This window comes from Schistocerca gregaria, chromosome 6, assembly GCF_023897955.1.
Source record: "Schistocerca gregaria isolate iqSchGreg1 chromosome 6, iqSchGreg1.2, whole genome shotgun sequence".
Lineage (NCBI taxonomy): Eukaryota > Metazoa > Arthropoda > Insecta > Orthoptera > Acrididae > Schistocerca > Schistocerca gregaria.
In genome coordinates this window covers 524721543-524865721 of record NC_064925.1, presented here as the reverse complement: position 1 = coordinate 524865721, position 144179 = coordinate 524721543, and positions in this window count along the sequence as shown.

Here is a 144179-nt window from a genome sequence, read left to right as displayed (position 1 = left end):
AACTGTTCACATTTTCTAAAACTGTTACGTTAATCTAAGTAAGACCAGAGGAAAACTAAAACATGTCCACAGGAATAGATCACTTACAAAACAAAGGGATGAGCCAATCACCCTGATAATACATTAAAAACGTCGCCCTAAAATTTTAGGAAACAAGTCGGACAGTTCACAAGACCTTAAAACTCGAAGCGCACTCTTTTGACTGGTTCTCTCTCCCCTCCTATGAGTCACCAGCCGCACTTCTGGTAATTCGGCAGATATTTGCGATTTCGTTTTTGCAGTATGTAGCTGGAGTGAGGCAAAATAAATACGAGACATCACGTCTTCCCTGCGAGGCACAGTATCAACATCGCTTTGTTTCTCACTATCAAAATGATTTTTAAAGTGGAATTTTACGTGTCCCTTCGCTTGATCGGCCCCACGTTAGTCTCGAGCAATACAGGTTTTCATCGATGTCCATTAAGAGGGACAGTAAGAGATAAGGAGTAGCCAGCACTCTACCAGCCTAGCCCGCAGTGACTGCCACCACCGTGAACCAGCGCTACTCGTTCGTTGCCTCAGTACTGGCGATCCTTCGGGTTTTACTGTCACTGCTAAAGCATACCATTCAAGGAACGATGTTCCACGACGTTGCCATGCTCCATCAAGTGCAAGAGCAATGTCCCTGTTTCCACTAGTATGTACAATTTCTTCTACTGCACGTTTCACAGATTCTTTATACACAACCGTCAAGCCACCTAAAAGTATTTTTATGTAGTTGCTGAACCTACTGGGAGGACGAGGTTCAAAAATGGCTCTGAGCACTATGGGACTCAACTGCTGTGGTCATTAGTCCCCTAGAACTTAGAACTACTTAAACCTAACTAACCTAGGGACATCACACACATCCATGCCCAAGGCAGGATTCGAACCTGCGACCGTAGCAGTCGCACGGTTCCGGACTGCGCGCCTAGAACCGCGAGACCACCGCGGCCGGCGGAGGACGAGGAAGGTCCATCAAACTACAAAACGTTTGGGCAGCATTTTTTCCTTTTCCTATTGCAAGCATTGCACACACTGATTTCAAATTCACATAATATGAATTATGCACAATGTTCGAAGTCATTTTCGAGGTAGTTTATTGCAGGATCTACACAGAACAACTAATTTTGAAGCTAAACCCTTCCTGCTACTTTGTTGTTCTTTTATTTCCAGACAGCCTACACCATCACATTGTTTACATTTCGCCACTTCCTTTATCAAAGGAGATAAGATGCCCACATCAACAACAACAAATCCACTAAAAATAGCTTCGTTGTTAACACAAAAATTTGAATCACCAGGAGGCGTGCCATGTGGGAGTTTCTTCCCTGAAGAACTGATACATTGGTTACTTTCGAGAGTGTGCCATGCTTTGTTTGTGAACTGGTTACCACGGAATTTCCTTTTATTGAATTTCTTGTTGCGTTGCATAGTTGTATTTATTGTACACTGAATGATATGTACTTCCAGAGATATATGTAGCACTTGGGCAACAAACATTCAGTAACACGTGAACAAACTGTTTCAGTGAAACAAAATTAAATACTAGCAAATGAAATCATTTACAGTCACAAGAAACTTGCACTGTTACCAACATACACAATGTATAATACGTATAATCCCTGGAAACAGAAAGTTCACAGTTATTTTCGAAATAATTTTGGTTTCTATAACAAAAACAAATGGGGTGTGGCGGCATACATGACCATAACTAATTAAAATTTGGTATATATAGGTAGTTTTCATTTGAAACCCTATAATGTATATATCAATGTAATCAGGAAAGACTATAGAATTTAATAAAGTCATAAAAAATCGATTTTCCATAACTTATGTTGTTTATTGTGGTCTTCAGTCCTGAGAGTGGTTTGATGCAGCTCTCCATGCTACTCTATCCTGTGCAAGCTTCTTCATCTCCCAGTACCTACTGCAACCTACATCCTTATGAATCTGTTCAGTGTATTCATCCCTTGGTCTCCCTCTACGATTTTTACTTTCCACGCTGCCCTCCAATACTAAATTGGTGATCCCTGGATGCCTCAGAACATGACCTACCAACCGATCCGTTCTTCTAGTCAAGTTGTGCCACAAACTCCTCTTCTCCCCAATTCTGTTCAGTATCTCCTCATTAGTTATGTGATCTAGCCATCTAATCTTCAGCATTCGTCTGTAGCACCACATTTCGAAAGCTTCTATTCTCTTCTTGTCCAAACTAGTTATCCCTTTAAGTGTCCCATTTTCTAATCTAATTGCCTCAGCATCACCCGACTTAATTCGACTACATTCCTTTATCCTCGTTTTGGTTTTGTTGATGTTCATCCTATATCCTCCTTTCAAGACACTATCCATTCCATTCAACTGCTCTTCTAAGTCCTTTGCTGTCCTGTATCCTTAAAGGCTTCGTTGCCTAACATCGACTCACCAAGTTCAACACTCACAACTGCTGCAATATGTATTTAAAGCAAACCCGATTTGCATCCTCATAGTTGTGCTACTAGCACCCCTGTTATACGACTGGTGCAAGCTCTTAATAGACGTAACCTTTAGATGTAGAAACACGGCTACAAACATTCATTCACGTCACGCAACTTCTCGGTGCTGCAATTTTTTTCCCGTCGTTGTGTATTAGAACTTTATAATTAGTAGTTTAACATTTCAGGTAATAAAATACCGGCTATGGCGTACGTAACAGCTACAGAATGTGCACATAGGCACGGGCAGGAAACGAGACGGATATTTAGCACAGATTCCAGAATCTCATTTCGGGGATACCCCTCCTGATTGGAAAAAGCCTGAATAAAGAGTTTCGTTAACCTAAGAAAGTATAATTAGGTGGATTCTTCACGTTAAACACACAGTGCTTAGCCGTCGTGTGGAGAACTTTTCTCCTTGACCCCATACACGAGAAGCGGGCGGCGGGCCTGGGAAAGTGTGTCGCTGCGGAGGCGTCTGAAACCGCTCCGCATCTCGTCTCGGCGCGTCATTAGGGTATCACCGCGCGCTCCTGAGTGGCCGCACTTATGCAATGAAGAAGAGCAGGCCGCCGCCCCCGCAAGCCCCCCCCCCCCCCCCCCCCTCCAGCCACCGTAAATCTCCGGCCGCGCCGCTCCTGACGCGCGCTTGCGCCCTAGATCAAATTGCAGCAATCAAGATTCATACAACAACAACAACGCGAAATGGCGGATGCCCGGGGTCCCATTGTTATCCAATGGAGCGGACCCATCCTGCCGCATTAACGAACCAGAATTGCACAACGACCGCCGAACGAGCGGCAGCCGCGGCTGCGGCGGCGGCGACCACCTCGGCACGCCGCGCCACTGTCAACAAACACCTCTCTGCCTCCCTGCGCCTTCCTTGCCGCCTTTGTCCTGCTCTCAGAAAGGCTGCTTTTGTCTGCGCGACTGAAGCCGTGTCCACATACGCAACTCGGTGAGTCCGCAGCACACGCAGAATGGACTGCAGACAGGACCCCAGGTCCAGTTCCGAGGAAGGCGGTCACATTTTCTGGCCCGTTCCACACACACAAGAAAATATTACTTGCGGTCACACGCGGTTTTACATGTAACAAATGCCTACGATTTTAATAATAATGAAGTGGTGGTGGTGGTTAGTGTTTAAATTCCCGTCGACAACGAGGTCATTAGAGACGGAGCGAAAGCTCGGGTTAGGGAAGGACTGGGAAGGAAATCGGCCGTGCCCTTTCAAAGGAACCATCCCGGCATGTGCCTGAAGCGATTTAGGGAAATCACGGAAGACCTAAATCAGGATGGCCGGAGACGGGATTGAACCGTCGTCCTCCCGAATGCGAGTCCAGTGTGCTAACCACTGCGCCACCTCGCTAAGTGCAATAATTTAGTCAATTGGGGGAAAAGAACTAATGAAGAAGGGCTTCAAAAAATGACAGTTAGGAGAAAAAGGGGATAATCCTGTGAGCTAACATCCCAAAGATGTTCCGGCACACATGCGGTTCCTCTTCCTCGAAATGTCTTGGCTCAAACTCGACTAGAGTTTGAACCGCACGTGTCGCATTATAGGCCCTAAATTAGACCCTTTGGTTCAATTGTCTGTCTGATGGCAAGTTTTCGAAATACAAAGTTAATGTGGTGTCACCGCCAGACACCACACTTGCTAGGTGGTAGCCTTTAAATCGGTCGCGGCCCGGTAGTATACGTCGGACCCGAGTGTCGCCACTATCAGTGATTGCAGACCTAGCGCTGCCACACGGCAGGCCTAGTCTAGAGAGACTCCTTAGCACTCGCCCCAGTTGTACAGCCGACGTTGCTAGCGATGGTTAACTGCCTACATACGCTCTCAGGTGCAGAGGCGACAGTTTACCGTAGCCTTCAGCTACGTCATTTGCTACGACCTAGCAAGGCGCCATATTCTTCAATAAAGTATTCTGAACTGATAACATTGTGAATCATGTACCGTCAAGAGCGACGTTCATCATTAATGGATTAAAGTTAAGTATCAAACTAATTACGTCCGCTTTCTGAATTCTAATTCCTTGTCATGTTCCATACCTCACGTCAGTATAGTCCTTCCCTCCTCACGCCAGCCTGCGTGAGCTAAAACGCGTGCATTTCGGCCTCCTCTAGTAACACGGTGTTGGCTCTTCTGCCAACACAACAGTTAACATCATATATGACAACAGTAATAATAATATCGCGAAAGTGGTCGTATTTGGAGTCACTATTGAACTTGAGCACATATCCATTTGACACGGTTCGATCATTCACAACTGTAAGGTGGCAACGGTTTGGCACCTTACATGAGTCCATTTAGCGATTGACTGCGGCGAAATCGCTTAGCCGGCTGCAGTGGCCGAGCGGTTCAAGGCGCTACAGTCTGGAACCGCGCGACCGCTACAGTCGCAGGTTCGAATCCTGCCTCGGGCATGGATATGTGTGATGTTCTGAGGTTAGTTAGGTTTAAATAGTTCTAAGTTCTAGCGGACTGATGGATGACCTCAGCAGTTCAGTCCCATAGTGCTAAGATCCATTTTTGAAATCGCTTTGTAGATAAGTAGTTGTTGTTTGTTGGAATAATACTCTAATTACGGTGTAGGAAATTTATGTGGAAACGCGTCGTCACGCTGGCTACGAAATACAGGCGATTTTGCAATTATAAGATTTTGCGGAGAGGAAGCAGAGCAGAGCTAGCCGCCGAAGGTCACAGCCTGACGATATGAATGGTGAACTGGGGAAGTTTTGTAATCCTTTTAGAGAGGCCACATCTGCCGCCAGCCTCTGAGGGACGCGCGGCTGCAGGTGTTCAAGTGTTTACCAAAACAGAGCAGTGGACAGCTGGACGGGCTTACCTGTGTGTGCTCTCGCCCACTAATTTTACACCTTTGAGTAGCTCAAGTGGGGCAGGCCAGGAGATCAGTATAACAAAACTTACAATGCAGGAGTCTGTGTTCGTTACGATGGGGAATCTTGCCGAAAAAATCTCGAGTGGTCTCTTAGGAGAAAAATTCCAGTAAAGTGTTATTCCCCACAGCTGTGGGCGGAGTTTACTTGTGAAATTTTGAAGAAAGGGAAGAATTGTGGAAAAGAGTTCTATTCCCAGGCCGTACAATGGTCGGTACCGGCGAACTTTTTTTTTTTTTTTTATAGAGCTTCTAGTGATGTGACTTGCTCGGTAAAACTTGAGGTGGGAAAACCGAGGTGAAGAGCGATCTTGCTCGACTCTCTGTAGAGGTCTTCCGTTCTGGGCTCTCGTAGTGAGAGGACGTTAGCCAAGACGTCCCTCCTTTTGGTCTTTTGTTCTGAGAGGACGTTAGCCGCGCCAGCTCATTGCTGACGGAAACATTGTCGCAATTAGAGAAGTTTACGGACAGCAGACTGTTGCTCGAATACTGTAAGAGTGTACTTTCCGAGACGGCACACGCCGACCGCACGGCCGCGCGGTCGCCGTCGGAGACCGCCGCTGCAACAGGAATATTAAGGTGAGATTGCTCCCGCTTCGGCCTGTGTTAGGAGTAACGTTAAATAGTTTGACCAATTGCAATTGCTGTTTCCACAGAGGTTTCACGATACTTTGGCGTTTAGTGGTTCTTCGTATTTTACGTTTGTGTCGATGTCAGTCGGACAGCCAGTTTATAACAGATCCCGTCTTGTACCGATTTTCTCACAGTTCACTGCCAGGAGGGTAATTTGTAAATTGTTCATTGTGTTTTATTCAGCATTGATCCGAAGGTTATAATAAAATTATTGTGTTTCAGTAGAGACTTTACTTTCAATAGTTGATCCTGAATTTACCCTGATGCTTATTTTTTATATTTTTGTATGTTTTTGATGTCATTGAACACCCTAAGTGTTCGTGATCGTTCATGTTTGGAAGGAAAAATAGGTGTGAATTATCGCCAGCACTACCACCGCAGATTAATTAGGGGTGACAGGGCCACATTTAAATCTAGCGATATCCATGTTTGCGTACAGTACCACTCCCAATTTCTCTGTAAGTTGTTTGTCACAAGCAAAATCGTACAAGCAATGGATGGGGTGTTACACAATCTCATCGCGAATTATAAGTCCACCACGTTAACTACGCGCGCTGCTGCTCACCCACGATAACATACGACGCGAAATTTTCTGAGTCGTTTCACTTCCTAGCTGCCTAGAGACGGAATGCCCGCTTTCGCGTCTCAATCCGAACTGTCCCCTTTGGTGTCTCGACCAGAACTGCCCTCTGCCGTCTCCGACCGCCCGCGCGCCGAACATCGTCATTCAACTGACTACAGAAGTTCCCTTTCCTGAAGCCGTCCATCTGATTGGCTACAACTTATTCTACATTATTTTACATTCTAACATATTTAAGTAATTAAAGCTTGACCACTTCCACGTTCTAGATAAAGTAACAACAATATCCATTAAATAATAAACGTTACAAACTTTTACATAAAACCATTACATTTTTCCTTCTTAACTTTGAATGCCACGACCAGAAGTCTTGCACCAGTGTGCTTTCTGATAAATAAATAAAGAACAAGAGTAACTATTATGAATTAAACTTTACAACAAATACTCTATTACCTAATGATTGAATAAGTCCCATAGTGCTCAGAGCCATTTGAACCATTTGTTACTAGAGCTGTTGTGGCATGTACTATAATTGTTACACGGCACACCTCAAGAGACCGATATATGTACATTTATATGTGTGATCAAAGATCATGTGGTACAAACTGGGACGTCATTATGATGGACTTTGACGATCGTTTCACTTATGTTTTTGTCAGTGGCTGCTTAGACACAGTGCAATGGAGTTTAAACGTGTAATTTGGTGTTCTATTTTATTCCACAACCATGTCAAGTGAATGTCATGTTAATTGCCAATAAATTAGCCTATTACACAAGTGTTCTCGAATTTACTTTCGACTAAATTGGTTTATATAACCGAAGATACATATTTCGACGACGACTTGTGTTCTACTCAACTCTCATGAGTTTTAATAGTTGTGATGCTTGAAAACGACCCAAGGCCGATTTACATAAACAATCTGGTTGATGATATCAGTATATGATATTGAGAGCGACATTAGAATGTTTGCCAAAATGTAGTATCACATGAAAGTTGTGAACAAATCAACGAGGATTTGCAGAAAATAAATGCATGGTGCAAAGACTGTCTGTTATCTCTCAATATCAGTAAGGGTAACCTACTGCGTATAAAAAGGCGAAAATCCCCTTTAATTTACAAGTACAAAATAAATGCCCAGTCTTTGGAAGCGGTAACATACGTCAAGTATCTGGCTGTGACTAATCGAAATGATCTCAAATGGAATGATCAGATTACACAAGTAACGGGCGAGGCGAACTCTAGATTGCGGTTTATTGGTAGAATCCTAAACAGGTGCAGTCCTTCAACAAAGGAAATTGCTTACAATATGTTAGTTCGTCCAGTCTTGGAGTACTGTTCGTCTGTATGGGACCCTTACCAGTTGTGCCTGATTCAAGAGATTAAGAAGGTACAAAGAAGAGCGGCAAGATTCGTGACTGGTACATTTAGCAATCGCGAGAGAGTTACAAATCTCATAGAAAGTTTGAAGTGGGACATACTTGCAGATAGACGACGCGCTAAACGGAAGGCCTGCTCACTAAATTCCTTAATCCGATCTTCGCCGAGGATGAAGAGCATATATTATTGCCACCAACTTTCAAATCGTGCAGTGGTAACCACTCAAAGATAAGGAAATTTAGAGCTCGTACTGAGGCGTTCAGACAGTTGTGTTTCCCTCGCGGGATCCGAGGGTGGAACAAAGAGAGGGGAGGGGGGGGGGGGGGGGGGGGGGGAATATGACTTTAGCGCGAATTGTGCCCTCCGCCACACACAGCTTGGTGGCTAGCGGAGCATATATGTAGATGTAGATTGTGGAATTAAACCTGTTGTACAATCAGATGGTGCTTGTAGCTTTCGAAAAGTTTTATATAACTGTGGCTTCGCACCAAAATACACTGAAGCGCCAAAGAAACTGGTATAGGCATGCGTATTTAAATACAGGGATATGTACGCTATGTGATCAAAAGTGTTCGGACGCCTCGCAGAAATGACTTACAAGTTCGTGGCGCCCTCCATCGGTAATGCTGGAATTCAATACGGCGTTGGCCCATCCTTAGCCTTAATGACGGCTTCCACTCTCGCAGGCATACGTTAAATCAGGTGCTGGAAGGTTTCTTAGGTAATGACAGTCCATTCATTACGGAGTGCTGCACTGAGGAGAGGTATCCATGTCGGTCGGTGGGACCTGGCACGAAGACGGCGTTCCAAAACTTCCCAGAGGTGTTCTATACGATTCAGGTCACGACTCTGTGTAGGCCAGTCCACTACAGGGATGTTGTCGTGTAACGACTCCGCCACATGCCGTGCATTATGAACAGGTCCGCGATCGTGTTGAAAGATGCAATCGCCATCCCCGAATTGCTCTTCTACAGTGGGAAGCAAGAAGGTGCTTTGAACATCAATGTAGGTCTGTGCTGTGATAGTGCCACGCAAAACAAAAGGGTTGCAAGCCCCCTCCATGAAAAAAAAAAACGCCTTACACACGCTAGCAGCTGACGTTCAGCGGGCATTAGCCATACCCACACACTGCCATTGGATCGTAAAATTGCATACCACGGTTCGTCACTCCACACGACGTTTTTCCACTGTTCAATCGTCCAATGTTTACGCTCCATACACCAAGCGATGCATCGTTTGGCATTTACCGGCGCGATGTGTGGCTTATGAGCAGGCGCTCGACCTTGAAATCCAAGTTTTCTCACCTCCCGCCTGTCATAGTACTTGCAGTGGATATTGATGCAGTTCTGAATTCCTGTGTGATGGTTTGAGTAGATGTCTACCTATTACACATTACGACCCTTTTCAACAGTCGGCGGTCTCGTGTCAGTTAACAGACGAGGTCGGCCTGTACGCTTTTGTGCTGTACGTGTCCCTTCACGTTTCCACTTCACTATCACGTTGGAAACAGTCGACCTAGGGATGTTTGAGTGTGGAAATCGCGCGTACGGAGGTATGACCAAGTGAAGCCAATCATCTGACCACATTCGAAGTCCGTGAGTTCCGCGGAGCGCCTCATTCTGCTCTCTCACGATGTCTAATGACTTCTGAGGTCGCTGATATGGAGTAGGTGGCAGTAAGTGGCAGCAGAATGCACCTAATATGAAAATGTATGTTTTTTGGGGTGACCGGATACTTTTGATCACATAGCGTAATCAGGCAGAACACAGCGCTGCGGTCGGCAACGCCTGTATAACACAACAATTGTCTGGCGCAGTTGTTAGAACGGTTACTGCTGCTACAATCGCAGTTTATTAAGATTTAAGTGGGTTTCAACGTGGTGTTATAGCTGCCGCACGAGTCATGGCACACAGCATCTCCGCGTAGCGATGAAGTGGGGATTTTTTCGTACGACCACTTCACGAGTGGACCGTGAATATCAGGGATCCGGTAAAACATCAAATCCCCGACGTCGCTGCCGCCGGAAATAGATCCTTCAAGAACTGGACCAACGACGAATGTAGAGAAACGTTCATCGTGACAGAACTGCAACCATTCCGCAAATTTCTGCAGATTTCAATGCTGGGCCATCTAAAAGTGTCAGCGTGCAAACCATTCAACGAAACATCATTGATATGGGCTTTCGGGGCCGATGGCCCAGTCGTGTACCGTTGATGACTGCACGACACAAAGTTTACGCCTCGCCTGGGACCGCCCGCACCGACATTGGACTGATGATGACTGGAAACATGTTACTGATCGGACGTGTCTCTCTTCAAATTGTATCGAGCGGATGGACATGTTCTGATATGGAAACAACGTCATGAACCCATGGACCCTGCATGTCACCAGAGGACTGTTCAAGCTGTAAGCATCCTGTCTGATCATCTGCACCCATTCATATCTATTGGCATTCCAGTGGACTTGGGCAATTCCAGCAGGACAATGCGACACCCCACACGTCCAGAATTGCTACAGAATGGGTCCAGGAACACTCTTCCGAGTTTAAACACTTCCGCTGGCCACGAAACTCCCTAGACAAGAACATTATGGAGCATACCTGGGATGCGTTGGAACGTACTCTTACGAATTTATGGACAACCCTGCAATTCCCTCCAGCACTACTTTAGACGTTAGTCGAGTCCATGCCACGTCATGTTGCGGCACTTCTGCGTGCTCGTAGGGGCCCTGCACGATATTAGCAGGTGTACCAGTTTCTTTGGTTATTCAGTGTGAAATCATTATTGAAGGAGATGTTGTTCGTCACTTACAAGCCTATCCGACGACGAGTACAAAATATTGTCCTGTATGCCATGAAGTGCTGAAGAGCACACGGTCAGTGCTCATTGTCTTCGCTGAATGCGCACCGAGAAAGTGAACTGATCTTCAAACTTATTTTACAGCCGTACTGTACTTTTCCGGACATGGATTCCTTGTCAGAACCTTATCTACAAAATCCACTATACAAGCCATTGCAGCCTGCAATAGAAATTTGAATTTAGCGTTTAGATATGCAGAATTTCTAAGTGTAATGCGTCATGAATGATCCTGATTCGGGCTAATAGTTTTGAGCGATTATGCATGGTGCAAATCTGATTCCTTACATAAGGACTTCAATGAGTCTTGGTTTTTACTATTGTGTAGAAAAGAGGGATAGTTTTCTAGTAGGGACAAAATTACTCGCACGGAAGAAAAAAGTTAATGTTCATTGGAGCCTCTATATTCTGAGATTAAACGGTGAATGAAGTTATTGAGTGATCAGTTTACAAATTGCCTCTAAATGAACCACAGCAGTCCAGCGACGTGTAACCGGAGTTGTGTCGTAGGAAATCCTGCCCACTCCACCTGTCTCGTCAATAAGCGAACCCTCACTCGCTCAATAATCTTTGTGATTCTCCATTATTATGAGGGTCACTCCAAAAGAAATGCACACTATTTTTTAAATCCATCTTTTATTTTATATGTTTGAAAGTTTTAGAGTGTATAGATACATCCTAAATAACAGTATTTTCATTTCTCCACATAATTTCCATCCCTCTCAACTGGCTTATACAGCGCCTGTATACCCGCACGGTAAAATTCTGGACCAACGTGTTCGAGCCACTGTTTGGCAGCGTGAACAAGGGAGTCATCATCTTCAAACCTTGGTCCACGAAGAGCGTCTTTCAGTTTCCCAAATAGATGATACTCACATGGAGCCAGCTCAGGACTGTAAGGCGGGTGTTTCAGTGTTGTCCATACGAGTTTTGTGATCGCTTCCATGGTTTTTTGACTGACATGTGGCCGTGCACTGTCGTTCAACAGCAAAACGTCCTGCTTTTGCCGATGTGGTCGAACACGGCTCAGTCGAGCTTGAAGTTTCTTCAGTGTCGTCGCAAATGAATCAGAATTTATGGTGGTTCCACTTGGCATGATGTCCACAATCAAGAGTCCTTCGGAATCGAAAAACACCGTAGCCATAATTTTTCCAGTAGCAGGTGCGGTTATGAATTTTTTTTCTTTGGTGAATTTACATGATGCCACTCCATTGATTGCCTCTTCGTCTCTGGTCAATGAGGGAACTGTGTTTCATCACCTGTCACAATTCTTCCAAGAAATTCATCTCCACCATTCTCGTACTGTTCCAAAAGTTCGCTGCATACCGTTTATCTTGTTTATTTGTGAGCCACTGTCAACACCTGGGAATCCACCTGACACAAACCTTTTTTTAACGCCAAAACATTCAGTATTCTGCAAACACTTCCTTCTCCTATCCCAATGTAGCGTGACAATTCGTTCACTGTGATGCGTCTGTCAAAAGTCACCAGTTCGTTAACTCTCTGCACACTGTCTAGAGTGTGTGCAGTACGAGGCCTGCCGCTGCGAGGACAATCCTCAATATTGCCGTGCCCGGTTTCATCACGTAACCTGCTTGCCCACCGACTATCTGTACTGCGATCGATAGGAGCATCTCCATACACGTTTTTCGACCTCTTGTGGATGTTTCCCACTGTCTCGTTTTCACAGCACAGGACTTCTATTGTATGTAGGCTGTTTAGGTTTTTTTAATGGTAACGCCGCCGCCACGTAGCGCTCTGTATAAAAATCACTGGCTGTGCCGTGTGCAGTCTGTGGCTGGTTTGCATTGTTGTCTGCCATTGTAGTGTTGGGCAGCGGCAGCTGGATGCTAACAGCGCGTAGCGTTGCGCAGTTGGAGGTGAGCCGCCAGCAGTGGTGGACGTGGGGAGAGAGATGGCGGAGTTTTGTAATTTGCAAGACTGGATGTCATGAACTACCATATATATTTTGACTATTAAGGTAAATACACTGTTTGTTCTCTATTAAAATCTTTCATTTGCTAACTATGCCTGTCAGTAGTTAGTGCCTTCAGTAGTTTGAATATTTTATTTAGCTGGCAGTAGTGGTGCTCGCTGTATTGCAGTAGCTTGAGTAACGAAGATTTTTGTGAGGTAAGTGATTTGTGAAACGTATAGGTTAATGTTAGTCAGGGCCATTCTTTCGTAGGGATTTTTGAAAGTCAGATTGCGTTGCGCTAAAAATATTGTGTGTCAGTTTAAGCACAGTCATGTATAAATTTTTCAAAGGGGACGTTTCACTATGACAGCACTTTGCCTTCTGACGAACGTCAAGTGTAGCAGCCATCTTGAAGAGATGCTGTGACGGCGCCACTCACGGAAACAGGTTGAACTAAGTTTGAAAACAAGCGGGAAGGATGTTTCTTCACACTGTAAACTTTCACACATGCAGAATGAAAACTCAAAAAGTAACTTTTACTGTGACAATGCCTGATCGACCGCTTGCCAACATATGTATTGTAGACAGTGATTTATAGCTTTGTTTCCGTGTTTGAGTTCCCCCCTTCATCGTTGCGATACTAGGCAGAGCAGTGTGGCTGGCCCATCGCCCTGGCGGCCCTTCATCCCCGGACAGGATCCCCGGCATCCATTTGCTAGTAGGCTGCACGAACCTGCGTCCGTCTTGGAAGGAGTGGAGCGAGGAAAAATTCCCATGTCTGTCCGGGAGTTTAAATACGATAATTTATGATAGCATCATGTTACGTATTTGAGATAGTTACACGAGTAACCAACAGGTATCGCATATGCATAGTTTGTGAAGTCAAACTAGCATAACTTTTGTGTGAAGCTTTGGTAGTGCATGCTGGTTAAATACACTCTGAAGAAGAAAAAAAAAGAATGACGCGCCACTAATGAATTATCCGGATGGGACATAGACAAATGTAATGTATTGCGAATACATAGATAGAAGGATCCATTATTGTATGATTATACGATAGCGGAACAAACACTGGTAGCAGTTACTTCTGTAAAATATCTGGGAGTATCCGTGCGGAACGATTTGAAGTGGAATGATCATATAAAATTAATTGTTAGTAAGGCCGGTGCCAGGTTGAGTTTCTTTGGGAGAGTCCTTAGAAAATGTAGTCCATCAACAAAGGAGGTGGCTTACAAAACATTCATTCGACCTATACTTGAGTATTGCTCATCAGTGTGGGATCCGTACCAGATCGGGTTGACGGAGGAGATAGAGAAGATCCAAAGAAGAGCGGCACGTTTAGTCACAGGGTTATTTGGTAAGCGTGATAGCGTTAAGGAAATGTTTAGCAAACTCAAGTGGCAGACTCTGCAAGAGAGGTGCTCTGCATCGAAGTGTAGCTTGCTGTCCAAGTTTCGAGAGGGTGCGTTTCTGGATGAGGAATCGAATATATTGCTTCCCCCTATATAAACCTCCCGAGGAGATCACGAATGTAAAATTAGAGAGATTCGTGCGCGCACGGAAGCTTTCCGGCAGTCGTTCTTCCCACGAACCATACGCGACTGGAACAGGAAAGGGAGGTAATGACAGTGGCACGTAAAGTGCCCTCCGCACACACCGTTGGGTGGCTTGCGGATTATAAATGTAGATGTAGAAATCGGTAGATATGATGCACATGAACAGACAAACAGAAAAATATGATTACAACTTCAGAAAAATTGAATTATTCGTTCAGGAGCAAGAGCCTCACAAACTGAGCCCCACAGTCACGCGTTGGTCCACCTCAGCCCCTTACGCAAGCCGTTACTTGCCTTGCCATTGATTGAAAGAGTTGTCGGATATCTTCCTCAGGTATATCGCGTCAAAATTCTATCCAATGACGCGTTAGATCGTCGGTATCTCTAGCTGGCTGGTAGGCCCTGCACATAATACTCCAAACTTTGGGAGGGATCTTGGTTGTCAAGATAGGGTTTGGCAAGTACGAAGACAAACAATAAAAACTTTCTCTGTGTGTGGGAAGAGCATTATCTTGCTGAAATGTAACCCCTGGATGGCTCGTCACGAAGGGGCACAAAACGGAGGTTAGAAAATCGACGACGTACCGCTGTGAAGTAAGGGTGCTCCAGATGACAACGAAAGGGGTCCCGCCATGAGGAGAAACGCCGTCTCATACCGTCCATCACTCCTGGCTGAGGAGCCGTTGGCCGCCGACACTCTTTGATACATTTTGTAATGGTAGCAGGGATTGTCTGCACCAGGAAGCATTGCTAGCGGGAGAGACCGCTCTTAAGCGTTCGTAGGAAATCAGTAGTAAGCGAGATGTGAAGCGAGTCGGTAGCAGGTCTGAAGTGAGAGGTTGAGAGGAGCGGTGTGCCTGCCAGCCACCAGCTATGATTTACAAGAGATTATAAACGGATGTACAGAGATATGAGCTAACTATTATCATAAGGGCAACTAAAATTATTGAATTATTTTTTTCAGAAACTCAAGACTACTGAAGGTATGAGGTATCTTTGCGCAATGCTAGTTGTAAGATTATTGTAAAAAGTAAGTCCCATTTGAACGTATGTAAAATCATTTCATTATCAACAGCAAATATTTGAAGAATCTTTGTCAGAATATAATAAATGTTGCTAGCAATATTGCATTACTGCTTATAATCCATCCCAAAAACCATCAACGTAAAACTTTGTCAAGTTTTACTGTTGTCAAGAAAAAGTTAACTATGACGTTTGGCTCAGTCAAATTAATTAAAGAATAACGTCAGCTTTGCTATTAAGGAATAACGTCAGCTTTGGTAATAAATACAGACACTTATTATGACAGCCCACCAGCAGCTAATAGAGTATAGTAAAACAGAGTAAGTATATTCATGTCGCAGTTCGGTGTAGCAGTCAGATGGCGATCCAGTAACAGTAGAAAAGGTAAGGAACAGTTTTGGGTTATTGCAGGTAACGACTGAGGGCCACAATGACGACATATTCTATGTTTCGTCGAAATAATCAGAAAATCACTTTTAATAAGCAGCATTTAAATTTGTATGAGTAGATTTCACTTATTATTATTATTATTGAGAAAGAGAACAAATTTCAAAGGGAAGATTTCATTTGTTATCATTAACCAAGAGATAGAAATCCTAAGGGAAGGTTTCATAGGTTATTGTAGAACGGAAGGTTGCGTAACAAAAGAGATGTAGAGGATACGGGAATTTTTCAACTGCGTAAATAAGAAAAGAAATAGATTAAAAAAGAATTCCAATGAAGTTTTTGACAACAGTAAACGTTTTCTCTACTGAACACGAAAAATAAACTTTTATATCATTTTGCACTTAGACAACGAAACGCAGAGGATAATACAAAAACGTGTTATGTACTGCTTTCCAGATATTGATTTATTTGTTTATATGTATAAATTATCTCGAGAAAATAAATTGTTATTTTGAAATATTTTGATGATACATTTTATTATTCTTTCAGTTCCCAGCAGTGTGAAAAATTTACCATACGCCTTCTGTCAAAAAAAAAAAAAAATAAATAAATAAGTTACTGATTTTACTTTGGTCATTAATGAAATTTACTATCATTGCTAGTTCCTTAATGCTGATACCAAATTCAAACTCATTATCTCACTTTCATCGATCAGTACTGGGCTGAGCGATGTGGCGCCATGTTGATTTTCCGTCTAGTGTGAAGGCACAACCATTTGTTCCGTTCCGTAGCAGCGTATTAATCTCTAGTGTGAGTTCACATGTAGTTGGCACAGTGCGTTGAGATTATCGGTACCGTCGATGCTATGGATGGCAGCAAAATTCGTAAGGAATTGGATAAGGTTGAAGATTTCCTGTCAGAAAGGTCACATTTCGTAGTAATAGACGGAAAGTCATCGAGTAAACAGAAGTAATATACGGCGTTCCCCAAGGAAGTGTTATAGGCCCTCTATTGTTCCTGACCAATATTAACGACATAGGAGACAATCTGAGTAGCCGTCTTAGATTGTTTGCAGATGATGCTGTCATTTACCGTCTTGTAAGGACATTAGATGATCAAAACGACTTGCAAAATGATTTAGATAAGATACCTGTATGGTGCGAAAAGTGGCAATTGACCCTGAATAAGAAAAAGAAATCAGCTAAATTTCGATTGCTATAAGTCACACAAATTTGAAGGCTGTAAATTAAACTAAATACTTAGGGATTACAATTACAAATAACCTAAATTGGAACGATCACATAGATAATATTGTGGGTAGAGCAAACCAAAGACTCCGATTCATTGGCAAAACACTTAAAAGGTGCAACGGGACTACTAAAGAGACTTCTTACACCGCGCGTGTCAGCCCTATTCTGGAGTATTGCTGTGCGGTGTGGGATCCGCATCAGATGGGACTGACGGATTACATCGAAAAAGTACAAAGAAGGGCAGCTCGTTTTCTATTATCGCGGAATAGGGGAGATAGTGCCCAGAAATGATACGTGAATTGGAGTGGCAATCATTAAAATAAAGGCGTTTTTCGTTGCGACGGGAACTTCTCATGAAATTTCAATCACCAGTTTTCTCCTCCGATTGTGAAAACAATCTATTGGCACCCCCCTACATAGGGAGAAATGATCATCACGATAAAATAAGAGAAATCAGGGCGCGCACAGAAAAATTTAAGTGTTCGTTTTTCCCGCGTGCCGTTCGAGAGTGGAACGGTTGAGAGACAGCTTGAAGGTGGTTCATTGAACCCTCTGCCAGGCACCTTATTGTGAATAGCAGAGTAATCACGTAGATGTAGATAATAGTTTTAAAAATCTTATTCACGCCAGTTTATATGTGTCGAACTGTTTTACTACACCCCTTAACCACGCGAGATGTGAAATAAATTGTGAAGTGATCCCTGGCGAAACATTATTGCATTCGAACATTTTGGAAACTTGGAATGGATAGAAAACTTCCCAATCAGCAAAGACACATGCCTATTCAAATGCATGCAATTAGCGAAAGTTTTATTACAAGCAATCGATTCTGTAGGCAGCAACCTGAAAACTCAGTCGTGACTCAGATATGGTCGACCGTTAACAAGGAGTGAAAATCGGCTCTAGGAGAGCATTTACGGTAGTCGAACCCGCATTTCCAGTGGTATGTTGGAGTCTCTGCAGGATAAACCAGAAGCGGCTTACGGAAGACCATGTAAACGCAGTCTTGGAGACATGTCGCAAACCTTTAGAGTCAAAACCAAATGATTGTTTTTAATAGAATGTTGTTAAAATAGAAAAACACTAGCACACTATTCTCCTTTCATTTATTAATGTCATATTCTACATTTATCTGCATCAAAACTTGTAGAATACAAAAACTGAATACTGTAACCCGATTATCAGTGATGAAGCTACATGTTAGTATCGGATCAAATATCGGTGTCCGATCGTCAGTTGCTTTGCACGTATGGCCTCTGGAAACCAGTCGTTACAGCTTCTTAGTCAGGGCGAATGCTGTTTCTTTTCATCTAAATAAGAGTGGAAATGGTTCAAATTGCTCTGAGCACTATGGGACTTAACTTCTGAGGTCATCAGTCCCCTAGAACTTAGAACTACTTAAACCTAACTAAACTAAGCACATCACACACATCCACGCCCGAGGCAGGATTCGAACCTGCGACCGTAGCGGTCGCGCGGTTCCAGACTGAAGCTCCTAGAACTGCTCGCCCACTCCGGCCGGCGGAAAAGGAAAGCTTTGAGATTTTTTCACTAGCAAGATTTCCTTCTGCTGTCATCCCCCAGGAGACAGTCAGTGAATCTCATTAGGAGAGACGCAGGTCCCCTGGGAGACGGGCGGTTTCTGTGGAAGTATGGCTGTGGCCTGCTTCGTACTTTCGTGAGCATGGCCGCCACTCCAAGCCCCAGAGCATAAGTGAGCACGGCTTTCTGACTTTTCTGTTTGGACATCAAAGGACGAGGCAGCGAGAGGCCGCTCGGCCTGCAAGGGAAGGTCCATTGTTTTCGCTCCAACACTAGGTGTGCCCAGTGCCGAGAGGTGCCACTGCCACCGTACTCGGCGCGAAGTGGCCCACTAATTGAACGGACTGCGCCCCACCTCAGTACCAAGCTCCAACTTGTTGCATACCAACTGTGGGAAGTTATTCAGCGTTCCCCTGGTTTTCATGAAATAAGCGATGGGAGAGCCAGTCCTGACAAAACTCTACCATCTGGTGAGCAAGTTGTATGAGGCAGGCGAAATACCCTCAGACTTCAAGAAGAGTATAGTAATTCCTATCCAAAAGAAAGCAGGCGTGGACAGATGTGAAAATTACCGAACTGTCAGTTTAATAAGCCACGGCTGCAAAATATTAACACCAATTCTTTACAGACGAATGGAGATACTGGTAGAAGCCGACCTCGGGGAAGATCAGTTTGGATTCCGTAGAAATATTGGAACACGTGAGGAAATACTGACCCTACGACTTATCTTAGAAGCTAGATTAAGGAGAGGCAAACCTACGTTTCTATCATTTGTAGCCGTAGAGAAAGCTTTTGACAATGTTGACTGGAATACTCTCTTTCAAATTCTGAAGGTGGTAGGGGTTAAAATACAGGGAGCGAAAGGCTATTTACATTGTTCAAATAGATTTCGGGCTTGCAGCCGGTCGTCGTAAACTTCTTCGCACGATATTTCGGCTGGACAACTGCCAGCCATCTTCAGGTGAGCCGAACGAGGACTGACGAAGACGTTCTCCGTTCCGTATTCGTCAGTCCTTGTTCGGCTCACCTGAAGATGGCTGGCAGTTGTCCAGCCGAAATATCGTGCGAAGAAGTTTACGACGACCGGCTGCAATCCCGAAATCTATTTGAACAATTGATTCGCCGGGAAAATTTCAAATTTTACAGGCTATTTACAATTTGTACAGAAACCAGATGGCAGTTATAAGAGTCGAGGGGCATGAAAGGGAAGCAGTGGTTGGGAAGGGAGTGAGACAGGATTGTAGTATCTCCCCAATGTTATTCAATCTATATATTGAGCAAGCAGTAAAGGAAACAAAAGAAAAATTCGGAATAGGTATTAAAATCCATGGAGAAAAAATAAAACCTTTGAGGTTCGCCGATGACATTGTAATTCTGTCAGAGACAGCAAAGGACTTGGAAGAGCAGTTGAACGGAATGGACAGTGTCTTGAAAGGAAGGTATAAGATGAACATCAACAAAAGCAAAACGGGGATAATGGAATGTAGTGGAATTAAATTGGGTGATGCTGAGGGTACTAGATTAGGAAATGAGACACTTAAAGTAGTAAAGGAGTTTTGTTTTCCTTTTTGGGGAACAAAATAACTCATGTGGTGAAAGTAGAGAGGAATAAAATGTAGACTGGCAATGGCTAGGAAAACGTTTCTGAAGAAGACAAATTTGTTAATATCGAGTATAGATTTAAGAGTCAGGAAGTCGTTTCTGAAAATATTTGTAAGTAGTGTAGCCATGTATGGAAATGAAACGTGGACGATAAATACTTTGGACAAGAAGTGCTACAGAAGAATGCTGAAGATTAGATGGGTGGATCACATAACTAATGAGGAGGTATTGAACAGAATTGGGGAGAATAGGAGTTTGTGGCACAACTTGACTAGAAGAAGGTATCGGTTGGTAGGACATGTTCTGATGCATCAAGCGATCACCATTTTAGTATTGGAGGTCAGCGTGGAGGCTAAAAATCGTAGGGGGAGACAAAGAGATGAACACACTAAGCAGATTCAAAAGGATGTAGGTTGCAGTAGGTACTGGGAGATGTAGAATTTCGGTCAGGATAGAGTAGTATGGAGAACTGCATCAAACTAGACTCAGGACTGAAGACCACAACAACAAAAGCGATAGTCTCGTGCGTCACATTGGTAATCGCAGTGAGTTGTCCCCTCCATGTGATATTTTCAAAAGGTAGGCAGTCGTGTGGCGTCAGCCAACATTCTGGGTCATCCTGCACTGGGCTTCCATGCTGGGTTATTCTGCTTCTAGCCAGCATCTGGTGCTCCTCGGCACACGTTATCTTTTGTTGGGGAAGTGTGAGACTCGCAACTGCATTAGGGTGATGCACATTCTGAGCATATTTTTACTTGATTGCGCTGGCACGCAACTTGGGTTGTTTAATTTGGTTGTAATTTATGGCTGCTTGTTGTGTCACTAAATTTTATCTCGCGAGCTGTGGAGATGAGGTTATCTTTTTACATTTTCTCCACACAGCTCCCTGCTCTCTTTGATACCTCCCCACATTGTTGGCATCATTTTGTGATTTATTTTGAGTTTTAGAGAACTTTGTTCTATGTTAATTTTATTGTGATTTATGTCAGTCATTAGAGCAAATAAATAAACTGTTAATCTAGTCTTGGCTTTGATATTAAGATGCTTTAAACTGTCCTACAACTTGTCCATGGTTAAGCGCCTCACCAGTAATAACTATAACCTGTTGCAGACATAAGCTTATTGTTCTCACTTTGGCGGCGTTATGGTTGTGAACAGTTGCCAGTCTCAACGATCATTCTCTACTTATTCAGTCAAGGTAACGAGCATTGCATTCACTTTTCTTATTTGGTTATAAACCTGTTTATTGACTAGGAAAAGCTGTGTCGATTTCCCCAACGATTTTAAGTTTGGTGTGTGTTGTTTCATCACTATTTGGCAAACAAACCTGGAACACATTCCATACATCCTCGAGTAGCAGAAACAATATTTTAAAAATGACAACATTTTCAACTGTAAAATCGGAAGGTTTTTTTATTGAAAAATACAAACTTGTAGCATGCCTAAATTAAAATTTAGTCTCATTTTTCATCTTCAGTCGGGTAGAAGATATGCAAAAGACGTTAGCTCCGTCCACAGGCCATAATGATCCAATCGGGACAGGCCGAGCACCGTGTCATCTTCTGCGAATGGCATTATTGTGTAACCTCCCCCTCACTTATCGACCTTAATGACAGTGAAAAATTAAAGCGCATGTACCTAATGGAAATTTGGGAAAGGCAATCGTCACCTAAGTTAATATGTCGGTAAAGATGGAGGAAGGGTACATCTAAACGAAAGGAAAAATGCAAATGAAATTGATGGAAATTAATTTTGAAAAAAGGTAAAGTTAATGAAGAAAGTAAATGTGCGGTCGTTACGTTAACAATTAACTGGCGTTAATTAGATATTTGAGATTTGGGGAAAATTACGGTCGCCAGTCCTATGGACAGCTACTATAATAACTGAAAAATAAAGGTTAATGCACATAAAATTAGCACTAAAAGCGTGGCAACTGAAGTTTGACACGAGTTGTGTGGAAACTGAATGTTTGTCAGAAGTAATAAATTTCGCTACATTCTGACTTAATTTAGCCAAAGAATTAATAAAACCGGAAAATTGAAAGTTAAATTAGTGACTGAAATTAATAGTGAATTTTGCTTCTGAACTACTATGAAATAAAATAAAATAAGGTTAGTCTTGGGCTACCTCAACAATCACCTCAAAAGCTACTTGAATCTACGCAATTTAGAAATAAGAGATTTAACTTTGAACTTGAATTAAATGATTTTGAACAATTAAGAATAGTAAAATTTAGTACGTACCAAACTGAGTTGCAGTCACAGGTAACCTAAAATATAGTACCAAAACTCGCACTCTTAATTTGTGCTTGTGTACTCTAAACATTGTAGTCAGCTATGAATACTTTAACTGAACTTTGAAATTAAAGCAGTGAAATGGAATGATATTACTTTAATGCTGGCGTTTGAATTTCAACGACACTCGGGTTCATTTCGGAAAAGGAAGGGACCCTGCTTGGTAATGCAATTGGGACAATGAGCAACAAAGGTTCATGCTAAGTTGCTGTATTTTAGTGATGCAAATGGAGCAGTTTGAAAAGCTGAGGTCTGCCATACAGTTCTAACACTTTACGTGCTTTCAATCTTCCTTGTTGGTTGATTGAAGGTTTGAAGTCGTCGATCGAGGAGGTGGCGACAGTCACTTATTGTCGGCCATCGCTGTTGCAGAAGCTGGATGTTGGCACGCCTTCTTCTCGACACAGTCACAAGGCGAAACGGGCTCTTGATGTGTGCCAGCTAATGTTTCCTGTCCGCGACACCGTGCCAGAAACTACCATAGCGAGTCGAGCGCAATTACATGCTGCCAAACCCCGAAAGCGTGGTATCTCGCAGGAGCGTCACTCAACACACCTGCTCCACCGCCCTACTCCAGCCAGACTCTGCTCTGCCCACGCTCCACGCGGCAGAGTTAACATTACCAAGGATCCTAAAACACTTTGGTTCTCCACACGACCTATCGATGTAATCGAACGATAGCATAGTTTTCCCTAGGCAAGACCCAGCGTCAAAATACAAATAATATTTACAAAACAAACCAATTACACATCGACATAAACCCATAAATATACAGGGTGAAAAGTATTTAAACCGACAAACTCTTGGAGGTTGTAGGGGACATCAAAACAAATATTTTTCCCTAATGTCATTTTTTCCTATGAGGAGTATTTAAACCAGTAGAGGAAGATTTCTCTGGCGGCAAATTAATTAAACCAACAAACACTTTTCCATTTTTTATGACCAAGCGACACCACATTAACACAACCCAATTTCAATTACAGTAGATTTTCAAAAATGTCTCCATTGACTCGTAAACAAAGGTTACACTGTTGGATCATGTTCTGTCTGACACGGGCAAAAACATCAGGAGTGTCCTGAATTGTTCCCCACACAAAAAGTGGGGATCGAGCAGGCCATGGTACAGGACCACCTCTGTCAATCCACGTTTCTGGGAAACCGTCGGTCCAGGAATCGACGCACACGACGACTGAAATGTGCCAGCGCCCCGTGATGGTGGAAGCACATGCGTTGTCTTGTAGGGAGCGAGACGTCTTCCAGTAGTTCTGACAGTGCTCTAGCGAGAAAATTGTAATAGTGCCTGCCATTTAATGGCCTACGTAGCAGATACGGCCCAATTAAACAGTCCCCAACAACACCGACCCACACATTAACGAAGAACCGCACTTGATGAGCGCTAGTAACTGTGGCATGCGGGTTATCCTCACTCCAAACTTGCGAATTGTGCATGTTGAACGTTCCATCACGCCCGAACGTTGCTTTATCGGTAAATAACACTGAGGATGGAAATGTAGGATGCATTTCACACTGTTCCCGGTACCGCTGCGAAAACTGTGCTCTAGATGGATAATCAACTGGTTCCAGGTTGTGGGCACGCTGTAAATGAAATAGACGTAACAATTGCTCTCGAAGGACTGTTCTTACACTCGTCTGATTCTTCCCCATTTTACGTGCAGTTGCACAAGTGCTGACTGAAGGATCCCGCTCCACATGCTGTAAGACAGCTTCCTCAAATTGAAGCGTTCTTACCGTGCGAAGGTGTCCCTGTCCAGGTAATCTACTGAATGATGCGTTCTCACGCAGATATTGGTACACGGCACCAAAGTTCGTAAGATGCGGGATACGGCGATTAGAATATTGTCGTTGATAAACCCGCTGTGCAGCTCGTCCGTTGTGGTGCGCTACGTCGTATACACCAACCATATCAGTGTACTCACTCCATGTGTATCTCTCCATTAGTAAACAGAGACAATACACTACTACACTGGTGGACAACAGTTTCCTACAACTGAAGAGCGTAATACGCCCTTTAACAATTGAAGATCGTAATCCGTCCTCTAATAACTGAAGAGCGTAATACGGCCTCCACCGGTCTAAATAATCCTCATAGGAAAAAATGACATTAGGGAAAAATATTTGTTTTGATGTTCGCTAGAACTCTCAAAGTTTGTCGGTTTAAATACTTTTCACCATATAAAATTACAATACATAAAGACACAGAAATGTCATATCTTAAAGTAACAAAATAAGGAAAAAATTTATAGTGCAATAGATGGAAATAGGAGGAAATGCGTTACAATTGGATGTGACATGGAGGGGCAATGGGTCAGCACACGACTCTCGGAAAAATCATTTTTAAGCGCCCTGTATTGTAGCATAGTCTCACAAGTCATATCAGTGGACTGTATGTCTGGCTGCCGTGTTCGATCCCCGGTACTGTCTGGGAGTTTTCCTTGGTGGCGGATTGGTGATGCCAACTGAGGAGCGACTGGAGTGAGAAGTAGCAGTGCCGAGCACAAAAAAGCCGGCAGCGGTCGGAGAGCGGAGTGAGGACCTAACACCCTTCCATACCGTATCGAGTGAGACCATTGACAGAGGCAGAGGATGAGACTGCGATCGGTCAGCCCCTGTTGGCCCATCGGTACCAAGACGTGGAGCTTCGCGCACACTCAGCGTCAAAAAATGGTTCAAATGGCTCTGAGCACTATGGGACTTAACATCTGAGGTCATCAGTCCCCTAGGATTCGAACCTTCGACCGTAGCGACAGCGCGGTTCCAGACTGAAGCATCTAGAACCTCTCGGCCACCACGGCCGGCGCTCAGAGTCAAAGTGAGACAAGTGACCCTTATTGCTTTACGAGTGTAGCAGTGCTGCAAATTCATCCAGCCCGCCGACAGACGTCCCCTTGAACGTAAGTGGTGCAACTCGTCGCCTATAGCCCGTTTTACACGGGCCGTGCGATGGAATTTTAAAAAATTAATTTCTTACAATCGATATATACAGTTAAAATTACAGTACTGGATATTGTAATTGCTACACCACGAAGATGACGTGTTACAGACGCGAAATTTAACCGACAGGAAGAAGATGCTGTGATATGCAAATGATTAGCTTCTCAGAGCATTCGCACAAGTTTGGCGCCGGTGGCGACACCTACAACGTGCTGACATGAGGAAAGTTTACAACCGATTTCTCATACACAAACAGCAGTCGACCGGCGTAGCCTGGTGAAACGTTGTTGTGATGCCTCGTGTAAGCAGCAGAAATGTGTACCATCACGTTTCCGACTTTGTAAAGATCGGGTTGTAGCCTATCGCGATTGCGGTTTATCGCATCGCGACATTGCTGCTCGCATTGGTCGAGACCCAATGACTGCTAGCAGAATATGGGATCGGTAGGTTCAGGAGGGTAATAGGAACGTTGTGCTGGATGCTAACGGCCTCGTATCACTAGCAGTCGAGACGACAGACATCTTATACGAATGGCTCTAACGGATCGTGCAGCCACGTCTCGATCACTGAGTCAACAGATGGGGACGTTTGCAAAACAACCATCTGCACGAACAGTTCGACGACATTTGCAGCACCATGGACTATCAGCTTGAAGACCATGGCTGCGGTTACCCTTCACGCTGCATCACAGACAGGAGCGCCTGCGATGGTGTACTCAACGACGAACCTGGCTGCACGAAAGGCGAAACGTCATTTTTTCGGATGAATCCAGGTTGTGTTTACAGCATCATGATGTTTTGCGATATCGCGGTGAACGCAGATTGGAAGCGTGTATTCGTAATCGCCATACTGGCGTATCACCCGGCGTGATGTTATGGGGTTGCATTGGTTACACGTCTCGGTCACCTCGTGTTCGCATTGACGGCACTTTGAACAGTGGACGTTACATTTCAGATGTGTTACGACCCGTGGCTCTACTCTTCATTCGATCCCTGCGAAACCCAACATTTCATCAGGATAATGCACGACTACATGTTGCAGGTCCTGTACGGGCCCATCTGGATACAGAAAATGTTCGATTGCAGCCCTAGCCAGCACATTCTCCAGATCTCTCACCAACTGAAAACGTCCGCTCAATGGTGGTCGAGCAAGTGGCTCGTCACAATACGCCAGTCACTATTCTTGATGAACTGTGGAATCATGTTGAAGCTACACGCCATCCAAGCTCTGTTTCACTCAATGCCCAGGCGTATCAAGGCTGTTGTTACGGCCAGAGGTGGTTGTTCTGGGTACTGATTTCTCAGGATCTATGTACCCAAATTGCGTGAAAACGTAATCACATGTCAGTTCTAGTATAATATATTTGTCCAATTAATACCCGTTTACCATCATTTCTTCTTGGTGTAGCACTTTTAATGGCCATTCGTGTACTTTTATTTTAGAAATATTTGAAATTACGAAATATCTGGCAGAATTAAAATTGAAACTTCCTGGCAGATTAAAACTGTGTGCCCGACCGAGACTCGAACTCGGGACCTTTGCCTTTCGCGGGCAAGAGCTCTACCAACTGAGCTACCGAAGCACGACTCAGGCCCGGTACTCACAGCTTTACTTCTGCCAGTATCCGTCTCCTACCTTCCAAACTTTACAGAAGCTCTTCTGCGAAACTTGCAGAACTAGCACTCCTGAAAGAAAGGATATTGCGGAGACATGGCTTAGCCACAGCCTGGGGGATGTTTCCAGAATGAGATTTTCACTCTGCAGCGGAGTGTGCGCTGATATGAAACTTCCTGGCAGATTAAAACTGTGTGCCCGACCGAGACTCGAACTCGGGACCTTTGCCTGCCAGGAAGTTTCATATCAGCGCACACTCCGCTGCAGAGTGAAAATCTCATTCTGGAAACATCCCCCAGGCTGTGGCTAAGCCATGTCTCCGCAATATCCTTTCTTTCAGGAGTGCTAGTTCTGCAAGTTTCGCAGAAGAGCTTCTGTAAAGTTTGGAAGGTAGGAGACGGATACTGGCAGAAGTAAAGCTGTGAGTACCGGGCGTGAGTCGTGCTTCGGTAGCTCAGTTGGTAGAGCTCTTGCCCGCGAAAGGCAAAGGTCCCGAGTTCGAGTCTCGGTCGGGCACACAGTTTTAATCTGCCAGGAAGTTTCATATCAGCGCACACTCCGCTGCAGAGTGAAAATCTCATTCTGGAAACATCCCCCAGGCTGTGGCTAAGCCATGTCTCCGCAATATCCTTTCTTTCAGGAGTGCTAGTTCTGCAAGTTTCGCAGAAGAGCTTCTGTAAAGTTTGGAAGGTAGGAGACGGATACTGGCAGAAGTAAAGCTGTGAGTACCGGGCGTGAGTCGTGCTTCGGTAGCTCAGTTGGTAGAGCTCTTGCCCGCGAAAGGCAAAGGTCCCGAGTTCGAGTCTCGGTCGGGCACACAGTTTTAATCTGCCAGGAAGTTTCATATCAGCGCACACTCCGCTGCAGAGTGAAAATCTCATTCTGGAAACATCCCCCAGGCTGTGGCTAAGCCATGTCTCCGCAATATCCTTTCTTTCAGGAGTGCTAGTTCTGCAAGTTTCGCAGAAGAGCTTCTGTAAAGTTTGGAAGGTAGGAGACGGATACTGGCAGAAGTAAAGCTGTGAGTACCGGGCCTGAGTCGTGCTTCGGTAGCTCAGTTGGTAGAGCTCTTGCCCGCGAAAGGCAAAGGTCCCGAGTTCGAGTCTCGGTCGGGCACACAGTTTTAATCTGCCAGGAAGTTTCATATCAGCGCACACTCCGCTGCAGAGTGAAAATCTCATTCTGGAGAATTAAAATTCCTATCACTAATTGCACAATCTGACGATATTTTTTAAATTTATTTCTGGACTCACTTATAAAATGATGATATAACTTGGTGAGGATTCTTCTTTCGTCAAGAAAGTTTTTAACTCTTTGGAATATTGTGAGTACCGCAGAATGAGTTGTTAGTAGTGGGCATACCTCTGAAGGAATCGGAAGTATTTTTGTGATTGGCAATAACAATGTAATTTGTGGCGTTGTAGAAGTGGAAATTGTAAAGACGGTGTGATATTGAAAACAATGTGACAATAAAATAAAATTCAAGGGAAAGACAAGCAAATCTTCATTAGTTATTACGTCAACTGGAAACTACAAAGATAAAAAAAAATTCAGTCTCAAGAATCTACCCCATAGACGTACTGCAGCCAACAAGAAAAAAATAGTTTTTTTGTATATCTTATTCCTCTCGAAGCTTTCGAACCTTTTGAAGAGGCTGAAAATTTTAATGGTGATGCGTGGGAGGGTAAGATTATAGTGTCTACTGTTTTTGTTGTCAGGTTCCAGCAAGTGAACCGAAGTCTTAAATTCGCTTTTCGTGACTATGAAATATTTTATGTCCTTTTGTAATATTACTATATTTAACTGTATTTTAGGCGGACACTGTGACGCTATATTTAGTTCTTTTCGTGCAGTTTTTGTGAATTTAAGTCACTTACATGTGTAAACGACCTCAATATAAAAGCTAAAAATCATATAATAAGCTGTAGAAATGGTGCTTTTCTGTTGCCAGGGTTAATTTACTGGATTAACTCATGTTTATCCTTTAGTGAGAAGACATATTATGGCTCATGGGCGAGTGCATTTGCGAGTGAACAAGAACATATATTTTAAGAACAGTTCCAGATAGATCCCGATCACTAATTTACATTCACTTCCTCATACAAAAGCCTCACCATTTAAACTCCAGTGAATGCTTGTAGCAGATGTTCCACCCGTTAAATGTTTATGAGAAGAACGAACTACGACGTTTCGTTGCGTAGAAGACACAATTCACAAAGAACTTGGCGCTGTTTGTCAGTTGCGCTCCCCAAACGATCGTCTGCGCATGCATCTATTCCATCTAAGAGCGATCGTATGAGTGGAGTGGCCTCGTCTAGACGGCAGAGACCGGTGGAACCAGTACATCACGGGTAACCTTGGAAGCTCGCACGTCCCGTGTAGAACGGGCTCGTCACAAGCAGCACGTGTGGATCGCGGCCGCGGTCGCGCGTGAGACTCGGCGTGACGTCACGGCGGCTCGGCCGGCGGAGTGGGGAATCTCCGAGCCAGAGCAGCTGGCGGCCACGTAAGCGGCGGTCCTAACTCAATTGGGCGGCGCGTGTGTGCGGTGCGACCGACCGATTTGCCACTTGGTGCGGTCCGCCCGCTACAACGTGGCACGTGCGAATGCTCCCTAGAGAACACAGCCGGCCCCGACTGCCAGAAGCTCTACGAGTTAGTCGCGGTAGCGCTGGGAGGTAGAACACCCAGCTGCCATGCGTTATCACCAATAAAGCTGTCCTATTACTAACGTAATCTTCAGAAGTAATTGTAGTAGCAGTAGTAGTTGCTGGAAAAAAACAGCTGGTGCTACGAGTAAAAGGTAGTTTTTAGAGTTGTAATAGTTACTTCGTATGCTATTGTAGCGGTAGAACACAGGGTGGTCCATAGATAGTGACCGGGCCAAATATCTCACGAAATAAGCATCATACGAAAAAACACAAAGAACGAAACTCGTCTAGCTTGAAGGGGGAAACCAGTTGGCGCTATTGTTGGCCCGATAGATGGCACTGCCATAGATGAAACGGATATCAACAGCGTTTTTTGTTTTGTTTTAATACGAACCCCCATTTTTTATTACATATTCGTGTAGTACGTAAAGAAATATGAATGTTTTAGTTGGACCACTTCTTTCGCTTTGCGATAGATGGCGCTGTAGTAGTCACAAACATATGGCTCACAGTTTTAGACGAACAGTTGGTAACAGGCAGGTTTTTTAAATTAAAATACAGAACGTAGGTACGTCTGAACATTTTATTTCGGTTGTTCCAATGTGATACATATACCTTTGTGAACTTATCATTTCTGAGTTCGCATGCTCTTACAGCGTGATTACCGGTAAATACCACATTAATGCAATAAATGCTCAAAATGATGTCCGTCAACCTCAATGCATTTGGCAATACGTTTAACGACAATCCTCTCAACAGCGAGTAGTTCGCCTTCCGTAATGTTCGCACATGCATTGACAATGCGCTTCGACCGCCAATCTACCTGTCATGAAATATGCTATTCAGTACCGCTTCAACAACACGCGAGCTATGTGCCGGACATCCATCATGTTGGAAGTACATCGCCATTCTGTCATGCAGTGTGAAATATTGTAGTAACATCGGTACAACATTACGTAGGAAATCAGCATACATTGCACCATTTAGATTGCCATCGATAAAATGGAGGCCAATTATCCTTCCTCCCATAATGCCGCACCATAAATTATCCCGCCAAAATCGCTGATGTTCCACTTGTCGCAGCCATCGTGGATTTTCCGTTGCCCAATAGTGCATATTATGCCGGTTTACGTTACCGCTGTTGGTGAATGACGCTTCGTCGCTAAATAGAACGCGTTCAGAAAATCTGTCATCGTCCTGTAATTTCTCTTGTGCCCAGTGCCATAACTGTACAAGACGTTCAAAGTCGTCGCCATGCAATTCATGGTGCATATAAATATGGTATAATACGATATAATATAATATAAATATAATCGATGTTGATGTAGCATTCTCAACACCGACGTTTTTGAGATTCCCGAGTCTCGCGCAAATTGTCTGCTACTGACGTGCGGATTAGCCGCGACAGCAGCTAAAACACCTACTTAGGCATCATCATTTGTGCAGGTCGTGGTTGACGTTTCACATGTGGCTGAACACTTCCTGTTCCTATCCGCCGAACAGTCCGAACACTTGGATGATGTTTTCCATGATATCAAGGAGCATACAAAGCACACGCCCGTTGGGCATTTTGATCACAATAGCCATACATCAACACCATATCGACCTTTTCCGCAATTTGTAAACGGTACATTTTAACACGGGTAATGTATCCCGGAGCAAATACCGTCCGTACTGGCGGAATGTTACTTCATACCACGTACTTGTCTGTTTGTGACTATTGCACTGCCATCTATCACAAAGCGAAACAAGTGGTCGAACTAAAACATAAAACATTCATATTTCTTTACATACTACACGAATATGTAATAAAAAATGGGGGATCCTATTTTAAAAAACGCAGTTGATATCCGTTTGACCTATGGCAGCGCCATATAGCGGGCTCTAGCCTTCAAGCTAGACTAGTTCCGTTCTTTGTAGTTTTGTCGTTTGACGCTTATTTCGTGAGATATTTGGCCCGGTCACGATCAATGGACCACCCTGTATATAGTAGCAGTACGTTTAGAGATGACGCAGGGTAGAAAGAGTTGCTTACAAAATGTTCATATGTGTGTGAATTCCTAAGTGATCAAACTGCTGAGGTCTTTGGTCCCTGGACTTACACACTACTTAAACTAATCTATGATAATAATAACAACACACACACAACTGTGCCCGAGGGAGGACTCGAATCCCCGGCGGAAGTGGCTGCGCAATCCGTGGCATGGTGCCTCGAACCGCGCGGCCACTCCGTGCGGCGAGATATTTATAGAGAAACAACATGTAGAGTAGTGCATAGACATCTAAACGTTAGAGTGACAACAGTAGAAAGAAAACAAAGAGAAGGAAAAAATAGGGCCATAAACACACTGAGCTTAATTCAGTGTTCAGAGCAGAAAATAGATTATGAAACTTCCTAGCAGATTAAAACTGTGTGCCCGACCGAGACTCGAACTCGGGACCTTTGCCTTTCGCGGGCAAGTGCTCTACCGAAGCCCGTAGAAGTAAAGCAGTGAGTACCGGTCGTGAGTCGTGCTTCGGTGGCTCAGATGGTAGAGCACTTGCCCGCGAAAGGCAAAGGTCCAGAGTTCGAGTCTCGTTCGGTCACACGGTTTTAATCTGCCAGGAAGTTTCATATCAGCGCACACTCCGCTGCAGAGTGAAAATCTCATTCTGGAAAATAGATTATCATGAAAATTCATATACGTGTAATTCTGTGCGTAACGGTCCATTGTTGCCATCAAGAAAACGGACTATGCTAAATTACTTACAATGAGGTGACAAAAGTCATAGGATAGTTGTACAGACATATTATACAGATGGCGGTATTATTGCGAACACTAGGTATAAAGAAGAGCGTAAACAGAGTTGTCATTTGTACTCAGTTGATTAGTGCGAAAAAGTATCGGATATGATTATGGCCGCGCGACGGGAATTAACAGACTTTGAACACTGTATGCCAATTGGAGCTAGATGCATGGGACATTCCATTCGGAAATCGTTAGGGAATTCAGTATTCCGAGTTCCACAGTGTCAACAGTGTGTCAAGAATACCGAATTTCAGCCATTACTTGCAGTGGCCGATGGCCTTCACTTAACAACACAGAGCAGCAGCGTTTGAGTAGAGCTGTCGGTGCTAACAGATAAGCAACACTACGTGAAATAACTACAGAAATCAAAGTGGGATGTACGACGAATGAGTCCGTTAGAACAGTGCGGCGTAATTTGGAATTTGTGGGCTATGGCAGCAGACGACCGACGCGAGAACCTTTGCTAACAGCACGACGTAGCTTGCAGCGCCTCTTCTGGGCTTGTGACCATATCTGTTGGACCCTATAAAAATGGAAAACCGTGGTGTGGGCAGATGAGTCCCGATTTCAGTTGGTAAGAGCTGATGGTATGGTTAAGGTGTGGCGCAGACCGCACGAACCCCTCGTTCCAAGTTGTCAACAAGGCACTGTGCAAACTGCTGGTGCCTCCGTTATGGTGTGGGCTGTGTTTACATGGAATGGACTGGATCCTCTGGTCCAACTGAATCAATCATTGACTGGAAATGGTTATGTTCGGCTACTTGGGAACCGTCTGGAACCATTCATGGACGTCATGCTCCCAAACAACAATGAAATTCGTATGAATGAAAATGCTCCATGTAATTAGGCCACAGTTGTTCGCGGTTAGTTTGAAGAAGATTCTGAACATTTCGAGCGAATGGTTCGGTCATCCACACCTCCCGGCGTGACTTCCATAGAACATTAATGGGTCATAATGGAGAGGTCAGTTCGTGCATAAAATCGTTCACTCGTTAACACTTTCGCAATTATGGGCGGCTATAGAGGCAACATGGCTCAATATTTCTGCAGGGGACTTCAAAAGACTTGTTGAGTCCATGCCACATCTAGTGGATGTACTACGCCCGGGCAAAAGGAGGTCCGACAACATATTAGAAGGTGCCCCATGACCTTTGTCACTTCAGTGTCAATAAATGTTCGTTTGTTTAAAAGCCTAAACTTCCGAAAGTTCTCCACCCATTGCTTCTAAATTTTGAGAGATGGTTGCATTCGAATACACAATATATATATATATATATATATATATATATATATATATATATATATATATATATATAGTCTGTGTCTTATATTGAGCTCTAGTAGGTATACACACGGGTATACGAACGGAACTTTAACACAAAGTTCCAAAGCAAATCGGTGAAGAGCTGTCAGAGATTTAAGATTGTGAACAAACGAATACATACTTTTATGTATATAGATGTAAACGTTTGTTTAAAACCTTAACTCTCCGAAAGTTCTTCACTGACTGCTTCGAAATTTCATCTCCATCTACATCATAATCCGCAAGCCACCTAATGGTGTGTGGCGGAGGGTACTTTCGTAATCACTACCTGATCCCTCCAACCCTGATCCATTCCCGAATAGTGCGTGGGAAGAATGATTGTCGGTAAGCTTCTGTGTTGGGTCTAATTTCTCGAATTTTCTCCTCGCGGTTAATACGCGAAATACATATTGGGGGGGGGGGGGGGCGGGGGGGGGGGAGTAATATGTTGTCTGCTCCTCCTGAAAAGTGCTTTCCCGAAATTTCAATAGTAAATCTCTCCGTGATGCACAGCGTCTGTCTTGTAACGGCTGCCAGTGGAATTTGTTTAGCATCTCCGTAACGCTCTCTCACCAGCTACACAATCCTGTAACGAAACACTCCCCTCTTCGTTGGATCTTCTCTGTCTCCTCTAATAGTCCTACCTGATATGGATCCCTTATAGATGAATAATACTCGAGAATAGGGCGAACAAGTGCCTTATAAGCCACTTCTTTCATGGATGAGTTACATTTCCATAAGATTCTTCCGATCACTCTGAGTCTGATGTCTGCTTTTCCCACTATATGTTTTATGTGGTCATTCCTCTTAAGGTCGCTCTGGATAATTACGCCTAGATATTTACGGCAGACGCTCTCTTCAGCTGTTTGTCTTCAATAGTTTAGCCATACAGTAGTGGATTTCTTTTCCTATGTATGCTGTAATGGTACTTGAATTACGTAACCATTACGGCACCTCACCTCAACCTCTCGATACCAGCAAAATTCTACTGTGTTTCTGTAAAATAGTTAACATATTTCTGTGACAACATTCAGATTTGATTTCATTAATGTAGAGGTACTTTCTTTGTCACTATGATCTTTGACGTACTTGTAACTCTGATTTTTTTTGGGCGCGTAAGCAGTTATTAGAGAGTCAAGTCTTGGTCGTCATGTTGAACACACGCAAATTGTAGTCAGTTTATGAAATGTGAACTTTAACAGTGAGGAAAGATATTTTCAAGTATGTTTTATATTGTGAAAGGTGGTGGAACAATAAAAGTAATAAAAAAGATGTTTAACTTAAATTCGTGTGCTGATTACTTTTTTACATCACCATTGTCTTAACATGCAAAAGATTAATCTTCAAAAATGGTTTATGAAACACATCTATAAAACTTTTGAATATCGCAGAATAACATCTAGGCCTGTTTGCATCCGAGCTTGGAATAATCACTACCTAGATTTTCGACGATTGAGCCATGAGTTCACAACGAGACCAGCGTGGGAAACACGAAAAGATGAGTGCCTAGTTTATCCATTATTTCAAGAAATGACTTTATTAACTGTGCTCTAATGACACCTGCCACATAATATGCAATATTTAGCAGCGTGAGCAACACTACAATCATAATTTTTTTTGGTCTTTGTTGTGGTAGGGTTGTTAGAATGCGCAATATGTTATATTTATTTCCTCCTGAGACCTGATGTCCATTATAATGGACATCGAGCTTCCTGTTCTACTATCAAAGATTCTGCACTTTCCATAGTAATACCTGTGGCACATTTGAATGGACTGTATGCTGCAGCCATCTGGTGGATGAAACGGTCACTACGATCGTTTGCCACCAAGTAGCAGCTTTGTAAGGTGTCAGGCAAATCCAACACCTTCCATGAAAACCATGACATGATAAGCAAATCCAGTAGTATGTCACATAGCTCCGAATAAATCGTGACATTAAATTTAAAAAAAAATAAATACGAGTAACGAGTGAGCAAATGGAACAGACTTAACACAAGAATGCCTAAATGCATGTCATACCTTCCCACCGTGAGACAGACACAGTTCCGAGGGGAGAAACGAGAACGGAAGCCGAGAGCAGAACCGTGTTAAGCTGGAAGGCCCTACAATAAGGGTTGGACGGACACACACATCGCCAGCTAACCGCTAAGACCACACCACCCGCAAGTTTTAGCGTGAGACTTTTTCGCGTCTCTGTTACGTCAAGGACCGCCCCCCCAGCCCATGTTAAAAGCTAGAGCCCTCCAGAAAAACAGTATAGATCTTACGATAACACAAAAAAGGGCCACACCACCCGCAAGTTTTAGCGTGAGACTTTTTCGCGTCTCTGTTACGTTAGGACCACCCCACCCCATGTTAAAAGATAGAGTCCTCCAGAAGAACAGTATAGATCTTACGATAACGCTAAAAGGACCACACCAGCTGCAAGTTTTAGCGTGAGACTTTTTCGCGTCTCTGTTACGTTGCAAACTTTAAAAATATTGTCCCACCACGAAAAGTATACCGTTTCTCATTGGATAGACAGAATTTTTATAGGTGGAGCTTAAGGTTAACATGGAGACCCTGATTGGTCAGATGGAAACACAGCCAGGTAGTTTTTTTTTAAACCAACTTCGGTAAATGATAGTAAGGAGAAGTTAGGAGAAGAGTCACTTCCGAGTCGGCGAGGTGAGCGGAGCTGTGCTGCCCGCGGCCTCTTGACGAACACCGACAAGGTTAATGAACGCACGCGATGCCGCATAACAGCGCATAAAGCTTCACTGCAGAACTGCAGAAGTCTCATCTGTTACACCTCCTTTTTGCGTAATACTAGTGTCGATCGTCAATTAAAGCTCATGGTGTTCACATTTGCCACTTGAAGTAAAAATCTGAAACGCGATGATTTTTCTGTTATATAGTTATTGAGAAGCCGCATCAGACACTGTAATTTACGACAAGTTAGATAAGTTATTAAAGATAATTGAGGATCACTTTAGACTATTTTGATAGTTTTTCTCTTTTGTGAAACTTAATTTAAACCTAGATTATAGATGTGATATGGCATAGGTCATCCTTCGATCCATTGTAGAACTTGGAAACCCATTCAGTGAATATTCGTTCACATTTTTGTTGAACGCAGTTGGTTTTTTCCATCCTGTATTAAAACACTTCCTTTTATCAATAGTGCAGTTTATAAACAATGTTTTGTGAGTAGAATAAAATTTCCAATGGTAAACTTAACTGCTTTTTCGACGTTATTTTACGAGCTAACTAAAAAAGGAAAGCTTTGAAGCCCTTCCACTAAATTTAGTTAGTATTAAGGTTCTTTTACAGGGAGTGCAGTGGAACTGACGCTGAGATCATTTCGTATTTGGTAATATCATCGCTAGTCTCACAGAACTCTTCTGAATTCTACATGTCATGTGTGGTCTGGCGTCTCCTTACCAGCAACAGGTCCCAGGTTCGAACTAGTCAATTCCCTAAAAAACGCGCTCAGAGCGTCGTTGCGCGAAAGTGGTAGGGGGACACGATATAGAACAAACAGACACCACCGTGAATGCTTAGATGTTTACGATGTGTTACAATGGCAGGTGATTTCTCCATCATTATTGTGTGTTTTTCGAAACTTATTTTATGAGAAAAGGGCCTATTGTAGACAGTATCTATAAGTGGTGCTTATACGACCTTTCTGTGCAATAAGGTTTCGTAGTACTGTGTATTTCCGTAAATTATCGTCGCAAAACAGTAATTTCCACTGTATTGTATGCTGGGACTTGAAGCCACATTTCTGAGCACTATTTCGTAGCCATTAGTGGTGATTACCTATGATAATTTCCAATACATTTCGTGTTGTGACTGTTGCTCAATGACATTATCTGATACACCACTATATTATTTTCTGTAAGGAAAGTAGGCACTATGTTTTCTTAAAGGATAAAGATCAAAGCTCAGTTCAGATTTTAGAACTTCTTTTGAATGGAGACGTGTCAGATCTTGAGGTTAGTGAGAAGGAGGAGGGTGATTTTGATCTGGCAGATGATGCTGTGCAGCAACACAGTGTTCCTTCCACAAGTGAACAGAGTAGCAGCAGTACTGCTAATGCTGATGATGACGAGAATTCTGGTGATGACGAGAGTTCTTCACAGAATCACAGGTTGTTTTGGGAGAAATGCGAAAGGTAAGTCTGATACCTTCTTGTAAATAATTTTCTATTATGCCAGATAATTTTGATCTTTCCTTCATGCTTTGTTTCCAAATTTCAGGTTTGAGGGACTCCAGGCTACCTTCTCACCCACAGATGTTGCAGAACATTATGTGAAGCAGATCATGGACTAATTTCAACAATACTTTGACTTGGCGTTTTTTAATGATACATCTGAACTTAACAATATGAGATATTTACAGCACACTGGAAGGTCTTTAAAGCTGTCTGCTAAGGAATTGCAGGTATTTATTGGAGCAACAATACTGATGTCTTGTTTGAGATACCCTAGAGTTAGGATGTACTGGGGTAAAACAACAGGACTTATTAGAATTACTGAAATCATGACTCGAGGCTGATACTTCACCATTAGAAGTAATTTGAAGGTGCCAGACGATAATGCTGTAACAGAGGAAACTAGATGGAAAGATAAGATGTGGAAAATAAGGCCACTTTTAGAATGTGTAAAGAGAGCATGCCTCAGTTTACCTCATACTCCTGAAGTGGCAGTGGATGAACAAATGATCCCCTTTACTAGAGCATGTGCAATAAAAAAAATTGTCAGGGGAAAGACAAATCCTGAAGGGCTTAAAAATTTTGTGTTGGCTGCTCCTTCAGGACTAGTCCTTGACTTTGAGATTTCTCATGGTAAAGGAACATTTCCAGATGTTATTTGTCAACAATTAAAACAAGGAATAGGAGCCTCAGCAGTCCTCACGCTTTGCCAGAGTCTTCCAAAAGGAACACGTGTGTTCCTTGATAGGTATTTTACCTCTGTTCCTTTACTGGAATCATTTGCTGGAAAAAACTTGCCTGCCACTGGAACAGTCATGAAGTCAAGAATACCCAGAGCAGTCCATCTGACAGCAGACAAGATTCTTACAAATCAAGGATGTGGGTCTGTTGACCAGACAGTGAGAAAAGACAAACACTTTTCTATTGTAAAATGGTATGTCCAAAAGCCAGTCATAACTGCATCGATGAAGGTTGGGAAGAACCGTATGGATCAATGTAAAAGGTGGTCGAGAAAAGATCGGAGATACATTCAGGTTCCCCGTCCAGCAGTAATCAGCTGCTACAATAAAATACAGGTGGCATAGACCTTATTGAAAGAATAATGAGTTTTTACAGGATCTACACCAGAACCAAAAAGTGGACTGTAAAAACTATTTTTCGCTTCATAGATCTGGGAATTGCAAGTAGCTGGATTCAGTACAGAAGTGACCGAATTAAGGACGAGCCAAAGAAGAATATCCTGCAGTACCTTGATTTCAAAATTAGAATTGCTGAGCATTTGTTAAGGGGCCAAGAGGAACAGCATTCTGATGAAGATGATGAGGAGTCAACTCCTAAAAGGCGAAGATTATTGCCGCCACAATCACCTTCACCTTCTGTAACCCATTTTCCAGAAGTGGCTGGGTTGAAAAATAGCGTGAGGTGTAAGAACAGTGGCTGCACGAAGAAAACCAAAATAAGGTGCAAAGGTTGTTCAGTTTTCCTCTGTCTATCATCACAGAAATACTGTCTCTCTGAGTATCATCAGAAATAAAACTGTTAAAATTCGTCATTTATTTTACTTTTTAAATTTACATTAATTATTTTAAATTAATAATCAGTGAATGATTCAAGTAACATCTGCCTAATAAGACTGTATTTTGTTCAATAAACTACCAATAAAGTACTTTTTTTACGTTTTCAACTTCCTTTCTAATGTTTACTTATTTGTCTCCAAGACCCAGTGTCCATTGTAATGAACACTTCAGAAAATCATGAATTTAAAAGAAAAAAAAGCTTTTGTGAATATTATTACACTATCTTCTGTTTAACAGGTACAGAATATCTGTTTCCAAAAAAATCATGACAATTGTCGCCAGGTCTGAGGAGGATTGACATTCAGGGTCAACTGACAGAGTCTGCACCAATCATCAATTCTCTTGCAGGTTGTTCTGCAAATTCTTACGACCTTCTGGTGTTGCTTCTGGGAAGCATTAGAACAGATTTCTATAGTGTGACCTGCTGACGCCAGTATCCACAGGTAGACAGGTATCGCACCAGCAATGGTAAACATGTGCATGCGCCCCAGAGGGTGACTTGGCTCTTATGTACATAGACGTGTGACGTCAGTATAACACTCGCAGATCTCTAACTATATACCAGAAAATAGACGTGACTTTCAACTGCTGGCTGCCGTCGGCAGCGGTGCAAGAGCAGTGGCTCGGGCCCCATGCGTTCATCTGTCTGGCAGTGGCTCACGGCGGTGTTGAGGTGTGTACGTAGTTGTAACAGGCCCAGGGATACAGAAGGTGGGGGGTCTTAAACTGGTTCTCGCTTCGACAGTGCAGCCTGTCCACACCACCTACCTGATAATCCCGTGGTGGTCGTACTGTTCTGCTTTACACAGCTTACAGCTTGCCTGAAATTATCAATCTAAATATGCAAGTGGGTTTAAGGGAGCCACTCAGCGTTAAGCACAACACTGTTCTACGTCTGGTATGAACATCTATATTTTAAAACGATAAGAAAATCGCAGTGTGGGGCGGCGAAGAAGTTGGTCGAATGAGTTGTTTGAATGTTCATTTCACGTAACAGACTATTGCCGATGCAACATATGTGGGACGGCGAAGAAGTCGTTGTTTAATGTTGAATGAAAGTTGAACATTGCCACCTTAAATCACGCGAGCCTGGCAACTAATTTGGTGGCCAGTCAGAAAGCGAAGGGAAACTTACTGACCTTAGTTCCCAGTCTGCACGGCCACATTCCTGTACAGCCCAGCTAAACGAAAAATATCCATAGTTCTTCACGAGATTAGGGCTGCTTCAATAAAATTTAAAGTTCCAAACAAGATTTTATTATCTTAAAGGCTCACACAAATTACTCGAAACTTCTGAAAATGCTAAAGACATTAAATATTGTTAATTCAGCCAATCGTTTAATAGTTCAGAGGCGACTTCTACAGCAAGTTCCTCCCGAATAGTTCATTACTCTAACTAACGGTGCTCTATTAATAGTTCGCAATAATGTTAAAAAAAAAAGATTAATGCTCGCCTTAAAAGTGGAGTTAGTCACCACTTGCCACGCGGAATTATACTTCACACGGACGGCACAATAACAGTTTGTTACCGAAGTCTAAACGATCCAGGACGGTGTACAGTCCTCGCGATTTTCAATGTCCGTTTACATTGCTAAGTACGCGCATGTCACAGCCCGCTATGACGTCACCCGAGGCGAGGCGCGATCGGACGTTCAGCTCGCGTGGACTAGGCGTTGGTCTAATGCGGAGTGAGCTTGCTACTGCCTCTGCCGCTCTTTTTATATAGCTCCGGCGCGTACCGCCAAGAGAGCATCTGTTCTTTCCGTTCCTATGCAGATGCCTGCAGCCTTCAAATGATCGCTATCTCAGGCACATAATCTTAAATATCACATTTTATAATAGCTTTACAAACTTCTCAATTTTTGTATACATACATCTGAGCAGTACAGAAGCACGCTAAAATTAAAACTTTACTCTCTAGAATTTTTACAATGGAACTAACGGTAGATTGTTACCTCTGAACCATAGCTTTATCAAGACTTGTATCAGCTGTTAATTATGCTACAAGACTAAAACTTGGTGTAGCTTTGTTAATTGTCCTATCTGATCATTGGTCTTAAAGAATTTGTTTTATCATTAAAATTTAAAGTACTTAATCTATAATGCTTATGTACATTTTACTCACAAAAGTAGTTTTTACTAAATTACTAAAAAAACTAGAAGAGGTAACTGATTGTGGTATTTCCATTATTATTATTAGGGTGAACTGAAGCATCCTACCAATTTTCAATATTGTAGCTCTATTATTTCGCGCCTCTGATTTTTCCGAAAAACGCGGATTCTGGAGTCAATTTTAGTTTTATGGTTTTGGAAACCAGCACCACTCATTAATGACTTCTTACTGCACCTTCTCACCAAATTTTGGCTTCCTAGCGTCATTATTTAGCGCCTCCTATTTTTCTTTCAAAACGTGAATTTTACGTAAACTACTAATTTTATAACATTAAGATTTGTTACCTGAAACATTATTACATAGAACTATACTTTAACAAAGTTTTACACACAAATCTTAATTTTTACTTTTATGTTAAATGTGGTGCAATACTATATGCAGGCGCGTTACGATGACGTGACGCTACTAGCAGTGAACTAGGGTAAGTCCCGTGCACTCGCTCGCCTCTGTATCTTATACATGATACAGCGCTTGCTTTGCTTCATCACCCCCTTTTTAATTTTCGTGAGAATCTATTTTTGAACAAAATTAAATTTCTAAAAGAACAAACAAGCGATGGATTACTTTAGTATACCTCTTTCAACTTAAGTTGCTTCTTCTTAGGAAATTCCTTATTACTACATACACAAAATAACCATACTCATATACACATAGAAAACCTAGTACAGAAGACATTCACAAATTATTTACATACATTTACATGGAAATATAAATTTTTCAATGGTTACAAAATAGTTATTTTTTTTCTTTAAAATCAGTCTCTTCCTGAAAAAGAAAATACACACGACTTTTATCACTGCAACGCACTCACATTTTTCTTTTACTATAATACTCGGCACTGTGGTGGGTGTCCTATTGTAACACTCATTTAATTTCACTGATTGACAAAATTGTGGGAGGAAATTGTATTCACTGTGGTTTGCGTCTCTACTTCCAATCTCCCTACCGCTTGTTGTCAGTCATTCATGCAGCCTGCATGTCCCTGAGAAACAGACAATACAGTCTAAGTTTCTGTTTTCAACTTATATCTAAGGTAGGACAAAGTACATTTTATAGTTTATATTCTGGCACTATTTTACTAATTGTGAAGTTGTCAGAAAGACATTTAGCACTAAATCGTATCTGATACAATAGCTCCTACTTTCTTCTTTCATAAATAATCTTTTAGGTTCCTAAATAGTGAAAATTCTTTTAGCAAATTAATATATTAAGATCTTGCTTCAACTTAGAAAATTGAGTAACCTTTTAGTTTTAATGTACTCTGGCTTAATTATCGTATGGATTAGTTCATCAAAGAAGTCATTTGCTGACCAGCACTTTGCTTTATTGTATGAATTACTAAAGAAATTAGTTATTTTCAGTATACCGATTCCAAATTTCTGCATTTTCCAATATTTGTGTGTTTCTGTTGTCTGTTTAACTATTTATTTGCCTCAAGCAAGATTTAGCGTTTTTCACCATTTCACGAGACGTGAGGGAATTATTCTTTAATCCTACATCATTTACTTCAACTTACTTACTTCACTTCTTCACCTATTCATTTTCTCCCTTTTCTTCCAGATTCAAAATACTTCATTTCTCCCTTTTCCTTTTGTCAGCCTATTGACGTCCTGTTTCTATATATTTGGTGCGATCCTCACACCACTTCCACACATCTCCATTTATTTAATTCTAAAACGCCATTGCTTGCCTCTATGAGCATTACCTTCTTACGCTGTTTTCCTTCAGACAACCTTATTTCTAGCAACATACTACCTTCTGCATAATCTCATGGATTATTCATATTCATACCGTACTTCGTATACTGCAAAGTGTCTCTCTTAGTTGTAGTTTCTAACCCTTTACAATTACATGAAATATTTTAATTTATTTATTTTAGCCATGTTTGCCTCTTATTGGTACTCAGACTTTTGTTTTGCCATTCACTAGGTAGATCCTTACTAAGAATACTTAAAACCTAATAGCATATATACAACATGAAGACATATGTGATTCTTACCTGTTATGATAGACCAGAAGAAGGGAATGAAACTTGAAAAGGAAATAAAGTTTCACCCAGCTGGGACTGCACGGTACGCCAAACCGTGTATCCGCCAAAGAGTGGCAGACTCCCTACAGTAATTAATTACTGTTAATTTTAAATTCCTTTAGGACGTGTCTCTCTTCAACCTTAGCACTTTCCTCATTCTCACTGAAAACCAAATTTTCCTGCAAGTATCCTTTATTCTTTATTACTCTAATAGGCAGTTCCCAAGTTTCATTACTACCGCCTATATGACTTCCTATAAAAGACTCTCTTATCACTTTAGAGTCAGGTAAAGTTAAAATTAAGTTGTTCTGATCAAAATTGATCTTTCCCTGGTACTTTGATAAGAAATCAGTACCAATCAACATATCAACACTTAAGCCTAGCACAATCAAACAAGGATGATCTATTACTACGTCATTTATACCAATGGGTATCAAAGCTTCGTGTTGAACTGGTCTAGAGACTTTTCCAGTAGCACCTATAATCTTTAAGCCACTTACTTTCATAACTGTTAACTTCTCTTTATTGGGTATGGTGTCAAAAAAATGTTTGTGATAAAGCACTTGCTTCACTGCCACTGTCAAGCAGACAACGCACAGTGACTCCTGATATGTTTACTTTGATAACAGGGTGAGTTATTTTACATTGAACAGGTTGCTCACACACCTCGTCTAATAAATCTCGTTCTATGTTCTTCCAGCTAAAGTAATTCTGATCAGTTGCAATTACATTTACATTTACATCCTGGGGCTCATCATGCTCTATAATCCTAGCTGCTTTCTCTAATCTGTCCACTAACTTTAAATCGAAGCATCTGACGACTTTTTCTACTTTTGTTTGCTGCACATCAGCCAAACTATCCTCTACCTCTGAGCAACTGCGTCCCTGCGCAATATTGCTGTTCATAAGAATGTCGTCACCTTCAACCATTTGTGGCACGTTTACACAGCTACTAGATTCTTTCACCTCGTTACTATTTCTACCCCCTTCATTCATCATTTCCTCCTCTCTAAAGTTTTGCAGTACTGATTCTACTTCTGCTACTTCTACTTCAGCTTTTAGATTGCCATTTTCATCGAAGATGTAAGCTTTTACTTCATCATTATTCCCATCAGACTCAAACCCATTATCTATTTCTTCCCCATTATCTACCTTGAGTTCCTGTTCTTCCTTGACCCATTTTTCTAGTGTATCCAAAATACTATCCACTATTTTGTGAGAGTGGCTTAACACATCACTGGTATTATCTGTATGTATTTCGTCATCCATGTTGTCTGTCTGTGTATGTTGGCTGATTGTCTGTGTTTCCGTTACTGGCTGTGTTACTGTTACCGCCTGGTGAGCGCCAGTTTCCTCATAGACGGGATTTAGTTTCCCACACGCGGCCTGTTGTGTTCATCTGTGACACCACTAGATATAGTAGCATCATGACTCCCTTCTTGTCTTAATGGCATAGTATTTACTTCTCCACTTTCGTCATAGTAGTTGTTACGAAAGCGTGGTGAGTATCTACCCCCTCTTCCTCTGCCACGGCTTTGGTTTCGATAGTTTGTTTTGGTGTGCCTAACTTCCATATTTCTAACGTTCACGTTTCCATTATTTTGTACGTGATTGTTAGAAGATTTGTTATTCTGCTGCACCTGCTCCTCAGCAGCAGCTACTCTTTCCACTCTTTCCAGATATTCAATAAATTTGTCTATATTATCTCTAGGGGCGGAAATGATCCTCTTCTGCCAGTACCACGGCAGCTTACCTTCTAAACCCATAATGATCATATCTGGCTTCATCTTTTCTGTCAAATGTGACAGTCTTGAAACCCACTTCCTAGCGAAATCCTTTACTGATTCACGCCCTGGGAAAAACTTCTTACCACTCCAGAATTCCCTTAACACATCATTTTGTTTGTTATGTGACCAGTATTCGTTGAGAAATGCAGACTTAAATTCAGATAAAGTTTTACATTTGATCATTACATCCGCTGACCATCGCAAAGCATCACCTGACAAATGACTTCTTATAAATGAAATTTTTTCTCTTTCTGACCAAGTGTTGGGGAGAACATCCTCAAAGTCATTCCAAAATTCAAGAGGGTGAATGTACTTATCAGGATCAAAGCGCAAAAACTGTCGACACCCTATAAAAGCGGCGTCAACTGAAGTCACATGCTGTACAGTAGAATGACTAGAATTAACAGAGGTTACTCTATTTTCTAGGTTAGCAATGTTAGTATTTAATTCCTCTACTTGTGACTCTACTGCTTCTATCCTGGCAGAACATCTTTGTTCCACTGCACCACGAATTTCGGTACAGGTTTCTTTTACTTTCTCAATGTTTTTCTGACAAGTATCTACTTTAATTTGTACCTCTTTAACTTTGTCAGAGCAAAGTTTGGACTCGTTGCTCAATCTTTCGGACAACCTCACTTCCAAAAGTTCATCTGCCTCTTGATAATTTTTTTGAATTTGATCTATTTCACATTTGAAAGTACTATGCATTTTAGTTAACTGTTGCCCTACTTTTACTTGAATGTCATGATGAATAGCATCTATCTTATAATTCAAACTATTCCATTTTGATTGCAGTTCTTCTTTTAGTTCTTTATTACTATTTCCAATTTTAGCCTCAATTTTATTTTGGTTTGATTCGAGTTTGGCAAACAGTATTTGCATCCAATCCGGAGCTTCTACCTTGATACTTTGTATCTCTTGACTTGACTGAGCTGGAGATATATTGAGCTCAGTTTCACTACCTGACAAAGTTAGCAACTCTACTGGCTCCCTTTTGACTTCTATTTCACTTATTGATTGCATCCCTGCACTCTCATTTAAATTAAAGTCATAATTTACTGGTGACAAATTACGTTCTAGTTCAATATTTGAGGGATTAATGGAACCATCCTCATTAAACTCAATTCCTGATCCTGAGGATTCTTGGTCAGAGACCGGTTCCCTTCTGAAATGTACACTACTTTCCATATCTTTTAGTTTGTTAGCAGCAGTTAATAAATATTTTAAAAGTCTTTGACTTAACTTAAATGCTTGATTTCGACGAATGATGTCGTCGCGGTGTACCAGCAATCGTGATGCGACGCGTCGCGACGTATTGAAGGCAGCAGCAGCAGCTGTAGCGTCGAGTACCGCCACAGGAATCGCCTACTGCAATAGCTCCAGGGGGGGGCAGCAAGGCACCGTTGACCGCTCGGCGCAGCCGGCAGCTGTCTCGCAGATCAGCGATGACGCACCGTCTTCCTTTAGTCTCAGCGCCGTCGGCAGCCGCGATCCAGCATCGTCGCCTTCCTCACCATCGTCACTAACCAACGTACAGCGGTAGACACTTATTGTTTATACACTACACCCGCCTTTACTGGTAACACTGTTCCCACACTAGTTCAATTCAGTGTCCTGTTATTGCCTACCGAGTTCGTTAATTTATACCAATCGCTTTCACACATCGAGCACTTTTATTTGCTTTTAATTCAGTTTTCCCGGCCGATAAGCACCATATGTGGGGCGGCGAAGAAGTTGTCGAATGAGTTGTTTGAATGTTCATTTCACGTAACAGACTATTGCCGATGCAACATATGTGGGACGGCGAAGAAGTCGTTGTTTAATGTTGAATGAAAGTTGAACATTGCCACCTTAAATCACGCGAGCCTGGCAACTAATTTGGTGGCCAGTCAGAAAGCGAAGGGAAACTTACTGACCTTAGTTCCCAGTCTGCACGGCCACATTCCTGTACAGCCCAGCTAAACGAAAAATATCCATAGTTCTTCACGGGATTAGGGCTGCTTCAATAAAATTTAAAGTTCCAAACAAGATTTTATTATCTTAAAGGCTCACACAAATTACTCGAAACTTCTGAAAATGCTAAAGACATTAAATATTGTTAATTCAGCCAATCGTTTAATAGTTCAGAGGCGACTTCTACAGCAAGTTCCTCCCGAATAGTTCATTACTCTAACTAACGGTGCTCTATTAATAGTTCGCAATAATGTTAAAAAAAAAAGATTAATGCTCGCCTTAAAAGTGGAGTTAGTCACCACTTGCCACGCGGAATTATACTTCACACGGACGGCACAATAACAGTTTGTTACCGAAGTCTAAACGATCCAGGACGGTGTACAGTCCTCGCGATTTTCAATGTCCGTTTACATTGCTAAGTACGCGCATGTCACAGCCCGCTATGACGTCACCGGAGGCGAGGCGCGATCGGACGTTAAGCTCACTCCGCATTAGACCAACGCCTAGTCCTGTTGGAACAGCAAGTTCCCTTGCCGGTCTAGGAATGGTAGAACGATGGGTTCGATGACGGTTTGGATGTACCGTGCACTATTCAGTGTCCCCTCGACGATCACCAGAGGTGTACGGCCAGTGTAGGAGATCGCTCCCCACACCATGATGCCGGGTGTTGGCCCTGTGTGGCTCGGTCGTATGCAGTCCTGATTGTGGCGCTCACCTGCACGGCGCCAAACACGCATACGACCATCATTGGCACCAAGGCAGAAGCGACTCTCATCGCTGAAGACGACACGTCTCCATTCGTCCCTCCATTCACGCCTGTCGCGACACCACAGGAGGCGGGCTGCACGATGTTAGGGCGTGAGCGGAAGACGGCCTAACGGTGTGCGGGACTGTAGCCCAGCTTCATGGAGACGGTTGCGAATGGTCCTCGCCGATACCCCAGGAGCAACAGTGTCCCTAATTTGCTGGGAAGTGGCGGTGCGGTCCCCTACGGCATTGCGTAGGATCCTACGGTCTTGGCGTGCATCCGTGCGTCGCTGCGGTCCGGTCCCAGGTCGACGGGCACGTGCACCTTCCGCCGACCACTGGCGACAACATCGATTTACTGTGGAGACCTCACGCCCCACGTGTTGAGCAATTCGGCGGTACGTCCACCCGGCCTCCCGCATGCCCACTATACGCCCTCGCTCAAAGTCCGTCAACTGCACATACGGTTCACGTCCACGCTGTCGCGGCATGCTACCAGTGTTAAAGACTGCGATGGAGCTCCGTATGCCACGACAAACTGGCTGACACTGACGGCGGCGGTGCACGAAAGTTGCGCAGCTAGCGCCATTCGACGGCCAACACCGCGGTTCCTGGTGTGTCCGCTTTGCCGTGCGTGTGATCATTGCTTGTAGAGCCCTCTCGCAGTGTCCGGAGCAAGTATGGTGGGTCTGACACACCGGTGTCAATGTGTTCTTTTTTCCATTTCCAGGAGTGTATGATACTAAAAAAAACTATATCACCCACCATTTCTTCACATTTTACAGTTAAATTGATTAAATTGAGCGATTTTTTGAAGAATTTTACAGGTTTTATAGAGTTAAAATAATTTAAAAAAGAGATGTAATGAATGTAATGACGTCGGTAGCACTGCTGAAAAACATTTGCTGGCGAAAAAAGGTCGATTCTATTTTTGTGATGACAGATGATGTTTTGTTTACTGTCAACCTAACCTCACTTTCCCATTTCCTGTACATGTGCTCAGTACAATGTCTAATCTTGGTTGAAAAACTCTGGTAACAGTTTTTGTTATATTTGTGGTGAATTTGCGATTAAGAAACACCAAAGAAACTTTACAGACTTTGTAAAAAAGGTTTATCTATCATACTTTGGATCTGAACTTGGTGCTCAAGATAAATCTTAGGCGCCACATAAGGTATGTTATGTGTGTGTTGAAGATCTGAGAAAATGGTCCAAAAAGGAGAAAAAAGCCTTTATATTTGCTGTTCCTATGATATGGAGTGAGCCAAGAAATCATTCCAATGATTTCTACTTTTGCAGTGTGATATTACTGGTCATAATTCGAGAAACAGGAACGTAATAAGCTAGCCTACGCCATCTGACCAGTAGGGCATAGTGTAGATTTTCTGGTTCCTGAACCACCAGATGATTTAAATTCTATTCCAACACAAGTATTCTCTGATGTACAATGTGATTTAGATGAACCAGATGATGATGAATTCCATTGTAATACAGAAAGTCTACAGCCCAAATTGTTTACTCAGACCAAGCTAAACGATTTGGTTAGGGACCTGAGCACAGCGAAAGAAAAAGCTGAATTGCTCGGCTCTAGATTAAAAGAAAAGAACTTATTGGCAATTGGAACAAGCATATACATGGATAGAAAGAGAGAGCAGCAGTTTTCCAACTTTTTTCAACAAGATGGTGATTTAGTGTACTGCTCAGACATTCCCGGCCTCATTAATGAGTTTGGTATTGAATACAAAAAAGAAGACTGGAGGCTGTTTATTGATTCATCCAAAACTAGTTTAAAGGTTGTTTTATCACGCAATGGTAACATGTACTCATCTATACCTGTTGGACATTCTGTACATATGAAAGAAAGCTATGCAAACCTAGAAATAGAGCTAAATAAAATAGGCTATTCTGCTCATGGTTGGATAATATGTGGCGATCTAGAAGTTACATGCATTCTCCTTGGTCAGGATGGTGGCTTTAGCAAATTTCCATGTTTCTTGTATGAATGGGACAGTAGGACTAGGGATCAACACTGCTGCAGAAAGTCCTGGTTTGTGAGGGAGTCGTCAAAACCCAGAGGGAAGAACATTCTATGCAAAAACCCTGTAGATCCAAAAAACGTACTCCTACCACCTCTACATATAAAGTTAGACCTAATGAAACAGTTTGTAAAGGCCTTGTCTAAAGGTTGACCATGTTTTAAGTATCTCTTCCAAAAGTTTCCACACCTTTCAGAAGCTAAACTAAAAGAAGGCATCTTTGTCAGACCTGACATTAGAAAACTGATGTTAGCTTTGAACCCCACAATGACCTTAAATGAGAATGAAGCATGGGTATCATTCAAGCAAGTCGTTATAAAGTTCTTAGGACATGAAAAAGATCCAGAATATGTCTCTACTTTAGCTGCAATGTTAAAGAAGTTTAAAACTTTAGGATGTTTAATGAGCCTGAAAGTTCACTTTTTGAACAGTCACCTTGATAACTTCCCAGACAATATGGGATGTGTTAGTGAGGAGCGAGCGTTTTCACCAGGACGTTAAAGTGATGGGAAAACTCTACCAAGGCCGCTGGAACACCAACATGATGGGGGACTACTGTTGGTCACTCCACCGAGAAGTTCGGCAAGTGGCTCATCATAGAAAAAGCTACCAAGAAGGTTAAAAGAAAAAAAAAGGAAGAAAATACAAACCAATTCCAGCTGACAAGTGAAACCTCTATTAACACTTATCATTGTTTTAAGTAGTTTACTGTAAATACTAACCACGCTTATGCTGTGACAAAGTGGTTCATTAATTTCTCCATTTACCATATAGCACAGGATTTTTATACTATATAATAAAAAGCAGATTGCTCGAAAACTATGGGTGATACAAAAAAACTAAACCTAGATCTCGAATCAGCTCATAAAAATCTATAAATATCAGCTATCAAAGTAAAAAAGTTTTCAAAAAAAATTTCGTTCTCCTGTGTTATCTTTGCACAATAGCACTTGGACGAGTATATGTGTAACCATTGTGGCACGGCTGATTGTTGATGATGCGGAATCGATGACGGAACGCATGTTCTCACGCTTGCTACAAGACACTGGCACTTAAATGCTCTCTTTTGTGGTAAATACACTCATGGAAATTGAAATAAGAACACCGTGAATTCATTGTCCCAGGAAGGGGAAACTTTATTGACACATTCCTGGGGTCAGATACATCACATGATCACACTGACAGAACCACAGGCACATAGACACAGGCAACAGAGCATGCACAATGTCGGCACTAGTACAGTGTATATCCACCTCTCGCAGCAATGCCGGCTGCTATTCTCCCATGGAGACGATCGTAGAGATGCTGGATGTAGTCCTGTGGATCGGCTTGCCATGCCATTTCCACCTGGAGCCTCAGTTGGACCAGCGTTCGTGCTGGACGTGCAGACCGCGTGAGACGACGCTTCATCCAGTCCCAAACATGCTCAATGGGGGACAGATCCGGAGATCTTGCTGGCCAGGGTAGTTGACTTACACCTTCTAGAGCACGTTGGGTGGCACGGGATACATGCGGACGTGCATTCTCCTGTTGGAACAGCAAGTTCCCTTGCCGGTCTAGGAATGGTAGAACGATGGGTTCGATGACGGTTTGGATGTACCGTGCACTATTCAGTGTCCCCTCGACGATCACCAGAGGTGTACGGCCAGTGTAGGAGATCGCTCCCCACACCATGATGCCGGGTGTTGGCCCTGTGTACCTCGGTCGTATGCAGTCCTGATTGTGGCAATCACCTGTACGGCGCCAAACACGCATACGACCATCATTGGCACCAAGGCAGAAGCGACTCTCATCGCTGAAGACGACACGTCTCCATTCGTCCCTCCATTCACGCCTGTCGCGACACCACTGGAGGCGGGCTGCACGATGTTGGGGCGTGAGCGGAAGACGGCCTAACGGTGTGCGGGACCGTAGCCCAGCTTCATGGAGACGGTTGCGAATGGTCCTCGCCGATACCCCAGGAGCAACAGTGTCCCTAATTTGCTGGGAAGTGGCGGTGCGAGCCCCTACCGCACTGCGTAGGATCCTACGGTCTTGGCGTGCATCCGTGCGTCGCTGCAGTCTGGTCCCAGGTCGACGGGCACGTGCACCTTCCGCCGACCACTGGCGACAACATCGATGTACTGTGGAGACCTCACGCCCCACGTGTTGAGCAATTCGGCGGTACGTCCACCCGGCCTCCCGCATGCCCACTATACGCCCTCGCTCAAAGTCCGTCAACTGCACATACGGTTCACGTCCACGCTGTCGCGGCATGCTACCAGTGTTAAAGACTGCGATGGAGCTCCGTATGCCACGACAAACTGGCTGACACTGACGGCGGCGGTGCACGAAAGTTGCGCAGCTAGCGCCATTCGACGGCCAACACCGCGGTTCCTGGTGTGTCCGCTTTGCCGTGCGTGTGATCATTGCTTGTAGAGCCCTCTTGCAGTGTCCGGAGCAAGTATGGTGGGTCTGACACACCGGTGTCAATGTGTTCTTTTTTCCATTTCCAGGTGTGTATGATACTAAAAAAACTATATCTTCCACCATTTCTTCACATTTTACAGTTAAATTGATTAAATTGAGCGATTTTTTTGAAGAATTTAACAGGTTTTATACAGTTAAAATAATTTAAAAAAGAGATGTAACGAATGTAATGACGTCGGTAGCACTGCTGAAAAACATTTGCTGGCGAAAAAAGGTCGATTCTATTTTTGTGATGACAGATGATGTTTTGTTTACTGTCAACCTAACCTCACTTTCCCATTTCCTGTACATGTGCTCAGTACAATGTCTAATCTTGGTTGAAAAACTCTGGTGACAGTTTTTGTTATATTTGTGGTGAATTTGTGATTAAGAAACACCAAAGAAACTTTACAGACTTTGTAAAAAAGGTTTATCTATCGTACTTATGATCTGAACTTGGTGCTCAAGATAAATCTTAGGCGCCACATTAGGTATGATATGTGTATGTTGAAGATCTGAGAAAATGGTCCAAAAAGGAGAAAAAAAAGCCTTTATATTTGCTGTTCCTATGATATGGAGTGAGCCAAGAAATCATTCCAATGATTTCTACTTTTGCAGTGTTGATATTACTGGTCATAATTCGTGAAACAGGAACGTAATAAGCTAGCCTACGCCATCCAGTAGGGCATAGTGTAGATTTTCCGGTTCCTGAACCACCAGATGATTTAAATTCTAATCCAACACAAGTGTTCTCTGATGTACAATGTGATTTAGATGAACCAGACGATGATGAATTCCATTGTAATACAGAAAGTCTACAGCCCAAATTGTTTACTCAGACCAAGCTAAACGATTTGGTTAGGGACCTGAGCATAGCGAAAGTAAAAGCTGAATTGCTTGGCTCTAGATTAAAAGAAAAGAACTTATTGGCAGTTGGAACAAGCATATACATGGATAGAAAGAGAGAGCAGCAATTTTCCAACTTTTTTCAATAAGATGGTGATTTAGTGTACTGCTCAGACATTCCCGGTCTCATTAAAGAGTTTGGTATTGAATACAAAAAAGAAGACTGGAGGCTGTTTATTGATTCATTCAAAACTAGTTTAAAGGTTGTTTTATTACGCAATGATAACATGTACTCATCTATACCTGTTGGACATTCTGTACATATGAAAGAAAGCTATGAAAACCTAGAAATAGAGCTAAATACAATAGGCTATTCTGCTCATGGTTGGATAATATGTGGCGATCTAGAAGTTACATGCATTCTCCTTGGTCAGGAAGGTGGCTTTAGCAAATTTCCATGTTTCTTGTATGAATGGGACAGTAGGACTAGGGATCAACACTGCTGCAGAAAGTCCTGGTTTGTGAGGGAGTCGTCAAAACCCAGTGGGAAGAACATTCTATGCAAAAACCCTGTAGATCCAAAAAACGTACTCCTACCACCTCTACATATAATGTTAGACCTAATGAAACAGTTTGTAAAGGCCTTGTCTAAAGGTTGACCATGTTTTAAGTATCTCTTCCAAAAGTTTCCACACCTTTCAGAAGCTAAACCAAAAGAAGGCATCTTTGTCGGACCTGACATTAGAAAACTGATGTTAGCTTTGAACCCCACAATGACCTTAAATGAGAATGAAGCATGGGTATCATTCAAGGAAGTCGTTATAAAGTTCTTAGGACATGAAAAAGACCCAGAATATGTCTCTACTTTAGCTGCAATGTTAAAGAAGTTTAAAACTTTAGGATGTTTAATGAGCCTGAAAGTTCACTTTTTGAACAGTCACCTTGATTACTTCCCAGACAATATGGGATATGTTAGTGAGGAGCGAGCGTTTTCACCAGGACGTTAAAGTGATGGGAAAACTCTACCAAGGCCGCTGGAACACCAACATGATGGGGGACTACTGTTGGTCACTCCACCGAGAAGTTCAGCAAGTGGCTCATCATAGAAAAAGCTACCAAGAAGGTTAAAAGAAAAAAAGAGGAAGAAAATACAAACCAATTCCAGCTGACAAGTGAAACCTCTATTAACACTTATCATTGTTTTAAGTAGCTTACTGTAAATACTAACCATGCTTATGCTGTGACAAAGTGGTTCATTAATTTCTCCATTTACCATATAGCACAGGATTTTTATACTATATAATAAAAAGCAGATTGCTCGAAAACTATGAGTGATACAAAAAAAACTTAGGCTAGATCTCGAATCAGCTCATAAAAATCTATAAAGATCAGCTATCAAAGTAAAAAAGTTTTCAAAAAAAAAATTTCGTTCTCCTGTGTTATCTTTGCACAATAGCACTTGGACGAGTATATGTGTAACCATTGTGGCACGGCTGATTGTTGATGATGCGGAATCGATGACGGAACGCATGTTCTCACGCTTGCTACAAGACACTGGCACTTAAATTCTCTCTTTTGTGGTAAATAGTATTACTGATTCACATTAGTTCATCTGGGAGACGGAACACGGTGCAGATGATTGATGCTGTATGGTACGACGCGCAACAAGTGGATACTCAAATACCTTGTTGGTGGCACTGCTCATATTTAATTACTTCTTTGCACCCCTTTACACTGAATTCACTTCCATATCTCATCACCTCACTGTAACAGCGCTTGTAGCAACACTTGATCGTCCGTAATAATACCTTTCACATGTAGAGCTACCCAAAGCACAACGTAACAACTCAATGTCCCGTGCTCGACTCTGCTTAAAATGCGGCAGCTCACAAAGATACTCCGCAACCAAACCAGCGATATGGCAATATGCTTACACAGTTTGCTGATACGTTGCTGTTGAAGATAGCTTGAAAGGATTCTTTTTTTTTTAATTTACATACAATGAGTGTGTTCGCACTGCATTATTTTCGGCTGTTTAAGCATTTTGCGCGTGTTTGCAGAATCTTCTACATGCATTATGTCGGTGATTTACGAGTAGTTTGGAGATCTGTAGGCTATGTACTGCATTATTTGGACAATTTAGAATTAGTGAGTTTGTTTGCAAAGCATGATACATGCATTATTGTGACAATTTTCGAGATGTACGTGGGTCTGCAGATAATTTTACTGCATTATTTTGGCCGTTTACGAGTAGTTTACAGGTCTGTATGCTGTGTACTGTATTATTTCGATAGTTTACGAGTTGTTTGCGTGTATGTACATCAGTGTACTGAACTATTTAGATAATTTACAAGTAGTTTGCAGGTCTGTAGGCTGTGTATTGTGACCCCAAGCACGTCAGAGCGAGTGTTTTGTGTCAGTGTAATAAATGAAGTACACGAAATCCACGCCTAAATAAATTGTTCCAAAATAAATAAAATACACTCCTTCCTCTCTCCAGCAGCCCAGCAGAGGCTGAGTCCTTTTTCCGCTATCCCCCCCCCCCCCCCTCCAGACCGCCATCTTGGATTACATCCCGGAAGGGACGACAGTGCCTTCTGTTGGCAGTACTGTGTACTAGGTTATTTGGACTCTGGACCTCATGGTGAACACACTGGATGAAGCTACTACCTCAAATTGTTTAAATAAACACTGCATGCAAAATAAAGACTTACATTGGTCCTATCCAGCAGCCCAGAACAGCTGAGTCCTTTCCCTGCCAATTCCTAGGAAGAGGTGGCGGTCAAATGACTTAGGTTAACGGAGGTAATCCAAGTGACCTATTTTCCCGCCATTTTCTTAGGTTAGTGGATGTTGCATGGTGTATTGCATTGTCCTGCTGGAATTTGAACTTCCCACCATTTTTGGTGTGAGTGGAGGGAGGTGGGAGGGGAAGGGGTTAGGTTAATGGAGGTATCCCAGCTGAGCTATCTTCCCACCAAAATTTGAACTTCCCACCATGACATCATTGTAACAGGGTGCACTGTGCCTAGCGATCGTAACGAGACATGTTAGATGCCTCCAACCATGCACATGTTCACTGTGATTGACATCTACCTGCAAGTTCAGTCTCAAGTGAGAAATATCTGCATAACGGCTCACCCACACACGAGCATATAAAATGTTCTCAGTGTTATACTGATGACACATGGCTATGTAAATAAGAGCCAAGTCGATCTCTCAGAAATTTTAAAGTGCCCCAGAAAAAGTTAAGAGTCTCTTTTGTAGGAGCTTTCGTGATGTCTCAACTTGTCTGCAGGGAAATTCTTACCCTAATAGAAGCTGTTTACGAAAATAGCTCTGAATAACATCGACTGCATTCTTTCTGATGGTTCTAACGTGACATACTGTCCATCACGTGTTACCCTTCCTGGAAATCGTGAAGTCCTGCTTTCAACTAACATCTCTGAAACAGCAAAAGTTCTCACCACTATGTAGAGGCTCCTGTGTCCCAGCACAAAGAATTCCTTGCGAATGAATGGATCATTCTGAATGGCACTTACTGAATTTACCCATCAACATGTTTCTGCTGCTGGTGTGGGAACACAGTCTGCCTTTTTTTCTGCAGATAAGACTTTTAGTGGCAAAACTATTTTCTCAGATCGCCATATTGCACTGACAGTTAAAACCAGCAGAAGTGGCATACAGATTGTAAAATATGGAAAGAGACGCTGTTCTGCAACTGAGAACGGAAACTTGAATATTAGAGGGTGAAACCAATCTCCATCCTGGCAATATATACCGCGTACTGAGTCGATATGGTAACCATACAATTCGTATCCTGCGCCATACAAAATTGCCCCTTTTGCATCCTGCATATAAGTATCGACCGCCAGACACTCGTACTTATGCCGTGAAGACTGCACGGTATATACTCCTTGCAGCACTAGATATCTTCCTGCAACCGACGGTCACAAGTCATCCACTTCCGACGCATGACCAGATCGCCCTCGGCGGACGGAAGTCAATCTCCGAACTGTTGTACAAGACAGACTCATTTCCCCTCAGCACAAAGGAATCACCGTTTCTGGTTCTGTCCTGCTTGCTTGCTTGTTTTTTACACCAATCTGCAAACTCTGGTATTACAAGAACATATGTAATCTCACATGGTCTGCCAGAATATCATGCCATTTTCGCGAGACACTCATATATATATAAAATGAAGGATTTTGTACAAAGGCTGGGTCGGTTTCCTCGGCACAAAAGCGTCACCATTTCTGTTCCCGACCTGCTTACTTGTTTTCTACACCAATCACCACACTCTGGGATTACAAAAAAAAAACTATTTTTACATGGTTTGCCAGAACATTATACCATTTACGCGATAATTCTCGACATCAAGCGCACAACAATATCGCTTGCAAAGCAGTATCGCTCATGCAACATAATTCCGAAGATATAGACTGGAAATTATTTCTCTAGAAACCCGAAACTTTAGCGAGTTGGAGCATCCTTTAAACTACTCAGTAATTAGAAACTTTTCTCGTTTGCGAATACCTTTACGTGAAAATGTTGAGTACGCTGTGGAGACTCCATTCTTCCAAGATCACAACATGTGTAGGTCTACCTAGTCCAGCAGGTGAAACGTAGCAATCTATATGACTGCAATTTGGTAACTCAGTGGGATCTAATCAATAATGATCTAGTCAACAATTCAGCTGGCTGTGGAATACCTGAAGAAACTTGTGGACTCTCCCTCGCCAAATCGATGCCGTTATAAGGGATGAGGAAATGCTGGTAGGTATAAGCAAAATTCGGGAGAAATTCCGCCTTACGCAAGAAATTGTTCTATTAGATTTGGTTTATCTAAACATGTTTCAGCACTTTCTGTGCTATCTTCAGTGGGTTTCGATTAACTTCGTTCCTGAATATTATTATTGCATGTCAAGACTTGGGTACGTTATGTGAATTTTTGGATTAAATTGTGTACAAAGGAACGATAATCAGGAGTTAAATTTTTCATTAGTTTAATAACACATGTCAGAGAATTGAGGCACTATATGTAGTATACTTAGCCTATGTTGAGAAATTTAGGTCTAGGATTATTAATTTGAAAACAAGATGGTAATACATTTGTTCACACACATCACATGAGACTCTCAGTTACCTACAGTCTATGACGTAAAACCTGGCCACCGGCCAGCTGCTGCAGGGGCTATGTTCGAGCCATTCATGTAAGGTGCCAAAGAAAAGCCGCACCTCAGAATTCTAAATATAGTCATATGCATGATCCAGAAACACTTTTCTTCCCATGATAAAGTTTCTTAGTTTTCCAAGAGGAGATTTATTTACTTTCCCTTCCACGACAAGGTTCTTTTATTCATTTACATGAAGAAGTTATTTGAGTTGCTTAAGGAGTTTGGAAAACACATCAGGACAATTTTCAAAAGGAAAATATAACGAGAGGCTACAAGCTTAAGCAGAGTGGGGAGTTTTTGATGGCGAGCTTATGGTGGGGTCAAAGGGGAGGATGGAGGCAAAAAAAAGTGGTGAATATTGCACTATGATAACATAGTCTCGAATTCCAGTCCACTACTTCCTTTATTTCTTCACATGCATTTCGTCTGCCTGCTATTTTTATCAGTCTGACGGAACCTCAAAGGTAATTTGCTTGATTTTTTATCTTACAAGTAAGAGCAACACACTCCGGAAATAATTCCGCGGAAGAGCTTATATCAGCGCCATGATCGGAACAGTTTATACTTGAGAGTTCCCTCAACAATAAGCGGCAACCCATAACCGAAAACCTGACGCCAGCGCGCTTCAGCCTAGGGGATTGGAAAGCACCGCACTTTGGGTACTTTCTATTCCCATTCTGGCAAGCATAAAATTGTTATAGTTTGATGTTTCACATGAAATAACTTCCATAAACCGAACAAACATCAGTTGTGCAGTCATATAAATCGTGTAGGCTGCAATGAGTGTATTTATCAAGTGTCATTTTAATTAAGATTCTGTACCTCGACCGGTAAAGACGGAATCCTTATAGCAGAGGTGGCCAACAATTCGACTCGTGAACATGCCTTGGTGTGGGTGTCATATAGCACTCCGCCCCGCTGGCACATTTCCTCCACCCTCGCGCCCCGATGTCTGAGAGTGAAGAGGAGGAAACTGCGAACACGCCGCACTTAATTGGTAATGCAGTCGCACTGTGTATGACTTGCTTTAACATTTCACATTTCTCGATAACGTAGATGAACAACAAAACAAACTTTCAATATTACTCAATCATTTTTGGGGCACTGAAGACGTATAATTATTGTCTGGTACAATCTGTCGGCGTATGGGCAGACGCAGACAATTTCACAGATTTCCGTACCCAGGATCTTGAATTATTTACTTCAGTTGAAACTTCCAGGCTGAGAGGCCGTGGTCGATGTATAAAATTTCCACCTGAAGTTTCGTCTCCATCTGTGGGAGACATCTTCTGAGGTCGTACGGCTACTGCCACTGAGGCTCCAGGTACTCTAGCATTTATAGAGGGCATAGAGGGCACCACCATTCGTCACGTGATGCCGACGGTACGCCTATCTTTGGAAGGCGTCATCATTCTCGATAAAGAGTAATCGATTGTCATTCTGCTGGCGCAACGTCGACATGCATATTTTGTTTAACTTTGAAACTTCCTCTTTTCTATTAAAATTGTTATGGTGTTTGTGAATCTCTATTGCTTCTCTGTACATGCGCGCATGATAACGGGATGTTCGTGCTAGAACGCTTGTCTCGTTAAATTTAATTTCGTGATTCCCATCTCGTAAAACATGCTCAGCTACGGCCGATTTTTCGATGTGTCCTAAGCGACAGTTTCTTTTTTGTTCGGCTAAGCGGGTGTTTGCACTTCTTTTCGTTGCTCCTATATATACTTGTCCACAACTGCATGAAATTTTGTATATCCAAGGTGTTGCTAGGGGGTGTCGGGCGTCTTTTGCAGTTGTTAAATATTCCTTAATCTTCTTGGTGGGTCTGAAGACTGTTTCGATCCTATACTTGGCCAGAACTTTCCCGATACGGTCCGTGACAAGACCTGAGGTATACAAAATTCCATGCGGTTGTGGACAAGTATATATTGGAACAAGGAAAAGAAGTGCAAACACCCGCTTAGCCGAACATAAAAGAAACTGTCGCTTAGGACACATCGGAAAATCGGCCGTAGCTGAGCATGTTTTTCGTGATGGGAATCAGGAAACTAAATTTAATGAGACAAGCGTTCTAGCACGAACATCCCATTATCATGCGCGCATGTATAGAGAAGCAATAGAGATTCACAAACATTATAACAATTTTAATAGAAAAGAGGAAGTTAGACAAAATATGGATGTCAACGTTGCACCAGCAGAATGACGATCGATTACTCTTAATCGAGAATGATGACGCCTTCCAAAGATAGGCATACCGTAGGCATCACGTGACGAATGGTGGTGCCCTCTATGCGCTCTATAAGTGCAAGAGTACCTGGAGCCTCAGTGGCAGTAGCCGGACGACCTCAGAAGATGTCTCCCGCAGATGGAGACGAAATGTTGGGTGGAAATTTTATACATCGACCACGGCCTCTCAGCCCGGAAGTCTCAACTGAGGTCAACACCGGCCGTGCAAGCCTACATTGTATGTTTGAATTATTTAGTTTCGTAATCGGAAAAAAGTCTTTCACTCACACATGTTCTTTGAAACATTGTACCATTTTTGTAGCCTCACTATGGAGAAGCGGAAATTTTGTCTTAGGAAACTAGTGTATACATCCTGGACAAGCTCAACAGCCGGCCGTTGTGGCCGTGCGGTTCTAGGCACTACAGTCTGGAACCGAGCAACCGCTACGGTCGCAGGTTCGAATCCTGCCTCGGGCATGTGGGTGTGTGTTGTCCTTAGATTAGTTAGGTTTAATTAGTTCTAAGTTCTAGGCGATTGATGACCTCAGAAGTTAAGTCGCATAGTGCTCAGAGCCATTTTGAGCCAGGCTCAACACTGAAGGGATTTGTCTTTAAAGCGGGGATTAGCTAGCAATCAGTCAGTTACATCTGCACATGCACAGAGTCGCTTTTAACTGAAACGGCAGACGGCCTAGAAAATAGATTGCAAACAGATGTACGATTGGCAGTGTCCTCAGAACGTTTAGGACACCATCCTTGTAATTCTTTCAAGGCGACATTGAATTCTACAAACCTCGTGTTTTCTTTAACGCCAGTGAACTTTAGGGAATTGGACTGTGCTTCTCAGAATGTGCCCCTTCTACAACGTGATATTCCTTTTCAATGCATCCCCACCAAATCAGAAAGAAGTTGCAGTGGGCAGTGTATAGTGAAGTCCACTTAAAGTGCGAGGTCTGCAATCCATTCCAGATGTCCTGATTTTCGTTATGCACTCCTTCTTTCCTCATCAATTCAATAATAGCGAGTTTTCAATCTAACAATCGTTTCAGGCATGACCGTTGACCTAACAAACGTACTTTGCGGTAATATATCAGGTATCCATACACTCTGTTCAGTTCCATCCACAAATCTTGTACCTGACAAATAATATGTGCGAGTTCGTAAATTTTACTGTTCATGCCTTTAATTTCTTCACGTGCTCCGTGCTTGCAAAATTTGGCACAAAGCGCTTCTTGATGCGCACAACAAATGAGTCCTGTCTGTGGATCTTAATCTTTTGCTATTTCAGTGCCAAATAAATCATTAACCCTCCGTCGCTCGCGCGGACGACACGTCATCCACATGACTTTCCCGCTCAATTTTGTCTGACAGGGCAGGATTGAGATCGCACCATTTTCAGTACCTTTCTGTTAACTCTCCAGCAGTTACCTCCAATCATTGTTGGCTTTCAGTTATGAAAGACACTTTGTTTATGAAACATTATTATAGTCTGGAGGACACTTGTCATCCGCGCGACCTCAGCTGAAACAATCTGAAACAAAGTAAGTCTGTATTACTTTATTGCTTTCCTAGATTCAATCGATCTTTCATGTGCGTAAATTTGAACTTATTGAAACTGACTGCAGTTACCTCCCGTATTACCTAGTATTTTCTTTATTTTTAGATTGTGGAAGACATGTCAAAAGCAAAAACCTCGGACAGAGTTTAGTAGAGATCCTAATGTATGGTTGGAATGGTTCAATGAGCTGAGTGATGAAAATGCTCACAGTATAGCGCTGACTCAGAGACTGAGGACTGTGTTCATGAAAGCGGTCATGACTCAGGTTCAAATGGGACTCAACTGCTGTGGTCATCAGTCCCCTAGGACTTAGAACTACTTAAAACTAACTAACCTAAGGACATCACACACATCCATGCCCGAGGCAGGATTCGAACCTGCGACCGTAGCAGTCGCACGGCTCCGGACTGCGCGCCTAGAACCGCGAGGCCACCGTGGCCGGCCATGACTCAGGAACAGAACAAGAAGTGCGAGGGAATGATGAATATGAGTCACAGGAAGAAGTAAGTCAAGAGGATGCATTTCTTTTAGGGAAAGATGGATAACTAAACGGAGGAAAAATAAATATCCTATCATTGTTAGAAACAGATCTTGTAATGTTATTAGGCATTTGCCTGGACCAAAAAATGAAGCTCGTATGAAAAAGACAAACAGAAATTCTGAATTTGTTCTTGGATGAAAACATAATAAACATTATCGCAACATACACTAATGTATACATCAATTAAGTTCGTGGTAACTTCTATAGGGGACTCTAAAGAAACAGATGCGATAGAGATCAGAGCTTTCATTGGTTTGTTATATTTATGTGGATCTTTGAGATGTTGTAGGAAGAGTATATCGCAATTCTGGGATAAGTCAAAGGGAAACGGACTTGAATCATGTTATTTATGCATAAGTGAAAGCCGATTCAGGTTTCTGTTGAGATGTCTTAGGTTTGATAACATCCGTGACAGAGGTGTTCGCAGAGATACAGACAAGTTAGATGCTATCAGAGAGGTACTTGAACCTTTTACGAGCAATTGCAAAAAATATTTTTCACCGAGTGAAAGGCTGTTACGGTCGACGAACAGCCTTTGGTATTTAGAGGAAACTGTCCGTTCCATTCAAAAGTGTTTGCTTTGGTTGATGTAAAAACAGCTTACACTTTGAATTTAGAACCGTACGTTGGTAAGCAACCAGAGGGACCATGTAATGCCAGTAATTCAGCCGAAGATATTGTTCTTCGAATGGTCGAACTGTTTCAAACATTAGAATATATTATACTGTGTACGAATGTTAAATGTATTGTATTTAGAGTTAATGAAAAATCATAAAATCAGTCATAAAGACCGATCAAAGTATACAAATAGATCGCTTGCTTTGTGGATGACACCTGTCATCCGTGCGAGTGATCATGTCACGAATTTTCGCGCGAGTAACGGAGGGTTAAATTCTGTCTTCATGGTATTCTAATGTCGTTTCTTAGCAAATCTGCAATACCTGTCGCTTGCGGGACTGTGTAATATACATAGATTATTCTCGTCCCTCTCAAATTGGTTATGACGTTAGATCGCTAGATTGCATCTTTTTGTGAAAACAGCCACTGGGCCTGTGAACGTCTTTTACATCACGAACAAACAGCGAAGGGCAAACAGCGCTGACACCACGGTTCTGCCGCACTGAAGAAACTTGTGCCGACCGAAAAAATGCCACCACACCGCAATAATGAAAGGCCGCCCTGTGCTGAGGTGAGACAGGCCGGCCCTCGGCCCGCACACACGGCATGCGTCACGTGCGGCACGCCTTACCCGGTACTGTCTTTGTTGTCCGCTGTCTGTCTGTCTGTCCCATTGTTCAAAGCCATTTTTCCCAGGAAAGAGTAGACTTGTCGAGTTGAAATTTGTATAACATATTGAGGTCTACGGTCTCTTGGCTATGTGCAATAGTGAAGCACCAACGTCAGAACAGTCAGCACGATACCACAGTTCATCAAGAGTATCGCCTGGCGTATTGTGACGTGCCAATTGCTCGGACACCATTGAGCAGACGTTTTCAATTGGTGAGAGATCTGGAGAATGCGCTGGCCAGGGCAGCAGTCGAACTTTTTTCAGATGCCTGTCATCTCGACTGCTAGTGATGCGAGGCCGTTGGGATCCAGCACGGCGTTCCGTATTACCCTCCTGAACCCACCGGTTCCATATTCTGTTAACAGTCGTTGGATCTCGACCAACGCAAGCAGCAATGTCGCGATACGATAAACCGCAATCGCGAAAGGCTACAATCCGATCTTTATCAAAGTCAGAAACGTGATGGTACGCATTTCTGCTCCTTACACGAGGCATCACAACGTTTCACCAGGCAACGCCGGTCAACTGCTGTTTGTGTATGAGAAATCGGTTGGAAACTTTCCTCGTGTCAGCACGTTGTAGGTGTCGCCACCGGCGTCAACCTTGTGTGAATGCTCTGAAAAGCTAATCATTTGCATATCGCAGCGTCTTCTTCCTGTCGATTAAATTTCGCGTCTGTAGCACGTTATCTTCGTGGTGTAGCAATTTTAATGGCCAGTAGTGTATAATGAAGTACTGTCTACATAACGCTGCATGAATTTTCAGTCAGATCTTGATGAAGATTTCAAAGTGGTGCGAAAAATGGCAGTTTGCAATTTCAAGGGAACCGGAAGGTTGCAAACAATACCTGTTGAAGAAACGTCACGCAAGATTTCACATTTCGTACTCACGGCATAATGTTACAGATGTAGGTTGAGGCAACGTATAACTGACGACCAATGCAGAAAGACGTTAGGAATAGTGGAATCTTGCGTATTAACGCCTGCAAATGCGGAAGAATGATGCGGTCATTCCTTGTCGTGGGCTGTTATAACATTTTTAAACATCGCCTGCCTCGTGCTGAACCAAGTAACCAAGTCAAGAGATCGTTTCCGAAAGCTGAGTCTTCTATTACGGGTTCTTGCTGCGCCTCACTTACCTTGTCAGTGTCCGTGAAAGACGCTACACATGCTTTGGATGTATTCGTCATGTCTTAGTGATCCTAATATCATCATAGCGACTATGATTGCGAAAGTTAAAGAACCTGCCAAGAAGGCTAGGAGAGTGTTTCTGCTAGAAAGAGCATCTCACTTAAACAATGAACTAACACCATTTAGTTCCAGTATGATAGACATGGCTGAAGCATGGACAGAGATTGTAAATCGTCCTCTGAAGAAATCGTGTCTAGCAGGTGGGTTAAGGACGGAAAAGACCCACTGTGGTTAACAAAGAAAATCGGGAAACGATGAGAAAGCGAAGGGTGTTGCATTCTCTGTTCAAAAGAGAACTCGAAAATGACTACAGGCATAGGTTAGTAGAGATTCGTGTCTATGAAAAGATCCATGTGCGAAGCATACAACAAGTACCATCGTCGTACCTTCGCAAAAAATCTGGCTGATAACCCGAGAAAATTGTAGGCGCTATGTAAAATTGCTAAGCGAGTGTAAGGTTTCCATTCGGTCATTCGTTGACCAGTCTGATGTGGTAGCAGAAGACAGCGAAACAGAAACCGAAATTTTCAATTTCGCGCCTCAGAAACTATACGCGCAGGAGAATCGTACAAACATACCATCTTTTGGATATCGCACAGTGTCCCTTATCGACGATTAGAGACCACCACCCTAGCGTAGAGAAAAAGCTGAAAGAGTTAAAAATTCGTCAGGTCCAGATGTAATAACAATTAGATTTTACAAAGACTGCACTAAGGCATTGGCCCTTACTTACCTTGCATTTTAGCGAATTCCTCGTCCAGTGCAAAGTCCCAAAGGACTGTCAAAGTTACAGACCACATCCTTAACATCAGTTTCTAGAACATATCGTCAGTTCGAATGCAACAAATTTCCGAGAAACCGAAAAGCTTATGTCCACGAATCAGCGTAACTCGAGGTTGCCCTTTTCTCACATGATATACCGAGAAGTTTGGATGAGGGGCAACAGGAAGACTCCATATTTCTAGATTTCCGGAAAGCATTTGACATGGTGCCTCAAAGCAGACTGTTAACTAAGGTACGTGAGTATGGAATAGGTTCACAGATATGTGAGTGGCTCGAAGACTTATTAAGTAATCGAATCCAATAAGCTGGCATCGACGATGAGTATCGATCAGAGACAAGGGTATTGTCACTACTGACACAGGGAAGTGAGATAGGAGCGCTATTATTCTCTGTTGTTGTGGTCTTCAGTCCTGAGACTGGTCTGATGCAGCTCTCCATGCTACTCTATCCTGTGCAAGCTTCTTCATCTCCCAGTACCTACTGCAACCTACATCCTTCTGAATCTGCTTAGTGTGTTCATCTCTTGGTCTCCCTCTACGATTTTTACCCTCCACGCTGCCATCCAATACTAAATTGGTGATCCCTTGATGTCTCAAAACATGTCCTACCAACCGATCCCTTCTTCTAGTCAAGTTGTGCCAAAAACTCCTCGCCTCCCCAATTCCATTCATTACCTGCTCATTAGTTATGTGTTCTACCCAACTAATCTTCAGCATTCTTCTGTAGCAGCACATTTAGAAAGCTTCTGTTCTCTTCTTGCCTAAACTATGTATCGTCCATGTTACACTTCCATACGTGGCTACACTCCATACAAATACTTTCAGAAATGACTTCCTGACACTTAAATCTATACTCAATGTTAACAAATTTCTCTTCTTCACAAACGCTTTCCTTGCCATTGCACAGTCTACATTTTATATCCTCTATACTTCGACCATCATCAGTTATTTTGCTCCCCAAATAGCTAAACTCCTTTACTACTTTAAGTGTCTCATTACCTAATCTAATTCCCTCAGCGTCACCCGACTGAATTCGACTATATTCCATTATCCTCGTTTTGCTTCTGTTGATGTTCATCTTATACCCTCCTTTCAAGACACTGTCCATTCCGTTCAACTGCTCTTCCAAGTCCTTTGCTGTCTCTGATAGAAATAGAATGTCATCGGCAAACCTCAAAGTTTTTATTTCTTCTCCATGGATTTAAATACCTACTCCGAATTTTTCTTTTGTTTCCTTTACTGCTTGCTCGATATACAGATTGAATAACACCGGGAGAGGCTACAACCCTGTCTCACCCCCTTTCCAACCACTGCTTCCCTTTCATGCCCCTCGACTCTTATAACTGCCATCTGGTTTCTGTACAAATTGTAAATAGCCTTTCGCTCCCTGTATTTTACCCCTGCCACCTTTAGAATTTGAAAGAGAGTATTCCAGTCAACATTGACAAAAGCTTTATCTAGGTCTAAAAATGCTAGAAACGTAGGTTTGCCTTTCCTTAACCTTTCTTCTAAGGTAAGTCGTAGAGTCAGTATTGACTCGCGTGTTTCAGTATTTCTACGGAATCCAGACTGATCTTCGCCGAGGTCGGCTTCTACCAGTTTTTCCATTCGCCTGTAAAGAATTTGTGTTAATATTTTGCAGCTGTGGCTTATTAAACTGATTGTTCGGTAATTTTCACATCTGTCAACACCTGCTTTCTTTGGGATTGGAATTATTATATTCTTCTTGAAGTCTGAGGATATTTCGCCTACTCATACATTATTCTCTTATATAAGTAAATAATTTCGCGGACAGGATGGGCAGCAACAAACGGCTGTTTTTTTCACGAGGCTGTGGTGTGCGGAAAGGTGTCGAAGCTGAGTGACTGTGTGAGGATGTGAGATGACTCGCACAAAGCTTTTAGCTGGTATAATGAATGACAACGCACTCCAAATGTAGAAAATTGTAAGATACTGCGGATGAGCAGGAAAATCGAACCCTTAACGTTCGGATACAGCTCTAATAGTGTCCTGCTTGGCAGAGTAAGGTTGTTTAAATATCTAGGCTTAACGTTGCAAAGCGATATGAAATGGAACGAGCATGCGAGGATTGTAATAGGGGAAGCGGATTGTGGTAGGGAAGGCGTCTTCTGTTTATTGAGAGAATTTTAGGAAAGAGTGGTTCACCTGTAAAGAAGACCTCATATATGACGTTACTGCGATTTATTCTGAGTGCTACTTGAGCGTTTGGGATCGTCACCAAGTCGGGTTGAAGGAAGACATCGAAGCAATTCAGAGACAGACTGCTAGATTTGTCACCGGTAAGTTCGAACGTAAACCATGGACCTTGCCGTTGGTGGGGAGGCTTGCGTGCCTCAGTGATACAGATAGCTGTACCGTAGGTGCAACCACAATGGAGGGGTATTTGTTGAGAGGCCAGACAAACGTGTGGTTCCCGAAGAGGGACATCATCCTTTTCAGTAGGTGCAGGGGCAACAGTCTGGATAATTGACTCATCTGGCCTTGTAACACTAACCAAAATGGCCTTACTGTGCTGGTACTGCGAACGGCTGAAAGCAAGGGGAAACTACGGCCGTAATTTTTCCCGAGGACTTGCAGCTTTACTGTATGGTTATATGATGATGGCGTCCTCTTGGGTAAAATATTCCGGAGGTAAAATAGTCCCCAATTCGGATCTCCGGGCGGGGACTACCCAAGAGGACGCTGATATCAGGAGAAAGAAAACTGACGTTCTACGGATTGGAGCGTGGAAGGAATGTCAGATCCCTTAATCGGACGGGTAGGTTAGAAAATTTAAAAAGGAAAATGGATAGGTTAAAGTTAGATATAGTGAGAATTAGTGAAGTTCGGTGACAGGAGGAACAAGACTTTTGGTCAGGTGAATACAGGGTTATAAATACAAAATCAAATAGGGGTAATGCAGGAGTAGGTTTAATAATGAATAAAAAAAATAGGAGTGCGGGTAAGCTACTGCAAACAGCATAGTGAACGCATTATTGTGGCCAAGATAGACACAAAGCCCACACCTACTACAGTAGTACAAGTTTATATGCCAACTAGCTCTGCAGATGATGAAGAAATTGATGAAATGTACAATGAGATAAAAGAAATTATTCAAGTAGTGAAGGGAGACGAAAATTTAATAGTCATGGGTGACTGAAATTCGTCAGTAGGAAAAGGGAGAGAAGGAAACATAGTAGGTGATTATGGATTGGGGCTAATAAATGAAATATAGGGTTATAAATACAAAATCAAATAGGGGTAATGCAGGAGTAGGTTTAATAATGAATAAAAAATAGAAGCGCGGATAAGCTACTATAAACAGCATAGTGAACGCATTATTGTAGCAAGGATAGACACGAAGCCCATGCCTACCACAGTAGTAAAAGTTTATATGCCAACCAGCTCCGCAGATGACGAAGAGATTGGTGAAATGTATGATGAGATAAAAGAAATTATCCAGATAGGGAAGGGAGATGAAATTTTAATAGTTATGGATGACTGGAATTCGATAGTAGGAAAAGGAAGAGAAGGAAACGTAGTAGGTGAATATATAGAATGGTAGAATTTTGCACAGGGCGTAGCTTAATCATAGCTAACAATTGGTTCAAGAATCATGAAAGAACGGTGTATACATAGAAAATACCTGGAGTAACTAGAAGGTTTCCGATAGACTATATAATGGCAAGAAAGAGATTTAGGAAATTGTAAGAAATTTCCAGGGGCAGATGTGAACTCTGACCACAATCCATTAGTTCTGAACTGTAGATTAAAACTGAAGAAACTGAAAAGAGGTGGGAATTTAAGGAGATGAGACCTGGATGAACTGAAAGAACCAGAAGTTGTAGAGAGTTTCAGAGAGAGCATTAGGGAACGATTGACAAAAACGGGGGAAAGAAATACAGTAGAAGAAGAATGGGTAGCTTTAAGAGATGAAATAGTGAAGTCAGCAGAGGATAAAGTAGGTAAAAAGACGTGGGATAGTAGAAACGCAGTAAATGAAACAGTCAAAAAGGAATACAAACGTATCAAAACTGAGATCGACAGGAAGTGCAAAATGGCTAAGCAGGAATGACTAGAGAACAAATGTAAGGATGTAGGCACATATCACTAGGGTTAAGATAGATACCGCCTGCAGGATAATTATAGAGACCTTTGGAGAAAAGAGAACCACTTGTATGAACATCAAGAGCTCAGATGGAAACCCAGTTCTAAGCAAAGAAGGGAAAGCAGAAAGGTGGAAGGAGTATATAGAGGGTCTATACAAGGGTGATGTACTTGAGGATAATATAGTGGAAATGGAAGAGGTCGTAGATGAAGATGAAATGGGAGATATGATACTGCGTGAAGAGTTTGACAGAGCACTAAAAGATCTAACTAGAAACAAGGGCCCGGGAGTAGACAACATTCCATTAAAACTATTGATAGCCTTGGGAGAGCCAGCCCTGACAAAACTCTGCCATTTGGCTTGCAAGATGTATGAGGCAGGCGAAATACCCTCGGTCTTCAAGAAAAATATACTTCCAATCCCAAAGAAAGCAGGTGTTGACAGATGTGAAAACTACCGAACGATCAATTTAATAAGTCACGGCTGCAAAATACTAACATGAATTCTTTACAGACGAGTGGAAAAACTGGTAGAAGCCGACCTCGGGGAAGATCACTTTGGATTCTGTAGAAATGTTGGAACATGTGAGACAATACTAACCCTACGACATATCTTAGAAGAAAGATCAAGGAAAGGTAAACCTACATTTCTAGCATTTGTAGACTTAGAGAAATCTTTTGACAATGTTGACTCTAATACTCACTACATATTCTGAAGGTGGCAGGAGTCAAATACAAGGAGCGAAAGGATATTTACAATTTGTACAGAAACCAGATGGCAGTTATAAGATTCAAGAGGTATGAAAGGGAAGCAGTGGCTGGGAAGGGAGTGAGACAATTGATGCTATTCAATCTGTATATTGAGCAAGCAGTAAAGGAAACAAAAGAAAAATTCGCAGTAGGAATCAGAATCCATGGAGAAGAAATAAAAACTGTGAGTTTTGCCGATGACATTGTAATTCTGTCAGAGACAGCAAAGGACTTGGAAGAGCAGTTGAACGGAATGGACAGTGTCTTGAAGGGAGGATATAAGATGAACATCCACAAAAGCAAAACGAGGATAATGGAATGTAGTCGAATTAAATCGGGTGATGCTGAGGGAATTAGATTAGGAAATGAGACTCTTACACAAGTAGATGAGTTTTGCTGTTTGGGGAGCAAAATAACTGATGATGGTCAAAGTAGAGACGATATAAAATGTAGACTGGCAATAGGAAGGAAAGCGTTTCTGAAGAAAAGAAATTTGTTAACTTCGAGTATAGATTTACGTGTCAGGAAGTCGTTTCTGAAAGTATTTGTATGGAGTGTAGCCATGTATGGAAGTGAAACATGGACGATAAATAGTTTAGACAAGAAGGGAATAGATGCTTTCGGAATGTGGTGCTACAGAAGAATCCTGAAGATCAGATGGGTAGATCGCATAAGTAATGAGGAGGTACTGAACAGAATTGGGGAGAAGAGAAATTTGTGGCACATCTTGACTAGAAGGGTTCGGTTGGTAGGACATGTTCTGAGGCATCAAGGGATCACCAGTTTAGTATTGGAGGGCAGCTTGGAGGGTAAAAATCGTAGAGGGAGAGCAAGAGATGACTACACTAAGCAGATTCAGAAGGATGCCGGTTTCAGTAGGTACTGGGAGATGAAGAAGCTTGCACAGGATAGAGTAGCATGGAGAGCTGCATCAAACCAGTCCGAAGACCACAACAACATGTTCGAACAACATGTAAGTACTACGGAAATGCTTCGGGAAATCAAATAGGGAACCCTGGAGGGAAGGCGAAGTTCTTTTCGAGGAACATTATTAAGAAAATTTAGAGAATCGGCATTTGAAGCTGACAATAGAACGATTCTACCGTTGTCAACGTACATTTTGGTAAGGAACACGAAGATGATACGAGAAAGCAGGGTTCATACTGCGGCATATAGGCAATCGTTTATCTCTCGCTGTATTTGCGAGTGGAACAGGAGAGGAAATGGCTAGTGGTAGTACAGAGAACGCTCCACCACACACCGTACGGTGGCTTGCGAAGTTCGTATGTAGTCATAGATCTTTACTTCTTGTTCAAAATTAATTTGTCCCGTCGATACTTCCGTGTGAAGTGACAGTATCAACGGAAAGCCTTTATTGGATTCAAATGAACAATAAAAAAAATTGTTGTTTTGGTTCTAATCTCAAAAGAAGGGAATTTAAGTGAAATTCAAAAACATGAGTGTTGTTTGTTCGAATTTTTATTTTTGCCTGTTTCAGACACTGATTTCAGTTTTTGCAGGAATGTACACACAGAGTAAGACGTTATCGTAGTACCAGAAGCACTCTTATATTATTTTGCACTTGGGCCAGTTATATTCGGATAAATAGTTTTCCTTACCAAACGAATAACTCTGCATTTTCTTTACTTAATTACTCATAAAAAGATATACATAAAAAGGTAAAAAGGAACTCTATTGCGAATAGAAGAAGGAAGTTCTATATTAGAAGATTAACTTAGGAATATGACATGTGAAAAATTGAAGCAAGTGGATAAAACAAACAAGCGATATGTCATTTTAAAATTAAACGAATTCAGGTTTGGAGAACATCCATGTACCTCGTTTTGCTTTCAGTGACCACTGATCAAAAAGTGTGAAACGTGAAATATAAGATGTTTGTAAGAGAAACAGTTTGTCTACTGCAGTTACTTTGTTTGAGACGCCCATTGGAACCACGCATTTGTGCGACGGATTTACACGTTGCCTACCAGGAAACCGAACTCGAGTATAGCGCTTGCGGAGCGCTGGAATAGGTATCGACTGGCGATCTGCCTGCAACCTAGCGGCATCGGCCCGTACTTATGGCAGTGGAAAACTACCGGCACCGGAGGCGCACGTGGCAGCCAGGAGTGGGGGAATACCGGACAGCGATTCTTGAGTAAAGCGGCAACAGCCGTCCTAAGATTCGTTGGTAGTTGCCGCCGAAATCATTCGTGTTCCCGACGCGTGTAGCCTGGCCCATTCATGTTAACTGCTGGTAATGGACTGTTCAGGGATGTCCCTATTTTAGGACAGCATTTTTTGTTCGGTTTTATTCAGCTTTCCCCCATAAAATTAGATGATCTGTATAAAAGATAATGTTTAAGTTGGCGGTACTGTCGGCAGGCTAACCACAGTATTCTGTTTAATACTACTAAGAATAGAAGCTTTTGAAATGTGGTGCTACATGAGAATGCTGAAGATGGTTGGATCATGTAATGTGTAACCAAGGAGGTACTGAATAACTGGGAGAAAAGAAGTTTGTGGCACAGGCGGGCACTTTGTACTGGAGGAAAGTGTGTGTTGGGGGGGATTAAATTGTAAAATTGTAGAGGGAGACCGAGAGATGGATACAGATTCCAAAGAATGTGGCTTGGTATAGTTATTCGGAAAGGAAGAGGCTGGCACAGGACAGAGTATCGTGGACGACTGCATGAAACCTAGGTTTGAAGACCACAACAACAAAAACAACAATTACAGCGATCTCTGTGGCCGAATGAAAGAAAATAGTCGCATTTGCCGAGTTGGTGGTTAAACAGCAGTCGAATATTTTTCGACGTTGTATGAATTGTTGGATTCTGGCGAAAATGAAAGTGTTTCAGTTTCATCAGAAATGAAGAAGAAATGCAAAGTAATGACATGTTATCAGAGATCTTGGGCGGCATCTTATACTTGGCTAGGATCTGCGCGTGACAGTAAGTACGGTATGCAATAGAATCTGCCTGTCATGGAGATAAATCAGGTTTGAGGCAGTATGCAGGGAATGAAGGATACAAATTTAAAATGCGTTCACAACTGCAGTCTAAAGAATTAGGCCATTATTTTCGCAAATTAAATCACCTGAAAATAATCTTATTTCTGTAGCAGAATTAACCCTTGTGCTTCTCACTGTGAAACATAATCTGAGCTACTCAAGCGTTGATTGTAACAGTAAATTAATGACTGATATGTTTGACAGTTAGAAAATTGTAAAACAGGTTTCATGTGGCACAATCAAAGCATAAAGCATGATTACGTGCAAACCCACAGATATATTTAAGACATTTTGAAAGTACTCAATCACAAAGATCTGTACTTTCCAATTGCAAGTGATGCCAGTAATATAGGTAATCGTAAAATGTTTCCCTTATGTTTAAGATAGTTGTCAGTAGAAAATGGGATAGGGAACAAATTAATTGACTTTTACGAAAGTGCAAACGAATTTGCTAGTCCTATGCATCAATATCACTAATATAACTACTCGGTGTGATTTAAGCATGTCTAAGTTAACTTCATATTCAGCTGACAATACTAATGTAAATTACGGCAGTCATATAGCTGCCTTGATGCTGCTTAAATCTATAAACTGAAAAATTTCCTCATCTAACTGTTGTGCGCATATTGGGCGTAATACAATGAAACACTCTAATGACTGTCTAGGTGTTGATGTGGAATCTCTTGTCATGAAAGTGTATGGCGGTTTCTCTGTATCTGCTGAGAGAGGATACGAGCTGAAAGCGTATTACGAATTGGTGGATGGTGAATGGAGAGAGATTCTTAGGCATGTACCAACTCACTGCTTTTCTTTGGATGCTGCAGTTAACAGAGTACTTCATAACTGGTCAAACTTATGTCATGTCACTCAAGGAGAATTGCCCTTCAATGTTGGATAAATATTTTGATCCTGAAGTTACAAAGAATGCAACATGAGAGGTGTATTTGATGTTCTTCAGCACTGTCGCAAAAATTTTTGTAGAATATATCGGGATCTTGGAAAAAGATTTTACCTCTGTCGTTCAAGCCTTTAAGTATTAAAGCTAAAATTACAAAAGAGAAGGAAAGAAAATTTCTTTGGTACTAAAATCTTTTGTTTTTAAATGATTAAAAAACAATAATAAATATTTGTAAAATTTCCATTGCTTTAAAATAATAGGTTATTATAGAAAATAAGAAACGCGATCCGTGCTATTTTAATGAACGAAGACAACAGTTAGAATAGGGCAATAAGCACATGATATAAGAATCTGTATAGCATTGGTGAGACAACGATGTACGTTCTGCTGTATGGCGTGACCTATTAGATGGTTCACGTATAGGTGCAGTTGTAAGGTGGCAGTAATTTGCACCTTACAATGATTCCATTTTCACGCCTTGCCACCTGATTAATCTGAAATTAGGAAATATTTGATAGGTTCTGTATCGTTATGACGACATTTGAACGTGACTGACATCACCAGGTACACTTTTCCATCAATTCTTAATGTTCATTGCATGATGGGCGATTGATTTTTATTATCAGACTGTGAGCTCAATGGAATAAGAGATTGGAACAGGACATAGGTCTCTCAGTGTGTGTGTGTGTGTGTGTGTGTGTGTGTGTGTGTGTGTGTGTGCGGGTAGCCCTCACCAGCCCGAAGTGGCGAGTTTGGGTACGCAGCGATACAGCTTTCAAAGGCAGTCTCCCAGTCCAGCTTACCGCAGGCACAAAGGGACACGCGGGGTTGCTCAGGGGCCTTGCATGTTAGAGCAGTTGGCGACCTCACAGGCTGGACCCCGAGAGCAAGAACACAATGTACACCTGAGCTCAGTCGGCGCCTTGCAGTCACGTCTGGAAATCTTGTTGAACAAAATAGAGGAATATGAGACCTTAACTTTTCTCGGCGAATTGAATGCTCAAGTAACTTACGGGTTTGCTACCTGGTGACGTCGTCGACGGCCGCCGATATTTCGCTAGGAGCACGCCCTGCCATTTTCAAGGCACAAATGCAAGGAGGAAGAAATGTGCAAGGGATTTTAATACCTCGGTTCACCTTGTATCTGCGAGCTGATAGTTGTCACCATCCATCTCAGCGTGAAGGAGTACTTCGTACCTTGGTTCACAGGGCCCACGTTATCTCAGACCCTGAAAGTTTGGCAGCTGAGCTATCACATCTCGAAGTCACCTTTTTTGTGAGAATGGGTATAGCGAGAGGCAGACCAAACGTGCGTTACGCTATCAACATTCTGTGCAACGGGTGAGTGACGATAGCAACGATGTGGTACCTAAGTCTACGGCCTTTTTGCCTTACGGAGGAAGCATTTCCAACAGGATTGGCTTATTTTGCGGAAATATGATGTGAAATGTGATTTTCGACCACCTTTTAAGATTAAGGCATTGTTGGCGTCCGCAAAAGATGATCTTAGTTTGCGTAAGAGTGTCTATCGTATTCCTCGCAGTTGTGGCATATCATATATTGGTCAGACAATCAGGACTATGGAAGACCGGTGTATTGAACATAAGCGTCACACACGTTTACAACAGCCGAGCAAATCCGCTATTGCAGATCATTGCCTTGACACCAGTCATCCTGTGGAATACAACAACACGGAGATTCTGGCTTGCACGTCCAGCTATTGGGATAGTGTTATTAAGGAAGCTGTTGAAATCAAACTATCAAGCAACCTTATAAACAGAGATGGTGGATTTTGTTTAAATACTGCTTGGAATCCGGCTCTGTCTCTCATCAAAAAACAAAGGGAAAGATGATGATGATGTTTTGGTTTGTTGGGCGCTCAACTGCGCGGTTATCAGCGCCCGTACAAATTCCAACCTTTGCTCAGTCCAATATTGCCATTTCCATGAATGATTATGAAATGATGAGGATAACACAAAAACCCACTCATCTCAAGGCAGGTGAAAATACCTGACGCCGCCGGGAATCGAACCCGGGACCCTGTGCTCTAGAAGCGAAAACGCGACCGCGAGACCACGAGCTGTGGACCAGAGGGAAAGAATTAGTGCCACCTCACCTATTGATTAATAGTCACTATCGATATTTCTGATGCTGGTTATCTTTGCTTGTGTTGACACTTGTTCTGTGTGTGGTATCTTCCTTCTTTCTCCTCAGTGAACCGAGGAATTAAATTCCCTTGCACATTTCTTCCTCCTTGCACCTGTGCCGTGAGAATGGCAGGGTGTGCTCCTGTCGAAATATCGGCGGTGGTCGGCGACGTCACCCGGTAGCAAACCCGTAAGTTATTTGAACAATATAGAGGAAGTAATTTCTTAAACTTTCCCGGCGATTTGATGACATCTCGTGGAAATCGGGTTTTCTGCCGGATATCAGCGTCTTCCAAATACGATATTTCGACGTCATTACATGACGTCGAAATATCGTGTTTTGAAGACGCTGATATCCGGCAGAAAACCCGATTTCCACGAGATGTTAATATAGAGGAAGTTTGGAATGTTCTAAGCGACACGGTGGTTGATCGGCGGTCGGAAGAATGAGCGGAGAGGGAAAATGTACAGTGAATTTTATGACAACGATTCGCTACTTGCACTTTGGGAAGAAGAAATCAGAGGTTTGCTGGAGAGCCAGCAGCTTTGAGCGGCGGTCTTCGTCTGGACGCCCTTGAGGAACGATCATCTTCTGTGTCAGTTCTTGTTGACGACGGACGAACTTCTTGTCTTTTGTTCTTAGACGATATTGTATTTTAGCGAACAGTTAGGCCACCGCACTTGTAAACTTAGACGATTCTGAACTTCGCCTTTCTGGCTGGGAGTTCTCGTCTACTACACAGCATTCGGTGATCTTCAGCGCTGATACGTCTCTGAATTTCACAGTTCTGGCTGGGAGCTCACGTCACTCGTCTCTAGTGTGCAGAGAAGCTACAAGACAGCGTTCAGATTTAGTAGTTTTTGGACTGCAGTCTGCTGTCCATCGTCTTGTATTGTAGCATTCAGCACATTCAAGGGCTGCAGCTTTGTGGATGGCGCAGATTTCTACGAGAATCGTCTCTTCGTTTCGCCACCACGCTCTATTAATGGTGATATTGTGATTGCTTCGGCATTGCAGGGCTGTAAAAGTAAATTCCTCTGATCACTGATAACATATTTTTTATTTCTACTGAGGTTTCACACCAATTGTTTGAGAGTAGTTTCTTCTAGAGTTTCATACTGAGTTAACGTCAGTCATTTCGCATTTGATTTCACAGATCACGTATCCAAAAAAGGGCAGAACGGCAGTTGATTTCCAGTATTAGTTTAGAATGACTTTTATTTCGTTTTCTATGTCCTTTGGACGTTTATGTGATTGCTTCATCTTGATTTAAATGTGTTCTGACTTAAAATAAATTTGTATAGTGCAGAATTGCATTTATTCTTTAATTGGACATTAGTTTCCCTTTATCATTGATGTTCAGATGCAATGTTTAATTTGGATGAGCTAGGGACGAGGATATAGTCTGAAAGCCCTAGAAAATCACTGAAAAATCCACGGGATGTGCTCTTTATGTATGATATTCATTGTGATGTAGCTCTTTATTGTTATTATGAGGTATTGTTTCTAATCACCAGGGGGTATTTGGAAATGTCACGGCCTTCTTCATATCATGTTAGTTAAATCCGTTGCGCAGCTTCACACATTTGTAGGTACACTCTGTTTGTCTTCCTACATACTCCGAGAGTATGTAGGAAGAGAGGTGTGTAAAACACACGCCCCCCCCCCCCCCCAAACACACACACAAATCAGGAGGGGTGTTAGTGTGCGAGACTTTCACCCATCTGATGTATACGTTGCTTTCTGGCTGTCGCAGTCGGACATCGGCTGTATTGCGGAATGGCAACATTCCTAATCTCGAAGTATTGTTGTAAGAAATACTGAATACTTTAATTTCTTTCAACGAGGCCACGAAGTAGGTTTCTGGAAGCGAGTACATTACAGGATGTCTTGTTAGTCCTTTAGTGACTATTCTCGAAAATGCTTGGAGGAATCTCAATTCCTGACAGTGCAGCCAAACCCCTATCTTCAAAGATTCTAAGCAGTCTTTAACACAGAACTGCAGTTGTATTACGTATGTCTCTGCCATGGAGTTCTACGCTATCGGATCCACAGTTTAAAAAACATACGTAATTCCAATCTTTGCTAGCAAAGGCGTTACAAATTTAACTCAATAGGTAAAAATCTGCTTGGGTGAAATCAGTAAACTTTCACCTTTACTTAAAAGGAAGCAACAAGTTCATACCCACTTTAGCCATCGCATGACCAGGAAGAAGTCAAGAGTAGTCTAGTGGAGCCTGAAATTTGTTTTTGCACGAAACAGAGCTTTTCTTTCAGCATCCTTTACTATTCAGAAGCAGTGATTCTTTCGTTTTCGGAGCAGAATGAAAAGCGTATGCAACACACGTCATTTGTTGGCCAAAACTATTTCTCTTTGGTAGCAAAATTCTGCGGCTTCTGAAAGATTAGCCTCGTCTTTGAATAATGTTGTTTCTGATGAAAGATGTGGACTTAAAGATAAACACATTATAGAACGATTATGTATTGGTAGTCAGAACAATAAATATTGGCCAATAGATTAAGTCTTTACTGAAATTTTAACTTTTGTCATGTAATTGTCCCTGGTAAATGTTAGATTTTGCCTATTGTCTAAATAATTCATTTGAGGTATTTGAAAGAAGATTTTTATTTTTGTCAGTAAAAAATCAGCTGTTTTCAAGTTCCCATTAAAAAGTAAATAAATATATCTGCCCGCAAAGCAGTTTATCATTAGAAGAAATTAAGGAAAAAGAATTCTACAATTTTTTCGCAAAATATTATTTGTCTGCCATTTCTATGAAATAATAAAAGAGAAAGGGGTTCATGGTAATAGTAATATGTAAAAAAACATAATTATTTCTTCATAATTTACAATAAAAGTAGGAAGTAACTGGTTTTGCAGTCCTCAGAATCGGACAACTTAACACGAAAAATAGAGTTCTCCAATCAGTTTTCACCCTTTAGCACTGACTGTTCCTAATGGCCAAATAGTGACCTGATCATCGATTACAACGTGATTTCTGAGCAGAATTTCTAAAAATTGGAGTCGGCGGCACAATACTGGTAATCTTTTTGTTGTATTCAACCTCCCCCCCCCCCACCCCGTCCATACCCTGTGGCAAGGGGGGCGGACGGCAGCCTTTGCGCCCCTCCCCCCCCCCCCCCCCCCCCGCCCCCGTACAGGGAAAGGAATAAAATATAATGAATTTTATCCATAGTTGCTGTCGAACTCCGTGACTGTTCCTTTATTGGGTGTAGAAAAATATCCGCTACCAGTCACAATAAAAGGTTATTTATTTGTCACACGACCGGTTTCGGGCTTGCGCCCATCTTCAGGTGTTTATACATTCATCTACATGTTTGTACTGTTCATATTTATTGATCTCCAACAGTACAAACATGTACATGTATGTATAAACACCTGAAGATGGGCGCAAGCCCGAAACTGGTCGTGTGACAAATAAATAACCTTTTATTGTGACTGGTAGCGGATTTTTTCTACACCCGAAAAAAATTTTGTGTACTCATGAATTTCTTCCAAGAAAATTATTTAAAATTCGGTATTACCCAGATTATTAACAGTGTTTGAACTGGAACATTTTTTTGGGTCTTTAGACGCCGCCATTCGCCTTCCAAAACGTTAAAAATACTCTATACGCCCAGGCCTACGTCCCACCATACAAACTGTCATATAGGCGCCATTCATTCAACCCCACATCACTTTTCGACAAAAGCAGAAAACGATGAACAGACTATGTTTTCTTTTATTTACCTACTTTGTTTGATATTTTGATTCTACGTGTCTTGAAACCTGGGTTGCCATGTATTCGATTTTTTTCCGAACTATTGGGCAATTCATCCCCCGAGTTCAGTATTCGGTACCGAAGTATGAGTGGTTCGGTATTTTTAGAATTATTTATATTACTAATTTGTTGATTAGAATGTTATCAAAAACTAATGGCGGCTTCACGCAGCAGTGCCTATGTGGAAAGAGTATTCAGTCACGTTAATCATTTGTGGTCTGACGCCAGAAACAAATTGAGTGTCGATATAGTAACATCACAATTGTACATTCGTTGTAATTGGAAGTTGGCAACATGCAAAAAATTAAAGGTAACAAATACGTGTTAGAAGCTGTAACTAGCAATAATAAATACAGTTTTTAATATTTACTAAATGTTTGATTATGTTAACCCTCAGCTCAGCAAATCTTTTCGTCAGGCTATGTTCGGTAATTTAGTGAATTTAATCTGGCAGCAGCATCTGAAACGTGTAAGGCCGATATTATGCTGTCAGATTTATTGGACAGAGTTGACTTGTCCAATATCTTGGACGTAGTGTGATAGGGAACTTTTGTCAAATGCTGCCTTTCGTCCAATGTAGTTGATCAAATCTATCACCTCGCCTTATATCTGATGAAAGAAGTCGTTCGTCTTCTGCTTACTGCAATGAGAGCACCAGCAACGCTCCTACTGTCTGACATCTAGTGTTTCATCAACCTGACTTCGAAATTTACATGATGCGTCGTATCTACAACGAAACTGATAGAAATGTACAAGTAGATGAAGCACTGTATAACCTGCGACACCCAGAATACAAAAATAGAATAAGAAGAAGCGAGAGATATAAAAAAATTGCGGAGGCCATTAGCCGTTAAGCACGACCCGGATGTACGAATGAGGATATAAAGGAGAAACTCTACGACTTTTGTAGAGATAAAAATATTTCTTAATGGCTGTAGTACGTGCTACATAGTTATTTGCCTTCAGATATTCCTCCTTCAGAGTTTTATAAATAGCTTCCCACGTTTCTGGTATTATTTTCGTCAATATGCACTGCGGTATTAGAGTGCTGTAGTCTAAAGCATAGTAGCTTTCTCCAGTTGCAATAAGTTGAGGGAGTTCTGCTTCGTAATATGAAGAGCCACTTCCCTGAGCACATACAGAAATGTACTCTTGTCCATTCGCAAGTAATTTTCATGCAACTTTACGTCCTCGACTTGCAGCTTTCGTCACAAATCCTGTTGCCTGCTTTTAGTATCTCGTCGAGAAACGTACGGCTTCGCCCAAGTACATCCCCCTTTTTTTCCGTTCCTCTTCCAATTGCAAACATAATTCAACTGAAGAGCATAGTAACAAGTTGTTGTTCAGAAACTTTGAAGAATTATTGCATGGCAGTGTAATACCACATTTTTGAATCACGTCGAAGATCTTTGTCCAATATTTGATCAAATTTCTATGGGCAATAAATTTGGTAGTGTAATAGCACGAAGCAGCATGGAGACGTAACCAGCAACATCGACATGGAGCATCTACACTACTCTGCAAACTAAAGGGTCCATTCGCCACAGTCAGCCTCTCAAATAAGCTATTTTTTCGATTTTTTTTGGAAAAACTAATATAGCAATCAACGTAAATCTTTTTGCACATTATTTATTGACTCATGGATTTCAGTTTCTGCTTTTTGTTAGAAATTCAGTTATTATTAACCCACCCACCTGAGGAGTTAAAATTGCTCTATCCAAAATGAGGTATGTCCATGACGGAAGTCCTGCAGTCAGTAAATATTATGCTAAATTAAAACAAACATTCTTTTATCATACAGGATACTGTGCATGGAGTAATAGCACAGTGTTTTGAAATGTGTAAAAATAATAAAATGACAGACGTCTAAAACAAAAAGTTAGTTTTGTCGTATTTGTTTGATCACGTTTCTTGCAATGACTAATGGACAAATCAAAATTTAAAAAAGTAGCCTATTATTCCTTGCGGACATGCCCGAGGAGCAATTCATCCAGATTTCAGGAATATGTCTTTATACGCGTGCCCACAATCCATTCTGTCACCTTGAAAAACACTGTACCGAGAAATATGCGTTTAACGATAAAAGCATGAGTTCTATCAGATTAGAAAATGAATTTTGACACTCACAGCTAGCATGCTATCCCAGCACTGCGCGACTTCAGAATCCTCCCGCTCCACAGTCTTCACGTGTTTTCTGGCCGCCCGCACTCGGCAGATATCGTGCAGCGCGCGGCAGTAAGTGTTCTGCAGGCATTTGTCATGATTTATGACAAATGTTTCTGTGTGGTATCGAACTTCGACTCCCACGATCTGCAGCATTTTCAGAATGGCTTTAACCCATCACTGAAAATCAATGCTGCTATGAAGCATGATATTTCAATACGATATTGCACAGTGTGTGTTATTCGGATTACGATGCAAAGTTCCTTGCATGTATGCGTGCATGTCCAAAGGAACTTTGCTTCGTAATCAGAGTAACACAAACTCTGCAATATCGTATTTACTGTACCTGCCGAAACCAGGCAAGCGAAATTTCAAGTACAAAGTCTGACCTGTACGGGAATATACATTCATACTCACAAATTAAGGATAATTGCAGAATGTGGTGCCACACAAAACTGGCACTAATAACATAGGCACATAGGGAACACACACGACACAGATCTGTAAGCCCACGGTATTGGTGATAAGTGTAGAAAACGGTCCGAAACAAGTGTGCTACAAAACGCCACTGTTTCCTACGCATGTACTCTGACATCAATATGGGATATGATCACCATGCACACATACACAGGACACACAACTGGTTGGCATACTCTGGATCAGGTGGTCGAGCAGCTGCTGGGGTATAGCCTCCCATTCTTGCACCAGTGTCTGTCGGAGCTGCTGAAGTGCTGTAGGGGTTCGAGAGCATCCCAGATGTGCTCGATGGGGTTTAGGTCTGGAGAACAGGCAGGGCACACCACTCGCCTGATATCTTCTCTTTCAAGGTCCTCCTCCACGATGGCAGCTCCGTGGGGCTGTGCATTATCATCCATCAGGAGGAAGGTGGGACCAACTGCACCCCTGAAAAGGTGGACATACTGCTGCAGAATGACATCCCGATACACCTGACCTGTTACAGTTCCTCCATTAAAGACATGCAGGGGTGCACGTCCACCAATCATAATCCCACTCCACACCATCAAACCACGACCTCCATAAAGGTCCCTTTCAAGGACATTAAGGGGTTAGTACCTGGTTCCTGGTTCACGCCAGACGAAAAACCGACGAGAATCACTGTTCAGACAATACCTGGACCTGTCCGCGAACATAACCTGGGACCACTGTTCCAATGACCATGCTTTACGGGCTTTACGGGCTCTCCTGTGACCAGGGGTCAGTTGAATGCACCTTGCAGGTCTACGGGAAAATAAACCGTGTCTATTCAGTCGTCTGTAGACTGTGTGTCTAGAGACAACTGTTGCAGTGACTGCGGTAAGGTCCCGAGCAAGGCTACCTGCGGTACTCCGTGGCCGTCTGTGGGCACTGATGGTGAGATGTCGGTCTCCTTCATGTGTTGTACACTGTGGGCGTCCCATACTGTAGCGAATGGACACTTTTTCTGTCTGCTGGAATCGTTACCGTAATCTTGAGATCACACTTTGTGGCACACAGAGAACCCGTGCTACAACCTGCTGTGTTTGGCCAGCCTCCAGTCGCCCTAGTATTCTACCGCTCATAACGTCATTAATATGTGTTCTTTGAGCCATTTCCAACACACAGTCACCATTAGCACGTCTGAAAACGTCTGCACACTTGCTCGCTGTGCCATACTCTAACACCTCTGCGTATGTGGGCTGCTGCCAGCGCCACCATGCGACGACCGCAGGCTAGATGCACCGCATGGTCATACCCCGAGGTGATTTAAACCAGCAAAGCGCCCACCAGAGCGTTGTTTCACCATGTATCAACATTATCCTTAATTTATGAACATGAGTGTACATAATGGATGTACGAATACAGGTCGTAGACGCATGGTTGACGACATGTGGTAGTTTTGGTCTGGCCAAAATGGTGAGGTACCACTCGCGATATGCGGGAAATCCGGGTTCCAGTCCCGATCCGACACGAATTTTCGTTGTCTTCATTCCATTCTACAGCTGATCGTTGTCCATATTCGCAGTTGCACATTCAGTTAATGATAATTCACTGGTTCCATTGACGTGTTTTGGAGCAAACCGTCACATGGCCTATAACGATTGACATACATGAGCACTATCAAACACTGCCTCCATTCGCTACCACTCTCCGACGTGCCTCAGGCAGCCCTACACACTTGAACTCTACAATGTGCAACGTAGTTCTTACTTGAGATATCAACTTGGGGTATTGATATGACATTCTATACATTTGTAGCTTAAGAATATACCATAAAACAAACAAAATCGATTTTTGAAACGTTGTGGGGAGAAGAGTAGCTTATGAACGAGCTAGGTAAAGTAATGCAATATACTAACTACTCCACGGAAATGAATGAATGTGCGGGAGTATATTTCCAGAGCTGTTTCAGCTCTGTAGGGATAGTTAGACATCACACGGCATGAGGTCAGAGTGACTATACTGTTAAATAGGGTTGGCGCTGCAACACGAAGCAGTTGAATGAACAAGAAAAGAAAGTGTGTGTCAATCAGTGAGCACTTATGGCCCCACTGTGGTGGTGTTCTTCATTACAGTATGGACAGAAGACAACATTTGGATGATTTCACAAGGTGAGAATCATAGAGAAACTGGAAGAAGGACGAGTGTAGTCCAGGAGTTTGGTACTGCTCACAGCATTGATTCACATGGATGAGGACCATTTTGCCCAACGATCAGTACATTGTGTCCTGTTGAGACTCCCGAGAGTATATTCAACCCCACAATGATTCAGGAGATAGTCTCATATGGCGAACGCTGGGAACACTTAGCGCATCCAGAAACAGTGTCAAACATGATCTCTTTAATGTCCTAGGTGTTACAGTGAAGGGAGGCATAATGTTACATTTGCAGACTGACGTCTATATGTGAGACCTTAACTTTTCCCGGCGAATTGAATGTTCAAATATCTTACGGGTTTGCTGCCGGGTGACGTCGTCGACCACCGCCGATATTTCGACAGGAGCACACCCTGCCATTCTCAAGGCACAAATGCAAAAAGGAAGAAATGTGCAAGGAAATTTAATACCTCGGTTCACAGAGGAGAAACAAGGAAGATACCACACACAGTAACCGCAAAGTAAACAAATCAAAGATAACCAACATCAGAAATGTCGATAGTTGCTATTATTCAACAGGTGAGGTAGCCCTAATTCTGTCCCTCTGTTTTTTGATGAGAGACAGAGCCGGATTCCAAGCAGCATTTAGACAAAATCCACTATCTCTGTTTATAAGGTTGTTTGATAGTTTGATTTCAACCGCTGCAAATTATTCATCGTTGCGCACCATGTTAGTAAACCACTCGCAGTACTCCATTCTACGATCTGGGTCGTCCTCGGTCATTGCGTGTAGCAATCGTGGGATGTAGCACTTCCACTTTGCTGTCTTCAAAATTCGCCAAACACTTGAGCGACTCACTCCAATTTCACAGGCACACTATCTCACAGACTTCTGTGGTGAGTGAGTGAATTGTTGTAACACTCGACGGGAGTTAGCTGGACTTGTTACTGTCCAGATCGTTGTTTGTGTACATCTTTAACACAGGCTTCGGCTTTAAATTTGTCTCGCATGCGACGAATCGTTAAACGTGTCGGTGGCTCTGTTTGATACTCATTTCACCATTGCCGTTAAACCTCATTAATGTTTACTCGAGTAACTAGGTGCAACTAAGAACAAAACACTATCTGGCGACTGTCATCTGACAAAACAAAATAACGCAGTACAACGCTTGTGTGGCGATTGCCGGAACTACAAACTGTTACACTGCCAAAGATGAGACAACTCCGTCAATTAGTTTCCCAGTTATGGACTTTTAAACAGTGGATACATTTTTGTGGACCCCTCTGTATTTCACAAACTGCCATGTCGCTTAGGCGATACTTTTCACACCCCAACAGAACGCCTCTCTCAGACTGAACAGAGACTAGCAATGCAAACCAAGTTCAAGGAAAACTACACAGAGGTCGTGAAGGAGTACGAAGACTTACAACCTATGTAACCAGTAGTCACGCTTCCTGCCATTCCATATTACGTACCACATCATACCATCCTTAAGGACACCAGCTTGATTAACAAAACAAGAGTAGTGTCTGAATGTTCGGCCAAAACGAGAACTAATTTTTCACTGAACAATTTGTTAATGGTCAGACCAACTATTCTTCTAAATCTGCATCTACATCTACATAATTACTCTGCAATTCACTATTAACTGCCTGGCAGAGGGTTTATCAAACCACCTTCAAGCTATTTCTCTACCATTCCGTCCTGGAATATCGCGCTAGAAACACTTAAAGTCTTAAATCTTTCTGTGCAAGCTCTGATTTCTCTTATTTTATTACGATAACCATTTGTCCCTATGTAGGTCAGCGCCAACAAAATATTTCACACTTTGAGGAGAAAGTTGGTAGTTGAAATTCGGTGACAATATCCTGCTGCAACGAAAAAGTCTTAGGTTTAATGATTGCCAGCCCAGTTCACATCCGTGGCACTCTCTCCCCTGTTACGCGATAATACAAAACGGGCTGCCCTTCTTTGGACTTTTTCGATGTGCTCCATCAGTCCCACATCAGGCAGCAAAACTCCAGAAGAGTGCGGACCAGCGTAGTGTACGGTGTCTCGTTTAGCAGACTAGTTGCATTTTCTAAGTGTTCTGCCAATAAATTGCAGTCTTTGGTTTGCTTCCCCCACAACATATTATGTGAGATCGTTCAAATTTAAGTTATTTGTAACTGTAATCCCTAAGTAGTTAGTTGAACACACTGCCTTTAGATTTGTGTGATTATCGTGAAAGCGAGTTTTAGAGGATTGCTGTTGGTGTGGAGGACTGCACACTACTCATTATTTAGAGTCGACTGCTAATTTTCGCACCATACAGAAATCTAAAGATATCAAATCAAGAAACCTTCAGCCCTCTCAGGGTGGCCTAATATGAGGCCAAAACTGACAGCAAAATAAAATAAAATTGTTAAATTGAACAGCAGAGGTCCCACAACGATCCTGAATAAAAATGGACTTACAGAGACACTTATCTTCGTCTAATAATTTTGCAGTTGGTTTCGTGTTCCATAACGTTATGCTTCCACACGCATCGTATACCTTTCACTGCTGATGCAGAGACGGTATTTCAACAATTTGTGGTAGTGGATGGACATCGCTCCTACAAATGAATGTTGTGGAAGAGTGATAGATCTGCACCACAGTAGGAATATCAGTTAAAGACAGTCACGTAAGCAGTGCCTTGTGCATGTTTCCTTCCTGTGTGATGTCTTTACAATTAGCTGATAAAGAGCGCGAACCTGAGAGACAGCATACAGGGTACGTACGAAATGTGTTAACAATTGTTTCTTTCACAATTTACGACGCACATTAGATATCCCGCTGGGATCTCTACAGCAGTACGAGCAGAGCTTGGAAAAACAAATGAGTTACGAAATGACGTGTAGTTCAAGATACTGCCGCTAGGAGACTAGTAAGCAGCAATAGCTGACAATGGAAGACTGACGGGACATCAACGATCGGCAATTGTGTTACTTTTTCATGAAACGAAAAGCCTTCTTGTGACTCAGAGGCGTTTTCGACAACAGTTTAACACACGATGGGTCCCTTGCAAGAAGACCATCCACAGGTTGTATGACAAATTTGTACAGGGAGGAACAATATTGGAACCGAAGTGACCTCGCCTTAAGCCTGTTCGCTGGAGAAAATTGAAACGGTACGAGTTGCTGTACAGAGAAGTCCCGGGAAATCGAGTAGAAAGGCACAGTGCAACTGGGAATATCCAGACGCTCCGTTCAACGCCTTCTCAAAAGTGACCTCCATATGTACCCATACAAGATGACCTGTGCACAGAAGATCACTGAAGAACACAAGCAGCAGAGACTACTGTTTGCTCAGTGGGCTAAGAATAGGGAAGAAACTCTCAACAACGTTTGGTTTTCAGACGAGGCGCATTTTCATTTAGACGGTGTGGTTAACAAACAAAATATACACTTTTGGACCACTGAAAATCCACAAGTGCTTTAAGAATGACAACATTATGCTCTGAGGATTACAGCGTGGGCAGCAATTTCCAGTCACAGACTTAGTGAACCCTTTTTCTTTGAAGAAACTGTGAACAGCGATCGCTATTTGAGCATGCTTCGCAATAGCTTCATTCCACAACTTCTTGCTACTGCCTTGCCCTTCAACACGCAGTGGTTCATGCAAGATGGAGCAAGGCCACATACTGCAAACACTGTGTTGGAGTTTTTACACGAGCATGCGGATCATTTCACACAGGTTTCCAAGTCGCTTCAATGACAGAGAAAATTGGCCCCCCAATAGTCCAGACCTCAATCCATGTGACATTTTTCTCTGGGGGTACCTAAAGGAAAAAATTTCCTGAAACGTCCACATGATTTAATGGAGCTCAGAAGAGTTATTCTTCAAGCTTGAAGTGAAATTATGGAAGACATGTGCTGTAGGGTAGTCACTAACATCAGTGTTCGTTTGAAGGAAGTTAGGAAACGAAATGGTGGACATATTGAGCATGCGCTGAGTTAGAACAAATCTCCATGAACGGCTCCTCATTGTAGTATATGTTCCTTTCAGATCGTATTGACAATAAAGTTTATATTCAAAAACAAAATGGTAACACATTTCGTGCGCCACCCTGTACATTCTTACTAATGATTTCTAAGTGGACGGTTGTATCTGAGGCTACAGTGTGGTAGAGTTTTCGAAAACATCTTTTCAGACTCAAAAAACCTAACCACCCTTGTGGGTTGATAATGATGAAGATATGAAAACTTTAGGTTTATTCTGAAATCCAGATGCTGATAAATTTCAATTTGTGAAGAATATCAAACCAGTATGCAAAATCTGCCACTTCACAGAACACATTGTACAGCCTGTCACGTCCTCTGGAATTAACTAGTCTCTCTGTGATCACATTCAAGAACTTTTTACAATGTCTGTGGCAGCATCAGTTAACCTGTGACGAGCCCTAGCCTTCAGAGCTGAACAGCTTGTTGCAGGCACTACACATTGGGATTTGTATAATAGGCAATATTCGTGATGATCATACTCATTGCAAAAGGAATGCCTATCACCACTCAACTACCACGCAACAACATGCGTCCTGTAATGCTTCAGAGAAGGCTAATAGAATACAGTCACATGTGTAAAACTATTAAGCTCCAAAATACGAAAGTAGTAGGGCAACAGGGGCATCACTCAACTCTGCATTGTTGCCAAATTTATTGAAGATGGCGGGTCCACGATGACGGCCACAGCTGTGGCCACATCCCAGTAACAACATGGCAGGAATCAAATTATGCTGGGAAGATAGGTCAATTGGGCTATCTCCACTAACCTAACCCCACCCTGTCCCCTCTCCTTCCCCTCCCCACCCATGACCTCTCTCATCTGGATGTTGGCAGGAAAAGGACTCACAGTCTGTCTGTGCTGGGCTACTGGATAGGATGGATGTAAGTCTTTATTTTTTATGCATTGTTTATTTAAACAGTTTGAGTTGTCATAGACAGTAGCTTCATCCAGTGTGTTCACCTTGAGGAGTCCAGCTGACCTAGATCATAACAGCACCACCAGAGGGCATTGTCGGCCCTCCCCGTCTCCCCTTCTGTGATGTAATCCATGATGGCAGTCAGGGGAAAATGGTGGGAAATTCGCTCAGACTATGCCTAGCTCCTAGACTGGGAGGATGGACATAATTGTTTACTGTGTGTGCTATGTGTCCAATGGATGAGATGTCTGGCTGGAGAAGGAGTAGTTTAACAGGTATATTAGCTGTAATCATGCAGCTGAGGACTGTGTCGATATCCACCTGCAAGATACTTGGAAAGCCATTATATTTGGTGAATGTATGAAGAAGATAAATACACTTTGTCAAATAATGAAGATGCAGCAGAATGGGACCAAGTTTTGCATTGAAACCTATGCTGATAAATGTCTGTGCTGTAACTTTAGATCATTCGATAAAAGTCCAGTCAGTCTTCTGATGTGCAAGAGGCTTGATGTTCACACTAGAGTCTCCTCATCCGCTGGAAGAGAGGTCATACTCTAGGCTCACGGCGCCGCCACGCAGTAGCCACATTACTCCCTGTTATTCTGGAAATATCTGCAGCCTTCCTAATGTCCATCTCTGGTGCATGGATACCCTTTGTTGTTGAACACAAACTGCTTTGTGAATTACTGAATCTGGTGATTATGCAAGAATATTTATACAATTGTAACACTCCACCCATCACTTATCTGAGCCAGCTGCAGTGGGCTAGCGGTTCTAGGCGCTCAGTCCAGAACCGCGCGACTGCTACAGTCACAGGTTCGAATCTTTTCTCGGGCACAGATGTGTGTGCTGTCCTTAGTTAGGTTTAAGTAGTTCTAAGTTCTAGGGGACTGATGACCACAGATGTTAAGTCCCATAGTGCTCAGAGCCAATTGAACCATTTTGAACTTATCTGGTTTTGTCGTGTGTTCACCCCAGGTAATTGACTAACAGATCAACAGAGATTGCAAAACTGCCACAATGTCGGATAACACAAAGAAAGTAATAAGGTCCTGTGACTCCTGATTGAACTGTGGTGGCAATGTTGACATTAATTAATTCAGAATTGATCACTTTTAATTAAAAAGGGGTGCACATTCATGTTATATTCAGCTATTGAACACCAGATGCAAATGTTGAACATAAAGTTAATTAAGAAAGTGACTTGGGATTTCAACTACTTGATTGAAAATAGATGCAGTCGATTAGCACAGATTTATTTTAACTCATGACCTTCCTTTAATCACATTACATGACTTTCCTAACAGACATTGGTAATAAATTGCGTTTGCATGGAATAAAGGGCGATAAATCAAAAGTAATTCCTATCGACTGACCCAGGCATAATGCAAAGTGCGAGAAGAATTCTAAAATACTCAGCCCATGAAACCCTCATGGAAACTTTGCAAATGTGATCCATCAAATTAATCAGTTATTGGAGCGGGCGCAATATCACCGAACTCAGTGTGGCAGGGCAGCGTCATTATGCAGATGTCGGGTGACCTCGTGGTGCTGCAAGGCTGCGTTCGTCTATTCACTTCTAGCTATCTTGCTCAGTACATAGCTGAACGAGAACTTTCGATCTCCAAGCACAATCGTTCCATTCGCTAAGTCCTAAACTGCAGAGATGCTCACTCTTTCTCAGGCAAGCTACGTAAAGAACGCCACATCCGCACTCTAGGCAAGCTGGGAACGAAAGACCCTATGGAGACTTCTCCCAGTTCGTTCTTCACCTTGGTTTCCCCTCCAGTAAAATCACTTGCGCCCATTGCAGCGCAAGTCGCGCTAATTATGGGTCGCTTCCCAGTGCCGACCAATGCCTGCTCTGGTAAGTGAACAAATTTCCACAAAATTTCCCTTCCTCTCGACTTCTGCTATTTAGCTCCTCCCAGGCCACCCTTCAGGCTTACCGTCTGCACAAAACACCAATTTTTCTGGAATTCTGACTCCCAGGAGAGTACTTCAAATTCCTACATTCCCATCAGAGGCCGGCATATTTCATTCTGTCGCTCTTTACCTGATTTGCTTCAGACTCTGCGGACTGTGAATTCGGCATGAAGTTGCTATAGTCACAAACATGCATATATTGGCCTCTGTTGACCACTCCACCATAGCTTTGCCCGGCTTTCTTGCATGTTTCACTGAAAACTGGACGACAGACATTTATCAACAGACGTACAAGTTCTCTGTCTGGTTCCCGACACACCAGCATGGGGTCAACCACCCATTCACTGTCACTCATCTTAAGGCAGCTGGAGGCCGTGCCCCATTACCGCTTTCTCAGAGCTTTAGCCAGCCGAAGCTGCCTGTTGTCGTTTCCCTTCGCCACTCCCCAGCCGGCTATGTTCAACTATGAATACTTCCCTGGGATAAACTAGCGTCCAGTAAATCGACTCGTTTCCACTAAGTTTTCATGTCGTGTGAATTACTTTATATCACCCGACATTAATTATTCCAATACGTCCATACTATACCCTCTACAAGATGCATGGTGCCTTGTCAGTCATTTTTGTTCAGCCCTACTGTTCGCTCAAAGTGAGTTAGGTGATCTTTAATGACTTCCTGTAAGGGGCATAGTTCTTGGCATCTTACATAGCCCCTCCTTTCAAATCAATTTTGTAGTACAGGTGTTACCACCTGTGGTACAAAATTAATATCTCCATAACTGGTATTTTAATCCATTCGTGTGATTAGTTACGGGCAACTGATTACCACTGCCTCCTCTCTGATGCAAACTCCCACTCATTCCTAGAGTACCTGCCTTCAATGATTGGATTCACTGTTTAAGACATTGTCATTATTTAGTCTAATTTTACTTTAATCTCTGCCGATTCCCAACACAATTATTGGTCAGAGTACTCAAAAGAAAACTACAATTATATTACAAGGACACACATCGCAAGGCCAAACACACATGTTTAAGCACCTCTGTGCTTGTCATTTGTATAGCAAGACTCGCAATTATAACTTAAGGTCCATTCACTCTCAGGTATCCATCCCTACTCGTCTTAAATTACTAAAAACATACATGAACAACATTCATGTAACATTTTGTAAAGTTGATAGTGGTTGCTATCATTCAATTATATGTGAACGCCCGTTTGACATTTTATAAATAAAGGTTTTCTTTGTGTCTCACTGTCTCTGGACGTTTATATTGTGCATGGTGTAAGTGTTATCTTTACACAATTCAACAAGGTCTGGTCCAGTCCAGTGTCTGGATCGTGTACACACATGTACCTTATATATATATATATATATATATATATATATATATATATATATATATATATATATATATATAACCAAAATGACAAGAATCATTGTGTATTGAGCAACCACTGTTGTGTATTTATAACAAGGATAAGTATGAAATCTTATTTTAACACAAAGAGATGTGGCATGACAAATGTGTGATGTTTTAACAAATAGCACATTTATAAAATCATTGCCTTCTTATAACATAACTCATAAACAAAACAAATGAGTACTTTACGTTTGTTGAGGTGTATGTTATTCATTTGAATCCACACTGACACGCTCACACAAACGGCACAAGTTTCTCTGCAGGAACGGAAGTGACATTAGTTCTGACTAGCAAGTTGAGGGATGGCTAACGGCTGAGAAGAGAGCAACGTCGATTACCGAGATGGCACCACAGGCACCCGCATCTTCTTGAGGCAGGATGGCTCTCACCTAAGAGCTCGTTGTTGACATCTTGTCCAACAGGCACAATTCCCCATCGGTGCGTCTATGATCGGTGACCTCTCGCGGCTCAGCCACAGGTTGTTGCTGCTTCTATAGACGTTTTAGGGCAAGGGAGGGACCATGATCAGACAAGAGCCCATTTTTTGCTCAGGCCCTCAAAGTTGGTGTCATTAGGCACAAAAGGTCAGCTGGGTTGTCGCTCCACCTGACGTGGTGGACCTTTTCATTGACCTTTTCATTGCTCCCCCGATCCGCACTAAGTACAGAGACCAGAACACAGAGGTACTGGATGTCACCTCTCCTTGGCTGCTGAGTTGACCACCGTCCCCATCGATTCAGGGCGTGGTCTGCATGCCATCACCATCGTCAGCTGTGTGCTCCCCTCATTGCTGTCGTCCTCGTTCCTTGTCAGCTCGGGTGTGGTGTGCCAGGTGTCGTAACTTCAACTCCATCTTGCTCAGTTACGCCACCTTAACACACTAAGACAACTAATTTTAGTACATAGAAAGTACTCATGTTTCACCATCAGTACCATACAATTTTTTTTTTACATTTGATTGAAGACAATGAACTTGTTTCATTACAAAACGAATAATTTTACTTGTTTGTAAATCAACTTCAGAATCAATTAAAATAGAAATGTAACAGAACTTTTTTTTAATACATAAACATAAAAATGTGCAAGACAACTTGCTTCACAGTCATTCACACACAGACACAATCAAGGGATAGGGAATCAACATTATCTGGACAGGATCCCATCACCATTTCTAACTACCAATTCCTATGACTAACACGGTGTTGGCCAACCCGACTACATATCTACTATTTACTACTTTTTATCTCTAATCTTGTTTTTTCTTCTGAATTCCCTACGTGGCAGACGTCCTTCCTGTTGTGCCTGCAAACATGTATAAAACACAACAAACTTAGACATGTGTCAGTCTTAGCAAGATTTTTGTTGGGAGTTTGGGTAGTGTCCTTTATCATGTTCTATTGCGACATTTCTTTTCGCCTCTATTTTCTTCCCGTTTTCTCGTTTTGTCACGAATGGTTTTATAAGGCCTGTGAACATGTTTCGATTTAGCAATGTCACAATGGCACAACACAAATATAGCTCACTGGTCGCACTCGCAGTTGTTACACTATCTTGGTATCAATAAGTATTTCTGGCGTATAAATTCTTTTGTTGGTTTTAACATGTACTGGATTCGCTGATTAACGCAACTGCGCATAGTTGTCCACCTCTTACGTATTCAGGAGCATACGAGACTCTCTGTGGATGATTTCATCCGGTTCATTTTAACATGTACTGGGTTCGCTGATTAACGCAACTGCGCATAGTTGTCCATCTCTTACTTATTCAGGAGAATACGAGATGCGTCGGTGCATCCTCGTAACAACATACGGAACTGGCTACCTTAAATTTGTTCTCCAGTGACGGAGATACAATTACGGTTAACCTTCCTGTGACTTACAAAGTCCCTAATCTATCTTCTTCTAGGAGTACGCCCAGAAATACTTGTTTTCCATTCTTTATTCACGTGTTTTTACAAAATAATCTAGTGCACTTCACTTTCACAACATCGAGAGGCGAGATATCATTATTAATAATAAAAACACAAAATATAGGCATATATAAACGAGACATTCTACCACTAAGATCAGTACATACACAAACAAACAACACACTCTAGCCAAAATCCTTACTCTAAGCCTATATTTACTACGTCTGCGCTCTGGTCTAGTCGTTCGTAATCCTGCCCGTTAAGGTGGGATGGACCAGGTTTCGGAGGGCGGACTTCGACCTCTTCCTGGTTGTTATTTTGGTAACCATTATTCCTGTTCCTTCCCGATTGCTGATTACCACCCCAAGTCCTTTGTGATATATTATGTTGCACCGGAGAGTATCGCTCTTCTTCCGTGTACCTTCTTTCCGAGTTGCCATTACTCTTATCTTGATTGTGGCCGTTGTAGTTCGGTACTGGCTTACTATCCCACTGAAGTCCATTATTGCGACGGTTGTTATTTTGTTCATGCTGTCGGCGTTTCTCCCGCGCCTGTTCCTCTTGAAATGCGAATTTCAGTTAGCGCAAAATGCCCTTAAATACCTCAGTATCGCTACCACAACGACCGGCAAGTAATTGTTGGTACGAGATGGGAAGTTTCATGCAGCATAATCTGATGATTTCCGCACCGCTACATGGGTTGTCTAGGTACTTGTTCCATTTTGTCATATTTTCAAAAAATTTGACCGGTCTCCGTTGCTCTGCCCCTTCAATATCTCTGGACATCATAATTTCTTGTTTGATCCTTTCTTGGATTTCTTTAGACCAATACTTGCCCAAGAAGGTATTTTTGAATTCTTCGAACGAGATGCTCATCTTCTCTACATTTCTCATGTACTCAGCGATCGCGCCCTCCATATGGGAGCACACACAATCCAGCTGGTACATCAATGGCCATTGTGGGGGCAAAGATAACTCGAACTGTCCCATAAAAGTTTTTGGATGCAAGCTATTACCAAAATGCTTATAGTCAAACCGGTCATCATTCCAGTTATCATTTCGCCCGTTCTTACGATTCGTATGAACTTCGGGACGTGGACTAATTCGGTCCGACACGCTATCGTCATCTCTCCCCCTCTGAATATTCGACAGTTGTTCGGTACATCTAATCAGCCGACAGCAATTGTGCTCGCTGTACTGTTGCGAGTCGTCCGTGTTTACCTCGGTCGTTGCCTCAGAGCTGTGAATGAAGGCGTGGCTCCCGTTGCTTATAGTGTCAGCTTCGTCACACCGTGAAGCGATTTTCTGTGTTCCGGCAAGTGACGGTTCAGTCGACGCAGTAATTACACCCTTCTCCTTTCCTGATGTCTCTGTAATGAGGCGTTTTACCTCGTCCTCTAAATTTCTTTTTAATATCGCCACCTCCTCTTTCAACATCTCGTTAGGCCCTATGCCCGGTTGCTCTTGTTGCTTTATTTCGACACGTTTTATGCGGCTTTGTAGCCTTGATACCATGACCCTTCCTACTTTTGCCATGTTTTTCCTGGAGTCCCGAGTTTCTCTCGCTATTTTCCTTGCACCTTTCGCAATTAATTCGGCTTCAATTGCCGTTCGTTTGATGATGGCAATCTCTTTCTCTATTTTGACGCCGAGATTCTTTACCTTCTCTTTTACTTGCTCTTTCAACTCGGAATTCGCCTTTTTAATTTCGGCATTAAGGTTGGCGCTCTGCTCTAAGTTCACATCTGTTGCAACAGGTCCGTAATATTTTTGAGAGTAGCCGCATTTTGATCCTCGTTCTTTTGCGGTTGAAAATGCGACTCTCCTCCTCTGTTCTAAAGAACCCTTCGATATCTAGACAAGTACCGTCTCCGCGCCCGCGTCGGATCACTTGTGAATGAATCGTTATAATCGTCGGACACCGTTTTGTTCCAACACACTCTGGCTTCTTAGGCTGGCTCTTCCATACTTATGGATTAACCCTGTACTCCCTGCGTTCCCCGAGCCCTCAGTTTCACTGCCTGAATCAATGTCCTTGCTATTCAGCGGACTAAACCAGTCGTGAGACGCAGTTTCACGAAGTTGCAGCTCGCGTTCGTCACGCTCATCGGTAGAGCTTTCCCTTCTATCATCTGTTTATATTCTGCCGTTGTCTTGGCTTTTCCCCTCGTTATCATTTGCACTTTTATGTTACACGAAAACTCAAAACCCAGGTACCCCTTACACTCAATAATTAGATAACGCAAAACATATATGCGGACACAAATTGATCCACTGGGTGTGAGCAGTGACCCGACAAACAGTTCATGAAGCATTCCCCCAAAACGGCTAGTACCAATGATTGTGTTCTGTGTGCTCAGCATCGGCTGATTACGGCACTGCACATAATAAGTACTCCAACAAATCACAAATACAATGCATATGCATCTATAAATGTCTATTTGAAAGGACAGCATATGAAGAAGACAATGTAACTAATGCTACCCGTTTTTCAATTAAAAATGGCTAAGCAATGGATCATATCGAAAAATTTCCTTTTTTCAAGACTACTTCCTAGCAAATCCCGAAGTATCGTATCCTGGCATGGGTCAGCCATATGTAGCACCCCACTCGTCACTTATCTGCTTTTGGCATGTGTTCACCCCAGGTAATTGACTAACAGATCAACAGAGATTGCAAAACTGCCACAATGGCGGATAACGCAAAGAAAGTAATAAGGCCCTGTGACTCGTGATTGAACTGTAATGGCAATGTTGACATTAATTGATTCAGAATTGATCACTTTTAATTAAAAAGGGGTGCACATTCATGTTATATTCAGCTATTGAACACCAGATGCAAATGTTGAACATAAAATTAATTAAGAAAGTGACTTGGGATTTCAACTACTTGATTGAAAACAGATGCAGTCGATTAGCACAAATTTATTTTAACTCATGACCTTCAAATCATCACATTACATGACTTTCCTAACAGACAGTGGTAATAAATTGCGTTTGCGTGGAATAAAGGGCGATAAATCAAAAGTAATTCCTATCGACTGACCCAGGCATAATGTGAAGTGTGAGAAGAATTCTAAAATACTCGGCCCATGAAACCCTCATGGAAACTTTGCAAATGTGAGCCATCAAATTAATCAGTTATTGGAGCGGGCGCAATATCACCGAACTCAGCGTGGCAGGGCGGCGTCATTATGCAGATGTCGGGTGACCTCGTGGTGCTGCAAGGCTGCGCTCGTCTATTCACTTCTAGCTATCTTGCTCAGTACATAGCTGAACGAAAAATTTCGATCTCCAAGCACAATCGTTCCATTCGGAGCTAATTATGCATCCCTTTCCAGTGCCAAGCAATGCCTGCTCTGGTAAGTGAACAAATTTCCACAAAATTTCCCTTCCTCTCGACTTCTGCTATTTAGCTCCTCCCAGGCCACCCATCACGCTTACCGTCTGCACAAAACACCAATTTTTCTGGAATTCTGACTCCCAGGAGAGTACTTCAAATTCCTTGGTCCTACATTCTCATCAGAGGCCGGCATATTTCGTTCTGTCGCTCTTTACCTGATTTACTTCAGACTCTGCGGACTGTGAATTCGGCATGAAGTTGCTATAGTCACGAACATGCATATATTGGCCTCTGTTGACCACTCCACCATAGCTTTGCCCGGCTTTCTTGCATGTTTCACTGAAAACTGGACGACAGACATTGATCAACAAGTTCTCTGTCTGGTTCCCGACACACCAGCATGGGGTCAACCACTCACTCACTGTCACTCATCTTAAGGCAGCTGGAGGCCGTGCCCCATTACCGCTTTCTCAGAGCTTGAGCCGGCCTATGCTGCCTATTGTTGCTTCCCTTAACCACTCCCCAGCCAGCTACGTTCAACTCTAAATATTTCCCTTTGGTAAACTAGCGTCCAGTGAATCGACTCGTTTCCTCAATGTTTCCATGTCGTGTGAATTACTTTCAAACCATCACCCAACATTAATTATTCCAATATGTCCATACTATACCCTCTACAAGATGCATTGTGCCTTGTCAGTCATTTTTGTTCAGCCCTACTGTTCGCTCAAAGTGAGTTAGGTGATCTTTAAAGACTTCATGTAAGGGGCATAGTTCTTGCCATCTTACGCAATTTGAGAAGTAAATACACATTTTAATCTGAGGAATACCACCACCACCACCACACTTGAACACAGACTCTAAAAAAGGTCACCCCACCCCTGAGACACTTCACGCGCTTGTGTGGGCAATACCACAGTCTTCCCTTGTCTTTGACCATGAACTGCTTCAGAAGTTACTAACTACAATTGAATATGTATCTAAATACACTTCCAAAAAATTGCTGCACATTGGTTTTTCTCAATTTTGCGATGCGTACCGACACCCTTGAAGACTGTTTTTAAAAAGATAGCTGTACACTTGTGAAAGCTCCCTGAGACATTTCACGCGCTTTTGTGGGAAACAGATCCCGAAATCGATACCAGCTGCACCAAAACGACGATTTTTTCGAGTTTTAGCTGTTTCTTTCAAAGCACTACCAGAGAGAGGGAGAGAAATTTCTGAGCCCTACAGCTGATGTGGTGTTCATCACTTTTCTGAGACAGTGAGCGAGCTTAGTTTATATTTTCTGCTGCAGTCAGGGACGTTGTTTTCCTCACTTCTCTAAGCAGCTGCAGGAAAATCAGAACAATTACACAAACGGAATTCGAAGCGCTGTTCTACAGACGAGAAAAATGACTGGTTTCCTTGGACGATTCTGCCTGGGGTGTGATACATGTGGTGCCAGTAGCCTGTGACCAGAACAGTTTACATTTCCGGCTTACAATAGGAGCCATCGGAACTGGAGAGGCCAGCTGGGGTACAGGAATGTACCTGACCAAACTATGTCGCTCTCTAATTGGGTGAACAGCGAACTAATGCTCAGTATGTGTTGGGCTGCATTCGTGATCGTGTGTGTCCTCCAAGGATATTCAAGAAGATTCAATATGAGTGTGTGTTTACGATGGAGAATAATTCCCTCACATGTGAATTCTCCGGTTGACTGCTTGTACACATTTCCTGTCTTTATTTGGTTGAGAGAACACCGATTGTTATGTGTGTCGTGTGCATCTAGATGTTGAAAAAGGTTTGCTGGTTCTCTAGACATGAGAAGCACCTTAGTTGACTTTGTAAAGTACAAGGATGATTTGGAATCTGTTATATCATTGACTTAGGTATTCGTTAAAAATACTAGTAGAACTAACAGTTTCCTCTGTTTTTTAGACTTTTCACCTAAGGATCTTCGCAGGCTAGATAAGTTTCTAGTTACTCAGTGGTTTGAAGCACATTCCTCCTCGTTCCCCCTCGCTAAAGTTTAGGGTTTCTAGAGATGTAATTTCCACTCTTTATCTTCGGAATTAAACTGTGGAAGCAGACGGTAGCATACTGCAATTTGACTGATATAGAAAACTATCACGTGAATGATATGATATTCTGGCAAACCATATGAAAATATATATGTTCTTGTAATTTCAGGGTCTGAAGATGGCTGTAGAAAGCACTGCATCAAGTAAGGTAGTCGGGGCCAGACACAGAAACGCCTTCGAGCTGGGGGGGGGGGGGGGGGGGGAGGGGCGCTGGAACCAGCCCACGTTCTGTGCACCAGTTCAAAGGGTGACCGCGGTCTGCTGAGGGTTGTAACAAGACAGCCTCCTCTAGCATTACTTTTCCTCGATAGTAGTTGTCGGTACCAATATTATTTTTCGAATTTTGGACAGGTCAGTATTATTTCCACTGCTTTTCTGAAAACTTTCATATAATTTTATACACGGTATATTATACTTGAAGCTAAAATTTATGAAAAGGAATTACTTTGTGAGGCGTGTTTTGTTAAGTAAGTACCGTTTTGCAACACCGTGGCCGCAGCGTTCTGCGCATGTGCACTGGGTACCTACATCTGTTGTCTACGCACTGACGCCATTACAGTCTGATTCTTCCTTGTTTACGTTGTGTACTGAGTGTTTAAGATGCCTCCGATATTCGCGAGTGCCGCCGACTGTGAAGTACGGGCTGTTATAAGATTTCTTAGTGCTACATGCTTAAAGCCAATCGATATTCATCGTGAGATCTGTGCACTTTATGGAGAAAACATCATGAGTGATGGAATGGTAAGAAAGTGGGTGAGAGCATTTAAAGACGGCTGCACAAATGTGCATGATGAACAATGGAGTGGGCGTCCTTCGGTCGTCAATGAAAGTTTGGTGCAGGAAGTGGACAATAAGGTGAGAGAAAAAGACTCCTTACGATTTCCTCCTTGTGGGATGACTTTCCTAATATTTCTCAAAGTGTTTTGTGTGGCATTGTGACCGAGCTCTTGAATAACCGTTGGGTACCGAAAATGTTGACGGAAGTCTATAAAACCAAACGTTTAGATAGTGCATTGACTTTCCTTGAGCGGTACCACAACAACGGTGATGATTTCTTAAGTCAAATTGTTACGGGCGATGTAACATGGGTGGCCTATGTCATACCAGAATCAAAGCAACACTTCATGGAAGTTGAACAGGGGTATCGTTTTGCTGCAATACAATGCCCGTCCGCATGTGGCGAATCAGACCAAAGATCTCATCACATCTTTTCGATGGGACACTGTAGATCATCCTCTGTACAGCCCCGATCTTGCACCCAGTGACTACCATCTGCTCCTGCACTCGAAGAAACACCTGGGCGGACAGCATCTTCAAGATGATGACGAAGTCAAAACAGTGGTGATGCAGTGGTTAACAAGTCAGGCGGCAGACTTCTATGAGGAGGGTATTCAAAAACAGATACAACGTTATGACAAGTGCCTCAGTACTGACAGAAATTATGTAGAAAAGTACAGATTTTCATGTAAAAATAAAATTGTTGAGTTATATTAGCACATCTTTTTTTAATTTCAAAATGGTACTTATTTAAAAAAAAAACAGGCTTCTTATTTCAGATATAATAATCGATAAGTACTAGTTCTGAATGCACAGATAAAACTATTTTTTACAAACATTTGAGATTATGAATTATTTGGCAACTTAAAATTTCTATTATTAATACTCAATCTAGTAATGTTTACTGTGTTTATTTCTGGATTCATTTATGAAATTATAATCGAAATTAACAGAAATTCATTTATCAAGAAAAATTGTAAAATCTTTTGAATATTATTTCCACTGAGTGAGACAGTAGTAAGCATGACTCTGGTGTGAGCAAACGTATTTTTGCATTTTGTGTGAGCAATGGAATTTTGGCTTTGTTAACATGAAAAATCAAAAGACTGTATGATATACTAAAATGTGACAAAATATATTAACACAACAAAAAACTTCTGCAACAACAATCTTCAAATTTATTTTCTTCATTTCAACCATGAGGACCTAAAATGTGAGAATTTCAGCTTCAAGAATCAGACTGCTAGACAACAAGAAGTGGAGCCAACTCTACGTGAAAAGATAAATCAACTAGAAAGTTTATTGTAATCTTCGCTCATCTCAAATCTCCATAAAAGACTAATGTGGACAATAGCTGCAAGTAGGAGAGAGGGGGTAGATTACTGGGCTCTCTGATCACGTGTCAGGCATGCATGTGCAGGGGCAATTGACTCGCGATCATTGTCCACAACGGATGACTGACTGAGATTGCAGGAGGCATCTAGTGCTCTGAAGACTATGTAGGTATTTTTGGGATCTGTCTGCCTTTGCAGTATATGTATGAGTGTCTGGTTGTCGATAGTTATAAGCAGGATGCAGAAGTGATGATTTCGTATGGTGCACTATACGAATTGTGTTTACTACATTGATATGGTATGTGATGATATAGCCCGGCTGTATACCAGTTTCACGCTGAAAGATTAAAGCTTTTCTCCACAGTGGCGAGGCAGTGTACGTGAGAAAGTGTATTTGACGTTAGTTTCCATATCTCATGATCTATAGACCCCTTTTGCTGGGTTTAACTGTCAGTGCAATATGAAAGCTGTATGGTTTTTTTTTCGATCTGCATAAAATAGTTTTGCTGCCGAAAGTCTTGTAATTTGTGTGTCTGCACAAAATCGTGGACAGTCCTCCCACACTGGCAGCAGCAGCAGCAGCAGTTTGCCGGGTAAATTCAATAAGAAGCAATCAGAATGCTCCATCAACAAGTTCCATGACATGAGAGTATCACAAGACATGCATTATATGGGGCATAGGTGCCTCTACAGACTACTTCGAACAAGACGGGGGCAAGGTGTCCATGGAAAGTTCTGTGACAGCTGAGAGTCACGTGATGTCTTCTTTGTTCGAGTGTTCAGAGACAAATCCAGGCAGACCGTCATCCTCTGGTTCGAACAGGTGGGATGCAGTCCCTTACTGACCACCATGACTTTAGAGAATCTCCAGACCAGCAGTTGTATGACATCGAAAATTCACCGAAAATTACAGCAATTTTTCTCGTCTGTAAGACAGTGTTCTGAACTCTGTTTGTGTAATTGTTCTAACTTTACTGTCTGTGCTTAGACACCAGTAGGTGCTCCGAGAAGTGAGGAAAATAATGGCCCTGACTCAGGCAGAAAATATAAAATAAGCCCACTCACCGTTTCAGAAAAGTGATGCACACCACAGCAGCTAAAGGACTCAGAAATTTCTCTCTCTATTTCTCTCTCTCTGGCACTGCCTTGAAACAAGCAGCTAAAATTGGAAAAGTGGTGAGTATCCTGTTTAGTTACAGAGATATTTATTTCGACTTCCAAAATCGTCGTTTCGATGTGTAAAATCAGATATTGCAGCTGATATATGTTTCGGGGTCTGTTTCCTACAAAATGGTGTCAAGTGTCTCAGGGAAATTCCACAAGTGTGCAGTGATCTTTATAGAGTCAATGTTCAAGTGTGGCAGTATACACCGCAAGACTGAGGCAAACTACTGTGTAGCTTTCTTTTGAAAGTATAGTTAGTATCACCGTCAATTGGATATAGTAATCCCTGAAGCAGCTCATGCTCAAAGACTGGGGAAGACTGTGGTATTTCCCACGAAAGCGCACAAAGTGTCTCAGGGGTGGTTTCACAAGTGTGCTGTGATCTTTTTTTAGTCCGTGTACAATCCCAGTGGTGGTGGTATTCATAAGAATAAAAAGTGTATTTACTTCGCAAAATTGTTTAAATATTCTTGCATCATCTGCAAAGCTCTCTCTCACTCTCTCTCTCTCTCTCTCTCTCTCTTTGTGCAGATGTACATTTAGTTCCTATGACATTTCGAATTATGTATGTGACAGTATTTCGCACACTGCTTTAACACCAGATTTAATAACTTCTGAAGCAATTTGTGTTCAATGACAAAGAGGATCTATGCTCTGGGGATGGGAAGGAAGAAGACTATGGGTATCTCCAACGTAAGAGGGATGACTTAGTGTGTGGCCACTCCAGTAGCTACTGTGTTGTCGTGCTGTGATCCCAGTGTGTGGCCTTTCTTCCAGCGGATGCGAGGGCTCTGGGGTGAAAGTCTTGCCTCTTGTGCTTCAGAAGACTGACTGGACTTTTATTGAATGATCTACAGTTAGAGCACATGTATTTACCAGTACAAGTTGCAAACTGTAACTTAGTCCCATCCTGCTGCATCTTCATTATTTGATGAAGCATATTCATCTTCTTCATACATTCACCACATTTCATTGCTTTCCAAGCATCATGCAGGTGGCTATTGACACAGTCCTCACTTGCATGATTACAGCTAATATACCTGCTAAACTACTGCTTCTCCAGCACAGACATCTCACCAATTGAATACATAATACTCACAGTAACAATTACATCCATCCTCCCAGTCCAGCAGCTAGACACAGGGTAAGCGAATTTCCCGCCATTTTCCCCAGACCACCACCTTGGATTATGTCACAGGAGGGGAGAGGGGGAGGGTCGACAAGCCCACTGACAGTGGTGTTATGATCTAGGTCAGCTGGACTCTGGACCTCAAGGTGAATCACTGGATGGAGCTACTGTTTATGACAACTCAAATTGTTTAAATAAACAATGCATAAAAAATTTCCAGATGAGAGAGTGCAGGGGAGGAGAGGGGAAAGAGGAGGGGTGGGATTATATTAATGGAGGTAGCCCAATTGACCTATTTTCCCGGCAGAATTTGAAATTCGGCAATGTCGTCACTGCCATGTTGCCACATCTATAGCCGCCATCTTGCATCCTCAATCTTTAAAAATTTGGCAACAATGCAGAATGGGGTGATGCCCCTGTTGCCCTACTACTCAAAACTGTCTCCACTGAAAGAGCTGCCATTTCCTTGCTTGGAGCTGAACTCTGTAATGCTCTCTTGCTTTTGCGACTGCTGCAGTACATTGTTTACTGTGTATAGACAATGAATAAACTTACCTGTGGAGTGACTCATCTATCATCCTAGCCTGGCTTGTAGTTCCACCCACATGGTCGAAGACATTTGTGGGGAATCTTGTTTCCAGAAATCACAGCAGCTACGCTACAGAGCCATGAATATACAATGGGGAAACACAGTTCATATCACATCACGAGGAGTGTCTCCTGGAGACCTGCAAGAAAACAGTCTGCGGTGGGAAGCACTAGCTTGGCTTGAAGAAGACGTCACTAAATACCCTGTATGAGATACCTGTACCAGTTCTTCATCTCAGGAGCTACCAGAAGATAGAGTGAAAGTCGTGTGTCACATTAGTAGAGGAATCCACCAGACGATCTCATCTGACGATTCTCAAAGTTGTCATGACTGCAGCATAATACTGCCATGCTGTCAAGGTTGCTTAATAACTGCAAGACTGCAATGGAAACAAGAGTAACTGCTGAATTGTCTCGCAATGAAATGCAGGATGCTTTGCTATGGCGTGTCAAAAAGTTAGTAGACAAGAATAGCAAGCTCAAATCACTAAATCATATTCTCAACTACACAACATTAGTATTGGTTGCAGGCAGGCTACAAAATGCTGATCTGTCTCTTCCACCTAACCTCATTTTGCAAGGCTAATAGTGGAAGGTGTAGTCTTTCCAATGCTGGGTTTCAACCATTGCTTACATCTCTCAGGAGCAATTGTAGATATCTAACGGTCAAAATGAAATGTAGCACGTTCTGCGTCAGTGCTCGTTTTGTTAGCGATTAAAGGCAATGCCTGCACAACAGTTCGTGGAAGACTAGTCACACCTGGATGTAGAAGCTGTGAGGCCTTTCTTCAGCTGTGGGATTTACACAGGTCCATTCTATGTAAAAACTGGCTCATAGCGATCCATATTAAAGGAAAAATGCAATTCAGCCCCAGTGAAACGAGCACTGCATTTCGACGTAGTTGACAACATGTTACCGAAACATTCCTGTAGTACTCAAGAGTTTTGTATTATGACTATGTAGATGCTAAAACCTGTACAGTGGTAATGAGACAATGTTGGAGTTAGTTGGAAACTCAACGCGTTGCAAGCTGTTGTAAGCAGTCAGTATCAGCAGACACAGGTGAAAAGTTTTATGCATGCAGAAGGCATCCATTGGTACTTTATTCTCCCAGCATCATCACATTTTAGTGGAATATGGGAAATAGGAGTGAACTCCTTCAAGTATCACTTGTGGCGAACAATTGGAACAATATGTCCAACAGTCAAAGAGCTGACAACCCTGACTCACCACATTAAGGCTGTGCCCTAATGGCGTCCTTAGGTTGGCAACAGAATTGCAAGTTTCCATCAGATGCTGATAGTGGCCGTGCAGAATCTGGCAGACTCACTGAGCCAGGTCTCCTATAGCTTTCAACTATGAGCGCCGTTGGAACAAAGAGCTTTGGACGAATAATTTGGTGTGATGACATAGTAGTGCCATATATTTTAAATTCAGTGAGCAGAAAAAATGACATAGGAAGTTGATTCCTACCACTGGTTCACTCACGTGTGTAACAAAGTAGGTCCATGGAATCTGCAGATGCGAGCTTAGTTCGAAAGTATAGGTAGTGATTCCACACACGGTGGTATGCAACTCAATTGCGGTATGGAGTTGTAGGAATGTTGTGCCAAATAGTGTTGCAATTGTGTCCTTTGGTACCATACTGAAATTGGACTCCATATTGTCAAGGAAGTATTTACACATGCCTCAGTCAAATGCATTGAGCCTTCCATATGAAGGGGGAGTTGCACAAAGAATGTTTGTCCTATACATTGTGGGCATTAGTGGCCTGATGTGGTGGTGCAGGCCAGTGCACCTCCTGCAGCCCACATTTGTAGCTGCGAGGTGGCCAGCAGTTAACATGTGGCGTCCCCAAACTGGGCTTGAGACAAACGATACGGTGAACTTGAGGTGGTAACGAGCTCGATGCAACATTGCCATCCTGGAGAGCAATGGTGTGTATGTTGTGCTAGTCACTGTCCAGCACTTCTGACACAGTTTGGAGTGGTGTGGTGTGTGTGGCCTTCATTTGAGATTTAGTACTATGTGGCACACTACTGTCTACAGCAATGATGCATTAGATATGCTGTGACATAGTGAACAGGCTGTCCACCAGTATAGCTGTTTTTCTAGTGGTTCTACTTCGTGAGCAATCATGGTGAGTTGTTGCTGCTTCAGAATCTTGACAGTTCAAAGACTCCAAATGCAGCATCTGCTTTGAGTTTCACATTAAGTAGTGTCGAATGCTGGCGGCCACAGGTGAGACAGTGTCTTCTTGGCGAATTGTTCATCACATATTGCCTTTAAATGCGAACATTTTTAGGTTAGGCTTTACCGTGACTGTTATTGACATTAAATGAAACAATAAGTTTACTGTTACCAGTCACTGTTTATTTGTTTCCACGACGCGTTTCAAAGGTTTAAACCTCCATCATCAGGTGGATATACATCAGTTAATATGGCATATACAAACATCAAACTAAACAACCTGAATGCATCTTAAATGACAAAAATGACAATATTTACAGTAGTATCATCTCCGTTTTCAACAACTGCCTACGTCATTAAAAATTGCTAAGCACACACACACACACACACACACACACACACACACACACCCTAAGATTTACCACTAATATTTATTTATGTTACCATAACAGCCCTGAGTGTACAGGAGGTTGACTTCATTTACAGATATACAATCACACCAACAGTTTGTACCCCTTGTCAGCTTGAAACTATGTATACAACTGCTGATACAAATGCACATCCATGTGCACTTTTTAAGCATTTACCAATGTATTACCACAACCTTTAGACAGTTAATACATGCAACAGACATAATCTTAAGATCCTTTGCCTTGTAAAGTTTGCTGTCATACAATCTCTCTCTCCACCCTCTCCCTCCCTCTCATGTCCTCTTTATATTCCTTCCCCTCTGCCTCCAGCCTTTCATATCTACCTATGAACCCCTATAAGAATGGTCAATTGTGTATTATTTTATTTTATTTTATCACTGTAGCCAATATGATTATTGTACTTAATGTTTCTAACACCTCACCTGATTGTATAAATGAGTATGAACTTTATGCTATTTTAAGCTGTCAAAATCGTATTTACTTACTGCCTGAAGTATTTACTCCAACAAATGTATTCAACACCTCCAAATCATTGAAAAAAGTTTTCTGTAATAATGTTGTTAGGACGTATATTCTCTGGACTTTGTGAGAACATTTTCTCTTTTGCTGTACGATCCATGCACCTAATAGATTACGACGCCATATTTGTTTATACAATATGATAGTGTTCATGTGATGTGTTACGACTGTGAAAGGATCCTGTGACCACTGGAGGTACTTTATCTTACTTAATTTATGTTTACTGCTAGATACAAGTTCAATTTTTGTCAAAACAGACCAAGTTCTGAAATACTGTTTTGTTTTCTCCACTAGACAGTGTCACAACTTCCTCCAAAGAAATCGTAACACAACACAAACACACAAATGCCATATTAACTGATGTATATCCACCTGATGATGGAGGTTTAAACCTTTGAAACACGTCGTGGAAACAAATAAACAGTGACTGGTAACAGTAAACTTATTGTTTCATTTAATTAACATATTGCCTGTTTTGGTTCCTGTTCTGGGATACATGACAAGTGTTGGAACAAACCAGGTGTTGCTGTTTCATATTTGTTTCTTTTAGGCAGCTTGAGGGTGACATTGCTGATAATGTCAGCATGCTTTCCAAACAGTAAATTATTGTCACAAAGCGAAAGTTTGAGGGTGACATTGCTGATAATGTCAGCATGCTTTACAAGCAGTAAATTAATGTCACAAAGCGAAATTTATCATACAATATTCCCAATGAAGCAAGCACATATTCTACTGTCATGAACCAAAGTGCCAATTATTCTGGTAGCAACAATGGCAGCTTGTGTTGTATTCTGAGTCTCTGTACTGAAGTATGACCTAGCTGTGGGTGCACTGATTCTGTCATGCAAAGTGGTTTTATTGATGAAGTACTGTGGCATACTACCAGTGTGGTTCCAAATCTGATAATCACATCTGGATAGTGGATGGCATGTCTTACTCTGCCATATATGGTGGTTGTATTTCGTAATAGCATTCGCAACTTGGCTGGCACAGTTGCTGAATGTACAAGGTCCAAAAGTACATTGCTTGATGGCGATGAACATAGTGGGATGCTGGAGCATGCATCGTCGTAGTTAGTTTATATTTGAACACTGGATGACAGTTATTACATTGATTTCACTGATGATGTGCATTTCTCAAGGTAATCCTATAGGTGCGGTCTCGAGAGGCTGGTGATGTGGTCTAACGAATATTGTTACTGCACATTATCACAAAATAGAATGATATGTCTCCCCATCATGTTATGCAGTTGTCAGGACTCACCAAATTTGTAGGTTTCCCCACCAGGCCCAGCGATTGTACCATTAGCAGAGACAACACGTTGTCCTGACGATATTGCTTTATTCTGATAACACAACATACAACACATCCACGCAGTGCAAGGTTTTAAACTGGACTGACTTCTCTGGGGTCCATACAGATATTGCATTCAGCTGCATGTGCACTCTGATCAGAGACATTACTCCAGATGGTGTCCTCCCAAGCAAAAGCCACAATACAGCACTTGTTTCCAAGCACAGAAGCGTCATGGCATCCATTCCGCCCAAGAAGGTGAATTAGATTGTAGCCCCCATGACAGAATATATTCTAACCTAATCTAACCTCCTTCATTGCACCGAAAAGAGACGACCAAGCTATTGACCAGTTTTATCAGGTGATCCATATGACAGTTGTTGGAGCCGCTCTGAATGTACCCTTTGCTTACAAGCACTAACATGCCTCTCTTGGTGGCCAGAATAGTAACAGTCATAATGCAGGTTTCAACATTTGTTTTGTATATAATTTGATTTGAAAATATTATGATATTTTTAAGAGATAAAATATAAAGATCTGTGGATAAAGTTTTGTAATTCTGTATCAGAAAATTCCGATAAGAGCAGTGTAGTGTCGATATAGTTTTAGCAGGCATTATAAAGCAGAGCAGGAGAAGGGAATTTCAATTTTGAGTGTGAACGATTTTAATTAAATAAATGGCTTTTCAAAAAAAATGGATGCACGTGAAATAGTAGTGTGCTAAAGGACCAAAACATTGTATGAACTAAAAATTGACAGTGATTGGATACAATGTGTACCTCACTTCTTCTGCTCATAAGGTTTATTTTTTAGTCAGTGAATTATCAATAAGATGGTAGACTGGCTGATTAATATTGGACTGCTATTGGGAACTCTGCGTAGCATAATACTTGTGCTCTCTCCACATAATGTTTATTTTTTTATTCAGTGTGCCGTATATGAAGTTTCATACTTACAAAGCAAACATTTTGATTATTTAATGACATGTATGAAAAGTTATTCTACTTCTGATGACATTGCATGATTTCCCCGCATCATTTCAGCTTTATTCTGTTTTACCGGTTGGTAGTTCCAAATAAATAGCTACAACTGCATTCCTACCTCATAGTGTTCAAAATGTAACAAGTGTTGTTCATAAAAATTTATTTATACTACTTGTGCCTGGATACACATCGCCATGGCTCAGTTTGGTTAAATGAAAAAGAAAGAAAAATCAACATACTCGTTTCTAATATGTATATTCTAGTAGGACTAGTTATATGGTAGTTTCTGAATGCTCCAATACGTCTAAACGTTCGGCAAATTATGTGTAACCCGATCAACAATATGTAATGGGCACACATTTGAAAATATGGTTTTTCTTAATTTGTATAGCAAATTAAACCGTATAGTTCGCTTATATACCGAATTAACATCATTAACGTTATTTCCGATGATTTAACTGGAATTAACAGGAAATTATAATTATTGAGAAAACCTGATGTTGTGAATTAACATACTGGCGCAAATTTCAGCAAAATTTATAATTTAATTCTCGTTATTGCATTATTACATCCCCATAGAACTACCGAATTAACATCATTAACGTTATTTCCGATGATTTAACTGGAATTAACAGGAAATTATAATTATTGAGAAAACCTGATGTTGTGAATTAACATACTGGCGCAAATTTCAGCAAAATTTATAATTTAATTCTCGTTATTGCATTATTACATCCCCATAGAACTGCCACGAGAAATATCTGCATTCTAAATAAACCAATAATAATTAACAAAATTCATAAATTTCAACTTACCTAAAAGCAGTCTTTTGGAACATTTATCAGTCATCTGGTGTATCTTTTCAATCATTCTGATACTACAAAATTATCACAGAAAACTTAAACCTCAAATTCCGTGTTGGCATTTTGTAGTGTACTGCAATTAGTGTTAGGAATAAAATCGAATATGAAATCAAAAAGTAATTAATGACTGTGTGATAGATACTGTTTTTGTAACCTCATAACCACACTTCCACACAAACGTCAAAATAACAATTTTTAGAAATGTATTCAGAATGAATCACGTTTATTGTCTCTAAAATCGTAATAACTTCATTGTAAATGATTAAGTTTTCATTATAAATCAGTAAATGTAATTGTCTTTGACAATACGCCAAAGAACTTACATATTTAATATAGAACATAAATTGAGAGGTGTAGAACATTTGAAGCCAGTCGCAATTTGGCCAATGTAATGACGCAAGGTCTGTAACAGTTCCTACTTTGTCAGTCATGCTGGTAGAAGACAGTTAATGTATGAACATCTTTGTATGTTGTAAAATGTTATTTTAACATCCAAGTTTCCATCACATCCAAAATCCAGGCAAATCTGCAACGTACACACCCTAATGGACTTTTATTTATTTATTTAGATCCAACATCGACTGATTACAAACAAAGTTTTCTTTGTTCCAGTCTTCTGGATAAGTCAGAGCCTTACTTACTAGAGTTACATATTATTGCCTAGCATTATTACCTGCACAACTTTTTCTGAAATTAGTTTAGAGAACAATGTTACATATATGGACAATAAGTACAACCAATTTGCTATTGCTTTTCTCTTAAGTGTTGTTCTGTGAGAGATGTTGTGGGGTCTCTCTCTACCTCTAGTGTTGTGTTCGTGTATTTCTTTATTAACACTTTCTGACCCAAATTATTTTCTACCACTGAAAAAAATTTTCCTTTCAGTTTATGTGGTCTTTTAAGTGGCTCCAGTTGGAATCATTGGGACAATGGTGTGACATGTGAGAGCAAAGAATAAATATTTCTCCTTCTGACAGTTCACGTTTTATTTAGGCAAAACTACGTAAATTTTACAAAATACACATTAAATTATGCAAATTTGAATTTTTTTTGTTACAGCCACTTTTTTTTAGTTAGCACATGACAACACTCAACACATTACATGAAAATCCCTGGAACAGTTTCTATCCTTGTTAAGACACAGTGTGACATTGCATTTCATACACTTCATCCTAGAATAGCTTGTTATACTAAATTTACATCTTGCTTTGTCAGGGAGGTGTTTTGGTCAGTGGCCTATACCATCATAGCGTACATTGGCAACTGGACGGTTTGCTTTTCCTGTTCTCCTCTTCCTCATTGGGTTTGGACTTGGTGAACTGGTTGGATGCCCTCTATTTTTCGGTTCTGCTGTTCAAAAGACCTTCTGCAATATCACTGACAAAATCAAGTAGTGGTCTGTATTTTACATTTTTTGCCCACAATGTCTTCTGTACAACAGCCATGCATTAACACACACCATGTTGATCAGATAACATTCTGAGGTAGAATCAATGACCCTTAATATTTGTTCTGTAGAGTTGTACTAGCATGTCATGAATGTGAATACCGCCCATAAAAGTGTTGTACTCTTTTACTACAGCAGGTCTAGGGACATTCACCTATTGCTTAGCAGCTGCTGACCATCGTGTTATATCTTCAAGGGGCTCTTGCATTTAATATGAAGAAATAAGATGGATCTTATTGTCAAACAATTTTAACACCATGATGTTCTCATTTGTCTCTACTCTGTAATCATAAGACCCTCGACCAGTTTGTTTCAAACAACCATCTGTCTGCAAAGAGCACCCTGCCAGTCGATTCTTTCTCAGGGTTCCCACTATGTACCTTCCCAGCTTCTTTAGTTCCACAGCCAAATCATAGGAAGCAAACCAATTGTCAACATATAATTTGTAGTTTTGATGTTTAATCAAATTATCTTCAAGCCTCAAGGCGACATTACCACTCATACCTAAAGGTCCATTTTTCACTTATGTCCCTTTACCCACATATATTTCATAATCATACACAAGCCACTTACTCCAGCCCATGCAAATACTTTCACTCGCCATCAGTGTGGCTTGCTCTTTATATATTGCAACATAGATGTATGATACTTGAGCAGGATCATCATCTTGTCTACTGAATTGTACTACTCTGGCTCAATTTTCAAAAACTTATTTCTCAGAGGATCCACAAAAAGTCTAATTTTGAACAATTTGTCGTAGTCTTTGTGCTCTCTTGGTACCATGCTATCATTATTGTTTACGTTTAAATGAGTCCTAAAATAACAAAAGCTATTTTATGACATAGTTCCTGCTATAGGCTCATAACGGGTAGAAGCAGAGCAGTACATTCTTTACTTTGGCATTGGAACAACTCCAGCCAAAATGTGGATTCCAAGAAACTGTGACATCTCAATTGTAGATGTGTTGATGGACTTCCCTGTTATTTCTGTAGAATATAGATTTGTTTGATCTACTAGGTTCTGAATGATGGTGTTATCAATAAATTTTTCGAAGTAATTCAGTGGCATTAATTCCTCATTTGGCGGATCAGAAAATACAGAATGATAGGTCACATATACTGGTTCCATATTTTTGTGTAGCCAACGCCGTTTCTTACCTGACATACAGGTAGATCACTTGGATTTTGTGCTTGAAGACGCACAGCAAGGGGAGTCTCATCTAGCTCTTCCTCTTCATTGTCATTCAGTGTGTGAATTTCCATAGGAATATCTGAACAGTCTATATTTACAGTTTCATCGGCAAGATCTTCATCACCAAAAACTCTTTCTCGAACAGCGGCTTCCAAATTAGATTCCTGATCTTCTTCAAAGTCAGCATCTTCAAAATCAGATATATCATCTTCCAAAATTGCGACAATTTCTGCATCTGTCAGTGACCACGACATACCAACAAATAAAGCATATAAAATTAGTAATTATATCGTGACTTATAGCCTACAAATTGCAATCTAATATCACAAACATTAACCATTAGCAGTATCTTCTTCAGATTATATGTAATTTTTGTTTCGATAACACATTTAGAAGTGATAAAAGTGGATAGCAGAAACTAAATATCCGTGTAATCGACAATAAACAACATTACCATATGTTAAAGTATGCACATGACCAAAAACCTACTCAATCCAAATGGAATAATTGTTTTCTCATTGTAAAAATTGTTATTTCATAAACACATTCTAAAAATTGAATACAAGCAAATTATTCTCTAATTCTAAAGCAACAGAAAGTGATAAAAGCTAATATTTATAAATGTAATACGTACCTGTTATTATTTTACGAAGTTGCTATTGCATTCCGAAACAGGAAAGCCATGTGCACATCAACAAACAACAGAAGATTGAGACCTAACAGTTGATTATTATCGACCAACAAGGTGCTACACTCTGTTGGCAGAAAACAGAACTACATCTTATGATTTCATCTGGGACAATTTTCTGCGTAATATGGGCTCCACAGGCCAGATTATTTGGTGGTGTTCTGTTACTGTTTACTGCCATAATGATTATCTTAAGTACATACACATTATGAACAGTTAGTATTTAAAATTCTTTTAAAAAAATTATGCAAGACTCACTGACACAATTCTTTCCCATAATTCTAAGTGCCTTCTTTCGTAGTATAAGTACACTTTTCATATTAGCTATACTCCTGGATCCCCATACCTCTAGCCCATAGCTTATATGGGACTCAAATAGTGCAAAATACATGTGCCTCAGTGTGGTAATGTTATAAAAAGGTGTCAGTTTCCTAAGGGCATATAAGGTAGTAGACAGCTTTTTGCAAATAACATTTACATGACCAGACCAGTTTAACTCTTCATCAAGTGTCAGGCCAAGAAATTTCGTCGAGTATTTTTTCTAATGTATTTGTCGCCCATTAAAATTGGGTTTCATGAGTTTTTTGCCTCCCAAGATCAAATTCAATATAGACTGATTTATTTGTGTCTAATTTTAGTTTGTTTTCGTTAAAATACTAAAGAATTATACATGCTGCAGTGTTGGATTCCATTTCGAGCTGCGAGTAGCTTGGACTGCGGCATATTAACGTGGTATCATCTGCATATAAGATAACTGTAGCAGGGTATGTTATAGACTGAATATCATTAACATAAATAATAAAAAGAAGTGGTCCTAATATTGACCCCTGTGGAATTCCGAAATTAATGTCAGTGGAGTTTGATTTGTATGCTCCTTCTGTAGTGCTAATAGATACAAACTGCTTCCTATTTGTCAAGTAGGCTCTAATCAGATTGTGCGCTGTGCCTCAAATGCCTTAGTTCCACAGTCTGTCAAGCAGTATGGTCATATCAACACAGTCAAATGCTCTTCATAAGTCTAGAAAGAGTCACATACTTGTTCTTTATTATCTATTGCTTGAGTGACATCTTCGATTAAGTTGGATGATACTTGACAAACTTATACTGCCCCTTAGAAATTAATTTTTTGCATACCAGGAAGTTCTAGATTCTTATGGATATTATTTTCTCAAAGATTTTGGATATTATTGGAAAAACAGATATGGGTCGAAGGTTTTCTATTAGATTTCTGTTTCCTTTTTAAAAAATAGGCACAACTTGAGCAATTTTCAACTTATCTGGAAATTGACCATATGAAAGTTGATAATTACTGATAAAGGTGATGCAATTTTATGTATACATTTCTTAAGAGCGTCCAGACTAAGATCATCATATCCTGCTGCACAAGAATTCTATAAGTTACTTACTATTTTAATTATTTCTTCTTCACTTGTTGGCATCAAAAATATACTTCCTGTCACTGGTGTTCCTCTGAATTTGTATTTATGATTCTTAAGCTTATGAAGCTGGGGTCAACAGAAGCAGATAGATCTCCTACCTTATTCTGATCAGTTTCTGTTGGGCCATTTATGAGTAAGTAATTTTCAGTTGTATGTTTCCCAGATTTAGCTATTGCTCTGTTTACTAGTGACCATGATGTTTTGGAGATATTATTTGAGTTTTGAATGACACTATCAAAATGTTTCTATTTTTCCGATATTATGAGGTCTGTATAGTATTTCTGATACTTTTTGAACTCTTCTTTGAATTTTTTATTGATCAAGTCATTTAACATAGCATACTCATACCATCTTAGTTTTTCTCTAGCCTCAGTGACTGAACTTGATATCCATTTTCGGGTTATGACATGTGACTGAATTATCTTTTTTTTTATTAATGGGAAGGCTTGGTTCAGAATGTAGTATAGTTCACTTGAGAATTTTCCATAACTATAATGTGTCGTTAGACTATTGTCCCAATCCACATGTTATTCAAATGAGTTATATTTTTGTCTGTATTCATCTATAGCAACTGTATTTAGAAACCTTTCTAATGTTCACATCTTGTTCTACTGTATGGTGGTCTGACAAAACACCTATAATAACAGGAGATGTAAGATTGTAAAGATGAATACCAGTGATTATGTTGTCTTTTGCAGACTGGCATGTTGTTGTATTTATCAGCTATCTTACATTATATTGAAGTAGAGTATACTTGAATAGTCTAGTGTGCAACTTATCTGCTAATACATTTATGTTGAAATCTCCTATAATTACTAACTTATTCAGGCGTGATACAAAAACATTCTCTATCATGTCACAGAACTTAGTTAAGAATACTTCGAAGTTTCCACCTGGTGTTCTATATAAATATATAATATAAATTTCATTATTTCATATCTTTATATATGCTGCACATAATTCAATTGGCCCTTCTAATGAATATTTACTTACATTTACATAATTAAAATCAAATGTGCTTTATACACACAATGACACATCCCCACCTCTGATAAAAGTTCTGCAAAACTTATTAGCTATTATCTTGTTTAGAGGTTTAAAAACTTTTTATTTGGTATAAGATAACCAGCATTCACTAATTGCAAGCACATCAGGCATAGTTTCATTTAGAAACACGTCTAATTGCTTATATTTATTGTTCAAGCCCTGTACATTCTGTTGGATTATTTTAAAGTAGTAAATACCTTGTTGTAGTATTACTGTATATTGATAATTTTTACTTATGAACCAACTGACAGCAACTGAATAAAACACAATTTTAGTGCCATACACATTTCGCCTTTATTTTCTGCAAGGTATCATCAGTGGCCTGGAATATGTACATATGTTAGCTATTTAATTTACATTTTTGTCACTGTGCCTATAGGTTATAAACAGTTCTGGTGATTGCTATTTCCTATTAAGTAGTAATGATTTGAACTGTACTTATAGGTTGTGTGGACAATTTCTTATACATTACGCTCCTGTTGCATTTTTGGTGTTCTTCTTCTTATGAATGCCAATTTGCGGCTAGTTTCCCACACTCCACATCACTATGAACTGAACGCTTGTTTCAATGCAATGTTTTGGTTTCTGTTGCCGACTGTCAAATGTTTTTGTCAAAGATCGAATGTTATTGCCAAACTTTCGAGTGTAATTATTGAAGTATCTGTGATCTGTTCGTTCATGCATTTTTGTATGTATGTGTGTGTGTGTGTGTGTGTGTGTGTGTGTGTGTGTGTGTGTGTGTGTGTGTGTGTGTGTGTGTGTGTGTGTGTTTTGGTGTGATATAATTTTCTTTGTGGTGTATGTGAGAGTGTGTGTGGTGTGTGTGTGTTATATTTTTTGGCTCTGTTTGTGTTTGTGTGTGTGTGTGTGTGAGTGTGTGTGTGTGTGTGTGTGTGTGTGTGTGTGTGTTTGTGTATGTATGTGTGTGTGTGTGTGTGTGTGTCCAGATGGTGTGGGGAAGAGTTTGTTTTGTTTTATGTTATCATTTCCTGTATTACGTGTAGTAGGGAGCTTGTGCTGATGTGTGTTTGCTCATTTATAACATGTTTGTTTTCTGCTATGGCTTTCTGGATGTGGACGTTTTCTTGCGTCTGTATAAGATGTTTGTCATGGTTGCTTATTCTCATAATTTTCATTTCTTGTTCCATGTTTGTAGGATGATGGTTATGGTGTTTTAAATGTTCTGCAAATGTGGAATGGTTTGTTTCATACTTTTAACATCTGATATGTTCTTTGTATCTTGTTTCAAAATTCCTGCATGTCACTCCTATGTATACTGCATCACAACTTTGACATTCAAGTTCATATATCCTGATAGTTGGAATTTGTTCCTCTTGGTAGCTGGCTGGCTTAGGTGTGATTGGTGGGTTTGTACAGGCTTATATGCTATTTTGAAGCCCTGTCTCTTTAGGATGTTTGGAACTCTGTGTGTTAGTTTATGTGTGTAGGTCATGCTGTACCATCTGGTTCTTTTCTATGTGTGTGTTTGTTAAGTGTGTTTGTAATTTTTCAGCTTGTGAGTTCTTCTGTATTCTGGAAATGTTGTGTTTGTTTTGTATTTGTGTTTTTATTTTTTAATTGAGCCTGTGTACTACATGTGTGTCATGCCTGTTGTTCCTCGCTATTTGTATGATTGTACTCATTTCTTGTTCATAGTTTCTCTTGCTGAGTAGGATTCTGTTTAATCTATGTAACATGTGTCTTAGTGCTGCAAGTTTCTGGCTGTGGCTGTTGGTTTTCTTAAGATGTTAAGTGTATGTTTGCCATTTTCTTTTTTTATTGTAATGTCAAGAAAATTTATTTCATTTTCTTTTTCAAGTGTGAATTTTATGTTCTGATGAACTTCATTTATTTCTGAATGGAGTTCATCTATTTTTTCACTTGGCTCACCTACCAGACAAATAATGTCATCCACGTATCTGTAACAATATATGATTTTGAAACTTTCATTAGTGGTCATCTTTTCAAATATCTGATTTTCTATTTGACTGATGAAAATGTTCGCTAGTGTTCCTGATATTGGGGATCCAATGGGCAGTCCATCACTTTGTAGATAATATTATTTTTCAAACTGAAAGTAGTTGTGTTCAGTTGTCAGTCTGACCATATCTGTTATTTCTTTTATTGAGCCGTGGTGAGGTTGCTGTGGGATGAGAGATTTTGTTCTATTATTTCTATTGTTTCTGTGATAGGGATATTGTAGATTTCTCTGCTTTTCAACTTAAATAAGGTGGAGGAGATTTGACAGTTCAAAGCTATGTATTCCACTGAAAAAGATACATCACTTTCATACTATGGTGGATCTCTCACTCTGGAAAGTATTTGAACCAGAACCGCAGCTAACATTAGAATTTGAATTGGATATACATCCAAGCTCCTTCTCTGCCCTGTCTCTGTCCATCTACTCCTCCCCCTCTGTCCACCTCCTCATACATCTCCCTCTCCCTGCCCGTGATGTCCTCTCCTCTCTCTCTGCCTATTTTCTCCTTCCCCTCACTCTCCATTTCCCCCTGCTCCCTCTTTCAATCCATCTTCTTCTTTCCATCTCCTTCTTTGCGCTCTCTATGTCCATTTCCCTCATACCTCCATCATTTTCCTCTTCCCCTCTCTTACATTGATCCTTTATTATCATTGCAAAATCAGGTTCTGTAGTAGTATTCTAGTCATAAGCCAATAAGCCAGGAATATAACTTTCCTGTTTCCTACAAAAACCATCTGTGAGGAAGCAAAAAAAAAACTATTGGGTACACAATTCAAGTTTAAAGATATGTATAATGAGAAAGAATTTACACTGTGCAACAGAATTGAAGGATAACTTCTTCGAAACCCCACGGGTGGACATGTCACACGGTGGGAATGTTATCACAGTTCCTCTTACCCCCATTTCACCCCTTCTTTTGGCACCTCTGTGATGAACGTAAGAAAGGCGATGCCCAGCGCTGAAATCGTGCTAAATTCCGTCCAATAGTCGTGTTAGATCTCCAAAATCTTGAGACAGTTGAAGTGCCGTGTCCATAACATTGTCCAAACGTTCTCAACTGGGTAGAAATCTGGCGACCTTCCTGGCCAAGGTAAGGTTTGGCAAGCACGAAGACAAGCACAAGAAACCCTCGCCATGTGCGGGAGGGTATTATCCTCGGTGAAATGTAAGCCCAAGATGATTTGCCATGAAGGGCAAAATATTTCACACACACTACTGCTCAGAAACTAAATGGAAAGGCCTCAGAGGGTGGCGTAAAGGACGTCAATGCAACCGCCCCTTTCCTTGGGACATTGATTCCCACACATTTCGAGCTCGAAAGTGACAATTTGCAGTGTGATGAACAGAACAACGACGTTCTTGACACCTTTTGCCACTGTTGACACCTCCCTGGCTACTCAAACCCTCTCAACGGACATCACGGGGCTGCAACTCCACTGAACGTGATGTCCCACTTTTGAAGCGCAGTGCCACTCCCAAATTTGCTCTGGTGTGCAGGGTGGAACTGCTAGGGACCGTTCACACCAATTTGACGAAAAATGAACATTATCCGAATCAGCAAAGAGTCCTTAAGCACTTTTAGTGCTTCTGTTTGATGCCGTCCCGTGGGATGATCACAGAGGAGTACCACAGTAAATGTACTAGGCCGTTTGTGGCGCATTTTGTTAGAGTGGGCTGCCTACATCAGGAGCAGGTATGCACTCAGGGGCAAAACTATTGTTCTCCTTTGATTGACAGGTACTTAACCTATTGTTCTGCTAAAACGATCCTTCCTTTTGATTGACAGGAACTTAACCTATTGTTCTCTCACCTCTCCCCCACTCTTATAAATTTGATTGACTACTTTATTTAATTGATCAGCTAATTAACCTCTAACCCACTGGTAAACACCCTCCCCTCTCCCCTACCCTCTCCTACCTTGAAAATGGCGGGAAGTTCAAATTCCACCAGGACAATCCAAACTCACCACGGCTACTCCACTAACCTAAGAAAATGGCGGGAAAAAGGGCACTTTGGCTACCTCCACTAACCTAAGTCATCCGACAGCCACCTCTTCCTAGGAATTGGTGGGAAAAGGACTCTGCCTGTGATGAACAAAAGTCTTTATTTTCCGTCTTTATGTAAACAATTAGAGGCAGTACCGCTATCAATGTGTTCACCCCAAGGTCCAGAGTCCAACTGACACAGTACTGCAACCAGAGAGCACTGTCGCCCCTTCCGTGACATAATCCAAGATGGCGGTCTGGTGATGGTGGGGAAGAAGGATCTCATAACTAGAAATTCAAGGGTATATTGTTTATTTATAAAAAAAAGTCTGTTTGTGGGGGTTGGATTTCTCTTCCTCATCATCCTCTGCTGTTAGGAAACATGTAGGTCTTCTAAGAAGTAATTACACAGAGCAAACATATTGCATAACCTAATGTACGGCACGGTACTCTAGGTGTCTTAACGTAATGTTTGACCCTTTCTTGGCAGGTAATCTATTGTTCTGCTAAGTGGTTTTCCATGTCCCCCCCCCCCCCATTTCCTTAAACTATTTACCGCCTATTATACCAAATTAAGTAATTAGTTACGTCCTCCCACCATTTTCTGTTACACTTTTCGAATTTCACAACCTTCTGAACGCCATTTCTGGCGTATTCTTCTTTGCCACCCGCCCACTTTAACTATTATACTGCGTTTTACATAAAAATTATTCAAATTAACCTATTGTTCTGCACTTAACCTGCTGTTCTGCTGCATGTCACCTACTCACACACCCCATCCCCTTAACTATTCTACCACTAAAACCACATTGATATAAAAGATTTATAAAAATTAATTAAATCGATATGCTTCACATGTATGGGAAAGTGTTGTTTTTTGTTTTAATTTGCAGCATCCTATTGGTCAGTGAAATCGATGGAATATAGTTTAAACAATAGATCGCTAGAAAAAACACATCCGACCACTAGATGACCAACGCCACCGACTCCGCACGCGTCCCCAGGCAGTCCCCACAAAGTGATGACGTGGCTGTCACCTGCCAAACCACGTGTAGGTGCCAGTTCGGGTCGTGCCAGGATGAGACTGCAGCATCTCTTTCACACATGACACCCGAGAAGTACCTATTGAAACACATGTTCACCTAGGCAACATTAGCAACGGTGCGATGACGCAGAGCTGCAGTGTGGGTCCAGCACTGATAGAGATGTTGCAATGCTTCCCAAAATAACACAAGGTGCATTCCTCCTAGCAATCCTAGTGGGACAGCCCCTTCCTCACTGAATTTACCTGTCAAACTGCTGCTTCTGCCAGTGTGGGAGCACCGTCAGCCATTGTTTTCTGCAGACGACACTTCCAGAAGAAAAAACTATTTTGTACACATCGCCATGTTGCACCAGCAGCTAAATTCCGCAAAACTTGTCTACAGATCATCAAATACATACAAGCCTCACAAGAATATTGTGTACCAGGAAAACATTTACCAGTTGAACTACAATTAAATATGACTACTGCTGTCTCACGCTAATCAATTTATAGGTAATGTCTCCTCTTGACGGCTCTGGTTCTGCAAAGAATCTGAGTATCTATAGCGCACATAATTTTCCACGTAAAAATCCCACTCATCCTCTCATGTTTATTGTTGTGCTGAATCTGTACGTCCCCAACGATAGGACACATACACTCATTTTCTCTGGTCGTGTCACAACATAAGCCACAGTAACATTACACTGCAATATACACACATTTTACACAAACAGTGCAGTTATCTTTTATATTTGTACAGCCCCCGAAAAAGTTATGGTATACCTACACTCACACTGGCTATATGTCTCGATTCGCATGACTCCTAGGAAGTTACCTTGAGAAAGTTTTCGAACCAGCGCTTCTGGAATATGCTTCAGTCTGCCGGGATTCTCTCAAACAAGTGTTATGAAGGACAGGCGTTCACAACTGTGTGTGATAATGAATACCACACCTGCAGACGTAATGCTTGGAAAGACATCACCAACGTTGGTTGGTGTACAGCATCAACATCACTATCTATAGAACAACAAGGAAAACGCGAGGGTGTGCTTAGGGGTGCGATGAGGGGACGTATTGCGACACCAGTATTGCCTGTGCTGTTTGTACACTATAGCGGGTCCTGTTAAACACTTGCATTGCTATATTGTGCAGCTGTTTTTACATCATTTGTATAGGTGTCAGCAGCCAGACACTCGTACATATACCACGACGACAGACAGCATAAGCACATGCACCGTAGGTATACTCGCGACACTAGATACTTGCTGCGAGGTCGGGCAGTCATCCACTCCCAACGCGTGACCAGTTCACCCTCAGTGGATCGAAGTCACTCTGACAACTACTGTACAAATGCGTTACTGTTTCTGGTCCGGACCCGCTTGACTGCTCGCTTTTCTATACACATCTCCAGATCCTGGCATTACAAGAACATACGTAATTTCGCATGGTTTTCCAGAATATCATATAATTTTCGCAATACTTCTCGATATCTTGCACACAGCAGTATCCTACCGACCGCTCGCACAACATAATTCCTAAGATATACACTGGAAATTATTTCTCTACGAAACCTAAACTTTAGTTAGGTGGAGCATACTCTAAACCATAAAGTAACTAGAAACTTGTCCTGTCTGCGAAGACCTTTACGTGAAAATACTCGACAAAAGAAAAATAGAGTAAACTGATATTTCCACTTGCTAATACCAATGACAGTGATGAAACAGATTCCAAATCATCCTTATAATTTACAAAGTCAAATAACGTGTTTCTCATGTCTAAAGGAGTAGAAAATGTGTCTTCACCTGCTAGATGCATACACACACTCGATGTTCTCTCAACTAAATAAAGACGTGAAATGTAAAGAAGCAGTCAATCAAACAATTTGCAAGGGCGGGACTAATGGCCCAGCGCAGGCATACGTGCATACTGAATCTTCTCAAATTTCCACGTGATCACCAAAGCTGTCCAACGTGGACTAAGTATTAGTTCGCTATTCAGCCATCTAGAGGATTACACGGTTAAGTCAGCTACATTCCTACACTCTAACAGGCTTTTCCATTCGGACAGCTCCTGCTGTTAACGGGAAATGTGAATCATTCCCGTCACTGGTGCTGCATGCCAAGCCCGCATAGGTAGAATCATCCTAGAAAACTGTTCACATATATGTTTCATCATTGTACTTACAATTAAACGTTACAATCGCGGTCTCAATTGAACGACATTCTACAATGAGCAAAGTATCAGAAATACATCTTGCTGACGGCTGTGGCTCTGGAAACAGTATTCCACGTCAAATTCATACCTTCCTTTGCACATGTCTGCACACAAACACATACTTTATAAGCCTGATGCCCAAGGCAAACCTATCACACATCCCCTACTACTAAGTATAACACCTCGTCAATAACTGATTGCCAGCAATATGAAACAATACTGACAGAAAATCAACCATTGTTGGGCATGTCTTATAAGTTTTTCTTGCCAGTGGGACCACTGTGTCTTAGAAAGAGAGGCGTAATTGTCTCACAAACCGTCAGATGCTAAACACAACCATATTACCATCACAAGTGGTTTTGGTTCTACAGGTGCACACTAGTGTCCATATTAAAAGCTATATTGGCTTTATAAATCGAAGTATGGCATTACCTCCGAATGAATTGGTTTTTCCAGACAAATACCGAGACAGTGATCATAGGAGTGTATATTATAAGACTAGCAGTCTGGTTACACGTAGCACACAAAACAACCCCGTGATAAAATCGCTCAATTTTGAAAGTGATTTGGATAAGGGGCGTGGTATGAAACCGGTATTTGCAACTCCCTCACGCTACTTGATATTTATCCAGTATTTGTAACCTATTCTGTCTCGATATCATGTCAGAGGTTTGGTGATATATCCACTGAGTTATAGGCTATGGCGGATTGAGAAGGATCACAAACAGTAGTAGATGTTGTGCTGATTGACGTCGTAAGAAATATACAATAGCTTCTCACACCTCTAGTGTCACGCTACCCACTAGAAATGATGTCTATGATTTGGAATGAAGTCTCTCCATTCAAGCACATACCTGCATTGGATCCTATGGAGAAGTACTTTAATGATTACAGCCACTAGTGAATCATATTTCTGACACACTCATATCTCGAAACGAGTCACCTCTCTCGAACTTATCTGTTACAGCCTTGCTTTAGGTAGTCCCTGTGCATCATGGAACAGTCCTCTCAGACTATGAGCTACCATCCTTGCAGCTTTGCACATGTGATCGTCCCAATGTAATTCGGAACTGTGTAGAAGTCGGAGGAAACTATATCTACCATCTTCTGCATGCCAAATAGAAACAGACTAAGCTGCGTTACTGTGACAGGACTGTGTTTTGACCATTCGATGGAAACGGGAACTGAGGAAAGGACGATGATTTTTACTACTGTTATGTGGTGCACCTCCAAACTACATTCAAGCACTACAGATCTACGTCCATTCACATCTGATATATTCGATGGTATTTAAACGTAAGAGCGCGCTTTCTCAGTAATGAGTATCTTCGATTTCGTGATTTCCATATGTGTAAGAAAGATGAAATTGCTGTGCGTAAAACAACTGACAGTGACATTTATACTTTTTCTTGTCATAAATAATTCACAATTTTTTTCTGGATACTCAACGATTTCCGAGTGTGTGGTCAGACAGAAATCTAAGAGCACAACTTAAATTACGGCAAATGAAACTAGCAGAAATAGTCTTTATACTTTAGCTTTCCACAAGTATTTTTCTGTGATCGAATCCTTAATACCAGACAGAGATGAAAGATTCCGGCCACAATATTTTTGGACTATACCACCACATGTGAAACATTTTGATCATCAGAGGCATATCATAAACTACAATGAACTTCTACAGTTACACTCGCCACGCACTCTCGAAAAGGCGTTTTTTTAAATTTTGTTTTGATGAACCACATGGTTGATGTATCATATAGGGAAGTATGCTACTTCATCATTCCGTTCTCTAGGAGTGAGTTACAAACACATTCTATGCATGTTCTTATTCTCTGACACTCCCTTAAACAATTTTTCGGGCTCGTGGAGATGTGTTCCGTCTATGCAACTACCTAATTGAAGGCAGTTTATTTATTGCCATACGCGTTTCGCTCTTTTTTTTATTTCACAAATAAAAGGAAGCATAGACAGAACGTACCTCCATGAATTTTGGAGCAACTAAGGAACGACGGAAAACAGAAAAAATTACGAATTTTTCGGGTGTTTCTATACATGTATTTGTACAATGTGGTACTACACTCCATTCCTAGCTCATATTCCGAAACGTAAAATCCAAAACAAGATATCGATGTGAGTGAGAATAAAATGACATAATGTGACATTTATGACAGTTTCCAGAACACAGTCAATATTCTATCGTTATCATACATTCATGGAGGCACGTGATCAGAGAAATTTGAAGAGTATTACATCCTCTAACCCCACTTTTCGGTACTGTGAAGAATAGTGTGTCTGTGTCGGCTGCTAGGCGCTTCGGGTTCGTGCCGTGCCGTTGTGGCGCTGCAGGGCGAATTCGCGGATCTGAGGCAGATTGCTTTTGATTGGTTGGCGGGAGGAGAACTGACAACACCGTTTCGGTTCGCTAGGACCGTTCGACATCACTTCTGAAGTGCTTACAGAATAATGTTGGGGCTCTCCTTCGAAAACAAGACTGTTCAGTGCGCTTGCGTACCGGCAAAATGGAGGAAAGATACAGAATAGGGCCCCAGGCAGGAGAGCTGCTGGAGGTATCGCCAATAACGATCTGACAGGACAGAGGAACAAGTAGGGGACGCCAGACACTACGACCGACCAGGACACAGCACGAGGCAAGAAAGCAAGAACTGAGGTGATAAACATGGCGAGACAACAACAACGCAGGAACACTCCAAACCCTCTGGCCCCACGTGTGTGCACAATCAAAGGCAGAGCCACGTGTGAAAGCACCCACGTGATTTACCAACTGCCTACACTGTGAAGCTTTCTATGTGGGAATGACCAGCAACAAACTGTCCATTCGCATGAATGGACACAGGCAGACAGTGTTTGTTGGTAATGAGGATCACCCTGTGACTAAACATGCCTTGTTGCACGGCCAGCACATCTTGGCACAGTGTTACACCGTCCTGGTTATCTCGATACTTCCCACCAACACCAACCTATCAGAACTCCGGAGATGGGAACTTGCCCTTCAATATATCCTCTCTTCTCGTTACCCACCAGGCCTCAACTTAAGCTAATTTCAAGTTGCTGCCGCTCATACCTCACCTGTCATTCAACATCATCTTTGCCACTGTACTACCATCTCGACTGACATCTCTGCCCAAAGTCTTTGCCTTTACATATGTCTCCTTGTGTCTTTATATGTGTGGATGGATATGTGTGTGTATGTGTGCGAGCGTATACCTGTCCCTTCTTCCCCCTAAGGTAAGTCTTTCTGCTACCGAGATTCGAATGACTCCTTACCCTCTCCCTTAAAACCCATAACCTTTTGTCTTTCCCTCTCCTTCCCTCTTTCCTGATGAAGCAACCATGGGTCGCAAAAGCTTGAATTTTGTATGTGTGTTTGTGTTTGTTAGTGTTTCTATCAACATACCAATGCTTTCGTTTCGTAAGTTACACCATCTTTGTTTTTAGATAAACCACTACAAAATGACTTGCTACCTGGATTATTTCATGGAATTCATATAGCTTGATCCATATAGCAGCAGGGAGCAGATTACTCCGAATTACACCTAACTAGGATACGTATAAGAAATCAGCTGAACTATAGAAGTGTCACTGCAGAATTAATTACTGAAGTGTAATGTTTCGGAAACTTCTAGCAGTAAACATTTGCATTTGTCTCAAAGTAATTCTTTGAGTGGTGGAGGCCAATGTGATCAGTAAGAAACACCCCCATGATCACACATAAGATAAGATACTTTATTGTCACATAACATGTTTTTATACAATCATTCAATTGAGAACATTGGTGACTCGTCAGTCTTTAACCTAAGTTGTTACAGTATTTTATATACTACAGGAAATACGCCATACATACATTGCTTATTATAATAAAAATACAACATTATATTTTAAATCTTTTCCTATCTCATCGAATCATTACTATAGCTTTCACACACTTATATGAAGTATGGATGTACTGAACGGGATACAAACCGCCATATAATTCTATACATAAACATGAATATAATGTTTACGTGTATACTTTATATCTACACTCCTGGAAATGGAAAAAAGAACACATTGACACCGGTGTGTCAGACCCACCATACTTGCTCCGGACGCTGCGAGAGGGCTGTACAAGCAATGATCACACGCATGGCACAGCGGACACACCAGGAACTGCGGGGTTGGCTGTCGAATGGCGCTAGCTGCGCAGCATTTGTGCACCGCCGCCGTCAGTGTCAGCCAGTTTGCCGTGGCATACGGAGCTCCATCGCGTATAGTGGGCATGCGGGATGCCGGGTGGACGTACCGCCGAATTGTTCAACACCTGGGGCGTGAGGTCTCCACAGTACATCGATGTTGTCGCCAGTGGTCGGCGGAAGGTACACGTGCCCGTCGACCTGGGACCGGACAGCAGCGACGCACGGATGCACGCCAAGACCGTAGGATACTACGCAGTGCCGTAGGGGACCGCACCGCCACTTCCCAGCAAATTAGGGACACTGTTGCTCCAGGGGTATCGGCGAGGACCATTCGCAACCGTCTCCATGAAGCTGGGCTATGGTCCCGCACACCGTTAGGCCGTCTTCTGCTCACGCCCCAACATCATGCAGCCCGCATCCTGTGGTGTCGCAACAGGCGTGAATGGAGGGATGAATGGATACGTGTCGTCTTCAGCGAAGAGAGTCGCTTCTGCCTTGGTGCCAATGATGGTCGTATGCGTGTTTGGCGCCATGCAGGTGAGCGCCACAATCAGGACTGCATATAACCGAGGCACACAGGGCCAACACCCGGCATCATGGTGTGGGGAGTGATCTCCTACACTGGCCGTACACCTCTGGTGATCGTCGAGGGGACACTGAATAGTGCACGTTACATCCAAACTGTCATCGAACCCATCGTTCTACCATTCCTAGACCGGCAAGGGAACTTGCTGTTCCAACAGGACAATGCACGTCCGCATGTATCCCGTGCCACCCAACGTGCTCTAGAAGGTGTAAGTCAACTACCCTGGCCAGCAAGATCTCCGGATCTGTCCCCCATTGAGCATGTTTGGGACTGGATGAAGCGTCGTCTCACGTGGTCTGCACGTCCAGCACGAACGCTGGTCCAACTGAGGCGTCAGGTGGAAATGTCATGGCAAGCCGTTCCACAGGACTGCATCCAGCATCTCTACAATCGTCTCCATGGGAGAATAGCAGCCTGCATTGCTGTGAAAGATGGATATACACTGTACTAGTGCCGACATTGTGCATGCTCTGTTGCCTGTGTCTATGTGCCTGTGGTTCTGTCAGTGTGATCATGTGATGTATCTGATCCCAGGAATGTGTCAATAAAGTTTCCCCTTCCTGGGACAATGAATTCACGGTGTTCTTATTTCAATTTCCAGGAGTGTATATGGCTTCGAAAGTAAATCATTTGTACTTGTATCTTTACTCCCTATTCCTATTTATAAATTCTTCTAAACTATAATATTGCTTTTTATTCATTTAAAAATTCTTCTAGACTATAATAACATTTGCTTTTTAGGTATGTGCCAGTGGTCCCCAATGTGGATTCACCAAATATTGACCTTACTTTATTTCTGATCTTCAGAGCCATGTAATATGGAGTATTTTCATATACTGTGAGTCGGTGACAAGGTAGCATGTATTTCAATTTATGTCTAGTTTCATAGGCATGTGTGAATGTATTTCCTTCAAACAGATGTCAGTTTTTCTGTTCAAAGAGAAGTATTTCATATATGAAGATGGAAGGGATTGTCATGAAGTCCAGGCTTTTGAATAGTGATTTGCATGAATGTCTACTATTGGTTTCTGTCATTGCTCTGATTTTTTTTTTTTTTTTTTTTTTAGTTTGTAGATTCGAAGGAGGTTTGTCTTTTCAGTACCCCAAAATATTATTCCATATCTTATAAGTGTTATGAAATACGCGTGGTATACAGGTTTCTTCACTGTTAAATTCGTTACTTTGTGTAGTACCCTCATTGCATAAACTAAACTATTTAATACCTTCAGTGAACTGTCCACATGGTTGGTCCATTGTAAGTTTTTATTTAAAGTTATCCCAAGAAATTTTACAGAATCAACTGTGGTCAGTTCTTTACCTGAATATTCTATTTGTGACATACATTCAGTAGTTTGTTTGCTCCTGAAGTGTATGATTTGGGTTTTTTCAAGATTTAATTTCATAGCATTATCTTTTATCCATTGTTTAAGTTCTTGTAGAGTTTGTTTCATGGTCCTTACTAATTCGTCAGTGTTTTTGCAGCAGACTACAGCAGTTGAGTCATCTGCGTAAAGTATTGTATCTGTATTTACTTTGCTAGGCATGTCATTTATGTAATATAAGAACAGAAGTGATCCTAATATCGAGCCCTGAGGCACACCTGCTTGAATTTCTTTCCAGCTAGAGGAAGTTTTCTCTCCCTTTTGATGTATCACCACCCATTGGTATCTGTTTTTGAGATAAGTTGAAAACCATCTTATAGATTTTCCATGGAAGCCATAGGTACCCAATTTTTGGAGCAGTAGCTTATGGTTTACTGTGTCAAACGCCTTTGAGAGGTCACAAAAAATACCAGATACACTTTGTTTGTTGTCAAGGCATTTACTTACTTTGGAGATTAGTTCATTTATAGCTTGTAAAGTGTTTCGCCCCTTCCGAAACCCATATTGGTTATTGAGAATAATATTACCTTCCTTATTGTACTTTTCTAATTGATTACATACTATTCGTTCAACTATTTTAGAGAAAACTGGGAGTATAGACATTGAGCGGAAATTTACAAAATCTTCTTGTTTTCCCTTTTTGTAAACTGGACAGACTTCAGCATATTTCAGTCTGTCTGGAAAGCAGCCCTCATCAAGTGATTGGTTTATTATTTTACAGAGTTGAGGTGCAATGCTGTCACTTCCTGTCTTTATGATATTTGTTGGAATTTCATCCCAGTCCACAGATTTAAGATTTTTTAGAGATTGTGTGATGTTAGCGACTTCATGACATGATACTGCAGTAAATTTAAACTCACTTGATGCCTGCAGTACTGCATCAGGTCTTATTTGTGGAAGTATAAAGTTCTTGATGTCTATGAAACAGAAGAATAACAACAAATTTTTTGAGGTTTTTTATGTTTAAATCAAATGATCTCCTTTTGATGTTGAAAATTTTTGCCCTCATAAAATTTCACTGTCTCCTCACATAACCAGTTTTGTTACAAATCTGCAAACATACATACATAGATCGTAATACGACATTTCGTCATGATGAGGAACATGTCACTTTAACATAAGTTTTCTTTACACAAAATAATTATTAATTTTTTTCTTTTTTTTTTTACAGTTACTACTTCATATCTAAAAATTCATCTATTGAGGAGAAGGAGTTCTCATTTAGAAATTCTTTTAATTTACTTTTAAATGTTGGTTGGCTATCTGTCAGACTTTTTATGCTTTTTGGCAAATGACCAACGATTTTTGTGGCAGCATAATTCACCGCTTTCTGTGCCAAAGTGAGAGTTAATCCAGAATAGTGAAGATCGTCCTTTCTTCTCGTGTTGTAGCTATGCACTTTGCTGTTATTTTTGATCTGGGATAGGTTATTAAAGACAAATTTCATAAGTGAATATATGAATGTCCCGAGTTCCTTAAACAAATGTCTGCAAGATGATCTTGGGTGGGCTTCAGCTATTATTCTGATTACATGCTTTTGTGCAATGAATACTTTCTCCCTTGATGACAAATTACCACAAAATATGATGCCATATGAAAGCAGTGAATGAAAATAGGCATAATAGGCTAATTTACTAGTATGTGTATCACCAAAATTTGCAATAACTCTAATAGCATAAGTAGCTGAACCTATCCGTTTCAGCAGATCATCGATGTGTTTCTTCCAGTTCAATTTCTCATCAAGGCACACACTCAGAAATTCGGAATATTCTGCCTTAGCAACACACTTCTGTTCATAGTCTATATTTATCAATGGTGTTACGCCATTTACTGTACAGAATTCTATAAACTGTGTTTACTATGAATTTAGTGAGAGTCCATTAATAATTTTCTGAAAGACATTATTTACAGTTTCCTCGGCTGATTCTTGCTTCTTGGGTGTGATTACTATATTTCTATAATCAGCAAAGATAACTAGCTTTGCATCTTCATGAATATAGAGTCGCAAGTCATTAATATATATTAAGAACAATAAGGGACCCAAGACTAAACCCTGTGGAACACCATTCTTGATATTTTACCCCTAGTTAGAGGACTCTGCTGAGTTTTCTACCTTCTGCAGTCTTCCAGTTAAATACGAATTAAACCATTTGCGCACTGTCCCACTGAAGAGCAATTTAGCTTTGGACAGAATACATGCACAAGAGATACAATATGACTTGTGAATTTTGGGAGAGAGATTTACTGAAAAGGGAAGATACCTATAAACGTGTTTTGTAGACCTGGGAAAGGCCTTTGATAATGTGACTTGGTCTAAGCTTGCAGCTATAATGAAGGGGAAAGGGAATGGACCGGAAAATTAGGCCGGCCAGTGTGGCCGAGCGATTCTAGGCGCTATAATCTGGAACCACGCGATTCAGAAGTTAAGTCCCATAGTGCTCAGAGCCACTTGGAAAACTAGACTTGTTATAAAGTTATTATATTTTAATCAAATTGGATCATTGAAAGTGAGAGGAGAAAGTACCAATTGGATAGAAGTAGGAAAAGGAGCAAGATGAAGATGTTGTCTCCTATCCTTTTCATTCTATACTTAGAAAATATAATCGACCACTGCCTGCTAGATGAAAATGGGGTAGAAACTGGAAGAAGAAGAAGAAGAAGAAGAAGAAGAATATGGTGTTTGAAGTGTGCAGATGAGATGGTCCTCCTAGCAACTCCTGAAAAACAGTTACAGGATATATTGTTATCATTGAAGCTAAATGAACAGTTCATGGAATGAAAATCAATACAGATATAATAAAAGTGGTGACACTAGGAGGAAATAAAAAGGCAGATAATGCTCAATTGACAAGTATTAGAATACGCGAAAAGCTTTAAATACCTTGGAAGCGGGATAGAAACTGTCTGAAAAGGCAGTTGTTGCTGGTTGGTCTTCAGTCTGAAGACTGGTTTGATACAACTCTCCATGCTGCTCTCTTCTCTTATAATGTCTCCAGATTTGGACATTAAAGACTGTGTGGTTTTTGTAACTTATTACTAAAATGTCTTAAGTGTACAGTAATTATTTTTCATCATAGGCACAGTCTGAACAATATGGCTATCTTCTCTGACAACTACAATTATAAATAATAATATCTTTTCTTGTTATGTAAAAATACAGTCATAATAGCTGCTCGGTATTCTGTCTGTCTTACTTTTGTTTACACTATTCCTGGAGAAAGAGCCATTTACATTGAGGAGGTGTGTATGTTGTGATTGTTATTAATATGTATGAATGTTACCCTTGTTATTATTGAAAATAACCTTCTGATCTTTCATGTTAATGTTCTGAACATTTAAATAATTTATAGCAATTTATAGCTGCTGTGCCATCAGTAAACAGTATATCTTTGGCGTGCTTCAGACACCATTATGTGGCAATTTCAAATATTACAAAATATTTCATGTCTTTTTCCACAGCAGCAGCCACAAAGCAGTTTAAAGAATTTCATTTAATGATAGCTTGCATAGCATAGTGTTAATTTTATTACAGTGTCAGCATCTACAATATTTTAGATCCAAGTCAGATACAGCAGCTTTTGCCTTGACTAAGAACAAGAGAATCTTAAAATTTATAAATTGTTTAGGCGCTTTGTATGATAAAAGTAAACTCACTAACAAAAAGTAAATTCAAAGGCAGTATTTTATTCTCTTTACATATTCATATTTCATTTCCTTGCCTTGGGAAGTCTGACATCTATTACATGCAAGTTTACACATTTTATAGGCAGGCTTGGTGTCAGAATATCAATGAGGACCCATATGTAAGATTAAAATGAAATACTGTGCAAGATTCTTCATCTCAATAATTACTGCAACCTACATCCTTCGGAATCTGCTTACTGCATTCATCTCTTGGGCTCAATCTATGATTTTGTACACCCCCTAAAACACACACACACACACACACACACATTTCCATCCAGTACTAACTTAGTGATCCCTCGCTGTCTCAGAATGTGTCCTATCACTCAACCCATCCTTTTAGTCAAGTTTTGCCACAAATTTCTTGTCTCCCCAATTCTGTTCAGTACTTCCTCATTAGTTACATGATCTACACACCCAATTTTCAGCACTATTCTGTACTACCACTTTTCTAATGCTTCTATTCTCTTCTTGTGTGTACTGTTTGCTGTCCATTTTCACTTTTATGCCTGTTTACACTCCAGACAAATACCTTAAGAAAAGACTTCCTAGCACCTAAGCCTATATTCTATACTAACCCATCTAATCTTCAACATTTTTCTGTAACACCACATTTCGAAAACTTCTCTTCTCTTTTTATCTAAACTGTTTACTGCCCAGGTTTCACTTCCATACATGGCTACACTCCATACAAACACTTTCTAATACATAAATAAAAAAATAAAAAAAAGTGATATCCTCTCTGCTTCAGCCACCATCTGTTATTTTGCTGTCCAAATAGCAAAACTCATCTACTACTTTAAGTGTCCTGTTTCCTAATCTAATTTCCTCAGCATCACCCGATTTAATTCGACTGCATTGCATTATCCTTGTTTTGCTTTTGTTTATCATCTTATATCCTTCTTTCGAGACACTGTCAATTCCATACAACTGCTCTTCCAACTCCTTTGCTGTCTCTGACAGAATTATAATGTCATCAGCAAACCTCAAGATTTTTATCTAGTCTCCATGAACTTTAATTCCAATTCCAAGTTTTCTTTGTTTTCCTTGAATGCTTCTTCAGTGTACACACTGAATAATGTAGGGGATAGGCTACAGCCCTGTCTCACTCCCTTCTCAGCCACGGCTTCCGTTTTATGTCCCTCAGCTCTTATAACTGCTGTCTGTTTACTATACCAGTTGCGAATAACCTCTTGCTCTCTTTATTTTACCCCTACTGTCATCAGAATTGCAAAGACAGGATTCAAGTCTACATTGTCAAAAGATTTCACTAAGTCTACAAAGGTATTAACATACGTTTGCCTTTCCTTAATGTATGTTCTGAGATAACTCATAGGGTCAGTAATGCCTTGTGTTCCTGAATTTCTCCAAGATCCAAACTGATCTTCCCAAAGGTCAGCTTCGAGCAGCTTTTCCATTATTCAGCAAAGAATTTGTGTTAGTATTTTGCAACCATGACTTATTAAACTGATAGTTCAGTAATTTTCACACCTGTCAGCAACTAATTTATTTGGAATTGGAGTTATTATGTTCTTACTTATGTCTGGCACATCAGATGGAAGAGTTTTGTCCCAAAATTATCATTAGTTCGGACGAAATATTGTCTATTCCAGTACCTTGTTTTGACTTAGGTCCGCCAGAGATTTGTCACATTCTTCTTGCAATATCATATCTCCCATCCCATCTTCATCTACATCCTCTTCCATTTCTATAATATTTCCTTCAAGCTCATCTCCCTTGTATAGACCCTTTATATACATCTCCCATCTTTCAGCTTTCCCTTCTTTGCTTAGTACTGCTTTTCCATCTGAGATTGTGATATTTATACAGCTCCTTTTCTTTTCTCCAAAAGTCTCTTTAATTTTCCTGTAGGCTGTATATACCTTTCCCTAGAGAAATATGCTTCTAAATCCTTACGTGTTATCCAAGGATTTCTACTAGGCTTTGTCTTCTAACCTGTTTTATCCTCTGCTGCCTTTACTATTTCACCTTTTAAGACTATCCATCCATTGTATACTGTAATCCTTACCTCCATTCTAGTCAACTGTTGGCTAAGGCTCCCTCTGAAACTCTGAACAACCTCTGGCTTTTTCAACTAATCTGGGTCCCCTCTCTTTAATTTCCTATTTTTTACAATTTCTTCAGCTTTAATCTACATTTTATAACCAATGAATTGTGGTCAGAGTCCACATCTGCCCCTGGAAATGATTTACAATTTAAAATCAGGTTCCAGATCACTGTCTTGCCATTACATAATCAATCTGAAACCTTTTGGCGTCTCCAGATCTCTCCCCTTAATACAACCTTCTTTCATGATTCTTAAACCAAGTGTTAGCTATGATTAAATTATGCTCCATGCAAAATTCTACTAGCTGGCTTCCTCGTTCATTCCTCTCCCACAGCCCATATTCAGATACTATTTTTCCTTCCCTTCCTTTTCCTACTGTAGAGATCCAGTCCTCCATCACAATTAAATTTTTATCTCCCTTATCTATCAGAATAGTTTCTTTTATCTCATCATATATTTCTTCAGTTTCTTCATTGTCTACAGAGCCAATTGGCATATAAACTTGCATTATTGTGGTACAGTGTGGATTTCATGTCTATCTTGGCTATGATAATGCATTCACTACACTGTTCATAGTATCTTACCCACATTACAATCGTCTTATTCATTATTAAACTCCCTCTTGCATTACCCATCTTTGACTTTGTGGTTATGACCCATTATCTTCCTGACCAGAAGACCTGTTCCTCCTGCCACTGAACTTCACTAATTCCCACTACATCTAACTTCAACCTATCCATTTCTCTTTTAAATTTTCTAACTTACCTGCTTGATTAAGGGATCTATCATTCTACAATCTGAGGCATACAATGTTAGTTTTGTTTCTCCTGATGATGATGTCTGCTGAGTAGTCCCTGCCTGGAGATCCGAATGCAAGACTATTTTACCTACAGAATATTTTACCCAAGAGGACGCCATCATCTTTTAACCATACAGCAGAGCTGTATACTGTCATGAAAAAATATGGCTGTAGTTTCCCCTTGCTTTCAGCCGTTCTTAGTTCCAGCACAGCAAGACTGTTTTGGTTGGTGTTACAGGGCCAGATCAGTCAATCATTCAGACTGTTGCCCCTGCAACTACTGAAAAGACTGCTGTCCCTCTTCGGGAACCACATGTTCATCTGGTCTCTCAACGGATACCCCATTGCCATGGTTGAACCTACAGTACAGCTACCTGTATAGCTGAGGCATACAAACCACCTAACCAATGGCAAGGTCCACAGTTCATAGGGGAGGGGGCAGAGAAGAGCAGTACAGAAATTAAAACCAGAACAGCGATGGCAAAAGAGGGGATTTTGCAAGAAAAAGAGAATTTTCTTTAGAAATATGTACAAAGATATGAGGAAAAGGCTTATAAAATGTTTTGTGTGGTGAATCCTCCTGTATGGTGGTGAAATGTGAATGGTGAGGAAGAAAGATAGAACAAGTCTAAAGGCTTTTGAAATGTGGGCATGTTGGAGGCTGGAAAGAGTAAGTTGGATGGGTAGAGTGAAGAATAAAAAGGTCTTGAGAAGAATGGGAGAGTAAAGACAATTATTGGATTCAATAAAAATGAGGAAATGAAACTGCATTGGACATATATTTTAAGAAAGGAGAAGGAGCTTACAAAAACAGTCGTAGAATCATATGTGGAAGGAAGGAGGAGATGAAGGAAGTGATTTCAGATCCCAGATGATGTGATGGAGAGCACCACATACAGCAGCATTAAGAAAGAAGCAATACACCACAGGAAACTAAGATGCAAAGGAGCTCCTGATATAGCAGAAAATTAATGATTGTGATTTTCATATCAGGTGGCTATGATGACTTCACTTCACCTGCAGGGGAAAGAAAATCAGTTAGACATTGAAATAAATATATACCATTGTATCCCCTGAGTAATAACAGCTGACAATACCATTCAGATTTTGTCAATGTTTCTTTAAAAAATGCATGTCTTATTATGGTTGTGGGAGTTTTCAGGATCATTATGTTATTTATCAGTTATTATTTGACAATTATTACTTGAGATTTAACTAGTCCCTTTATATTTTTCTTTTATATACAGAAAATCTATTTCTTTCATTTTAATGTCACTTTTGAAAACATTAATTAGCCTATGAAATTGGTTTTGATTATTTTATCAGCAACCAGAAGATAATTATATATTTAACATTACCAAAACCCCGAAATTTTGTTACCAAGAATTATATTTAGGAATATTTAATATTTTTCTCCATAAAGTAGGTCTGTGTATTCATTATTACTTTCTGTATACATGTCATTTCTGTAATGGTACCTTTTAGAGTATTTGGATTGATAAGGTGGCTATCTTTGTTTCTGTATTACAATATTTTCAGAAGACACTCTGTGAAGTATTGGAGGAAGCGGACATAGGAGCCAAGTCTGCAACTTGCTTCCAGTTTTAAGAATGTGAAATTTTTGTATTGTGAATTAACTATGGTTAAAACAGTCTGTATGAAGAATGTTAATGTTTGTATTGTAACAGTGAGATCAGAAAGTATAAAAACGGTCAATAACAAAAACAGTGTTTGATTTCAAAGTCAGCATTTTTTATCTAGTGTCATTTACACATAGCTGAAGAGAAACATGTTACTGATAGTGCTGAGTTCAAGAGTGTACTATGATCATCCAGTGTTAATAGGATGAGAAATCAAGATAAATATAATTATTAACTGGTAATTAATGACTCAATACCAGTCTTCCATTGTGCTCTCTGCTGTAAATATTACACATTTCTGTGTTAGCTGGTGCTGCAGAAACATTGAAACTTAATTATGTTCGCCGCGTGGGATTATCTGAGCGGCCTAAGGTGCTGCAGTCACGAGCGGCCTAAGGTGTTGCAGTGATGGACTGTGCGGCTGGTCCCCGGCAGAGGTTCGAGTCCTCCCTCGGGCGCGAGCGCGCGCGGGTGTGTGTGTGTGTGTGTGTGTGTGTGTGTGTGTGTGTGTGTGTGTGTGTGTGTGTGTGTGTGTGTGTGTGTGTGTTTTTGTCCTTAGGATAATTTAGGTTAAGTAGTGTGTAATCTTAGGGACTGATGACCTTAGCAGCTAAGTCCCATAGGATTTCAGACCCATTTAATTATGTTCATTTTATTAACCCCAAATGCAAACAGGGAGGTGTTATAAATTTAATGTGTGTGGCAGCTATTGACCACAACAAAAACATCATTGACAGCAAGAGTGACTTTGTAGACTCCCTCTGTTCAGTAAGCACCAAAGTAGTGTGATGTATCTACCTAAAATAATGTTCAATGCCATAGCAAAAGAAATAAAAAGCATACAAAACTTACATATATGTAAAAAAGAATTAAAGAGGCTACTATAAGGTCAAAGTTTCTATAATATTGATGAATTTCTTTCGTTTTTTTTTTAGCTTGCATGTAAAAAGAAGACAAAATATGTATAGTTTAATTAAGAAAATATTAAAGTGTAACTAAAAAAATGTTATTTCCCTTATGCATTTTTTTATATAAACCTTGTATTTTTTTTCATCTTACATCTAAAAAGAAGACAAAATATGTAAAGTGTAATTAAGAAAATGTCAAAGTGTAATTAAGAGAATGTTATTTCCCTTAATTGTTTAAAATATAAATCATGCTCCCTCCATCCCTCTCTCTCTCTTTTTATATGACAATTCCTATATCATGTATGTGATAAAATGGATTGAACTGAATTGAATTGTGCTCTGGTAACTTGTGAATGTCTTGTGTACATTGTCTTCAATAATGTGGTAGTACTCTATGTACAGATCATATATTCTATATTCTATCTCAGTCTGTCCCTGAATTCCCATATTGTTGACACCAGAAACTCATGAAAACTGTGTATAAGATAAAATTCATGCCGATACAGTTACGGCAATGTGAACTGCACGTAACCACCAACTGCAGAAATTTGCATCCATGGCAATGGTTTCTGTTCTGAACAATGCAGTGCTTCTCATCTGACTCTTCCACATTTTAGACATCAACCGTGTAAGTTAAGTGCTTTGATATTGTGGTTCAGCTTACAAAACTAGTCCTGAACTATTGTAAGCAACAAATGACTTATGTATAACATCACTGCTGTGCCCTACTTACAGATATCCTATGCACTGACTGGACTGCAACAATTTGGCTGCACATATTAACATTTGCTCACCACAGGCAGCACATATTTTGCAACAAATACAAAATTATTTTATCTGCCCTTGTTCCTGCCAGTTACCTTGTTTTCAAACACAACCACAGGGCATACCCAAGTTCGTCCAGACCAGCCACGGACACAGTTCATGGAGCCGTGACACGGACTCTGCAAGTACTTTCACCTTACCACCTCATATGGACATTCTTTCATAAAGACATCATAAAATCAGACCTAGTGACACCTTGGACAGTCTCTGCATAAGGGCACACCCATCGAAGCTCACACTGGCTAATAAATTAGTGACTCACATCAACTGCACTGCCCTTTCAGCATACACTGTCACATTGGTCAGGTCAGAGATCCTTTGGTTTGCATGGCCACCACATGCCAGCATCCTTGCCACTGACACCCCACTTCCGCTCTTTACATTTGCACTACTGGCAGCCCTTGTGGGCACATTGGACATTTCCCACATCAACCACAGATATACTGCCTGTTCAGAATTCGTACGATGCCCACTGTGACTTTGAGAAACAGTGCAGTCCAGCCATGTCTCAAGAAAGTGCCAGCCACTGCATGACTGGTGTGCATCTGCACCTCATCACCTGCAAGAAACATTCCAGCCATGCCTGGTTCCTATACCAGGTCCAGCCATGCCCCCTTCTGGACTAGCCATGATGCAGTTGGTCAGGCAAACTTACCACACCCAAAACTGACTGATCACCACATCATCTCATTGACCTTAGCACTGCTCTTCATTTCCTCCCCTGTGTTCCCTCATGCTGGAGGAGTATCAGTGACCAGCAAGAGTAACTTTGTGGACTCTCTCTCTCTCACTGCTTAGTAAGCATTGTGATCTGTTCATCTGTGAACATCTCATGTACATTGCCTTCAATAAAATGTTATTACTCTACACGCAGATATGCATTCGATATTGTACACCCATCTGTACCCAAATTCCCCTCATGTGCATATCTGTGTATCTGTCTGTGGCTTCAATGTTCCAAAACAAAAGCTCCAATTTTAACATAATTTGTGTTGTTTGAAACTGGTTTAGTCAGGATGATTTTTAGCTACATTTCATGAAAGTCTATTCAGCTATTTTAATTTCATCAGCTAAATTAAGTAAAAAATGTTTCCCACCTACATACTCTGTTGATATATGCTACATAATACATAAGAGCTATATCAGGTTACATAGTACCAGACTGTAGAACTCAAAAAGATATAAATAAAAAGATGGGAGAACATATGTTTATCTTTTGCAGTTCATCAATATTGATCATTTTTGTCTTTTGAAGTCTCCCGTTTCAGCATCTACAAAGCAGAAAGAGGATGACTGTGATTGAATTGTAAAAGATTAACACATGCTCTCACAGACTTCTTTGAAGTTCTTTTTGAAGTCTACAATTCAGTACTAAATCAAATGATTTTGCCCTGACAGTTTAGGCAACCTATTGTAAGAGAGTGCAATGACAACCTACTTTCTTCTGACTTGATTTAGAATTATTGCAACTGCCCATTACTTATGTTACCAAAAATTAGCTAAATATATACTGAAACATAGCCAAAATATTTGTGAATTAAAATCAGAAACGTGTAAATATCAAGGAAAAGAAAAAGTCTGAGTAATAACTGCTGGTTGAAACTTAAAATTGCATTTGTGATGTTGCATTGCCAAAATCTTGCAACTGTTATAATATTTATGAAATGAAACTACGTCTATTGTCAGAATATGCAAATTTTGGTGGACAAAATCTTGCATCACAATTTCATGTTTCATCCTGGAAAGTACACGGGTGGAAAAAAATAACATCAAGGAGTCATGTGATCTAAAAGAAAACTGGTAGGAGTGTTTCTACATTTGAAAGATTTCATGCCAGTTGCATAAGAGTGGTGCTAGCAGCACCACTATGAGGATGAAAATCATGTTTGCTTTAAGTACATGCAGTAACATTCATAAGCAATTCTTAGAAGCTCATTTAGACAGTGAGTTGGCATCAGTTAGTTCCAGTAAGATGGATGTAGAGGAATTATGGGCAAAGTTTAAGCAGATTGTAAATCATGGTCTAAAGAGTTATGTGCCTAGCAAATTGACAAAGTATGGGAAAGACCCACCATGGTCAACTAATAAAATTCGGAGGATACTGAGGAAGCAGAGGCTGTTGCACTCTCAGTTCGAAATGACAACAAGCAAAAGTTAGTGGAAATTTGTGCATCTGTGAAAAGATCTATAAGTGAAACATGCAACAATTACCACGGTTGCACCTTAGCAAAAGATCTGGCAGAGAACCAAGGGAAATTATGGTGTTACGTAAAATCACTAAGTGGGTCTAGGCTTCCATTCAGTCCCTTGTTGACCAGTCTGGTGTGGCAGTTGAAGACAGCAAAATGAAAGCTTAAATTTTAAATTTCACATTCAAGGAATCATTCACACAGGATAATCATACAAACATACTTTCATTTGATGACTGGAGAGACTCCTGTAAGGATGGCATCGTAATAAGCATCCCTGGCATAGAGAAGCAACTGAAAGA